A 144,179-nucleotide genomic window follows, 5' to 3' on the forward strand; every position below is an offset into this window, starting at 1 on the left:
GCATACGACCGAGGCACACAGGGCCAACACCCGCCATCATGGTGTGGGGAACGATCTCCTACACTGGCCGTACACCACTGGTGATCGTCGAGGGGACACTGAATAGTGCACGGTACATCCAAACCGTCATCGAACCCATCGTTCTACCATTCCTAGACCGGCAAGGGAACTTGCTGTTCCAACAGGACAATGCACGTTCGCATGTATCCCGTGACACCCAACGTGCTCTAGAAGGTGTAAGTCAACTACCCTGGCCAGCAAGATCTCCGGATCTGTCCCCCATTGAACATGTTTGGGACTGGATGAAGCGTCGTCTCACGCGGTCTGCACGTCCAGCACGAACGCTGGTCCAACTGAGGCGCCAGGTGGAAATGGCATGGCAAGCCGTTCCACAGGACTACATCCAGCATCTCTACGATCGTCTCCATGGGAGAATAGCAGCCTGCATTGCTGCGAAAGGTGGATATACACTGTACTAGTGCTGACATTGTGCATGCTCTGTTGCCTGTGTCTATGTGCCTGTGGTTCTGTCAGTGTGATCATGTGATGTATCTGACCCCAGGAATGTGTCAATAAAGTTTCCCTTTCCTGGGACAATGAATTCACGGTGTTCTTATTTCAATTTCCAGGAGTGTAAAAAATGCAACATTAACACATAGAAAAACTAAATGATAACATACCCTTGTGCCAGCTACACAAAAATCTTTTCATTGAATTTCCAGGTACATAGAAATGCATTGGCACATCAAAATTCAAGTTACTATGTACATCACATTTTGCCAAAACATCGTTCCCATAACATAACACATCACACCTGCCAGGGTGCCACAAGCAAAACTATCAATGCTGTTGTGCTTGTAGTCAGTTCATCTCATGCATTGTCTTAGTCTTTTGGCACCCTGATATGCATGATGTGGTACATTATAGCAATGTTGATTTGGAGAATTGTGATTTACATACTAAATTTAATTCTGATGTGCCAATGAATCGGTCATTTGATGTACAGGTACCTGGAAACTCAATGGAGACACTTTGTGTGCAAGTGGCACAAGATGCTTGCAATTACCTTTGTGAAGGCACGTCATCATTTGTTTCCTCTGTGAGTTGATGCTGGATTATTTCTATAACAGTTTGTAGTATTTCTTGCAAGTTTATTGCAGATATGAAGATGGTAATTCAGTTTATCAAAACCAGTTATCTACAATGAAGTTTTCTATACTGATTTGAGCTAAGAGGTAGTTTTTGTTCTGTGAAATAAAAACAGCTTTCTGTGTTTTTGTTTTAGTTTGTGTAAAAAATATTAAAATTCAAACAACGGAAAATCCAGGCTAGCTTCAGCTGCCAGAGACTCTGGTCATGTGTGTGTGTGTGTGTGTGTGTGTGTGTGTGTGTGTGTGTGTGTGTGTGTGTGTATGTGTGTGTGTGTGGTGTCTATTTTTGACAAAGGCCTTGTTGGCTGAAATCCTATTCCGTGACTGTTTTTTTGTTGTGCTTATCTGTGACTCAGCATCTCCGCTACCTAGTGAAAAGCAACTATTCCTTTCAAAAGATTAAAATTTCAGGTTTACATTCAATTTTACACATTCAGCATCTGTAAACAAGTAATATCTCTGTCCCAAGCAAATGTTCAAATGACTGTCACAGCTTTTTTCTTTTTCTTAAAACTATGCAGCGTGGCATTCTGCAGAAGTAATGCACATATTTTGTACTCTCACCTCAAGCTTTGTAGAACACTTTTCACAATGTGTGTGTGTGTGTGGGCTCTCGCACATGTGTGTATTTTTCTAGAACAGGTATATGTTCTCTTACTTTTGTCAGTCTAACCATTTTGTGAGTTATAAGTGTACGTTCAATTGATCTTGGTATCCTCCTTACCCTTTCTTCATTTTGTGCAATTTAAATTAATTTTAATTGCTAAGATTAGCAGGAAGTAAAAAATCTGATGCCACCAGTTACGAGAATGTTGACCTACTGCGTAACATTCTCTAAGTTGATTTAAGTGATTTAGTCTTCTTGTTGTATTATTTTTTTGTTTGCAACTACAGCCATTGGACAACTAATACTACTAGTAGTACCATCCGTATTCAGCATTAAGACAAAGGTGGTTTCTCAAGGATTGTCTGAAGTCAACAAAATAGTGACAGATTTGTTGGCCATCCATTTTATAGTTTCAGTATCACGTTTGCATTTGAACTAAAGTACTCCTCTGTTCAATGTACATCTTTCTTTCATCACTGAAGGAAGTCCTTTCCAGTTTGCCTATAGAATAGATACTGTTGTTCAACAGCATTTGCATTAGATTCAAAGTAGTGGAGGAATTGTCCAATGCTACCTCACTGTCACTGTGTTTTGGGCCTTTGGTCAGGCTAATGACTACTTGCACTTCCAGAGAATGTTCTGTAGATGCACCATCCAATTTTTCTGTGTAAATACCAAATTTTGTGACATAGCTTGTCATTGTGTCTGCCAAACACCACATTTCATACCCTCATTTGATTGGCTTCAAAGGCATATAATGCTTGACCCATGTCTTCCCCTTGATAGGTTCGTGCTCTCATCCACAGCCAATACCTTATTGACAGTGTACAGCATATGAATTGTGTCATTCAGAAAGATTAGAAGAGGTTTGATCTTACCAGGTTTACCATGATTTGGATGCCCTCATGCTCTCATCCACAGCCAGTACCTTACTGACAGTGTACAGCTCATGAATTGTGTCATTCAGAAAGATTAGAAGAGGTTTGATCTTACCAGGTTTACCATGATTTGGATGCCCTCATGAAGGTTTCATTCTATTGTAATTTGTGTGAATAGTTTCATGTATCTTTTTGAAACTTTTGCATGTCATAGGCTTTGATATATAAGGCTTACCTATAGTAGCTTCTGAACTCCAGTAGAACACTACTCTAAGAAATATAAAGATATCCATCAAGATATTCATGCCAATCTGCATCTGTAACTCGTCTACATAAAAAATTTGTCCATTTGTTTGTCAGTTCACTTGCAGTCTGACCAGATTACCATCTTTGCTTAAACTGATGTGCATACAGATTTGTCTGCTGAACCACATGCTCTAATATCCCAGTGGTAACAAAAAGAAGTAATCTCTATTGGGCCATATTTTTTCAGTGAGTTGTTGACAAATGGTTCTCTTTATGTATCAATGTGAAGCAAGCCAAAAATGACAGTGTCATCAGTTTCTCTTCTGCTGATGGCTGTTCTTCACTTGTGGGACCAGTACTAGAAATCTCAATGTCTATAGTACAGGAAATGTTTACAATACAGTTGATATCAGAGTTGGTACCCAACACAGACCAGTGTCCTGTACAATGTGTGAAATGAAGTATGTCTGCTATAGCCTCATCACTTTCTGTTTCTGAATCTTCAGGATGATAAGCTGTTGAAAATAGTAACTCCAGTGCTTTTTTTGGCACGTATTCCTCTGTACAGGCTTGCTACTTTGACATTTTTGCTGCAAAAGGTAATGAATGATTGCGATATGAACCAAAAATTATAAACTAATTTTCAAATTATATTTGTTACCATTTCCAAAGTTTGTTTATGACAATATGAAAACAATTTTAGCAACTTTGTTTGTCACCAATGAAGATATGAGCTAGTACAAGTGAGAAAAGTATATAGAGTAGAAACACAGCAAAGTGTTCTGACAATGTTAGCGATCCCATGACAAACAGAAATTAACTGTTGTTGCAGTTTTTATACACCTTGTGCAGTGTACTACCACAAGATTTCAGGAACATCCAGAGGAGGTAAGGCATTTTTCCGAAGCTTTGGGATACACCTAAGCTCAAGTCAATACGCTTCCTCATGACCAAACAGTGTTGTCTAATAGGATGTGTACATTCCACAGATGTAAAAGCTATATCACACAACAAATGGAATCTACCGTTGGTGCAGCAGAATAACATAATTGCTGAATCAGTGTAAGTTGGCCCATGACAGTGTAGTGGACTGAGTGCAGCATTTTCCCCAGGCTACCTCAACCAGTAACGTAATGAGATTTTGTAAACATCTCTTTGGCAATGTCACAGTTTTGTCACTGATATGCTAATGGTTACTATTTTCACCTGCAGATGTTAGAACTTCACAGTTAACACTGGCAATAGCACTGCAAACTGTCAGTGGTCTTCTTATGCCATCTCGATTACAGATGCAGTTACTGGAAAGAGTAGCCTCCACAGGCAGTAAAGGTGTTGAAATTCTTCTTTAATTGAGCCAGCTACTACTTGTAGTTATTATTCTTACAGCCCTTTAACGCAGTTTAAAAACTGTGTCCGTGTTTTGTGCCTTAGATCCCCAGAAAAAATCCCATAGCTAAGATGTATATGTACATAAGAACAGTACGTCACCACAACGTTTTAGCTCATTGTAGGTTGAACCTAAGATACTGAAATTAAGGATAATGGTGACTGGTACACTATACAGATGTGTACCCCCACCACACCTGCTTGAATGGTGACACTAAAAGTACTACTGTAACTTATCCAAAAAGGGTTAGTATGCTAAACAAGGAGTCACAGGATGCGGGACTTTGATGTATTGTCTGTGAGCCTGAGTGCAGTCACCCTCTAATATGTTTCCATTGAGGAAGTAGCAGACAGTAAGAGTAGCCATTTCAAGGGCAGAGGGAAAAAAGTGCCATAGCAAGTGCCATACACTATACAACTATTACTTATACAGTGAAGCTTATATAAAATATGAAGAGACTATTGTCTCCAGACAAGCTTTAGCTTATCATTGGGGCTCAGTTTGAAATGGGACTCATCACTGAACATCATTCTACTCCAGTCAATCAGATTTCAGGTGAAAGATGTGTCTGGAGACTCCCTGGCCAGCAATGGGATACCAGACCAACTGTCACCAACCAACTGCACAGCAATGGGATACCAGCCCAACTGTCACCAACCAGGGTTGATGGTTTGGGGCGCCATCTTTTTTACATAGCAAGAGCCCTTTGGTTGTCATCTGTGGGACCCTGTAGCACTGTGATAGACTAATGATATTCTGTGTCCTTTCTGTTGCCCTTCATGGCAAGCCATGACCATCTTCACGCTTGCCAAAGCCTACTATAGCTGGCAAGGTCACCAGATGGCAAGCTCCCCCCCCCCCCTCAATCATCTACGAATTTTGATGATGTAATGTACTAATTGGACAGAATTTCACATGATATCCCCAGGACAACATCCAGCAACTCTGAAACTTCCTGACAGATTAAAACTGTGTGCCAGACCGAGACTTGAACTCAGGACCTTTGCCTTTCGTGGGCAAGTGCTCTACCAACTGAGCTACCCAAGCACGACTCATGCCCCATCCCCACAGCTTTAATTCCACCAGTGCCTTGTCTCCTACCTTCCAAACTTCACAGAAGCTCTCCTGTGAATTTCAAATCAAATAACTGCTTGCATAATGGCCAGAGATGGACTGATGTGTTACTGACTTCCTCAATTTTTGAAGCTCTTTCTCTAGAATATATCTTCCAATTTTTTTGAAAGTGTTATAATTTGTTTGTTTGTACATGTAATTGATGGAGACATCATCTCTGAAGCTATATTTGAAATTTGAGTGGTATGGTCCATAGATTATGGTAATGAAATGTAAATAAAGCATACTATTAGTTGAAATGCTGCAAATTATAAAATTGCAGCCACTTATGAGTCAGTAGCAGTGGTGAGGAGTTAAAAATGAAACATTTCTCTGACACACACTGAAAGCCCCCTTTCCCATTCATCATTTAGGTTATCTTTCTTGTAAAGAGTATAATCTTTCAACATAGGACCATCCTGAATGTACATTCACAATGATTTTCCTATGCTAAAAAAATTAATTCCTTCATATATGCCCTGTAACAGTGCAAATTATACTGAAAGACGGAAGCTAGTTTAAGATTGACATTTTTGTTCATGGTCTAAATAGTAGTACAGTTTGAGATGTTAGCAGGAAATGTAAACAGAGTTTGGGGTTTGCCTTAACATGTTTCTGATTCAGCTGCAGGATATTTCCTATCATATATCATTAGAGTATTGTGATCAAATGGTTAGATCTCTTGTCTACTCTTTTCATTTACATCTTTTCTCTTCTATGCAGGGGGTAACAAGGATGTAGACGGATGTATTTTGTTTACAGGCTTTCCTTTGTGGCTGAATTTATGAGATATATAACACTATTAACTGCTGGTTTGGCACACTGAGCATCAACAGCTTCAGCAGTGCCTTTATAGGCACAGTTGCAGCAGATGTGGAATGCTAGTATCCACTGAAGTCATTTGCACTGAAGCATCTAATGTCATGACAGTAAAAAACAAAGCTGAATATATGGAAGTTTGTAGAGCTTTTGATGGTCTTTCTTGTCTCCATATAAACCACCCACCTTGTGAACTGAGACATGTGAATCTTCTGTTAATTTTGGTAGATTGAATTCCTTATCCCATAGTACATGTTTGTCAGAACAGATTATAACCACCTCTCTCACAGTTTGAATTACATTCAAATACTTGTGTTGTCACACCAGTGGTGCTGAAAGCAGTGCATTGGATCTAGGACATATGAATGAACTTTTAAAAATGTGAATATTTTTATGTATTAAGGCACTGTGGATATTTCCATTTTTGCTATTTAACCATCTCATAGCACTCTTCACCTTGGTTATCCATTTATTTACTAGTGCACACTATGCTGTAAAGTGACAGATTCATTCTGGAAATAAGTATCTTTGTTAAATAATTGGCCATTTCATCTATATCTGTCCAGTATTCAGTGAGGATGATGCACTTCTTGTAAGCTTAGTCTGGTACACCTCCTTGTTCTTAAACAAATTCTCATAATCTACATTCCAGACTTCTAACTTGATTAAACTGGTTCTTACTACCTTTGCATGTATTTTCATTTTCCATCTCATGAGTTTGTGATTACTCTTAACTTGAAAGGATCATCACATCATGTGCTATACACAGGTTTTATAATCTTTCTTGTTTTCCTGAAAATACAGTCAAGCTCATTTTAAGTTTAATTTGGTCCATGACAATTCCATTTCTTATTTGTGTTTTCCTGAAAGTCTGTGTTAAGGAAGTACCTATTATTCTTCTCAGTAAATTCTGGTAACATAGCCTATCTGGCATCATATTTGAAATTTCCCTCTAAAAACTGTATTTAGTTTCTGCCCTACCTTTGCATTTAAGTCCCCCATTATCACCTAGTGGTGGGAGTTGTTATTTATCAATTTCTGTAAATCTTCATAGAGATCTTTTCCCTCTTTAGTAGAATAAGACCATATTTCTGCAAATACATCACAGAATAAATTTGTTTGTTTTTCATACAAGATCAAATGTTCTGCTTTGAATTCCTGTTCCTTTGTATCTAGAGTATTTGGATCTAAATAATCATCTGTCATCCACAAGACACTATGCAGTTTGTTACGGAGAGTGCCACGGATGTTTGCAGAAATTGAAACAAGATGAAATGGGGGGAGGGGGGGATTAAGATTGTAAAATTGTCATTTTGATATAAATGAGCTGATTTTTTTCAGACATTTCATCATGCTAAAAGAACTAAATTTTATAGGTGATAAAAAGAACTTATTATATCTCAGAGAACTGACAGTTACCCATTTGCTTCTAGGCATATATGAGACTTCTGTAATGAATAAAAAGTCTCAATATTCCATGGATGGGGGGGGGGGGGTTACACAAGCCCTCCCTCTTACCCATCTTGCAGATTCTTATAGGAAGTACATATTCTGCCAACTACCAGATTCATAAAACCTTCCCTTTCCCACAACCCACTCCACCCCCACCCCTCCACCATGTGCAGCCAACCCCTTTCGTGTTCCATTCACAAATGGCACATGGGAAAAGGCATTATTGATGCTCCTCAGAATAAGCCCAAATTATTCAGTTTTAACTTTATATTTATTGTATAAGGTGTATGTCAGAGGAGGTTCTTTCTGTTTCTCTCTCTCTCTCTCTCTCTCTCTCTCTCTCTCTATCTATCTATCTATCCATCTATCTTCCCATGGAGTTTAGTGAGCAAGGTACTCCATCACGCACCATGCTTTTCTTGTAATGTCTCCCAAAGTATTTACTGATAATGTCTGCGACACCCCCATCCTGCATAAATGAAGCCATGATAAGGTTCATAGTTCTTCTTTGAATCTTCTTCATTAGTCCAACTTGGAAAGGGTGCCATATCAGTAAACAGTATTCAAGAATTATTTGAAAGAAGCAAATCATCTCCTTCATGTATGAAGCTAAAATTTAAGTTGTCATTCCACCACAAATTATTCTGCCTGTATTTTGCTAACTTCATGATGGCTGTGAATGAGTCCAGAGATAGACTATTGCTCACAAAGACAGTATCAAGTATTTTCATCTACTAGTGCACATAAGTTTAAATTTATTTACATTAAGTTTCATTTGTCAATCAGTACACCAGATTCATGTGTCTCTGTAACAGATAAGAATTTCCTAACGATGTGCACCCCTGTACAGGACTGTGTCAGCTTCTAACAGCCTCAGAAATTTACAGGCATTATTTTCCAGGACTTATGTATATCATTCCAGTCATACATTCCTTGAGATATACTGAATGCTACTTTTTCTTTGGACAACACCTCTCTGTTAGAGAAAACTTGCTAAGACAATTTTTAAATCTACAGTGAATGTCTATAAGAAATCTAGACTAATGAGTGAATGTCTCTGTCAGTAACTTGTTGGAAAAGATTCATAATACTGTTAGCCCTCTTCTCAGTGGCCTTGTGTCTCAGAAGGTATTCCAGTCACTAACTGCTGTTTCTCTTCACAAAACTCAGTATTACCTCAACTGTGTGTGTGTGTTTATTCAACTTTCACTTCTTCCTTATAGAGAATCAAATAAATTTATGTTGGTATATTATTGCTTAACAAACAAAATAAATTGCTGTGTGCTGTGATAGCCAGGCTGGAATTCCTGTGTTGTTTTTTGAGCTGCCTCATTTCAGTGCACCTTATTGTGCAGTCTTAAATGTTGCAAACATGGAAGTCTCCTGCTGAAAATGCTAACCAATTCCTGTTATGGGACCTTTGTGACACCTGCACAGCATTTGATTTCATATAAATTTCAAAAATGTTGCTCACAACAGCTATCCATTTAGGCAGTATAACCAAAAGTCTTACTGTTAGTCTTGTCATGACAAAGACTAAAGTATCCTTGTTGTTGTTGTGGTCTTCAGTCCTGAGACTGGTTTGATGCAGCTCTCCATGCTACTCTATCCTGTGCAAGCTTCTTCATCTCCCAGTACCTACTGCAACCTACATCCTTCTGAATCTGCTTAGTGTATGCATCTCTTGGTCTCCCCCTACGATTTTTACCCTCCACGCTGCCCTCCAATACTAAATTGGTGATCCCTTGATGCCTCAGAACATGTCCTACCAACCGATCCCTTCTTCTGGTCAAGTTGTGCCACAAACTCCTCTTCTCCCCAATCCGATTCAGTACCTCCTCATTAGTTATGTGATTTACCCATCTAATCTTCAGCATTCTTCTGTAGCACCACATTTCGAAAGCTTCTATTCTCTTCTTGTCCAAACTATTTATCGTCCATGTTTCACTTCCATACATGGCTACACTCCATACAAATACTTTCAGAAAAGACTTCCTGACACTTAAATCTGTACTCGATGTTAACAAATTTCTCTTCTTCAGAAACGCTTTCCTTGCCATTGCCAGTCTACATTTTATATCCTCTCTACTTCGACCATCATCGGTTATTTTGCTCCCCAAATAGCAAAACTCCTTTACTACTTTAAGTGTCTCATTTCCTAATCTAATACCCTCAACATCACCCGACTTACTTCGACTACATTCCATTATCCTCGTTTTGCTTTTGTTGATGTTCATCTTATATCCTCCCTTCAAGACACCATCCATTCCGTTCAACTGCTCCTCCAAGTCCTATCCTTACTGATATAAATATTTTGAGACAAATGTGTGAGATCATTACAGTTTAAGACTATCTCATTTTGTGTATTTGTTCTGCAGGTTATTTGGAAAATGAAGGATTTTGGAAATAGTTTTCCACTTTCTCTATTTAAAATAGCAAAGAGGCAACTATGTCAGCAAAAATTTAACTACCTTATTTAACTGGTGATATTATATTTCAAGTTGATTGGTGAAAACTTGCAGTTATTGGCTCATAACATTAATCTGGATATCAAGGGTGAAAAACCTGATCATACTATTTACTGCAGTAATAATACAGATAACTAACATTTGAACTTAATGGTTCACATCTTATGCTAATCGACCTCTCTCACAATGTAATTTCAGACAAACAGTAATGATTTATGAATCTTGTAAGGAGATGCCAGGGGTTGCACTGCAAATGAAACTGTTGCAGAGGCAGCCCAAAACCAAAACATAAGACAGATGGTACAATATTATACAGTGAGTATGGTATATCACCAACAACTGGAACTGTATGTTTCAGGAGGTCATAAGGTACTGTAGCAATGCTTCTCATGCACAAGTAAACGGCTTGCATTTCCTAACAAACAACAGTGGAGCATGAAAAACAACTCACAGTCATCCACAATGAAATTTTCTCTCTGCAGTGGAGTGTGTACTGATATGAAACATCCTGGCAGTTTACTGTATGCTTGCCAGAGCCTTGAACTCAGGAACTTTGCCTTTTGAGTCTCGGTCCAGCACATAGTTTTAATCTGCCAGGAAGTTTCATACCAGTGCACACTCCACTACAAAGTGAAAACTTGTCTGGAAACATTCCTGAGGCTGTGGCTATGTTTTGTCTCCAAAATATCCTTTCTTCCAGGAGTGCCTGTCCCACAAGTTTTACAGGAAAAATTCTGTGTGGTTTGGAAGGTAGGAGACAAGGGACTGGTGGAAATAAACTGTGAGGATGGGTCATAAGTCACCTTGGCGTTAGCTCAGTTCATAGAGCACTTTTTCACAAAAGGCGAATTCCCTGAGCTCGGTCCTGATGTGACACACAGTTTTAATCTGCCATTAAGATTCAATTCACACTACTTTTCTATGCATACATGGTGGCATTTACAATTGTTTGCAGTTCATAAATGTCAAAGGTAGAAACCTGCAGACATACACTCCTGGAAATGGAAAAAAGAACACATTGACACCGGTGTGTCAGACCCACCATACTTGCTCCGGACACTGCAAGAGGGCTGTACAAGCAATGATCACATGCACGGCAAGGCGGACACACCAGGAACCGCGGTGTTGGCTGTCGAATGGCGCTAGCTGCGCAGCATTTGTGCACCGCCGCCGTCAGTGTCAGCCAGTTTGCCGTGGCATACGGAGCTCCATCGCAGTCTTTAACACTGGTAGCATGCCGCGACAGCGTGGACGTGAACCGTATGTGCAGTTGACGGACTTTGAGCGAGGGCGTATAGTGGGCATGCGGGAGGCCGGGTGGACGTACAGCCGAATTGCTCAACACGTGGGGCGTGAGGTCTCCACAGTACATCGATGTTGTCGCCAGTGGTCGGCGGACGGTGCACGTGCCCGTCGACCTGGGACCGGACCGCAGCGACGCACGGATGCACGCCAAGACCGTAGGATCCTACGCAGTGCCGTAGGGGACCGCACCGCCACTTCCCAGCAAATTAGGGACACTGTTGCTCCCGGGGTATCGGTGAGGACCATTCGCAACCGTCTCCATGAAGCTGGGCTATGGTCCCGCACACCGTTAGGCCATCTTCCGCTCACGCCCCAACATCGTGCAGCCCGCCTCCAGTGGTGTCGCGACAGGCGTGAATGGAGGGACGAATGGAGACGTGTCGTCTTCAGCGATGAGAGTCGCTTCTGCCTTGGTGCCAATGATGGTCGTATACGTGTTTGGCGCCGTGCAGGTGAGCGCCGCAATCAGGACTGCATACGACCGAGGCACACAGGGCCAACACCCGGCATCATGGTGTGGGGAGCGATCTCCTACACTGGCCGTACACCACTGGTGATCGTCGAGGGGACACTGAATAGTGCACGGTACATCCAAACCGTCATCGAACCCATCGTTCTACCATTCCTAGACCGGCAAGGGAACTTGCTGTTCCAACAGGACAATGCACGTCCGCATGTATCCCGTGCCACCCAACATGCTCTAGAAGGTGTAAGTCAACTACCCTAGCCAGCAAGATCTCCGGATCTGTCCCCCATTGAGCATGTTTGGGACTGGATGAAGCGTCGTCTCACGCGGTCTGCACGTCCAGCACGAACGCTGGTCCAACTGAGGTGCCAGGTAGAAATGGCATGGCAAGCCGTTCCACAGGACTACATCCAGCATCTCTATGATCGTCTCCATGGGAGAATAGCAGCCTGCATTGCTGCGAAAGGTGGATATACTCTGTACTAGTGCTGACATTGTGCATGCTCTGTTGCCTGTGTCTATGTGCCTGAGGTTCTGTCAGTGTGATCATGTGATGTATCTGACCCCAGGAATGTGTCAATAAAGTTTCCCCTTCCTGGGACAATGAATTCACGGTGTTCTTATTTCAATTTCCAGGAGTGTATAATACCCAGAAATAAACTGAATCTACTGAGAAAAGTTTCATGACATGCATCATCCTTATGAGCACCAGTTTATTGACAATGAAAATGGCCTTAAATGTGACTGTAGTATCATGGACAACTGGTGAAAATCATGAATGAAATTACATAAAATGGACACTGAATGCGGGTTACCACTTGGTCTGAGGTTAAAGGATCTTGAGAAAGCTTTTGACTTACTTTTAACAAAATCTTGCCATTGCCAGTCTACATTTTATATCCCATCTACTTTGACCATCATTAGTTATTTTGCTCCCCACATAGCAAAACTCATTTACTACTTTAAGCATCTCATTTCCTAATCTAATACCCTCAGCATCTCCGGATTTAATTCGACTACATTGCATGATCTTCGTTTTGCTTTTGTTGATGTTCATCTTATATCCTCCTTTCAAGACACTGTCCATTCCGTTCAGCTGCTCTTCCAGGTCCTTTGCTGTCTCTGACAGAATTACAATGTCATTGGCGAATCTCAAAGTTTTAATTTCTTCTCCATGGATTTTAATTCCTACTCCGAATTTTTCTTTTGTTTCCTTTACTGCTTGTTCAATATACAGATTGAATAACATTGGGGATAGGCTACAACCCTGTCTCACTCCCTTCCCAACCACTGCTTCCCTTTCATGCCCCTCGCCACTTATAACTGCCATCTGGTTTCTGTAAAAATTGTAAATGGCCTTTCGCTCCCTGTATTTTACCCCTGCCACCTTCAGAATTTGAAAGAGAGTATTCCAATCAATATTGTCAAAACCTTTCTCTAAATCTACAAATGCTAGAAAGGTAGGTTTGCCTTTCCTTAATCTAGCTTCTAAGATAAGTCGTAGGGTCATTATTGCCTCGTGTGTTCCAACATTTCTATGGAATCCAAACTGATCTTCCCCGAGGTGGGCTTCTGTCAGTATTTCCATTCATCTGTAAGGAATTTTTTTTAGTATTTTGCAGCCGTGGCTTATTAAGCTGCCCTGGGAGTAGACAACATTCCATTAGAACTACTGACACCCTTGGGAGAGCCAGTCCTGACAAAACTCTACCATCTGGTGAGCAAGATGTATGAGACAGGCGCAATTTCCTCAGACTTCAAAAAGAATAATGATATATACACAAATCAAAAAAGTTTTGCATCACCTCGGTTCCAGAAGTTCCGGAGCCTGCACAGAGAATTGGAATAGAGATCAACATAAACATCATTTCTGCCCTTTTTATTGCTCATGGAAACAACACATTGTATGTTGTACCACTGTACAGCGAGGCCTTCAGATGTGGTGGTCCAGATTGCTGTACACATTGGTACCTCTAATACCCAGTAGCACAGCCTCTTGCATTGATGCATGCCTGTAATCATTGTGGCATACCATCCACACGTTCATCACGGCACTGTTGGTCCAGACTGTCGCACTCCTCAATGTCGATTCAGTGTAGATCCCTCAGAGTGGTTGGTGGGTCACTTCATCCATAAATAGCCCTTTTCAATCTATCCCAGGCATGTTTGATAGTGTTCATGTCTGGAGAACATGCTGGCCACTCTAGTCAAGCGATTTTATTATCCTGAAGAAAGTCATTCACAAGATGTGCACAATGGAAGAGCGAATTGTCACCCATGAAGACGAATGCCTCCCCAATATGCTGCTGATATAGTTGCACTATCAGTCGGATGATGGCATTCACATATTGTGTAGCTGTTATGGTGCCTTCCATGACTACTAGTGGCATACATTGGCCCCATATACTTTGTGGTACATGGGCATTTACTGAATTTATGAAGTGTTCGTTGAGAATGTTACAGTTAATTTGGTTACTGATTTCTTACTTTCCCATGTTTATCTCACTTTTAACTATGTTCCGAGCAACTTTACATTTGTTTTTAGAATTTAAAATACTCTTCATTTGCTTTCATTTTTGCTGCTTTAATTTCAGATTCGTATATTTTTCTTAAGTTTATGTATTTATTCTTGTTCTCTTAACTGTCTTCAATCTTTTTCCTTCAGCATGAGTAAAAGGATTCTGATTTTGTTGAGGTGTGGGGTGTGCCACTTTTTTATGTTGTGGTTTATGCATATTGCTAGGTTACTTCTCATAGTAATAATGTATTTTTATGTTGAATATGAATGCAGAAAAGCTTTCATTTATATCTTTGTTGCTGATTCTAGCCCATTCTACACTACTCAGTTCATTTCTTATAATTTCAGTGTTCTCTTCCTTGAGAGCCATATATGTAGTTAGCAACCTGGTATCATCAAGTGTCAAATATCCAATTTTGAGCCATTTGCCATCATGGTCAGATAGTTCTAATTTAATGGTATCCCACTCTAATTGATTCCTACACATGTTGCTAATTATATTATCAACCAATGCTTCCATTATGAGCAGTTTTTTATATAAGGAGTAGTAACTCATTGATGTTAAGATATTTAGATTCTGAACCACAGTTTTTCTCTTTGCTCTTACATCTATATTAATGTCTCCTGTGATAAATGTTTTGTATTGCTTATATTTGGCAGTCAGTAAAATTAATTCAGTGAGTTTTTCTGCTAATATCTCTTCATCAGAAGATGGTAGTTGGTAAACTGTTACAATAATGAGTTTCTGAATGTGTATAACCAAAGCAAATGCTTCAAAAAGTCCTCTAACAGACAGGCTTGTAAGGTCTATGACTGAATGTTTTAGGTTCAAATTTTTGTTTGTATAAATGGACACTTCACTATGGACATTGTTTGGTCTACAGTAGCTTGTTGCCAGTCTGTAGCCAAATGGTACAAATAAGCTTATTTCTGCACTTTTAATCCAATTTTCATTCAGACAGAGAATGCCACACTTCATTTCCTCCAGCCTGTACTGTAGTTCAGTGACTTTGTTTTTTATGGATTGTACACATATGTAACAGAAGTAGCTCATTTTTTGGTGCAAGATGGTAAATTACTTACATCAGGCTTAGTTTGTTTATTCACTTTAAGTGTGTTTTTTGTCTTGTGTTCTGGAGCTCTTTGTTTTGACCAAATCTGACACATTTCAGGCTTGGTCAGCCTTATACGTTTCCCTGATCTAGTTCTGTGTTTTGAGATACATGTTCTGAACTTCTTATGTGGGATAATTTATTATTTACCATACTAAGTATTTTATGGGCCAGCAGTGTCTTTCCTAATCCACTTAGGCTTTGACCATTTCTTGTATGACAAGCTCTCAAGCACTTACAATTGTCAGAGAATTGATGGTTACAGCTGAGATATTCCTTAATATCTAAAAGTGTTACATTTTTAAACCATTCACAAACTGTTTCAAATTACTTGTTATCTTTGGTTATTTCTCTGTTTACACATGATGATTCAATTAAGTCTTAGCAGTGAGGTATTTTAAATAATATAACATTTGCATTCGTTAACTTGCCCAGTGTTGTCTTCAGAGCTGTTGCTGCTGCAGCTGTTTCATTATGGTATACATCACTAAAACCACCTATAAGAACTGCAGAGTCACTCTTTGACAGATTACTGCAATCTTCAGTGTTGGTGAGGATCTGGTTAAATCTTGCTCCAGGTTTCACTCTGCTTTCAATTTTAATATTTTTTTGAGTTGTCAGAGTCTTCGTTTTTGCAGCCTTTCCTACTCCAAAACCATCAGAGTAGCTTCTGATGTGTGTTGTTTCTTCTCTTGGTATTTCTTGACCGTGTTTCATTTTGTTCATTATATGTTGCATTTGATACATTGTTTGTTTTACTCAATTTCAAAACAGGCATCATCATTAATAGTAACCTCAGACTTTTTGCAGATGATGCAGTGATCTACAATGAAATACAGTCTAGAAGAAGCTGCATAAATATTCAGTCTGACCTTGATAAGATTTCAAAGTAGTGGAAAGATTGGCAACTTACTTTAGATGTTCAAAAATGTGAAATTTTGTTTTCATAAAATGGACAAAAAGAAGTACCCTATGACTATAAAATCAGTAAATCACAGCTGGAATTGATAAACTCATAAAATAAATGATGTAACACGTAATAGGGACATGAAATGGAACAATCAGATAACCTCAGTAGAGGGGAAATCAGGCAGCAGCAGACTTTGCCTTATTGGTAGAATAACAGGGAAATGCAATCAGTTTAGAAAGGAGATTGCTTACAAATCACTCATGTGATCTGTCTTATAATATTGCTCAAGTGTGTAGGATCCATGCCAAATATGACTTAACACAGGATATTGAATACATATACAGAAAGGCAGCATGAATGGTCACAGATTTGTTTGAACTGTGCGAGTGTCTCAGAGATGTTGAAATAACTGAACTGGGCAAACTGTTGAAGATAGATGTAAACTATTATGAGAATTCCTATGAGTACTTACAAAGTTTCAAATACTGGCATTAACTGATATCTTAAAATATACTACAACCCACTACATATCACTCCCACAAGGATGGTGAGGACAAGATTAGATTAATTAGAGTATGCCCAGAGGCATTTAAACAGTCATTCTTTTGTGTTCCACATATGAATGGAATGGGAAAAAGATCTAATAAATGATACAATGGGACATACCCTCTGGCATGCACATCACAATGGCTTGCTGACTATGGATATAGATGTTAAGCATTCAAGTAGCTCGTTGTTCAGAAAAACTCCCATTTGCCTTAGATTGACGTGTTCTTTACATTGCTGTTGGCTAATTGCAGATCTGTCATTGGAATGATGGGTTTGATAATGGTGGATGTCTTTATTTTTTGTAAAAATATGTAATTTTTCGTGAATAAAACACATTGTATTTTGAATATAAAGACAAGGCATTGGCAGGATACTGAACTACAGAAATAGTTGTTTGGTGATGGGGATGAGATGCACTTGTCTCTTTATCTTAATTACTCTCTTCTGCATAACAAATACCTGTCTGTATGAGACAACCAAAATGCAGTGCATGAGTTCAGAGTGTACACGTATGAAGTATGCACATTTTAGTATTTTTTTGTTCCAGATTTACTCAGGACATTAGATGCATTACACAAATTCCTCTATCTATTTACTAACTTCTTTTATGTATGTCCCACAGTAGAGTGTCATCTGTCCACACACTAAGGAATTTAATGATTGCCTCTCAGTTTATAGGTACATTTTCAAATCTGACATAATCTATCCTTGCTGAAACTATACGTAATACCCAAAAATCTACATAAACAGTTTTGTCCTTCTTCAGAAACACTTTCTTTGTGTTTAACCAATTTACCATCTGGAATTCATTAACACAGTGATTTGAACACAGTATGTGGTGTCAGCAACAAATATTACTGGTAGATCTTTTCCATAGCTTTAAGATAGATCATTGATAAATATAATAAACATCAATGGGCCAGGTGTGATACCTTGAGAAAGCCTTGTCTAATGATTTGCTCCTCTGACTTTATGCTTCCAACATTTTCTGAGGTGGTTACAACTTTTTGTAGTTTTTCTGAGAGATGTGTAATCTATACCAGTCATTATAATTCCCCCTATTTCCATAGTGTAGCACTTTACTTGTAAGTGGGCCTAATTTACCATTGACAAAAGCAAATGTTGTTGTGAGATCAAGGAATTCTCCTCTTGTATGCTTTCTGTCATTGAGCTTGTTTGCTTTCTGTCATTAAGTGCACCTTAAACTTCATTTAAAATGAACATAAGACCTCATTTATTGATCTCTCTTTTCAAGAACCAAAGTGATGGCTCCATAAGCAGTTGCTTTGCAGGAACTGAATAAAATAGCCATGTCCAGCTTCCTCAAGAACCTGGGATATGTTTGATGGGATTGAGATGGGTCTGTAGTTATTAACATCTGTTCTTTCTTCTTCTTCTTTTTTTAATAAGAGACAAATGGCATTTGCTGCCTTGAAAATTTTAGATAATTGATCCAACACAAAGGAGCAGTTTATTATATCTCATAGGGTGCAAGACACATGGTGACAGATGTTTTTGAAACGTAATTGAATATGCAATAAATACCACATGAGTGTGAGTTTTATTTCTTTTTTTATAATATAATAGTACAGAATTCAACTGGTGTGACTGGATCGAGAAACAAGGTTTTGGAGAACAGGTCCATTTCTGATCAGGGATAGGGCACAAGAGCACTAATTTGAAAAGAAAGTTTGTTGCCAATGTTTAGGAAGAGGTTATTGAATACTTCACATATTTCTTTAGGGTTAGGTATATCACTGTCCTCATTATTAATAAATGTTAGTGTGTTAATCTTTCTTTTCTTACTGACTGTCTCATTGATAACTTCCCACATGGTTTTCATTTTATTCCTAGAGTTGACCATAAATTCTTGGTTATACAGCTTCTTGGCTTTGCAAATAACCTTGTTGAGAATTATTGTATACATTCTAAATATTCATAGAGTAACTTATTGTCTGTAGTTGTACTATATATATAATCAATGGTTTTTTACTTTTGCAAGAGATTTATATTCCTAAAGATAACTGTTTCTTACTATATTTATTACATTGGTATTGTGTAGGTGTAAAACTGTTGTTGTAGGTCTGTGGTTTGTTTTTCGTAGTATAATACTAACATTCACTAGTTTTTACCGAGGTAAGGACTCTTTTAAAACACAATGCATTAAGGTCATCACGTATCTAAATATGAAGATACCTTGAATTGTATAGAGTTGCAGCACTGTGTCAAGTTGCGAAATTTAGTATTTGTATACCACCATCTTACGATCAGTAGTAATGTATAATTAAAACCTTGATGAATTTAATCTCTACTGCTATATATTCAAAAAATTTTTCATAATTGAGTTGCTTGATTTTGAGTATGTGATTACACTGTAGACTGTTTATGGCAAAAAACAGACAGTGACATCACATTTTGTCACTTCTGCAGAAATGATTAACACTGTGATAGCCTACAAGGAAAAACAGTCAGCTTCATCATTCTTGAGTAAATGCTCAGCTACACATAGAAAATATACAGTTTCTGAGTAGTTCAATGAGAAATATCATAGGTTTAAACATTTTTTTTTTATCCATTGCAGCTTCTGGAAGAAAACAGTAATTCTTATTTTTTGTATGTGTGTCTTGCTGATAGCTGATGTTTCTCCTGCATGCAATCACTTTAAATATAGGAGTAGCAGTAGTTTTATTTCATAGGAGTAGTAGTAGTTTTATTTATCTATAGATCTCTTTTACAAGAATACTAGACAGGTCTTGGTATTATAATTTAAGAACAACAAAAATAAATTCACATATTCAAACATTTACAGACTTATAGGGCTAGAATGGCACGGATGGGAGAATTAGTCAGCCATGCCCTTATAGTAGCAAACATCCTGACATATGGGTGAAGTAATTTAGGGGAACCATGGAAAAAAAATGGTTCAAATGGCTCTGAGCACTATGGGACTTAACATCTACGGTCATCAGTCCCCTAGAACTTAGAACTACTTAAACCTAACTAACCTAAGGACAGCACACAACACCCAGTCATCACGAGGCAGAGAAAATCCCTGACCCCACCAGGAATCGAACCCGGGAACCTGGGCACGGGAAGCGAGAATGTTGCCGGAACCATGGAAAACCTAAATCAGTATGGCTGGATGAAATTGGAATTTGCACCCTCCTGAGCACAACCCTAGAAAGAATGTCATAACTAAGAATTGAGTGTACATATGGATTGTATGTAACTAAAAGACAATGGCTATTACACGTTGATGACAAGATTCTAAAAACATAACATGCTAATGCGAGTAACTTTGTTTTTTCTACACCACTTTAGCTGAGAATCAATATTCATTCTTAGAATGAGGAATGAGTGGCTCAAAAATTTTAAATCATTGGGAGAGGGACTGGTCTGTGCTCCTACTTATGCTAAATTTGGATTCTTGTTGAGGCAGGATATCAAAAATCCTTAAGGCTTGTGAGTTTTCTGATTCCAGTGATTCTACTGCTTTTCCTACTGACTTATGAGAATCTGTGAGGGTTGATGGAACAGTCTGGTGGCTCCACTACTGGCTTTTCTGCATGTGGCAGTGATGGCATTGTTTTTTGCCAAATATTGTGATCACCTTATGACAAATTATTCAAGATTTCTGACTGACTTGACTTGTCTTAGTTCCTGTCATTCCCTCTGGAACATAGGGCAATGACAAAATTCCTCCTCCTGCTATTATTTCTAGCAATTCACTTCACTCCAGGTTTTCCCATCACCTGCACCTTCTCTCTCGATCATCCTTTCCCAAGTCTGTTTGGGATGCCCACGTTTTCCAACTCCTTGAGGGTTCCAGTCTAATGCCACTCTTTCAACAGCTCCATCTGGTTTCCTCAATGTATGTCCAATCCATTTCCATTCTTGTTCCTTGATTTGCACATTGATTGGTTGCTGATTTGTCTCCCTCCAAAGATCTTAATTTGTCAATCTATCTGGCCATCTCACATTTAAAATACGCTGGAGACAGTGGTTGATAAAACCTTGGAGCTGGTTTTTGATGTGGGTAGTCACCTTCCAAGTTTTGCAGCCATTAAAACAAAAGAGACTTCACATTGCTATTCAAAAGCCAGAATTTGGTCTTCTTTGAGATGTTCCTGTTTTTCCAAACAGGATACAGTTGAACAAACCCACCATTTGCTCTGCAGATGTGAGTACAGATGTCCTCCTCAGTGCCTCCTGTAGTCGTGACTACATCTGTGAAATCTAGATCTTCGAGCCTATCCTGCATCCCCCATTGCACACCTCTCTTCCATCCCCCCATCACTCTCATCTTCACATGGTCCAGCACCAAAAGAAATAGTGTTGTTGAAAGAATATACCCTTGTCATACTCCTGAATTAACTTAGAAAGGCTCTGTTAGTTCTCCACTATGTAGTACTTGGTATTCATTGTCTTCATACATTTCCTTTATGATGTTAATAATCTTCATTGGAATGCCATATTTTGCAAGTGTATCCCACATGACTCTTTGACTGACAGAGTCAAAATCCTTTTCAAAGTCAATGAAGGTGAGATGGAGGGTGTGTTGCCACTCAACACATTGTTCCAGAATAATTCTGAGAATACTGATAAGGCCCACACAGCTTTGATTTTTTCTAAAACCCACATGCTCTCTCCTCAGTTTTGCTTCCACAGAATCCTTAATGTGGTTTAAAATGATCCTCAAAAGTACCATATTCGGTACTGACATTAGGGTAATTCCCCGCCAGTTGTTGCAGTTAGTAACATCTTCTTCTTTGGGTATTTTCATGATAATACCCCATTTCCAATCTGTTGGCAATTTCTCCTCTCTCACTAGCTTCTCTAAGAGGATGTACAATATCTCGACAGCGGTGTCCAAGTCTGTTTTCAGCATATCAGATGTTATGTTATCTGGTCCTGGTGCCTTCCCTTTCTTGATTTGCTTCAGGGCTATCTGAATTTCTGCTTTCGTGGGTACGTTTACACCAATGCTAGGACTAGGATCATTGTATTCCATTTGTTCTTGTTCTTCTACCTCACCTCCAAGGTCTCTGTTTAGAACTTTGTTAAAGTGTTCCTTCCACCTACATGATTGTTCTTCATGTGTAGTTAGTATCTACCCTCTCTTATGCCCTACTGGTCGGTTCCTCTGGAAACTTTTCTTTGAGAGCATCTTAGTGATATCATATAGTTCTTTCACAGCCCCCTCTGTGCTGCCTGTTCTGCTCTATCAGCCTGTCCATCTATCCATCTCCTGTGGTCTCACACTCCTTTTCACTTCCTTATCTGCTGCTCTATAATCATCTTGTGCCCGTGCTTTCTGTTGCCTGGTCCTGCTATGGTTTACTTTTCCCTTGACCTCCTTTCTATGGGTGATCTTCCTCCAGGTATGTTCAGACCTCCAATCTCTCTGCTGGTGATTTTTAAAGCCAAATTGTCTCTCAATCACAAGCACAAAAGTATTCTTAATTTCTGTCCACATTTCCTCCATGTTTATCCTCAGTCATCTCCAGTTCCAGCGCCTGGAATCTTTTCCGGATTTCCAGCTAGAACCCCTCAGCTATCTGAGGATCTTTCAGTTTACCTACATTGAATCTTCTATTTCTTGGCTCAAATTCCTTTCTGGAAGTCACAATCTTCATTCGGAAACTGCCAGTAACAAGATGGTGGTCACTACTTGCATCTGCACCTTTTCTATTCCACACATCTTCCAGGCTCTTCCTGAACTTCCCAGATACTGTGATGTGGTCAATTTGATTTTCTGTAATATGATCTGGGGATACCTATGTTATCTTACGACATCTCTGATAAGGAAGCAAGGTCCCTTCTATTACAAGGTCATGGCTTGTGCAGAAGTCACTAAATCTTTCCCAATTATCATTCATTTCACCCAAGCCATGAACCCCCATTATCTGTTCCAACCCATCATTGTTATCTCCCACCATGGTATTTATGTCTCTCATAAGAATGAGAATATCTTTCTTGCTCACTTTCCTTACAGCCTCTAGCAGCAGGTAATAGAACTCCTCCTTCTTCTCAATCTCTGATAACTCTGTGGGGGCATAGCATTGGATGAGCATCACGTTTGGATCTTCATCTTAAATCTGGCAGTCATGATTCTACTGGACACAGGTCTCCATTCTAGAAGGCTTTTCTTTGCTGCCTTGGTCAACAATAGCCCGACTCGATCCCAGTGTTCCTCTTACTCTTCACAGCCTGAGTATAAGAATGTAATTCCATCCAATGTCTGCATTTCACCAAACTCTGGCCACCTCACTTCACTCAATCCCAGGATATCAAGCTTATAGTTACTCATTTCTCTGGTCACTTTGTAATGATTCATGTTGAATGTTCCTTAACTTAAGTTTCTTCTGCCTGGTTCACTGATGAATGAATGGGAAATTTTCATGTTTCACAAACTTTATTCACATTAATTGACATACGAACTGCACACTCGTCATGTAAACAAAACACCGACAGATTTCACTGATCTCTTTGACTTCCAAAATTAACTTTAAAACTGACTGAGGAAACAACAACTCAACAACTCACTCGAAGCCTTGCTGCATCACTTTATTTAGAATTTTAACAATAGCTTCCAAAATACAGCATTATTGATTTTATACAAATTTGATGTTACAATTAAAATTTACAAAATGTAAAGAAACTGATGTTAGAGCCAAATAAGGTACAAAGTAACTCTTGTATATAGATCAAACCCTTATGGTATGTGTATACTACTACTTGATGCCCTGATAAGTAATTCTTGAACTTGGTGAAAGCCCAATAGACTGCTAACAATTCTTTTTCTGTGACAGTATAGGACTTCTCATGTTTTTGCAAAGTTCTACTGACAAAAGCTGTTGATCTATGCTCCATCACACCATCTACAAGCTTTTCTTTGAACAAATGAGCTCCCAGTCCGTAGTCACTGCTGTCGGTCATAATGCAAAATGGTTCTGTAAGATCAGGTCTGTATAACATTTTACTATTGCACATCTGTTTCTTGATGATGTTGAAAGCTTCTTGACAATCCTTGTCCCATACCCAAATGGTGTTCTTCTTTAACAAGTTGTTCAAATGTTGTGCATTTAAAGCTTGATTGCTGACAAACTTCCAGCAGTAGCCACAAATTCCATAGAACGATTTAAGTTGTCTCTTAGTCTTGGGCGCAGGAAATTTTGCAATGGCTTCAAGTTTTTCTTCATCACGCAAACTTCCTTCTTCTGAGATGGTATGACCTAAAAATTTAAGCTTTCTAAATCCAAATTTGCATTCCTCTAGTTTTAATGACATCCCTCTCTGCCTCAATCTGTATCACACTTCACCCAACAAACTATATGTTCTTCCCAACTCTTTCCTGTTACAAGTATGTCATCAACATAAAGGATTAGTTTGCCTAACAGTTCTTTTCCTAGAACAAAATTCAATGGTTGGATTAATTCTGCAACTGATACATTAAGGCAAAATGGTACAACACAATAACAATAACATCTTCCTCCATACAAAAGTGCAGTATATTTTCTAGAGTGTCTCTCCAATGGTACCTGATGAAAACCAGCTGTTAAATCTAAACTAGTCATGTACTTCATATGTTCAAACTCATGTAATAACTCGTCTGTGTTCTCAGGGTGATCAGTTTCCCTCTCAAGGTATTTGTTTAAATGTCTTGAATCGAGCACAAGTCTTACTCCACCATCACGTTTGGAAACTACCACCAACAGGTTATTGTATGCGCTATTGCACCTTTCAATTACTTCCCACTCTTCCATCTTTTGTAATTCTTCCTCCACAGCTTTTCTTTTTGAGATGGGTATTCCATATGGTTCGATGAAAAATGGTTCATGAGGTTTTAGTTTAAGTCTACATTATTCATAGTTTTTCACTTTCCCAGGTTTCTCACTAAACACATCTTTGTATTACCACAACAATTGATCTGTCTGTTCTTTGTCTAGACTTCCAGCTTCTTTTAGTTTGGTGGCCACTAATTCAGCATACTTGTCTCCACTGCATCCTTCTTCATTGTCTTCCTTGTTAACGTTAATCTTTTCATTTGCACAAATCACTCTTCTAATTTGAAAATTGTTCTCTAGGCAATTTTGGATGATTAGTTCAGTGAAATGTGTTACATCTGTCTTTGGGTTGGTAAGCCTTAACTTTTTGTTATTCCAGTCAAAATCTGCATTTAGTCCTTGTATCCAGTTCATTCCAAACAAAATATTTTCACTGAGGTCAGGTATTACCAAACATCCTTGGTTATACTGTACATCATTAATGGTGAAAGATATTAAGGCTTGCCTTTTTACAACTTTGCTGTGCCTACCAGTTGCTTTCTTAATTTTGATTCCAATAACAGGATATTCTTCAAAGTCAGTACTATGTCTTATGTGGTCTCTAAATTTTTCAGAAATGGCACAGACAGGACTACCCATGTCTAATAGGCAAACTCCTTCATACTTTGCAACTTTTATACATATATACGGGCAAGCCAAAACATTTTCCTTCCTGCGTTCCTCATCTTCATGCAACAAATCATTCTCAATCTCTTCTAAAGTCAAAGTCATTTATATCATTTTTTTCTGCAAAATTTCTGTCACTTGTCTGAATGTTACTTAGAGCTACATCAAATGACTGCTTGATGTCACATCCCTCTTTTACACACTGTCTACTTTTCTCAGAACTGATCTCATTGTAAGCCTGCTGCTTGGTTCTTCCTTCCCAGTTGGAATGCAATTCTTCACAAATAACCTTGATGACCATTTTTACTCTGTCGCTGTCTCTATAACCCTTATAAGTATCCGATAAAGTTTCTAGCATCACATCTAAATCATAATGTCTGTCCACATGATCCTTATCTGATTATACCTTCCCAGTTTCCATTGGTACAATCTGGTTCTCATATTCTTCACAAATACTACTGACATCATCTTTTTCACCATTAATTAAATCTTCTCTGACCTTCTTATACACCATGCTGCCTAATTCTTCCTCCCATTCAACATTATTACTGTCACTTTCACAATCAACATCGTCACACATGATATCATCTCCAATACTAGGCACTTCTACAACATCTTTACAATTATCATCAGAATTGTTGACAAGTACACCAGTATAGGTATCATCACTTAAGTGCTTAACAGTAATAGATTCTTCTTCTATTAATTTACTTCATACAAACTCATCAAGATTACCATCAGAACCAACATTTTCTTTACAAACTTCTTAACCACACTGATTATACAGACTTGAAATAGTTTCCTCCTCTAACGGAACTTCTTCAACATGCTTACAAATACTATTACTTCTATCTTCAACACTCTCATTCATACTTTTCCAGAATTTACTTTCAAACTGTAATTTGCTAATCTGATGTGCTCTTCTTACATTAGTTCTGTCATTTCCACTCCAATATCTTTAATTATTCTGTCTTCTGTAATTATTTTTGATGTCTCTAGGATGGAGGTGTTTAGCCTGATTTCTGTACTTATTTCTTGCCTCAAACTGACAGGCTCCCAATGGGGCATATGTCTGTTTAAATTGCCTGGTCTTAATTGGTGCTTCTCCAGTTGTCTGTTATTATTCTCCCAAGGTCTCTCCCTGTTGTCATACCCTCTGTTTCCATTCCCATTTCCATGGTTGACCCATCTATTATCACTTTATTGTAACCACTATTATTATTCTGATATACATTGTCACTCCTAGCTTGATTACTGCTCCGATTCCACCCCCAGATGGTTGACCTCCAAATCTGCCATTACTTAACCTCTCATCTCTCTCAAAGACTCTATTCAACTTATCTACATACCTCAAGAACTGATCTACAGAGTCATCTTGTCCATAAATCGACTCCCACTGTACTCTTTTCGGTAATCTCCTTTTTAAAACATCTGTTTGTATTAGTTTGTAAAAAGGTTTATCTAAGTATACTAATTTCCTCAATTGCTTTTCACAAAAACACTTCAAGCTACCATCACCTTCTGTATACATTCGACCATTCAAAAACTCACGCTTAATCCTAGCTTTTTCAGATTCTGACTAAAACTTATTTAAGAACTTTCTTTCAAATTCATCATATGCCATGGTACAATTAAAATTCTGATTGGCCAATGGGTTTGCTTCTCCATCCAAAAATTTCTTAACAAACTTAATTTTAGCATTGTTTCTTATGTCATTACTAAAATTATCTTGACAATGCTGTAAAAAGTCAACAGGATGTAATTTACCATCTCCTGGAAAGCATTTTAAAGGTGTGCCACCCCATACACAATTATTATTGCTAACAAAATTTCTTTGAGCCACACCCTCTTTAGTTCTACAACTTTCCTACTTAAATCTTTTTACCCAAGTCTATTTTCTCATCACACTTCAGTTCTACACTACTTATTTGATTAGTAATGTCTGTAAGTTTTGACTCAGAGTTCCTTTTGTAAGATTCTACTTTTTCTTCTAAAATTCTCCTAGTCTGGACAACCTCTACTTTAAATTTAGAATTTTCTACTTCTACATGTTTATCTAATTTTTTGAATCTTCTCATTTATGGATAACTCTTGTGTGAAGTTTGTTTCTAATATCTCTAACCTTCCTTCTACTGCTCCTACACAAGTACTGAGTTCACCCTGCCCTGTCTCAACAGTAATTTTTAGTGCTGCCAAACCCTCCTCGATTTCCCTTATCTGATTAGTATTTTTACTTAATTGCTGACTCAAGTGTTTGCTGACCGGTTCCTGCCTAATCTCTTCCATCTGTTCCTTTGCTTCTTTCATGTGCTGCATTAATAACATTAACAAATCATCTCTGCCTACTCTTCCCTGTGCAATTGGAGCACTTGTGGAAACATTTTCACTGGAATCCTCTCCACTAAACCTTTGATCTACCCTTTGATTACTATTGGGCAATAGTCCCCTGATACTTGTTCCTAGGTCCAAAGTGTTTTCTACAGATTCACTACTAACTCCTTTTTTCTCACTCATTTTTACATAGTCTTTATCAGCCATACTAAATTATAAAATATAAAACTTCCCACACAAATGTTTGTCACTTTCACAAAAACACTAATTAAGAAAATAAACTGTTACTCATCTGATTGTTGACGGTGCTGTCCAAGAATTTGGTCCTTTTTTATCCACACCAACTCTTCCCATGTGGCAACCAACATCTATTCATTCTGTGTGTCCATAACACAACATTTTTCAAGACATTTTATGCTTTGGATTCATCTTATGTTCACCTGAAACAGTCACTTGTTAAACATATTTCCACATTTCAACATCGACCCCAGCTCAACTCAACCAAATGTAACAACTCATGTTGAATGTTGCTTAACTTAAGTTTCTTCTGCCTTGTCCATTGACGAATGAATGAGAAATTTTCATGCTTCATAAACATTATTCACATTAATTGACATCCAAATTGCACACTCGTCATCTAAACAAAATACCGACAGAATTCACTGATCTCTTTGACTTCCAAATGTAACTTTAAAACTGACTGATGAAACTACAACTCAACAACTCACTCGCAGCCTCACTGCATCACTTTATATAGAATTTTAACAATAGCTTCCAAAATAAAGCATTATTAATTTTATACAATTTTGATGTTACACTTAAAATTTACAAAAAGTAAAGAAACTGATGTTACAGCGGAACAAGGTATAAAATACAATATTCAATCACAGTCTTTTATAGTAATATCTTTAGTTTTCCATAAGAATATCATTCTGAACTTTAATTACAGTAATGTCTCTTGTATTATTTTAGTTACTTAATTAAATACAGTGTTGTGAGGGTGACATGGTATTAGAAGGTGGAAAGTGTAACATGAGGCTGAAATGAAAATGAAAATAAAAATATATGGGAAGAGATAAAGGTGGACTGGAAAGTAACTGGAGTGTGAAAAAAGATGAGAGGGTGTTGGTTACAGCTGGGCTATGTTGGAATTGGGTTGGTAGACAGCGATGTGCACCTTTATCTCTTCCCATATATTTTTATTTTCATTTTCATTTCAGCCTCATGTTACACTTTCCACCTTCTAATACCATGTCACCCTCACAACACTCCCACAACGACCCCATTAAGTTTTATTTACATTCCCTCCGCAAACTTGCCTTCGCCCTATCCAGATTACGCTCCCATATTCTATTTTCTCAGGCTTGTCTGACAGGCATTACCCCCAAAGGCCTCACACTTAAAGTTCCCATCTCTGGCTGCAACCCTTCTTTCCATCAGTCCCTATACCAGTTCCAAACTGAACAATCCATTGCCCTCACCCACCTAATCCTTCACCTACACATCAACTCAGCCAATGAACACACCCGTCAACTCCTATCCTTAATAAAAGTCCTTAATCTTTCCTCTCCCACATCCACACCGGTTGTTCAGAGCATCCTCCTACAGGCCAACCATAAATTAGAACAGCATGCCACCCTCCACCTCAAAAAACTATCCAATCTCCTGGTTTCCCACCTCCGGAAAGGCAACTCACTCACCCTTCACAACCTTTCCAGCAAACCTCAACCTCCTCTCATCGCACACCAACCCAGTCTCTCCCATCTACTCAATCTCCCACTTCCAGCTCCACTCCCTCCAAAACCTCAAAATTCCAATCAACACAACCTGGAACCACAACACCCCAATTCAGTAGTTAACATTTCCTCCAAACCTCTCTCCCAATACGAAACCTCTGTCCTATCCAAAGCCCTCACCTTCAGCCCCACTCCCAGATTCAACCAAACAGCCCTCGTCAAAGATTTATTGTCCTACACCCATACTCTCTGCTGGAAATATCACTTTGCCATGAAGAAAAATGATCCTAATCCTACTCCTAATGATCCAACTCCCCAAAACACCATCCATATTGAACCCTGCCTGGAACAGTTCCGTCCTCCGTCGCAGCGGGACCCACCTCCTCTTCCTCAAAATCACCCTCTCCAAACCCTCCAGGAATTTCTGACTTCCAGCCTTGCATCTCAATCCTTCTTAAAAAACCTTAATCCTACTCCCAACATCACCACTGCTGAAGCCCAGGCTATCCGTGATCTGAAGGCTGGCCGATCCATCGTCATTCTTCCGGCGGACAAGGGTTCCACGACCGTGGTACTTGATCGTCGGGAGTATGTGGCTGAGGGACTGCGTCAGCTTTCAGACAACACCACATACAAAGTTTGCCAAGGTAACCCCATTCCCGATGTCCAGGCGGAGCTTCAAGGAATCCTCAGAACCTTAGGCCCCCTGCAAAACCTTTCACCTGACTCCATCAACCTCCTGACCCCACCAACACCCCGCACCCCTACCTTCTACCTTCTTCCTAAAATCCACAAACCCAATCATCCCGGCCGCCCCATTGTAGCTGGTTACCAAGCCCCCACAGAACGTATTTCTGCCCACGTAGATCAACACCTTCAACCCATTACATGCAGTCTCCCATCCTTCATCAAAGACACCAACCACTTTCTCGAACGCCTGGAATCCTTACCCAATCTGTTACCCCCGGAAACCATCCTTGTAACCATTGATGCCACTTCCTTATACACAAATATTCCACACGTCCAGGGCCTCGCTGCGATGGAGCACTTCCTTTCACGCCGATCACCTGCCACCCTACCTAAAACCTCTTTCCTCATCACCTTAGCCAGCTTCATCTTGACCCTCAACTTCTTCACTTTTGAAGGCCAGACATACCAACAATTAAAGGGAACAGCCATGGGTACCAGGATGGCCCCCTCATACGCCAACCTATTCATGGGTCACTTAGAGGAAGCCTTCTTGGTTACCCAGGCCTGCCAACCCAAAGTTTGGTACAGATTTATTGATGACATCTTCATGATCTGGACTCACAGTGAAGAAGAACTTCAGAATTTCCTCTCCAACCTCAATTCCTTTGGTTCCATCAGATTCACCTGGTCCTACTCCAAATCCCATGCCACTTTCCTTGACGTTGACCTCCACCTGTCCAATGGCCAGCTTCACACGTCCGTCCACATCAAACCCACCAACAAGCAACAGTACCTGCATTATGACAGCTGCCACCCATTCCACATCAAACGGTCCCTTCCCTACAGCCTAGGTCTTCGTGGCAAACGAATCTGCTCCAGTCCGGAATCCTTGAACCATTACACCAACAACCTGACAACAGCTTTCGCATCTCGCAACTACCCTCCCGACCTGGTACAGAAGCAAATAACCAGAGCCACTTCCTCATCCCCTCGAACCCAGAATCCCCCACAGAAGAACCACAAAAGTGCCCCACTTGTGACAGGATATTTTCCAGGACTGGACCAGACTCTGAATGTGGCTCTCCATCAGGGATACGACTTCCTCAAATCCTGCCCTGAAATGAGATCCATCCTTCATGAAATCCTCCCCACTCCACCAAGAGTGTCTTTCCGCCGTCCACCTAACCTTCGTAACCTGTTAGTTCATCCCTATGAAATCCCCAAACCACCTTCCCTACCCTCTGGCTCCTATCGTTGTAACTGCCCCCAGTGTAAAACCTGTCCCATGCACCCTCCCACCACCACCTACTCCAGTCCTGTAACCCGGAAGGTGTACACGATCAAAGGCAGAGCCACATGTGAAAGCACCCACGTGATTTACCAACTGACCTGCCTACACTGTGATGCATTCTATGTGGGAATGACCAGCAACAAACTGTCCATTCGCATGAATGGACACAGGCAGACAGTGTTTGTTGGTAATGAGGATCACCCTGTGGCTAAACATGCCTTGGTGCACGGCCAGCACATCTTGGCACAGTGTTACACGGTCCGGGTTATCTGGATACTTCCCACCAACACCAACCTATCCGAACTCCGGAGATGGGAACTTGTTCTTCAATATATCCTCTCTTCCCGTTACCCACCAGGCCTCAATCTCCGCTAATTTCAAGTTGCCGCCACTCATACCTCACCTGTCATTCAACATCATCTTTGCCTCTTCACTTCCGCCTCGACTGACATCTCTGCCCAAACCCTTTGTCTTTAAATATGTCTGCTTGTGTCTGTATATGTGTGGATGAATATGTGTGTGTGTGCAAGTGTATACCTGTCCTTTTTTCCCCCTAAGGTAAGTCTTTCCACTCCCGGGATTGGAATGACTCCTTACCCTCTCCCTTAAAACCCACATCCTTTTCGTCTTTCCCTCTCCTTCCCCTCTTTCCTGATGAGGCAACAGTTTGTTGTGAAAGCTTGAATTTTGTATGTATGTTTGTGTGTCTATCGACCTGCCAGCACTTTTGTTTGGTAAGTCTCATCATCTTTGTTAGATATATATATATATATATATATATATATATATATATATATATATATATATATATATATATATAAAAAGAAAGATGATGAGACTTACCAAACAAAAGCACTGGCAGGTCGATAGACACACAAACAAACACAAATATACACACAAAATTCAAGCTTTCGCAACAAACTGTTGCCTCATCAGGAAAGAGGGAAGGAGAGGGAAAGACGAAAGGATGTGGGTTTTAAGGGAGAGGGTAAGGAGTCATTCCAATCCCAGGAGCGGAAAGACTTACCTTAGGGGGAAAAAAGGAAAAAAGGAGGAAAAAAGGACAGGTATACACTAGCACACACACACATATCCATCCACACATACAGACACAAGCATGTCTGCTTGTGTCTGTATGTGTGGATGGATATGTGTGTGTGTGCCAGTGTATACCTGTCCTTTTTTCCTCCTTTTTTCCTTTTTTCCCCCTAAGGTAAGTCTTTCCGCTCCTGGGATTGGAATGACTCCTTACCCTCTCCCTTAAAACCCACATCCTTTCGTCTTTCCCTCTCCTTCCCTCTTTCCTGATGAGGCAACAGTTTGTTGCGAAAGCTTGAATTTTGTGTGTATATTTGTGTTTGTTTGTGTGTCTATCGACCTGCCAGTGCTTTTGTTTGGTAAGTCTCATCATCTTTCTTTTTAGATATATTTTTTCCACGTGGAATGTTTCCCTCTGTTATATATATATATATATATAATAGAGGGAAACATTCCACGTGGGAAAAAATCATCTGTGTTTTTAGATATACATCGTACAAGGCCTTAGGAAGCACTGAATTGTCTGATAATTATCTGAATGCATATAAAAAAAAGGTAGTATTGGACATTTCATATGAATCCTGGGGGAGGCAGTACCGTTATAACTTGTTTCAGCTTGCTACTCTCCCTCAAGGTTCGTATATTCCAAAAACAAATTTTCATTTTCCTTTTCACACCAAAGGTCATCACCAGTTCATCCATCTGGGTTTGTATTCTCGTCTCGGTTTCAGTAATCAGGTTATTTAAGAAGGGCAGGTGACTGGCCCACCGCTTCTGATTGCCTTGGTCGGGCAGCCACATTATCACCTAGGCACTGATGACTTACCTGATGTTTGGTATGTGGGCTTGGCATTTCCTCCACAACATTTCCTGGTTTAACCACCAGCATTGGTTTAATTGGGAGAATTTGAAAGTAAAAGAAAAAGGATGGGCTAGGGATAGGAGAAGGATAGGAGACAGGTGTTTGATAGGTTGTTGTGGGACACACTTGGTCTGGCTCCTCCCCTTCAGCCTGTCTCGCATGGGTGACCCTGCTGACACTATTGCTGCCATAGCCCTCCAGATCCAGAGCACACAGACTTCCTTGCCCGCACGGACAGTGCTATGTTAAGGTGGCGTCCCCTGAGGAGGATTCCAGATTTCACTTTTAACTATATTATGGCTTGTAAAAGCAACCAGTTTTGATTTAATAGCTATTGAACAAATATTTCTGAATGTTATTCCCAGCTCTAGATGAAGAAATTCAATGTTACACTCTCCTTCCTATATAAGCTTAAATTTCTCACTTACGTGATGTGACTAAGTCATTGTTAAATGTTTCATTAGAAGCAAAATTAACAAACAATTTATACATATAATCACAGCTCACAGTTTTCTTACCATGATAAAAGGTGAGAACTGCTATAGATCTACATTTTGTATCCAACTCCATTACAAAAAGAGAGAAAAAGCAAGTGAATATTATTATTCTTTGATGATTACTTATAGTAGATTGGTTTGCCATTCCTAGTAATCTCATTTTCACCTAACTGGCTTTCAGATGTCAGGTGATGTCTGCTTGTTGTAACTCTTTTGGCTGAATGACACTATTGATATTTTATCTCTGAGAACTGACCAGGGCACATGCATAAAAATGATTTATATATGCTGCATTAAGTTCTCATATCTTTAAACACTTTTCATATATTTATTTCTTCTGTGATATTTTACCATAAAAATACCTAGCTAACTTCTCCTAACTTCTCAAATTCCTTTATTATGAAAGTACCCTTGGTGGTTGGGGGGTGGGGGGGAACCCGCACGTATGCGCCCCCCCCCCCCCCTGCCACCACCACCACCACCACCACCCAGCACCCCAGCACCCAGCACCCCAATGATTCAGGTGAAAACCGTTTATTGAAAATACAAAATCTGTACTACGTTTTACATTCTATTACTATATTCTATATTGTTGGATCCCAAGAATCTATTCTTTAATTACTTATTCTGTTATAAGCAGGCGTCATTCAACACTGTGCTCAGGAAAGAAAAGTGTTGTGGAGTAACAGGAATGTTAATATCAGATTCCCATAAATGTGTTCAGTTACAGTTTAAGTACAGATTTATCATTCCTAAGTTAACTTCCTCTATAATTAAAAACTGTTAGATGCCTATCAAAGAAATACACATACCTTCCAAATTAAAATACAGGGCTTTATTGTCCTTAGGTGTTATGATATTTTAGAAGTGCTACCACACATGACATGATGCCAGCTAGATTTTTAAAGTTGAACAGAAAATGTAGAATGGTCACATAGTGTGCCTGTGTTTATACATGGAGACATCATTTATAATTTCTGTGCTGTGCTGGTTGACATAAAAGGAAGAAAGAAAACAGAGCCTGAAGAAATTTAGTACTTTTCTTTCACTTCAAATCACCTGTCTTTGGGGTACGTCAGATCAATCACTTCTTAGATGCTTGTGCTCTCTTTTTCTCCCAATAGTTCTTCATTTTATCTGATCTCTTGTTTCTTTCCTCCTCTGATATCTGAATTGGTTTCCTGGTGTTGGTCTTAACTTGGAACCTCTTAGTTTTGTCTTTGGTCACGGTCTTAGCTCTACCATTCCTTAACATGACTTCGGTAATCTGGAGTTCTCTCTAATCCTTTTTCACTTCCTTAAACCAATTGGGTTTAGTCTTTTTTTTATAAAAGAAGTCAAAGATTTGTTTAGTTAGTCTGTTGGGATTCATTTGGAGTTTGTGTACATAGAGATAGAAATCAATCCTCCTTTTCCTCATGGTTTCTGAGAATCTATTCGACTTTGCATAGAGGGCTTTGTCTCTATAGAACACTTGTTTGTTATTTTGGAATGTGGGACCCATGATCTTCCTCAAAAATTTTCCTCTCCTTGATTTCCAGTTTCTCCATTTGCCCTTTCCTTCCCATGACTAGTGTGTCTGCTGCATAGAATGCTTCCCGCTTAATTACTATGTTATAATGCCTTAGGCATAGTGAAGGCAGCAGAGGATCAAGTAGGTAAAAAGACGAGGGCTAGTAGAAATCCTTGGGTAACAGAAGAAATATTGAATTTAATTGATGAAAGGAGAAAATATAAAAATGCAGTAAATGAAGCACGCAAAAATGAATACAAACGTCTCAAAAGTGAGATCGACAGGAAGTGCAAAATGGCTAAACAGGGATGGCTAGAGGACAAATGTAAGGATGTAGAGGCTTATCTCACTAGAGATAAGATAGATACTGCTACAAGAAAATTAAAGAGACCTTTGGAGAAAAGAGAACCACTCGTATGAATATCAAGAGCTCAGATGGAAACCCAGTTCTAAGCAAAGAAGGGAAAGCAGAAAGGTGGAAGGAGTATATAGAGGGTCTATACAAGGGCAATGTACTTGAGGACAATATTATGGAAATGGAAGAGGATGTAGATGAAGATGAAATGTGAGATATGATACTGCGTGAAGAGTTTGACAGAGCACTGAAAGACCTGATTCGAAACAAGGCCCCGGGAGTAGACAACATTCTATTAGAACTACTGACAGCCTTCGGAGAGCCAGTCCTGACAAAAAGGAAACAAAAGAAAAATTCAGAGTAGGAATTAAAATCCATGGAGAAGAAATAAAAATTTGAGGTTCGCCGATGACATTGTAATTCTGTCAGAGACAGCAAAGGACTTGGAAGAGCAGTTGAACGAAATGGATAGTGTCTTGAAAGGAGGATATAAGATGAACGTCAACAAAAGAAAAATGAGGATAATGGAATGTAATCGAATTAAGTCGGGTGATGCTGAGGGAATTAGATTAAGAAATGAGACACTTAAAGTAGTAAAGGAGAGCAAAATAACTGATGATGGTCGAAGTAGAGAGGATATAAAATGTAGACTGGCAATGGCAAGTAAAGTGTTTCTGAAGTAGAGAAATTTGTTAACATCGAGTATAGATTTAAGTGTCAGGAAGTCATTTCTGAAAGTATTTGTATGGAGTGTAGCCATGTATGGAAGTGAAACATGGACGATAAATAGTTTGAACAAGAAGAGAATAGAAGCTTTCGAAATGTAGTGCTATAGAAGAATGCTGAAGATTAGATGGGTAGATTACATAAATAACGAGGAGGTATTGAATAGGATTGGGGAGAAGAGAAGTTTGTCGCACAACTTGACTAGAAGAAGGGATAGGTTGGTAGGACATGTTCTGAGGCACCAAGGGATTACCAATTTAGTATTAGAGGGCAGCATGGAGGGTAAAACTCGTAGAGGGAGACCAAGAGATGAATACACTAAGCAGATTGAAGGATATAGGTTGCAGTAGGTACTGGGAGATGAAGAAGCTTGCACAGGATAGAGTACCATGGAGAGCCGCATCAAACCAGTCTCAGGACTGAAGACCACAACAACAACAACAACAATGCCTTAGTTTGGTGTTCCAAGAGAGGTCTTTCTTATTGTTTGTGTTTTTTGTTTTCTGGAAAGATAGTTCCATTTTGGTCCTTGTTACTTCCATTGCTTTCCCTTCAGGGTTGTCCCATTCAATACAATCTGCTAGGTACTTGAAACTCCTAACCACTTCTGTTTTTTGAGTTCCAGAACAACAACATTTTTTTTTTTTTTTTTTTTTAAATCTCAAGTCCTATTTTCCCTGCCTGCTCTTGTAACTTGGCGATTTGTTCTTTAGCTTCCTTCCATGTTTCCGTGAGCATTGACATGTCATCAGGATCAGGAAATACCAAACACTTAATCATGATTCCTTTCCTTTTTGTTCCAAGTCTTATTCCCCCTCTCGTTCTTGCATTCCATTCCCTGACAACTTTTTTGAGTGCACAGTTAAAGAGCAGGGGTGAGAGACCATACTCTTGTCGGATCTGTGTTCTGATCTCAAAAGGTTCCAATAGTTCACCGATGAATCTGACTTTAGAGGACATATTCATGAGTTTTCCCATCCCAGCTAAACTCCTCCAAAATACTGAACAACCATTCTCTGTCCATGGAATCATAAGCTTTTTGGAAGTCTACAAAAGTCACTGTATATGTTTTCACCCTTTGCTTCTGATATGCTAAAATGTTTCTGAGGGTTAGGATCTGTTCAGGTCAGGATCTTCCTTTCCTAAACCCTACTTGATACTCCCCAATTTGGCAATCCAGCTGATATTCTACTCTTTCTAGTTAAGATCTGTACAATATCTTGTAGGTCACATCCACCAGGTAAATCCCTCTATTGTTGTTGGGATCAGATTTAGGACGTTTGTTGTGAAGAGGGTGTATCAGGGCCATTTTCCATTCTTATGGAATGATTCATTTCTTCCACATCTCCTAAAAAGTTTCTGGAGTAAGACAATTGTATTTTTGCTAGCATACTTCCATAATTTGGCTGTTATCTGATTTTCCTCTGATGACTTGAAATTTTCAATATGATTTAGTATTGCCTGGGTCTCACTAACAGATGGGGGTTAAGAGTCTGGGTTGGGGATGACTTTTGATGTGGTTCCTCGCAGCTTTGAAGTTCCTTGAAGTATTCTGCTAGTATCTTACAGTTGCTCCTATTACTAAATGCAATGCTCCCTTTTTTGTCCTGAAGATGTGAGATAGTTGGGGGGTCATATCTCATTAGCTTCTCCCTGAAGATCTGATAATAGTTTCTCATGTTGTTCTTAGTAAATTCGTCATTTATCTTCCTGAGCGGTTGGTCTTCTTGTGCCTTCTTAACTTTCTTGCCCTCCTTGGACACCATCTTTTTAGTTTCCATAAAGTGCTACCAGGCAGTCTCGTATTTAGTATTATAGAATGGTAAAAGGCAGAAATGTGGAGACAGCTCTTCCATCCCAGTTCTCAGTGCAGCAACCTCATCTGCATAATAGGAGTGCCACCATATCCATTCAGGCCTGTTGTTTCTTGGATTTATAGAACATTAGGTGCAGTTCTTCCTCTCAACAGCCACAAAAACTGATCCTGACTCCCTGCTACTGTAATAACAGTGATGACAATAGGATCTTCCCTTTATCTTTTCATAAAGACATAGTCCATAATTCCTATCCTTAGAATATTTCTGAAACGTGCAGGTCCCTATCAAATATGAGTAACAGAAATACTGAACATATACACTGAAGGGCAGCATGTAAGTACACAGGTTGATTTGACCCAAATGAGAGTATCACAGAAATGTTGAAAACCTAGAGTGGCAGGTACTTGAAGATTGATGTCAACTATCCCACAAAAATTTACTTTCCATGTTTCAAGAACCAGTATGTGTGTTGGCACACACTAAGTAAAACACAAGTGCACACTCAAGTTCATATTCATATTTATTCAGCTTTAAACATTTTACATGTAATTGATGTCATATAATAAAAGTTACAGATACATTGCATACATCTGTATAAATATATATTTGACCAGAAAAATTACCTGCACAATATTATATTTCTAATTTTGTAATATATACTCCTTTCACAAAATGCACCATCAAAATTCAATATTATTTATTGCATTCTCTTGAAATTCTTGAAATGTATAAGATACTTTACTTTTTATCCATTTTGCTACTTTTACTTTGAATTTATCCATGGGCATAGAATGTGCACTTTCGGGTAATTTGTTAAAAAATGTGGGTGCTGGATACTTGTAACTACAGTGAATCTTTGATAGTCTGGCAAACGGAATGTCAATTGTATGTCCATTTCTTATATTATGTGAAAGCATTGCCAACCTAAGGTCAAAGTTATTTAAATTTTCTTTTGCATATATCAGGCAACTATAAATATATAAGCCATGGACTGTCATTATATTTAATTCTTTAAAATGCTGCCTGCATGTGTCTCTGGGTGGTAGTCCTACAAAGCACCTGATTGCTTCTTTTTTTCTCTTTTTTTTTTTGCCATTTAAACACAGTCTTTCAAATTGGGCAGTTTCCCCACAGTGTAAAGAGTGGAAGAAGGCAAAGTATGCGTATAGTAGAAGTGTTCTACTAACAGAGCCCCTCAGTTTATGTAACAAGAAGATTACATGTAAGAGTTTTTTAGATAGCATGCCTGTGTGAGTTTCCCAGTTAAGTTTTTGATCAATATGGAACCCTAGTAATTTTACAGATTTGTTTTCATGTTTGGGGCATTTAAATTAAATACAATATCTTCTGTCTTATTATTATTGATCTGTAATGAATTTGCCTTAAACCAGCTGATGCATCTGTCCATTGCCATTGTAACGTTATTCTGTAGTTCATCCATGTTGTTTCCCTGAGTAATTGGCATTGTATCGTCTGTATAGAGTGCTGTGTCACAAGGTAATGAAGGCAAATAATTTATGTAGACTGCAGAAAGAAAAGTAGGGAGCCCTGTGGTACTCCTTTGGTAACTGGCAAGAAACTGGATCTTTTTTCATTTATAGCCACTGTTTGTTTTCTAGTGCACAAGTAAGATTGTAATAGTTGGAGAGCATTCTCCCCTATTCCGTAATACTGTAGCTTTCTTATAATAATATTGTTGGATACAGTATCAAATGCTTTCTTAGTTTCAACAGTCTCACACTAATTATAGATTTATTCTCAAAGGAGTTGTATACTTTAGTGACAATGCTCTCTGCTGCTTTCAGAGTTGAGAGACCAGTTCTGAACCCATACTGCGTGGAACATAACAGTTTATTCGATTCAAAATACTGGCTCATTTGCTGGTGGATACAGTACTATATTATTTTTGAAATTATGGGAACTAGTGAGAGGGGTCAGTAATTGTCAGGTAAATCTTTGTCACCTTTCTTATATACAGGTATGATAACAGAAATTTTTAAACAATCTGGGTAAACACCTTCATTTAATACCTTATTAATTACCCTTGTTAATGGGATTATTATTTCTTCTCTTATATTTTTATAACATAGTTAGATAGACCATAGTAGTCTTCAGTTATGGAGTTACTGAGCTTGGCTATTGATTCACTGACCTGTCTAGGAGTCACTAATCCCCATTCAAATTTATCACTCAGCTTTCTGTGTATTGTAGGTAGCAGTACTTCTGCCTTTCTCACATCTTCCTCTCTCTTAATGTCAGAGACAGGACTGGCAAAATGTGCACTTAATATATGTGGAGGAATTTGCACACTGTTTTATTTCTTTTGGCAGTTTATTTCTATTTTAATGACTGTCCATGCTGCTTTGCATTTATTTGTGAAATTGAGTATGAGTGTGTCATTGGTTTTGCATTTTGCTGTCTTAATTTCAGATGTATAGAGTTTTCTGGCTAGTTTGTACATATTTTTGTCTGCTTCACTGTGGTGAGACCTGTCATAATACATGGGCATAACTGTTCTTAAATTAAATGGTGACTAACTGACAACCTCAGCTGCCAACAGGTGTTGTTGATATACCTCAATGTGGACAGCTGAAAATGTGTGCCCCGACCAGGACTCGTACCCGGGATCTCCTGCTTACACGGCAGAAGCTCTATCCATCTGAGCCACCAAGGACACAGATGAATAGCACGACTGCAGGGGCTTATCCCTTGCACGGTTCCCATGAGACTCACATTCCCAACTGTCCACAATTCTACATATGTATTGTACCTTATAGGCATTTTCTCACCCACTCATTACTCGTGCACACTTTGGCGATTCCCATAAGAGTTTGGGCAACCTGTGCGCATTCGCACAGACAAAGCTGCACGGTCATCAACAGTAACTGTTCTTTCGAGAACAAGTTACTGTCTTTGTATATGTAGTTAAAGGCTACCCAGCCATTGACCTTCGTCTGTGCGAATGCGCATGAAAAATACATTTTTCAAACATTATTACAATCTGTTTATTGGCTAGCAATACAAGCCCCTGACTACCAATCCATTCAATGAAAAGCACACATCAATAGCACTTCCTATTTACACAATATTTGTGATGCACGTGTTAGGAGATTCACCCATCTTTCATTCCCCTAGGGACAAAAAAGATGAGATTAGAGAATTCACAGTGTGCACAGATGCAGTTAGACAGTCATTCATCCTGTGCTCCATGTGTGAACTGAATGGGAAGAAAACCTAATATGTAGTAAAATGGGAAGCTCTTTGCCACACACCTACAGTGGTTTGCAGAGTATGGATGCTGATGTAGATGCAGTAGAGAGATAACACCTGCCTCTACTCTATATTATCACAGTAAATACCACAAAGCTATTTTCCCTCCAGGTAGAGCTTTATAAATCTCACAGAAGACAATTCTTATGCAAAATAGTGGTATAAATGTTTTCCTGCTATGCCATATTGTGCTGGATACAGGTTCCATACTGTCTGTGTCAAAGACAAAAGAGGTTACCATAAAAGAGATAATAAAATTCTTATTAAGGCAGACAACTCTGTTAAGTTCTGAAAATATGGAACTCCATATTTGTAAGGAAGGACAGGACCTCATCCAGTTTGACCATTCCCTCAGTAGATTCAGCTGCCACTACTTAGTCCCTTTTTGGGCTGAGCAGCAGAGAGTGAACTGGTGTCTCTGGTTCACCTGTAGTGTCAGCTGCAAATAAAAGTTTCTTGATGGATAAGTTCAGTTGTTACAGATGACCAATGGGGAAGCAGAAATAAACGTTATGTACCATGAAGATTTGAGAACTGCACTTACATTCTTCTGTACTGAAAAGACAAAATGTGTGTGTACAGAATTTTGTGGACAGAATTCAGAATATTAATGACAATACCTATGAATTGATGGGAAGTGATGAAGCAAATAGAATTATTATAAAGTAAGCAGAACATAGGGTATTAGATGCAAACCTATGGGGATTACAGCCTGATGTATCAAGAAGGGTTTGAGCAGAATTTCCAAAGGACTGGTCTGACACCATCAGGTTGCAAAGACAGACATAGCAATGAAAGTGTGGGATGGAAGGAATGTCATCTCTACTCATATGAAGTGTTATTGATGTGTAGAAGTCCCATCTGAGAATGATACCATGACTACATTCTGTTAAAACAACAAAATTCAAGAGCCTTGTCCTGTCATTCATAGTTATTCTTGCAATACATGTTCCTGATGGCTGAAAGTATTTTCCATTTGCTACCTCCAGCACAACCACTTTCGTATCATGTAACATTGTTTTCTTTATGACAACCATTCGGCATTACAGGAAAGAAAGCCACTCAGTCAACTGTCACCCAGACTGGTTGGCCATTGATAAAGACCTAGAATATATTTCCTGTCATTTTAGTAATTGTCATCCATGGAGGGTTTTTGTTTGTTGTGACATGACCTTACCTAGTTTTCCTGAAGTCAGTAGCTAGGTGAGTGGCTGGGGAATGGCTATGGCATGTTGGAGAGCAACCTCGTCCAGTGTACAGCAATGAGATTATTCCCAATTGCTGCCTATAATCATCTACAGTTGATTTGTATAAATAGGGCTATTGGGATTATTGGTGCCTTGCTGTGTTGTAGTTTAACACTGTCTTTTTTTCTCTGCAGTATTGCATGCATTTAGGGTGTGCACAATGGAACAGACTGGCATGTTGTGTCCTTCTGTAGGGTGTTTTCCTTGGCGTGATGCTAATCCTGAGTGGTCAATTTGGCATGTTGTTGGGCCCATCTGTACCATGCTGCATAGTGTTGTGCCTGCAAAGCTGGACCTCGCCATGGAAATCGGGAGTGAAGTTGTGCATCATGCAACCTATTGCACACAGTTTGAGTTGTAACATGACGTCCTGTGTCTGCACAAAAGCATTATTCAACATGCTGGCATTGTTGTCAGGGTTCCTCTGATCCATAATCCATAGGTAGCAGTCATCCACTAAAGTTTTAGCCCTTGGGCAGCCTGAGCGAGGCATGTCCTCGGCATTTCCTGTCTCTCTGTAACTTCTCCGTCTCTGAACATCACTTTGGTTCACACCGAGACGCCTGGGCACTACGCTTGTTGAGAACCCTTCCTGGCACAAAGTAATAATGCGGATGTGATCAAATCGTGGTAGTGACTGTTTAGGCATATTTGAACTACAGACAATGTGAGCCGTGTATCTCCTTCATGGTGGAATGACTGGAACTGATTGGCAGTTGGACTCCCTCTGTCTAATAGGTGCTGCTCATACATTGTTGTTTACATTTTTTGGTTTAGTGACATATCTTAACAGTCAAAGGGACTCTGTCTGTGATACAATATCAACAGTCAACGTCTATTTTCAGAAGTTCTGGGAACTGGGGTGATGCAAAACTTTTTTTGATGTGTGTACATTACTTCATAGAGATGGTCATGATGTCCCCTTCTTGATACAGCTGAGTCTGCATTGTCTATGTAGCTTCTCATTGTTTAGGCAATGATTCCTTTGCTGCCCTGGGTACAAGAAAAGGTACAGGTATTTGATTATCACGAGAATAATGAAATCATGGCACAGGATTCCACAGTTTGTTTAAGAAAACACATATTTACAGCCAGAACTTGAAAATGACTGCACTCAACAGCGGCCAAAACTCAAGAGGTTGAAATCCCATTGCTCACCAATGATCACAGTCATAGTGACAAAGAACAAACAATTTCTGTATTGATTATTGATAGCAACACCTACCCTAAAATCATATTAAGCAAATGCTTTTCAACACAACTTTAATTACTGTGTAATATACCAAAATGAGTTTTGGAATACTATGTTTAATTGTAATAATGTAGATACTAATCACAAACCAGAATGTGAGAGTAATGAGCATTTTGATGTAGTGTATACTAATAATTTCTGCTCTTGGTCAGACAATTGCATTATTGATATATGCAAAACAGGTGATTATTGTTTGAATCTGAATTATGTGATACTTTTGATGCAGATTTGAATGAGAGCTGTGAAATAACTGAGGCTGGTAAGTCTGAGACTGATAACTTGTTGCAAATGAGTGTAGATAAGGTGTGTGACTTTGAAGTGATGAGACTTGTATTGTTAATGATGTTATTGATAAAGTAATTTGGGAAGAATATGAGGATGATGATGATAATGATGAGTATAAAGTTTTGTGAAGTTTAAGAACAATGAAGTTTCAGAGTTATTTGTGAATACAGGTAAGGTATGTGATGTTTATGATAATGTAAGTGAGAGTTATGGAATTCCAGCACGGTCAAAGCAGTTTTTCTTTAATGTCATGCAGAGTAATTATCCAAATAGTAAAGTTGATTTATCTGTAAGATTAGAGAATATAGGTGAAAACTTTTTGAAATTTGTTTGGAGCCAGATAAATGATAACATAGATCATAGGTAAATGTGCATTCTGGAGTAAGTTAGCTGTGGTTATTCAAAATTTGTATCCAAATTGATGGGATGAAGTGAATGAATATCTTAAGTAGGAAATGTAATTTTGACAGTAATGTACTTTGTGTTCCTCCTGTAATAACTGATGTTATTAATCAATTCACTGTGTTCATTCAATCTTTACCTGACAATATGAGTAACCAGAGTAATGCTATGCTACCAGTAAAGTTGGTAAAACCCCACAAAAACTGTGTAGATGCAGCATTTGATGAAATTGAAGGTGATCTGTTACATGAAGTGTCTAATAACTGAGATGATGATTGAGATTTTGGATGTCCTTAGATTAAGATTAAGATTTATCAGTGGGAATGAAACTGTTTGATTGATACTGATAGGCTTATTTGTGATATATCTGAACAGTTTACAGGCAAAATCCAGTACAGTAAGAATTTTGTGGAAATGCCCATTGTAGGTGTAAAGATAAGGGGAGGTACAGGTAAGCAAAGCATAATTGATAAAAGCTCAGGTACTTTTAACATTCAGTATAAAAGGCAAAACCTTTGAACATGGATTCTTAGTGATCTCTAGTCTGGAAGAAAATATAATTCTTGGCATGCATTGGATAATGAAAGTCAAGGCTTGTTTTGTATGTAATGCTAAAGAATTGTTTGTTTTTGAACCTAAAAGTAATACTTATGTGAAAACTAATTTCTGTATCTTAAACCATGGGAAAAGTTGTAACTATTTGCAATACATTGTGAACCAAGGCAAGTACCAGATGATACAGATGTTGATTAGAGTGAGGATCTAGATTTTAGAAGTGAAGTAGATTCTAAAGCAAGGGAAGCTATAATCTTAATGACCTACAAAAGGAACAATGTAGGAATTTATCAGAGTTTAGAAATGTGTTTACTGAAAAACCAGGAAAAGTGAATGGCCATCAGTGCATACTTTACTTAGAGATCACCGAGCGAGGTGGTGCAGTGGTTAGCACACTGGACTCGTATTCGGGAGGACGACGGTTCAATCCTGATTTAGGTTTTCCGTGATTTCCCTAAATCGCTTCAGGCAAATGCCGGGATGGTTCCTTTGAAAGGGCATGGCCGATTTCCTTCCCTCACCCGAGCTTGCGCTCCGTCTCTAATGACCTCGTTGTCGACGGGACGTTAAACACTAATATCCTCCTTAGAGATCATCAACCTGTCTTTCTCAAGCCATATAATATACCATTTTTAAAAAGAAAAGATGTAGAGAAAGAAATTCAGAAGGTGGAAACATGGGGTGTAATTGAGAGAAGTGGGAGTGCTTACAATAATCCTTTAGTTGTGGTAAGTAAGAGAAATGGTGGAGTGAGAATCGTTTTGGACTCTACACATCTTCATAAATTTCTTATCAGGGAGACTGATCATCCAGAGATCGTGGATGAGCTGTTACACAAATTTGGTTATGTAAAATACATGGGTAGTATGGACTTGACTTCTGGATTTCACCAGGTCCCACTTGAAATTAATTCTATGAAGTATATAGCATTTTTGTATGGAGATAAGTGTTTTCAATATTGTGTAGTGCCATTTGGGCTAAATGTATCTGTAGATGAATTCATAAGAGCTCTTGATTCTGTATTAGGAAATGAAGTGAGTTCAAAATTAATTGTGTATGTTGATGACCTTCTGGTCACTCAAAAGACTTGGGAACAACATTTGAATCTGTTAAGAGATGTGTTTTGAAAATTAGAATCAGGAGGCATGACTTTTGAAAATAGGTAAGTGTAAATTTAGTGTGGAAGAAGTTAAATTTTTAGGGCATGTTATATCTGAAACGGAATTGCACCAGATAAAGAGAAACTTGATGCTATTGGTAAATTTCCTCCACCTCATAATAAAGAACAGCTTAAATCATTTTCTGGGTTAACTGGATTTTATAGAAAATTTTGTAGCAGCCAAGCTTTGAATGCTCCATGCTTTTGTGGACTTTTGGAGGAGAATACCGCTGGGGATTGGAATCAGGAGTGTCAGGATGCTTTTGATGAGATCAAATGACAGTTGTGTGAAAGTCAGATATTGTTCAGACCAGATTTGTTTCTTCCTTTTTGTGTTGTGACAATAGTGATGTTAGATTGGGTGCTCATTTATTTCAGGCAGTTGAAGCTGATGTTGTTATTGACCAAAGATCTTTTGCATTTGCTAGTAGAGGATCGCAGAAACATGAAAAGACATACACTGTAATTGAAAAAGAACTTTTGGTTGTACATTGGGCATTCCACAAATTTAAAAATTATTTACCAGGTCACAAAGTCATCATCTATGCTGATCACAAATAATTATGTGATCTTCAGGTGTGTAAACTGTGCTATAACAAAATTACTCATGGGGCTTTGTTTTCACAATAGTTCAATTAGGAAATCAGATACATTAAGGGCACAGACAGTGTAGTTGCTGATTCTTTGTCTAGGCTACCTTTAGGAAGTGAATCATCTAATGACTTTCATGAAGGAGAAAAAGAGATTAAAATTATGCACTTGAGAGGTGTGAAAGAGGAAAGAGAGATCTTGAAAATTTGCGAAGACAACCAGAGGTATCAAAATCATGATCAAAATTGGAAATTGGTTAGGAGCATGTTGAGTAAGAAAGGAGGAGAAAAGACAGAATAGTATTATAAGGTACAAAAGGTATTTTGTTCAGGAGACGTAAGACTGACTCAGAGGATTGGAAACTGTTGGCCAGAACAATGTATTGCTACTTTAATTACTTATACACATGAGAGTTTTTGTATTGTGGATCAACCAAATGCACACAAAAGATTCAGGAAAACATCTTCTTTTATAATATAGAAAGGAGAGTCAAGAAGAAGATTGCCATCTGTAACAGATGTCAAAGAGTGAAGGTAAGTAACCAAACAAGTAGAGGCCACATGCAAAACATACTGCCTAATGGTAATCTAGATCTCGTGTCTGTGGATCTTTATGGATAGTTACCTAAGTCTAAGAATGGATTTTGTTATGTTTTCATGGTGGTTGAAGTTCATAAAGATGTTTCCTCTCAAGAAAGCTACCAGCAAGCAAATCATCTTTAAATTAGAGAACAAATACTTTCTTCAGGAGGGTATTCCTAAAACAATGTTATCTGATAATGATTCTCAGTTTACACCTCAAACTTGGAAAGATTTTGTTGATTGCACAAAAATAAGGCATAGTCTAACCTTAGTCTACTGTCCTTCAAGTAATTCAGCAGAAAGATATATGAGAGAGATTGGAAGACTGTTTAGAATGTATTGTTGGAAGAATCATACCAGTTGTATAGATTATGTCAGTGATTTTGAGGATATAATAAACAGCTTACAACATTCTTCAACAGGTTTTCATCATTTGAAATCATGTTTAATCGTAGACCAGCTAACTTTATTTCTGAAAATGTAGAATTTCCACCAAGTAAAATTCTGTCGAGAATATGTTAGGGAGATGATGAAAAAGCAGGGTGATAGGAGAAAGCAGAGACATGATGGTAAAGGTAGATTTTCTAAGTTTGAGGTAAGAGAGCTTGTGTTGGTGAAAGTAAAAGAGAAATCTAAAGTGTTGACATCAGAGATTAAGAAAGTTTTAGATATTTATATTGCACCATTTGAAATTCTTGAAAATCCACAGTCTAATGCATACAGACTTTTGTATCCTAAATCTACGAAGCTGTTTGAATTATGCAATATCACTAAACTGAAAGCGTGTAGATATGATCCTTAAGTATCTAATTTTTGTTCGTTTTATCTTTTTCCATTGTCATGAATTTAGTATGTAAGATCATGTAGTTTCCAGAGTTCTATCATATCCATTGACTGAGTTTAACTCTATCTGCATATGCATAAAACTAGATAATTGTGTTTTGTTTGCCTGGAATTTAGGATTTAAGATGATGTGATTTCTAAAGTCTTGTCTCATCTATTGACTGAGTCAAAGTCTATGATACACTACGTAGTTGTGTTCTGCAATAGATTAGGGCTTTCAAATTTGATACATGTATGTCTTGAGACTAAATGAGTAGATCCTTTTGCAATTTTGAAATGAACAATATTCATAATTTGTACTACAAAAATTAGGAATAGTATCTTAGTATATCTGTGTGTAATACCTCGATAGTCCATTTTTTAAATTTCATTTAATTCTTTTTATTAACATTTCATATGTGAACACTTTTTAATTTCATCTGACATAAATCCCATATAAGCAAGTTTGAAAAGTTACAATATTGTGAAAAGGAAAATTGCTACTCAACATATAGTGAAGATGCTGAGTTGGAGATAGGCACAACAAAAAGACTGTCACAAAGTTGTTTGATTTAGTTTGAAAAGTCATTAAGGAGAATGTATTTTGTGTGATGTGAAGGAGGTATTGAACAGCATATTTAGTACTCAAAACAATGTTTCAGGCTTTGATGTGATTGCTAGAGATGAAGTTACCTATCTGTTGGAGTGTGTCATGAGAACTCTAAGGAGCTAAGGAGGAAGCTGAAAGATCTCGGTGGGCCCACTCCCCACACTGCTGTATGGCTGTACCCTGCTGGACCAGTCAATTTGCAAGAGATCAGAAGGTGCTGGGTAATGTACTCAAGCATCTGTCGACTGGATTTGTGTTGTGACTGATATTTGTGAATTGTTAGCCAAGACTGCTAAAGACAGTGTTATTCAGCATAAATGCATGTTTTTTTTTCTCTTCAAGTAGGGGTTCTGTTTTTCTGATACATTATGTAACTTTAAAATCAAGTTGGCATGGACAGATAGCAACTAGTGTGGAAGACATTTACTAGTAAGGACAATATAACAAGATTTATATATGTCTGTTTTCATACACTGATTTTGGTCTACATCTACATCTATACTCTGCAAGCCACCTGATGGAGTGTGGCGGAGGGTACCTTGAGTACCTCTATCGGTTCTCCCTTCTATTCCAGTCTCGTATTGTTCGTGGAAAGAAAGATTGTTGGTATCCCTCTGTGTGGGCTCTAATCTCTCTGATTTTATCCTCATGGTCTCTTCGTGAGATAGACATAGGAGGGAGCAAACATACTGCTTGACTCCTTGGTGAAGCTACGTTCTTGAAACTTCAACAAAAGCCCGTACTGAGCTACTGAGCGTCTCTCTTGCAGAGTCTCCCACTGGAGCCTATCTATCATCTCCGTAACACTTTCATGATTACAAAATGATCCTGTAACACAGTGCACTGCTCTCCGTTGGATTTTCTCTATCTCTTGCATCAACCCTATCTGGTACGGATCCCACACATGTGAGCAGTATTCAAGCAGTGGGCGAACAAGTGTACTGTAACCTACTTCCTTTGTTTTCAGACTGAATTTCCATGGGATTCTTCCAATGAATCTCAGTCTGGCATCTGCTTTACCGACGATTAATTTTATTTGGTCATTCCATTTCAGATCACTCCTAATGCCTATCCCAGATAATTTATGGAATTAACATGTTCCAGTTGCTGACCTGCTATATTGTAGCTAATGATAAAGGATCTTTATTTCTATGTCTTTGAAGCACATTACACTTGTCTACATTGAGGTTCAGTTGCCATTCCCTGCACCATGTGGCAATTCATTGCAGATCCTCCTGCATTTCAGTACAATTTTCCGTTGTTACAACCTCTCGATATACTACAGCATCATCCGCAAAAGCCTCAGTGAACTTCCAATGTTATCCACAAGGTCATTTATATATATTTTGAATAGCAATGGTCCTACAACATTCCCCTGCAGCACACCTGAAATCACTCTTACTTCGGAAGACTTCTCTCGATTGAGAATGACAAGCTGCATTCTGCTATCTAGGAACTCTTCAACCCCAATCACACAATTGGTCTGATAGTCCATATGCTCTTACTTTGTTCATTAAACAACTGTGGGGAACTATATCGAACACCTTGCGGAAGTCAAGAAACATGGCATCTACCTGGGAATCCGCGTCTATGGCCCTCTGAGTCTTGTGGACGAATAGCGTGAGCTGGGTTTCACACAATCGTCTTTTTTGAAACCCATGCTGATTCCTACAGAGTAGATTTCTAGTCTCCAGAAAAGTCATTATACTCGACATAATATGCGTTCCAAAATTCTACAACTGATCGACGTTAGAGAGACAGGTCTATATTTCTAAACATCTGTTCGAAGTCCCTTGTTGAAAACGGGGATGACCTGTGCCGTTTCTCAATCTTTTGGAATCCTACACTCTTCTGGAGACCTATGGTACACCGCTGCAAGAAAGGGGGCAAGTTCTTTCATGTACTCTGTAAAATTGAACTGGTATCCCATCAGGTCCAGTGGCCTTTCCTCTTTTGAGTAATTTTAATTGTTTTTCTATCCCTCTGTCATCTACTTCAATATCTACCATTTCGCCATCTGTGCAACAATCTAGAGAAGGAACTACAGTGCAGTCTTCCTCTGTGAAACAGCTTTGGAAAAATACATTTAGTATTTCAGCCTTTAGCCGGTTATCCTCTGTTTCAGTAACATTTTGGTCACAGAGTGTCTGGACATTTTGTTTTGATTCACCTACCACTTTGACATAAGATCAAAATTTCTTAGGATTTTTGCCAAGTCAGTACATAGAACTTTACTTTCATATTCATTGAACGCATCTCGCATAGCCCTCCTCACACTACATTTTGCTTCGTGTAACTTTTGTTTGGCTGCAAGGCTTTAGCTATGTTTATGTTTGCTGTGAAGTTCCCTTTGCTTCTGTAGCAGTTTTCTAACTCGGTTGCTGTACCACGGTGGCTCTTTTCCATCTCTTACGATCTTGCTTGGCACATACTCATCTAATGCATATTGTACAATGGTTTTGAACTTTGTCCACTGATCGTCAACACTGTCTGTACTTGAGATAAAACTTTTGTGTTGAGCCATCAAGTACTCTGAAATCTGCTTTTTGTCACTTTTGCTGAACAGAAAAATGTTCGTACCTTTTTTAATTGGATTGTGTCATCAAAGATAACTATCACTATGTTTACCTGAATTTATCCTGAGTATTGTATCAGATTGGAACTTGAGTGATGCATGCTTAACTCTGATTTGGGTACCCCTGGTCATCACAACTGTGTGTGGACAAGGAGAGCATACAACCATTGATAGAGAATAGATGCTTCTAATAATTACTCTTTGCGTATGATTAAACTTATTGGTATGATTATGGACTTTATTCATTTTGTTGTGCCAAAACATTTTTTGCTGGTTTGCACCCAGTGTGGTTTGGATTCATGGGTTGATCCCCACATTGTAAACTTAGGCCATAATATTTTTCCATTATTTTGTTCTTTCACGAGTCAACATATCTGTGAATACTACATTTTATATGGCTGGTTGATGCCCACTCATGATTTAGCATATTCTTCTAGTCTATACCTGTTGTGAGTTTATTGAGTCGGCTCACTCATCTTACATTTAGGCTCCAAGGAGATGGGTTGTCCCCTATCCTGTTCAACTTTGCCCTCGAGAAGATTGTACGCGAGACCTTCCAAGAGAACGAAGGGATTGAAATCAAAGGAAAGAGACTGGCATAATTAGCCTATGCAGACGACATCTGTTTACTCTCTAGGTCGGAAGAGGAGTTGGAGCACATGACCAAAGCACTAAAGGAGGCTACCATCAAATTCGGGCTAAACATAAATGAAGCCAAGACAGAGTACCTCGTTATGATGCGTGGTCATTGTCAGACTGCTGATCATCTATAATCACTGCAGGTTGGGGGCCATTCCTACAAGAGAGTGCAAGAATTCAAATACCTAGGGGCACTTTTCACTGAGAACTCATCATGTGAAGCAGAGATCAATGCCAGAATACAAGCAGGAAACCTATCTTACCACAGCCTAGTACAACTGCTTCGGTCCAAATCTCTCTCCAGACAGTTCAAGATTCGACTGTACTAAACCCTGATCCAGCCTGTTGTTCTATATGGCTGTGAGACATGGAGTATCCGGAAACAGGACTTCCATAAGCTCCTTGTTTTTGAGAGAAAACTGCTTCAGAAGTTCTTCGGTCTGGTTCTGGATGCAGATACAGGGGAATGGAGGATCAGATACAACCAAGAGCTTGAGGAACTATACCAGCAGCCCAACATAGCACGAACTGTCAAAGCCAAACAAATGCAGTGGGCCAGTCATGTGGCCCAGATGGAGGATCACAGATGGCCTCGGAAGCTCCTGGATTTCACACCTACAGGAAAGAGACCGTCAGGGAGACCCAAGAAGCATTGGAGGGATGGACTCCATGAAGATTTAAACCAAGTGTCAATAGATGTGGACGAATGGCGGATAGCAGCAATGTACAGACTACAGTGGAGGAGGAAACTTGTAAATGCATGCGGTCCACTGGGCCTGATCACGTAGTAGTAGTAGTAGTAGTTGTTGCAGTTGATAGAGCTAAAATTGTTTTTCTTTTAGAAATATCTGGCATATTTAAAATTCATATTATTAATTGCACAGTCTAGTGCTGATGATTACATTTATTTCTGGATTCATTTATAAAATAATGTTATATCTTGGTGATGATTCTTCTTTTGTCAACAAAGTTTGTAAACTATTTTGCTGTGTAAATGCTTTGGAGTACCACAGAATGTAAATAGTAGTGAGCACGCCTCTGATGGAAACACACATATTTTGCTACTCTTGTCAAAAACAATGTAATTGATGAGTCTATGAAAATGAAGATTGTGAAGTCCATGTGATATAGAAGAATGCGATAAAATAAAAGAAATATACAGGCAAATCTTCATTTAGTCATCAGGAACCCACAAAGTTAAATTAAAATTTCAGCCACACGAATGTACTCCTAGAGGCAAGACTTGGAGCAAACTCCAAGAGAGGATGAACTTAAGTAAAAAGTTTTTCTTTTGTTTATCTTATGCCTCTCAAAGCTTTTGAAAATAATAAAGAGACTAAGGAAAAATTAATGGTGATGAGTTGGAGGGTAAGATTACAAGCCTAAGTGTAGGAAGCAAAGTTTTAAAAAAACCAAGAAGCTTTTTGAGAGATTAAACATATAAAAAGGAAAGGCCTGGTAGAAATCTTTGGATATCACAAGAGATATTGAACTTAATTGATGAAAGGAGGAAATGCAACAAATGGAAAAAACAAAAAGGAATGTGAACACACAGATAATGAAATTTACCAATGAAAGTAATCAGTGCCTGAAAATGAAGTATTGATAGATAAAAAAAATCTACTCACCACGCGTTGGCAAGTGGAAAACCATAAAAGATGTGGAAAAGCATGAGCTTTTGGAACAATGGCTTCTGGCAGAAGAGTTGAAGGTAAAGGAATCCTTCTTCCTATCCCTTCAATACTTCTGCAAGAAGGAGGAGACACTGGCTTAGAAAGCTCATATATTTCCAGATCTTTTACATATTTTCTCCATCTGTCACTTGGTGGGTAGATTTTTTGATCTATCTGTATTATATTTTTAAATAACGAGATTGTCAGAAAGTGCAAAATGGCTAAGCAGGTATGGTTACAGGACAAATGCAAGACTATAGAAGCAGATATAACTAGGGAAAAGTTATAAGGCAGCTAAAGAAAAATTAAGTAGAGCTTTGGAGAAAAGAGAAGTACCTGAATGGTCAAATGGAAAGTCAGTACAAAGCAAAGAAGGGGAAGCTGAAAAGTGGGAGGAATATATAGAGAGGCTATACAGGGGAAATGAACTTGAAGGAAGGGGCAAGTAGATGAAGATTATGATACTGCAAGAAGAATTTGACGTGGCAGTGAAAAGTGTAAGTTGAAGCAAGGCACCTGAAGTAGATGGCTTCCACAGAATTATTGATATTAAACTTCCTGGCAGATTAAAACTGTGTGCCCGACCGAGACTCGAACTCGGGACCTTTGCCTTTCGCGGGCAAGTGCTCTACCATCTGAGATACCGAAGCACGACTCACGCCTGGTACTCACAGCTTTACTTCTGCCAGTATCTCGTCTCCTACCTTCCAAACTTTACAGAAGCTCTTCTGCGAACCTTGCAGAACTAGCACTCCTGAAAGAAAGGATACTGTGGAGACATGGCTTAGCCACAGCCTAGGGGGTGTTTCCAGAATGAGAATCTGCCAGGAAGTTTCATATCAGCGCACACTCCACTGCAGAGTGAAAATCTCATTCTGGAAACATCCCCCAGGCTGTGGCTAAGCCATGTCTCTGCAGTATCCTTTCTTTCAGGAGTGCTAGTTCTGCAAGGTTCACAGAAGAGCTTCTGTAAAGTTTGGAAGGTAGGAGACGAGATACTGGCAGAAGTAAAGCTGTGAGTACCGGGCGTGAGTCGTACTTTGGTAGTTCAGATGGTAGAGCACTTGCCCGCAAAAGGCAAAGGTCCCGAGTTCGAGTCTCGGTCGGGCACACAGTTTTAATCTGCCAGGAAGTTTCATATCAGTGCACACTCCGCTGCAGAGTGAAAATCTCATTCTGAATTATTGATATTGTTTAGAGAAACAGCCAGGGTAAACTGTTTCACATAGTGTGCTACACACAGGGTGTCTGGAAATTCTCATTGCATACTTCCAGGATTTGTAGAGGGTAGTGGATACATAATCTGAATAGCAACTATGCTACATCCTTGCCCCAGTTTATTACATTTTGTTACTATGTTTTAATACACAGTATAGGAAAATTTGGCTACGAAAGGCTATATAATAGGTAGGATCACAAGGTAGACGCATCAAATGACATGCCAGATGGTCACATAGCATGAGAATGGCTGAGCAAGCAAGAGCCATATCATGCTGGAGAAGAGAGAGAGAGAGAGAGAGAGAGAGAGATTTTGACTACCATGCTGCACACTGAGAAATGGCTCTTTTATTATTTATATTTACTGTTTAAATATTAAAATAAAACTACAGCTGATGACATTACTTGGACTAAGAACTTGTTAATAATTTCAATATCACTCAGTTCATCAGGAAATGGTAATTACAAATATTACTGTCAATTCTTGTTTATAGAAATGGTGGACCAATCACAAGTGCACCATATAAGGGGAGGCACCAGACTGCTAAGGTAGCTCACTCCTAGTCTACAATCAGTTTCTGAGAAGGTAATACTTGAATCTATGTATAAAATCTAATTCCATGTAAAAACAGAACAGTTTGTTGAAAAATGGCCTCAGATGATGTACAAGTGCAATGTTGTGTTAATCCAAGGCAGTTTTGAGGTAGCAAACTGTAATGTGAAGTGAAACTCCACATAAAGATGGAATTACTTGTTAAATTTGTCTTGGAAAATGTATTTGTGTGATCACAGTTTGATTCTAAGAACATGTCAAGTGTTGTGACCTTTGCAGTGCTCAGGAACGAATGACTAATGACCAGGAATCTTGACATGAATATCAACAATGGAGTGGCACTCAGACTATTTTTATTGATTTTCTGGCTTGTATCAATAGAATTAAAATCCAATGGCATCACAATAGTCTGTAATTTTAATTTTAATAGCACTGAACTCTTTTCCATCTGCCACTTCATTAAGCACTGTTTCCTGCATGCACATCAGAACCTGTGGCCAGTGGAGAAGAAATCAGCTGGGGTAACAGGTACATCTTGACAAGATGAGAGGTAAGTAAGTAACCTCCAGTTATGCTAAGGATAGTGAGGATATTATTTATTGAAATCCACATTGTTTGTTAATCCTGGCATGTCTTTTTTTGTGGGAAGTGTTATATACTGAATCCCATTGTGTAATATTTGAGGATAACAGTTTGCATATTCTGGGAATTACGATTGGTGCACCCTCATGAATACTTTACAACATCTGCAGAAGAAAAGGACAAAGTCTCAGAGTTGCTTGTCCTGGTACACAATATGTTGGACAGTATGATGTGTACTGCACTTGATGTCACTTAACATCTGCCTTTGTGTATGTATAGTATGCTGGATCCTTTTTCTTTCTGGAATCTATGTTTCTATATCCAGATCCCGCTGCAGTTACTGCCAGGTCTGGGTGCTGATGAGTCCTCTCCACTTGGCTCAGTCCTCCCACCAATTTCCTTCCTCCACTAAAGGTCACACCTCCCCTTTCCACAGATATTCTCACTCCCATTTTTCATCGTGTTCTTGGGCGCCCTCTAGGTCTTTTTCCATCCATCTTTAGTTCTTCCATAATTTTGGGGAGCCTCTCCCCGTGCATCCTCTTTATCATGCCCATTCAATCTTAATCTCTTTTCTTCAAATTCTTCTCTCATACTTTCTTGTTTAAGGTCCTTTCTAATCTCTACATTCCTTACTCGGTCCATTTTCGTTTTTCTCTTATCTGCTCTGAGAAATTTCATTTCCCCTGCTTGCAGTCTGCTCCAGTCCCTTTCTGTCATTGTCCATGTTTCTCCACCATAGGTGACAACAGGGAGGTAATAATTCTTATACATAAGGAGTTTCGCTTTTTCTGAAACTTCCTTATTCCAAATCAGGTGTTTTATTGTTTGGTAGAAATTGCCCCCCTTCTGTAACCTCCTATTAATTTCATTCGTTATTCTTCCATCCCTAGATATTTCACTCCCTAAGTAAGTGAAACTTTCTACCCCTTTGAGGGGCTCTCCATTCAAGGTAATATTTCCATTGATCCCTTTCTCTCTCCAAAATACCATTACTTCACTCTTATCTTTATTTATTTTTAATCCATACCTTTTCATTATTTCCTTCCACACATGAAGCTGTAAACTTTATCACCCCATATTACCATATCATCTGCAAAAATCATCTTTTTGTCTCTTTATTTTACTATATCTTTAACTGCCCTATACATTCCCTCCATCCCAACATTAAAAAGTGCAGGAGATAGAATACTTCCTTGCTTAAGTCCTTGTCTTGTTTCAAAGTATTCACAGTTTCCCAATGGTGTTCTAATTCTACAGTTGTGTCCTCTGTACATTGTCTTTATTACATTAATGTTTCCATCTTCTATATCTATCTTCTTCATTTCTTCCCATCGTCTTTTCCTGTTAACTGAGTCATATGCCATTTCTATGTTTATAAAAACCATAATCACCCTTTTGTTATGCTCCCAACTTTTTTCCATCAGTTGACAGACAGAAAATATCATGTCGATCGTGCTTCTTCCTTTCCTAAACTGATGCTGTTCTTCACTCAGCTCCTTTTCTATCTTTTCACTTATTTGATTTAGTAAAATTCTTTAAAAAATCTTGGCTGTATGACTCATTTGGGTTATTCCTCTATAGTTTTTACAAAAAGTCTTTTATTGTCTTTTTGAAGATGGGAACAATGTCTCCTCTTCTCCAATCATCAGGTATTGTACTATTTCTCCACACACTTGATAGTACTCTATACAGCTACTGCATTCCCACTGGACCTGTTCATTTTATCATGTCCACTGATACTTCATCAGGTACTGGGGCTTTCCCCCAATTCAACTTTTTCACAGCTAATTCCATTTCTTCCAGTGTAATTTGTCCCAATTCTGCTTCCCAATTTTTCTCAATTTCTCCATTATTTGTTGTTTCGTAGTGTACCTGCCCCTCACCATTTAACAGTTTCTTAAAATGTTCTGTTTACAGATCTTTTATATTCCCTGGATTTTCAATCATGTGAGCATCCTCTGTTTCCATCTTTAGTGGTACTTCAAAAGCCTTCCTTTTATTTTTCATCATTTTATAGAACATTTTCTTATTGCTCTTCACATCTTCTTCAAGTTTTTTTGTAAACTCTTCCCATGCCTTTTTCTTTGCTGTTTCCACTATTTCTTTGCACTTCTTCTTTTCCTCTATTTGTTTTTTATGGTCTTCGTCATTTTTAGTTTACCACCACTTTCTCCATGATCCATTTTTTCTTATAACTGCTTGGATTGTGGTATCATCCCACCAACTTGTCTGTCTTACTTTTTCCTTTCCAAATGTTCTACCACATACTTTTTTTGCTGCTTCGACTAAAGTGTCTTTGAATAAACTCCATTCTTTTTTTACATCACAGAAAGCTTCTTTTGGAAATTTTTGTGTGATTAATTCTCTATACTTCTCAGCACTTTCACTCTCCTTCAGTTTCCAATCCTGTATCCTCATCACTTTCTTCTGTTTTCTATTTTTCACGCACTGATTCATTTTCCATTGTCCCACCAGTAATCTATGGTCTCCATCTGCACTCACACTTGGAATTATTGTTACTTTCTCTCCCCATTCCCTATCTACTAGAATATAATCAATTACACTCTTGGCTCTTCCATACCAACTGTATCTGGTGATAACATGACTTCTCTCTTCATAAACCAGCTGTTTGCTGTTTTCATTCCATTCCTCTGGCAAAAATCTAGGAGTCTTTCCCCTTCTTCATTTCTGCCTCCATATCCAAAACATCCCAACACTTGCTCAAACCCCTTTCTGTCTTTGCCTACCTGTGCATTAAAATCTCCCATCACCATATTAGCACACTCTATATGGTTTTCTAACTCTTTTTCAAGGTTCATCTTCTCTTCTTTGCTACATCCCACTGAGGTGCATAAATCTGGATTACCTTTAGTGTTTCTTTTTGGAATCTCAGGTGTAAGATTATGATTCTGTCTGTTATATATCTCACACTTTCAATACAGCTTTGTACATTCTTATTCACCATCACTGTGACACCATTTCCTCCAAACCTATTATTCACACTCCAGTAGAGTTTTCCTCCTCCTCTCAAATTCTTCTCACCTTTTCCCTTCCACTTTGTTTCGCTTAATCCCAATATATCTAACTTTCTCTCTGTTAGTACATCTGTTATTTCTTTCATTTTTCCATTGAGGGTTAATGTATTAAGGGTGCCAATATTTAGGTAATTTTTTAGTACAGTTGGTTTCGTCTTCTTGTACTGATGAATATCATCTGATCTCCCATCACTCGCATCAGTAATTGAAGAAGCAGTGGGGTCAAATCCTGAGTGGTTCATTCCAAGGCTCGTCTGTGTTTTGAAAGCAGTATATGAAGACTTTCATACTGGCTTGCTAGGCCTAATGTAAGAAAGGATTTTCTGTTGGGGTTGTCTCCCTTAGCCTTTGGAGTTTCTCCTCCACCACAAGGCAGTGGTTTCCTTCTCATTTAATCCCCAGAAAGGAGGGTTACCTCATCTGCCAGCTATGTTATCCCGAAGTCTTCCTTCTCCACCATCACTGCCATTATGGTCTTCACCCATAACCATGGGCATGGGTTCCATGTTATACCCCACGGGATTCGGTCCCTGCCTGAACTCAGCCATCCTAACACTCCGGTCTACTGAAGTGTAGGATGCCCACCCCTGCGACGTGGACGCACCAGGCAGGAATTAGCCCAGTGGAGGAATAGGGAAGGGGACCCTACCTCCCTGGAGCCCGGTTAATGATTGTCTATGGTGCCACCACCAAAGGTCTTTCTGGAATCATGTAAACATATAATGTTACATATAATATTACTACAAACAAATGTGTTTAAGTTACTTAAGTGATAAATGAAAGTTTCGTTATGTCTCCTTTAGATTTATGACCAAATAATTGTGCTATCACACCTAGTTCAATTCCTCAAGCAGAACAGAATGAGTTGAACATGTTTTAAAACTGTTGTTGAAAAGAAATGGTACATTTCTGGACATGGGTTCTTATTCAAAATATTGTGTACTCGCTCCCCTGTACGAGTCCTAGAAGTTTGTAATAAGAATTTTGGAATGTCATGTATATGAGACAGGTGAAATGCCCTCAGACATAAAGAAGAATGTAATAATTCCAGTTCCAAACAAAGCAGGTGCTGACAGGTGTAAATTATCAATATAATAAGTCATGACTGTAAAATACTGATAAAATATTTTCGGAAAAATGAAAAAGCTACTAGAAGCAAATCATGGGGAAAATCAGTTTGGCATTTGGAGAAATATAAGAACATATTAGGAATATTGAGCTTGTAGTATATCTTAGAAGATAGGTCAAAGAAAGGCAAACTTATGTTTACAGCATTTGTAGACTTAGAGAAGGTTTTGACAATGTTGACTAGAACACACTCTTTGAAATTTTGAAGGTAGCAGAGATAAAGTGCAGGAAGTGAAAGATTATTTACAACTTGTACAGAGGACAGATTGCAGTTCTAAGAGTCAAAAGACAGGAAATAATTCTGTATGGTAGATTTGCAGTTATTGGTGTTTAATGGGCAATTATTTGCTCTCTGCTCTTTCTTGTTTTATTCCTTATTTCTGCAACCTTGCTCCTGGTGCCCCACAATTCCAAATATTTTTCACACTGTGGTTAGTAACACTCCATTTGTATGTGATTCAAACATGGAAATTGTGGAAGATCAGAGCTCCAACAAGCACACATGAAAAAGATTGCTGTGGATGGTTGTTTGCCATTTTATCCTGGCATCATTAGCGAGATGAGTTCTAGTCATCAGTTGAGATGCCTGGTTAACATGTGAACCTTTTGTCAGCTGCAAAAAGCTACTCATGCTCATAAAAGAAATATGCATGCCAGCGATGATCATGACTTAGGAACAATGTTTGTGAGTGATAGCCATTCTGCATCAATTTTTGAATGCTTTTAAATCCAGTGTGGAGGAAACACAGAGCAAGCACTGAGGATCATCCACCAATTACACAGCGCTCATATAGAGTGCTGCTGGCTGAAATGGAGAACCCAGGAAGAAATGGAGAAGATGTTGCAAGATGACATAACTGAACCTTCAGAGAGTCCTTGGTCATATCGAGTGAGCCTTGTGAAGAAAAAAAGGATGGCAGATAATGTTTCTGCACTAACAATGACTGAACAAAATCATGAAGCAAGATATCTATCCATTGGTGTGCATTCATGACACCCTGGACAGCTTGAAAGGGACAAAATATTTCTCAACCATGGATATATCAGCTACTGCCAAATCCAGCTGACAAGGCTGATTGCATCTATGAGTTCAAAGTTATGTCACCTTCAAATGTGTGATGGAGAACCTGCTGTGGCACTTTAATGCATTGGCTTATTTTCACAGCTGCAAGCCATGCCACCTGTCAAAGTCATTCTCTACCTTCATGAGTGAGAGCCGTGTAGTGTAACTGTAAGCTATTTGTAATAGATCTTCAATTCTGTTAAAAGATGGCATGAAGTGTTATATGTCAATGGGAAGAGGAAAGATCAGTCTTTCATGCTGATCTTGTATGATTTGATTCTCTTGACAATCTCAGGTGTAACAGAATCAAAATGTCATCACATAAGCAAAAGTTTCCATAGTGCTGCCTGACAGATAAGGAAATTAGTGATATTTTCAATAAAAAGGGAAGTGAATGTTCACAAAATTATCGTACTAATTCTATTTCTGAAGATGAATTTAGTAATGAGAGTATTAATGAAAGTGCTGAACTGACAGAATCTGACGGTGCAGATGGTGGTGGTATGGATGACACAGCACTCAAATGGTTCAAATGGCTTTGAGCACTATGGGACTTAACTTCTGAGGTCATCAGTCCCCTAGAACTTAGGACTATGTAAACCTGACTAACCTAAGGACATCACATACATCCATGCCCGAGGCAGGATTTGGACCTGCGACTGTAGCAGTCATGCTGTTCCAGACCGTAGCGCCTAGAACCGCTCGGCCACCCCGGCCGGTGCAACACAGCACTCTAGTCAAGTACATAGCAGATAAAGAGAAATGAAGAGGACAGATGTAAATGGGGCAAACATTTAGACAGATCACTAAAATTTCAATTTCACAGAAACATAGGTATTATTCCAAGGTACTTAGATAGTTCCACTTGATCTTTGCCCTCATGATGCTGCTTCTAGATTCACACAAGATGATTTGCAAAACTATACAAAAATAGAAACAAATGTGCAAGTAAGATTTACAATACCAATCCAAATTCTAAATGAGAAAATGATTTGATACTGCTGCAGAGTGACTGAAAGGATTTCTTTTTGTTTATTCTAATGTGCTGAGTTAAAAACACTTCTCTTCAGCCCTGTTGATTCATAGGAAAATCCATCTACACTCCACTCTTTTCATCCATCATGGCTTATAAAAGATTTCTTGTTCTGTCCAAATTGCTTCACCTTACTGATATTAAGAATCATGATCCTAATAACAGACTCTTCAAAATAATACCTGTCAGTCAACATATTGACACAAATTCCAGAGAAACCTATTATTCACAAGCAAATATTGCAGTAAATGAGAGTCTTATCAAATACTGGGGTAGGCTGTGCTACATACAATATAATGCATGAAAGAGGACAAGATTTGGTATAAAGGTCTACAAAGATTGTGAATCTTCCAGTAGTTTTTGTTAAGGATTTCAAATCTACACTGGAAAAAGCCAGATGATGCCACTGGAGAAAAACCCTCTACCAAAACTGTGGCGGTGATTTCGTATGGTTTTTGTAGATAACTGGTATACTTCCCTCTCTGTTCATCCAACTGATAGAAAGGAATGCTATGCAATGGGCACTGAATTGATGTCCCTGTCTTTGGATAATATAAAAACAAGTTTTTAAACAGCCACAGTAGTTTGTACTATGACATTAAGTATGTGACATAGGACACTAAAATGTCTCTGCATTGTGTTTTTACATTCAGTAATCACTTACTACAGTGCATTTTTGGATACCTTTCACAAAAACATACCTATTATGTAGAAGTTAATGAAGCAAGTGCCTCTCTCACCCACTGATCTCTTAAGAGGTACAATATTTTGCCATTGCCATGCTTGGGAACATTACTAAAGATAAAGATGTCCCACACCATCAAAACCATAATTCCATTGATATATTTACACTCAGTCAATGGCACATGAAGATACTTCTGTACAGAAATCCAACTGGAACCTTAAAATTCTATTCAGAAAAATTTCAGGCACAAAATGAAATTGGTGATACAAGAACACTGCTTTTATTCTACAGATGGTACTGTGACATTTATCATTCGAAAATTTGTAAAATAACGGATATCACAATCACTACCAAAAACTATACTTTGAAAATCTATGGGTAATTTTTTTGGAACAGTTGCTAGTGTACATCACAGTGAGACAAAAGTTCCAATGGCAAACCCACAACTAAGGAAGGTTTTAAAAATGTGCATAACCGTGGGAAGTGTATTTCAGTCATTTGCCTTGATTGTCTGTAACTGCATTAATAACTGAACAACTGTTCCAAATTATTCTTCATTCATTGTATCCACTTTCACTGGGAAAAAAATCACTCTCACTCACTCACACAAACACACACACACACACACCAGTGAAGATGCACTCCATGCTTGAATCTTACACGAATTGGTGAAATGCCAAGAGTAATGAGGATAATGGGCAAGGGGCACTAAATTAGTAGTATGTGGATAGGTTGAGAATTTGGGCCTCACAGGAGTCATGCTAGGGTAGTCCACACAGTTTTGATGTTCACTGTGTCCGGATGGCACAATAGTCAGCAGATCAGCCTAGTAAGCCAGAGACCTTGGTTTGAATCCCAGTTCGGTGTAAGTTTTCAACGTTACTCATTGATTTAAATCAATGCCTGCTTGCAACCAATTTCTGTAATTCCTTTGTATCTTAAAAATAATATAATTTTACACAGTTTTGATATTAAGGTTATCCGTAAACAATGAAGAGAGACTACCTGACTTACATTTGAACAAAACAGTAACTACTACTACACTGCCAGATTCCATCACTGTCTATAAATAAAATCAACAATCAGCATTTTATGTAGCATTGTTTACACAAGTGCAGAATTAGAATTAAAATTAACAATTATAAATCTCTGACCATTTGAATACAGGATTTGCCGTTAGAGAATACAGTTACAAATTTCATATAAATAGAATTTAAGTAGAAATAGATTTTAAGATCTAAAATGAGATAAATATATTTAGTTAACAATATGAAAAAAATTAATTTATATTTTAATTACTTATTAGTATTCTCTCTGATTATTTAGCACAAAATAACAAATTTATACACTCAAATATTTAGTTACTATTCTGTAAATTTTTTACATCAATGTGAAGTTGTTACAATATCTTATGGGATATTCTACAAAGAAGTTTTATGCAAAAGAAAAATAATTGTTGTTTGATGGCGTTGTGTTTGACGTAATTATATTTTCAGACTGCTAATCAATCAAAATTGGAAAATGTCCATGGTTATAGTAAACACAAAAGGTTTATACAATTCCGATATTTGGTCTGGCTTGTTCATTAAAGTTACTAGATCAGATTCTAAACTAATCTGTACCATTACAGTATGAAACAAATGTGAAGCTGGAATGCAATGATCTACATGCCTGGATATGTGAATGAGTAGCATTGCAGCCCAACTACTTGAAGCAGATAGGAATAAGACCATCTACATTCAGCAGAAAAATTACACAGTGAGTTTCTCATTCAGAATTCATATTTGAATGTTGGCATTGCGTTAGAGTATCATGCTATGCCTCTACTAGAATATGTTGGAATTCAGGAGCAGCAGTATTGTGGACTATTAAGATTGAGGTTGATTGCTCCATTATATTGCTGTTCGTGTTATTTAGGATCTCAAAATGGAGTACATGGAATTGATGTGTTGAGGAAGGCTATACTCAGTTTCATGAAGGATCTCAGTAGCTACATGTGAGTAGCAGCCTAAAGAATAGATAAATTGTTCACTCAGCTGCACAGGATCGTGTGAGTGCTGTTCAATAAGTAATGCAACACATCTTTTTTTCTGAAAGCAGGTTTTACTTATGATTTCAATACACCATATTATTTCCCACTCTTTTTGATATGAAACCCTATTTTTCAATATAATCACCATTCAATGAGACAGCTTGACACCACATTGCTGGGATGGCCTGTATGGCCACATGGTAACACTCCACTGGTCTACACTGGAGCCAGTGTCTTGTTGCATTAGTAACCTCCCCATCATCCATGTACTGTTTTGCATGAAGTGCAGCATTCATTGGGTCAAGCAGGCAGAAGTCAGAATGTGAATGAGGAAGAACGGTTTAAGCAATTTTTGTGATTGTCTCTCGGGTGTGTGAGGACTTGTGTTGTCATGGATAAGAAGATGTTCATTTGCATTTTTGTGGTGAGGAACATGCTGAAGTTGTTTCTTCAAATTTCTGAGGGTACCACAGTAAACTTCAGAGTTTATCACTGTACCACGAGGGAGGACATCAAAAGGAATAACGCCTTCAGCATTCCAGAAGACTGTCACCTTGACTTTACCAGCTAAGAGTGTGGCTTTGAACTTTTTCTTCAGAGGAGAGGTAATTTGGTGCCACTCCATGGATTGCTGTTTTGTTTCCATTTTGTAATGATGGACCCATGTTTTATCATTTGTGATGTTTGACAAAAAGTTGAATGTCCAGTTGAGCAGCAAAGTGTTTGATTGTGATCTGTTGATTTCCTTGAAAGAGAGCTCCACACGTTCCAACATTGCAGGAGTTACAGGTCTGTATGGCCAGCTGGCATGTAGGAGATCAGAAAGGAAATCACACCAATGTCTAACAAACATATGGGACTGGAATGAAAACCCAGGCATCCTTTGGGAAATAGTGAAATGCATTGCATGTTTTTTAACGTCCTGCAATATTTGCACTTTGATTAAATTTGTTTTTCCTTGTATGTGGTGCTTAATGACTTACAGCATAATATTAAGTTGTAATGTTGTTAATTATCAGTGCTCTATTATGTTTCTCCATGTCCTTAAGCCAATCTTTTATGAAAGGGTAGTAAAAAGGAATCAGTCTTCATTAAAACTAACAATTACAATGTTCAGAATTGTATATTTTCATATACTTTGTTTATAAAATAGTTTTCTTCAGTTTCCCACAAATTTGTGTTTCTTAACTTATGACCTTTTAAAAAAGACTGATTCAGCTATGGCAATCACTTTTAATTTGTACGTCTCCAAGTTTAGCTGTGATCATCAACATATATTTGTGCATGAATAGGAATGTTACATCAAGTGCATGCAATAGGGACCTGCTGCATGCCCTTGAGTCCTATGTACCTAGAGTCAAATAGCCCGTTTTTGTTTAATACTCTACAAATTTTATCCCAAAATACTTTTCCACAAGCTAGAAGGTATTGGAAGCAGCCAAAGCGAGCCATTCGAGCAGCTTTTACATCTACAGTTACATGCTGCAGAGCACCATGAAGTGCAGGGCAGAGGATATGTCCCATTGTAATAGTTATTAGGCGTTATGGGAGAAAGGCCATTCACATGTGGACTGCAGGAAAGATTACTGCTTAAATGCCTCTGTTCATGTTGTATTTAGTCTAATTTAGTCTGTGTAATCTCTATGGGAATGATACACAAAGGGCTTTAATATATTTGTAGATTCATCACTTAAAGGTGGTTTTAGAAACTTTCTAAGTAGGTTTTCACAGGATAGTTAGCATCTGTCTTCAGCACCCCCAATTCAATTCTTTTAGCATCATTTTGATGGTCTCCCATGAATCAAACAAACCTATCACCATTTGTGCCGCTGAGGAGCCAACTTCTGAAATGATTCTTAGAGCAAAACATGCCAAATTTGATCTCTGTGAGAGTTTTGTTACAAGATTTTTTTTCCCAATTTAATTCTTGACCAATGTACTTTTATAACAGTTTTTTTTACATCACATTCTTTCTGTCTCATTACCCCTGCCCATACCCCTCCCCCTCAGTACCAGCTAGAGATCTTAGTTTTGATTCACATTTCTAAATTTAATGTAATCTGTTTTCTTAACATTGAAGGTCAGCCTATTGGACTTGTGGGCATTGAACTATGTACAGGCAGTTGCTGTAAACACAGATTCCTCATCATCTCTCATTATTACACTAGTGTCATCTGCAAATGACACGATCTTATCTGCCATGTTTGACATCCACATGTAGCATATTACCTCGCAGTACACATATTTTGACTTTCACTTAAATCTTCCATTCTGACAGGGCTTGGTCAGTATGTAACACTTTCTTCTAATGTTTCATCTCCTGCAGCCAGAGACAAAATGATAGGGGAAATTTTACATACCAACCATGACCTGTGATCCTGGAAGTCTTAAGTGAAGTTAATACAGGCCTTGAAAGTCTACATTGTATATTTTGACTTTCCTTGCAGCAAATAATAATTTGACTTTGTTATTAGGATCAGCTAACATAAATTCTGCTTCCAGTGTTCCATTTTGCAGACACAATTTGAACCAGTTATTTTCTACCCCTTTAATTTCTATTGCTTCCAGCTTAGCAAAAAGAATTTCATGACTAACAATATTGAAAGGTTTAGAAAGATCTAAATTAACTTCTACAACACTATTATTGTGTTCCAGACTTCTAATAATTCATGTGTGTAATCCCTTGTTGATGTTTCTGTACTTCTTCCTGTCCAAAAGCCATGATGATTCCTTTTCAGTGGCTTGTGGTCTTTTAAGTATTTGGTAATTTTGTTGTTTCATTAATTTCTCAAATACTTTAGAACATGATGAGAGGAGTGACATGGGCTGATAGTTTAAACCTTTATGCTTGTTACCTCTCTTGAAGAAAGGTATCACTTCCAAAATTTTTGATATCTGGGAGAAAATTCTCTCAGTAAATGACAAAACAGCAATGCATACCCAGGCTTTGTAGCTTGTGAGGTTGAGACTGTAAGTGACATTGGTACTTCATCTACACCTGCTGACATTTATATTGGAGTCTTTTTATCAGTTTTACTGTTTTATGTTCACTAATTGGAACTACTTCCCCCATGAACCATGGACCTTGCCGTTGGTGGGGAGGCTTGCGTGCCTCAGCGATACAGATGGCCGTACCATAGGTGCAACCACAACGGAGGGGTATCTGTTGAGAGGCCAGACAAACATGTGGTTCCTGAAGACGGGCAGCAGCCTTTTCAGTAGTTGCAGGGGCAACAGTCTGGATGATTGACTGATCTGGCCTTGTAACATTAACCAAAACGGCCTTGCTGTGCTGGTACTGCGAACGGCTGAAAGCAAGGGGAAACTACAGCCGTAATTTTTCCCGAGGACATGCAGCTTTACTGTATGATTAAATGATGATGGCGTCCTCTTGGGTAAAATATTCTGGAGGTAAAATAGTCCCCCATTCGGATCTCCTGGCGGGGACTACTCTAGAGGACGTCGTTATCAGGAGAAAGAAAACTGGCATTCTATGGATCGGAGCGTGGAATGTCAGATCCCTTAATCGGGCAGGTAGGTTAGAAAATTTAAAAAGGGAAATGGATAGGTTAAAGTTAGATATAGTGGGAATTAGTGAAGTTCGGTGGCAGGAGAAACAAGACTTTTGGTCAGGTGATTACAGGGTTATAAATACAAAATCAAATAGGGGTAATGCAGGAGTAGGTTTAATAATGAATAAAAAAATAGGAGTGCGGGTTAGCTACTACAAACAGCATAGTGAACGCATTATTGTGGCCAAGATAGACACAAAGCCCATGCCTACTACAGTAGTACAAGTTTATATGCCAACTAGCTCTGCAGATGATGAAGAAATTGATGAAATGTATGACGAGATAAAAGAAATTATTCAGGTAGTGAAGGGAGATGAAAATTTAATAGTCATGGGTGACTGGAATTCGTCAGTAGGAAAAGGGAGAGAAGGAAACATAGTAGGTGAATATGGATTGGGGGGAAGAAATGAAAGAGGAAGCCGCCTTGTAGAATTTTGCACAGAGCATAACTTAATCATAGCTAACACTTGGTTCAAGAATCATAAAAGAAGGTTGTATACCTGGAAGAATCCCGGAGATACTAATAGGTATCAGATAGATTATATAATGGTAAGACAGAGATTTAGGAACCAGGTTTTAAATTGTAAGACATTTCCAGGGGCAGATGTGGATTCTGACCACAATCTATTGGTTATGAACTGCAGATTGAAACTGAAGAAACTGCAAAAAGGTGGGAATTTAAGGAGATGGGACCTGGATAAACTGAAAGAACCAGAGGTTGTAGAGAGTTTCAGAGAGAGCATAAGGGAACAATTGACAGGAATGGGGGAAAGAAATACAGTAGAAGAAGAATGGGTAGCTCTGAGGGATGAAGTAGTGAAGGCAGCAGAGGAGCAAGTAGGTAAAAAGACGAGGGCTAATAGAAATCCTTGGGTAACAGAAGAAATATTGAATTTAATTGATGAAAGGAGAAAATATAAAAATGCAGTAAATGAAGCACGCAAAAAGGAATACAAACGTCTCAAAAATGAGATCGACAGAAAGTGCAAAATGGCTAAGCAGGGATGGCTAGAGGACAAATGTAAGGATGTAGATGCTTGTCTCACTAGGGGTAAGATAGATACTGCCTACAGGAAAATTAAAGAGACCTTTGGAGAGAAGAGAACCACTTGTATGAATATCAAGAGCTCAGATGGAGACCCAGTTCTAAGCAAAGAAGGGAAGGCAGAAAGGTGGAAGGAGTATATAGAGGGTTTATACAAGGGCGATATACTTGAGGACAATATTATGGAAATGGAAGAGGATGTAGATGAAGATGAAATGGGAGATAAGATACTGCGTGAAGAGTTTGACAGAGCACTGAAAGACCTGAGTCGAAACAAGGCCCCGGGAATAGACAACATTCCATTAGAACTACTGATGGCCTTGGGAGAGCCAGTCATGACAAAACTCTACCATCTGGTGAGCAAGATGTATGAGACAGGGGAAATACCCACAGACTTCAAGAAGAATATAATAATTCCAATACCAAAGAAAGCAGGTGTTGACAGATGTGAAAATTACCGAACTATCAGTTTAATAAGTCACAGCTGCAAAATACTAACGCGAATTCTTTACAGACGAATTGAAAAACTGGTAGAAGCGGACCTCGGGGAAGATCAGTTTGGATTCCGTAGAAATGTTGGAACACGTGAGGCAATACTAACCTTACGACTTATCTTAGAAGAAAGATTAAGAAAAGGCAAACCTACGTTTCTAGCATTTGTAGACTTAGAGAAAGCTTTTGACAACGTTAACTGGAATACTCTCTTTCAAATTCTGAAGGTGGCAGGGGTAAAATACAGGGAGCAAAAGGCTATTTACAATTTGTACAGAAACCAGATGGCAGTTATAAGAGTCGAGGGGCATGAAAGGGAAGCTGTGGTTGGGAAAGGAGTGAGACAGGGTTGTAGCCTCTCCCCGATGTTATTTAATCTGTATATTGAGCAAGCAGTAAAGGAAACAAAAGAAAAATTGGGAGTAGGTATTAAAATTCATGGAGAAGAAGTAAAAACTTTGAGGTTCGCCGATGACATTGTAATTCTGTCAGAGACAGCAAAGGACTTGGAAGAGCAGTTGAACGGAATGGACAGTGTCTTGAAAGGAGGATATAAGATGAACATCAAGAAAAGCAAAACAAGGATAATGGAATGTAGTCTAATTAAATCGGGTGATGCTGAGGGGATTAGATTAGGAAGTGAGACACTTAAAGTGGTAAAGGAGTTTTGCTATTTAGGGAGTAAAATAACTGATGATGGTCGAAGTAGAGAGGATATAAAATGTAGACTGGCAATGGCAAGGAAATCGTTTCTGAAGAAGAGAAATTTGTTAACATCGAGTATAGATTTAAGTGTCAGGAAGTCGTTTCTGAAAGTATTTGTATGGAGTGTAGCCATGTATGGAAGTGAAACATGGATGGTAAATAGTTTGGACAAGAAGAGAATAGAAGCTTTCGAAATGTGGTGCTACAGAAGAATGCTGAAGATAAGGTGGGTAGATCTCGTAACTAATGAGGAGGTATTGAATAGGATTGGGGAGAAGAGAAGTTTGTGGTACAACTTGACTAGAAGAAGGGATCGGTTGGTAGGACATGTTTTGAGGCATCAAGGGATCACAAATTTAGCATTGGAGGGCAGCGTGGAGGGTAAAAATCGTAGAGGGAGACCAAGAGATCAATACACTAAGCAGATTCAGAAGGATGTAGGTTGCAGTAGGTACTGGGAGATGAAGAAGCTTGCACAGGATAGAGTAGCATGGAGAGCTGCATCAAACCAGTCTCAGGACTGAAGACTACAACAACAACAACAATTGGAACTAGCCTCATGCTATGTGCAGGTCTTAGTATGTGGGAAGTGTTATAAAGTAATCAGAAAAGCACACGGGAGTTGTTGCCTGAGGCAAAGTGTGTGTAGTGTTGTGTAATCAACATAACTGTAAAACACAAATTATGTTTTTCATAGTGATTTGTGCACCAGGATTAAATCCATGGATACAAATAACTCTAGATAATGAGCCTTAAATTGCTACAATCAATCTTTAAAAGTGTGTACTACTGATGGTGATTGCTAGCTGACTTTAAATTGGTCATGCTGCAATAAATATTGAACCAACACTAAAAGGCAATTAATTGTAGTTGTTTCTGAAATACTTTAATTATTTATATGATTTGGCAGGCATTTATTGTCCCTGTTAATGTTATCAGTGTTTGCAGGTATGATTTCCTACTCTTGATGTGTCTTCCACATTTTGCTTTTACAATTATCCATATAGATTTTTATTACTACCCAAAATTCTTATTTGGTTATCATTTCTCAGTTGTTTCCCTGTACCATTTTATTTTGATATATTTTCTTTTTAGTCTTTATGTATTCCCCAGACAATCACTGTGGCTTTTCAGTCAACATAACGCCCAGCAGAGACTCTAATTTATTGATAAATCTGTCCATACCCTCACTAGATGATCAATATTAGGACAATCAGACATTCCTTATTTTATGGGCTCATCAGTTATTTAGTTTAAATATATCACTGTCCTGAAAAAATACATATAGGACATATATTATCCCGTTCTCAACTAACACATTATTCATTATATTTTAGCTTGTTTTTAAGTAACATGTAGCACAACCAGATGGAGAACAAATATTATCATACCAAAGAATAAAGAAAATACGCTCATTGATTAAACCAAATTGAATGTGACACAATTTCTGAAGTTCTTTGGTTGGTACTGTGTAATGCTTCCACAGCGTGAGCAGTACGTCACTTCTGCTTTCTTTGTATATTGTCTATTACCTCAGGTTGTTGCATTCAGAAGTGTGGTTTTAGACTATTAGTCATAGGTTTCATTACTTGATGTGATATATTGCAAATTTTTCACATAAATGCCAAAAGGAAGTGCATATTTACTGAAGAAATTAACTCCCATCCCCCACTTCCCAATGCAGAGTCTGGCAGCCTTCTCATGCTGCCTTTTAGTTGCTGCATGCTTCCCCAGACAGTAGTCCTCCTCCCCCCTCCCTCCGTGCATACCTCGCTGTCCTTCCCCCTTCCCTGCCTCACTCCAAACTGCTGCATTTGTTCGACACAACAACTGCAATTTTACCAGAGTGGATGAAGATAGCAGTCATGTGTGCATGAGGTGTGTCTGCTTTTGTGAAGTATGTATTTTCCTTTCTTTTCTAAAGAAGGCTTTGGCTGAAAGCTCTGTGTGTTACAGTCTTTTCATTGTGCCTGTCTGTAACTAAATGTTTCATGCCTACAGTGAGTAGCAGTCCACACTTTTCATAATTGTTATATTCCAACCAAGACTTGTTCGTGGTCTTCCATACAGTTTTCTTCCAGATTCTGTCCATTGCAGAGCTCTTCTTGGTAGTTTTTCTTTTCCCATTCTTTTAACATGACCAAATAATTTCATCCTATTTCCCTCCATGGATGCAACATGGGATTTAATAAAAATACAAACTCATCCACTTTTGGTAACCTCCATACTGCAATCACTAACCAAATTATAATGATTTTTGTTAACAACACCTAATTCAGAATTCCTGCTGTTTTGAGACTGGTACCAAAAATCCATGAGCCAAAAATCCTTGAGTGGTACATAGTTCTTGTAGCCTACCTTGTGGGTCTTTCTCTGGCTTTATTGTAAGGCTCACTGCAACTAATACTGGTGAAGATGGGTCTTCTGCTGCTAGTGAAAGGTCTTTTTCTGCTGTTGCTGTAGTTGGGTTTCATCTGACAGTGTTGGGTTTGGTGCTGAATGTGACCTGAATTCTTCTGAAGTTTATCTCTGAACTGTCTCTTAACCGTAGCTCATACATGGGTTTAATTCTTTCACTCCAATAAAAATTACTGTCCCTGTAACTGGCTATTTCTCAATGTCCTTTGATGTATATACATTTAATAATTATTTCAATGAAATAACCAAGCACACAAATCCTGTTGTTTCATTTTTCTTATATGCATTTTCATTATGACACAATTCTTGTGAACTGAGTAGTACAACTGCATTAAGTGGAGACAGCAATACAGTTTTCTTTCCTAGTCTTTGAAAAAATCTAGGATTAGGTTCTATCTTTCAATTATTCATTTTGTGTTGAATTTAGACTAAAACACTCTTAATAATGAAACTATCGATAGTGTTCTCAGTGTGAAATTTCACCAATTAAATGGTTTCTTGACAAACTACATCAATTGATTTTAGTTACGCTGTGCTCATGGTGGCTTCATAAAAGATTATTGTTAAGTTGGACACTTAAAAATTGTTGACAGTGCCAAATTGTTTGAGGGAGAAATTTTAATTGTTGGCTTCATTTTTATTCACCAACTGACAATGCAGCTATTTGTGAGGTTTTAGAACATTTTCAACCCACGCATCACTTGAACATTCCTCTCTGTCTCAGGCTGACTGTCTCTAAAAACCTTCATTGCAGCATCTAGCATTCAGAAAACCTCTGCCATCTCCTTTGTTGTCTCCTTTTTTGTATAGTGAAATTCCTTCATTTCAGTTTTTCCTTGTTATCACCATCTTTCCCTCTGCTTCAGAATGAGGATTCACACACAAACACACACACACACACAAACACACGCACACACACACTTATAATGGCAAGCTTACTACCATTTTGTTACATTGTAATGTGTCTAGATAATTTTCTGGAATGAATACAGCTTCAGACATTGGTTTTCTTCCCATACTCCATTCATACATTTTGGAATGGTACATGTTGGATGAGTCTCGGATTGGGAAATTCCCTATCTTAATAGCCTTGCAGCATGTCTTTGACAATCACCTCATTATAGACCTACAGAACAAAAAGTAGATCTGTCAAAGTGTATCAATTCCCTTCTTAATAATAAACAAAGTTTTTCAAAATAACTGCAACTAGTCTCTTTTTGTGATGGTATAATTTTTATTATACCATGACAGGAAAAAGTCAACTAGTGACTCATTGTCAAACAGTACACAGTTTTAATGACTACTTGTAGCATTGTGGGGTCATTGTGTAGTGTAGTTTATGTTTTCTTGTTGTGTTGATTACACAGCACTACATAAAACACAAACTTTGCCACAGGAAACAACTCCCACATGCTTGGGGACAGAGAGAGAGAGAGAGAGAGAGAGAGAGAGAGAGAGAGAGAGAGAGAATACTACAAAATTCCAAACCACGTCAAATTTATTCTGCAGGTGTTACCTTTCATATACTGTCCAACAAGCATTAAGTGTGAACTTCTTTCGCAATATGGGCTGTAAGGAATCATAAATGCTCCCAGACATTCTACAGCATCTATAGTCTGCTGAGTTGAATACTGACATCCATTTTATTGTTTCAGTTGCAAATTTTCTGTTCTTCTACAGTGCTGTTCACCACTGATATTGTGCATTTTATTTCTTAATCTTGCCAACCTTCCACACATTCATCCTGTACTCAATTGTCTGTCATCATTTCACTCCCTCTGGCCACAATAAATACTTCATAATTCATATACGGTGTATGTTGTTAGAGATGAAACCATGTCCATTTTGGAGTATTAATATACTACTTGATAACCACAGTACATTTGTGGTGTATTTTTAACAACTACCTGTCGGTCTCATAACAATGTTTAACTGCACAGAAATTATCATGAAAGTTAAAATAAAATCTGTGTTATTTAATAACTTAGCCTTGCACAAATTTCTTGTTTAGGTTCATTTTTAACAAAAAGAATGTAGAAAGTTCTGAAAAATTCAGGCAATACAAGCAAGAAATTCTATGTTAATCTTTTGCGTCAAATCATGATTGGAGTCACAAATTGTTCCCTATGGATCTACTCCTATTTCTTATCTTTGTAAACAATCTTAGACTTCACGCATACTAGCCAGTCTGTATGTTACGGAGCTGACACAAATGTTATAGTTAATTGTATTAGAGAGATGGCACCTGAAGCAATTTTCAACAGTGGCAAAAAAATCTAGGGGGGAAAACAGTTTATTGAATTCCCTACAACAAATAGTACAATGAATATGATAAATATTTGACCCTAACATGAGTCAGCAAATAAAGCATAATATTCCAAATTGTTGAGCATATGTTTGAAGAAAAATTTGAACCAGATTGAACATAATATTGACTTTTTATAATTGTTTGAATAACAACATCTACTTTTCACTTAATTGCTAAATTATTAATTGCACAAAAGCAAGCAGAAATAATAGTATGTAGTGTTATTCAAAGTCATATTCCAGGTGCTTGTTTAAAGCAATCTACATACAACAAAAATGTTTTGCATCACCTCAGTTCTGAGACTTCCAGAACCTGTACAGAAAATGGGAATAGAGATCAATATAAACATCATTCCTGACCTTTTTATTGCTCATGAAAACCACACATTGCATGTTGTACCGTCATATCAGTAGCATGTCCTCTTGCATTGATGCTTGAATGTTTTTGTTGTGGCATACTATCCACACTTTCATCAAGGCACTGTTGGTCCAGATTGTTCCACTCCTTAATGGTGATTTGGTGTAGATTCCTCAGAGTGGTTAGTGGTCACGTTGTACATAAACAGCCCTTTTCAGTCCATTCCAGGCATGTTCGATAATGTTCATGTCTGCGGAACATGCTGGCCACTCTAGTGAAGCGATGTCATTATCCTCCAGGAAGTCATTCACAAGATGTGCACTATGGGGGCACAAATTGTCATGCATGAAGACCAATGCCTCACCAATATGCTGCCAATACAGTTGCACTATCGACCAGAGGATGGCATTCACATATCGTACAGCTTTTATGGTGCCTTCCATGACCACCAGCAGCATATGTCGACCCCACATAGTGCCACCCCAAAACAGCATGGAACCTTCACCTTGCTGCACTCACTGGACAGTGTGTCTAATGCATTCAGCCTGATCGGGTTGTCTCCAAACATGTTTCTGACGATTGTTTGGTTGAAGGCATATGTGACACTTATCAGTGAGGAGAACATGATGTCAATCCTGAGCGGTCTATTCGGCATGTTGTTGGGCTCATCTGTACTGTGCTGCATGGTATTTTTGTTGTAAAGATGGACCTTGCCATGGACATTGGGAGTGAAGTTGTGTATCATGCAGCCTATTGCGCAGTTTGAGTTGTAACATGACGTCCTGTGCCTGCACGAAAAGCATTATTCAACATGGTGGCATTGCTGTCAGCATTCCTCCAAGCCATAATCCATAGGTAGTGGTCATGAAGTATTAGCCCTTGGGTGGCCAGAGCGAGGCAGTCATTGACAGTTCCTGTCTCTCTCTGTATTTCCTCCGTGTCTGACAAACATCGCTTTGGTTCACTCCGAGACATGGACACTTCCCTTGTTGAGAGCCCTTCCTGGCACAAAGTAACAATGCAGATGCAATCGAACCATGGTATTGACCATCTAGGCATGGTTGAACTACAGAGAACAAGAGATATGTACCTCCAGGCTGTTGGAATGACTAGAACTGATCGGCTGTCGGACCCCCTCTGTCTAATAGGTGCTGCTCATGAGAGGTTGTTTACATCTTTGGATGGGTTTAGTGACATCTCTGACTGTGTCTGTGATACAATATCCATAGTCAACATCTATCTTCAGGTGTTCTGGGAACCGGGGTGATGCAAAACTTTTTTTGATGTGTGTATTATCTTCACATCTATACATATACAAGTAAACCATGGTACATGCAATTTTGTTGCCTTGTTAACAGCCTTAAATGATTCATGGTTCTAGTGTGTGTTCAGTACAGTAATTGGATAGATACTTATCATTAAGTGCACCCTGCAACATACTGTCTTAGTACCTCTTGAGATGAATATTTTCCAGTGTTGTCACATCATCTGTCTCATGGGCCCCTACCACCATGGCACAGCACGTCCCCAGGTTGTGGATAGGGGATATGGCCTTCAGATATGAAGGTTAGCTGCGAATACAAAAAATAAGCAGTCACAGACAGCTGGTGGGGAGCAGGCAATGGTGTGATGAACCATCCCTGTTTCTTCTTCTCTTACTATCAAATCTATTCATCAAGGATCAGCAACAATAATGGGCATGGGTCCCTTTGAAGTAAAATATTCCAGAGGTAAACTAGGTTCCCATTCGGATCTCCGGGCGGAACCTACTTCGAAGAGGTTCAGGCCGAAAGGAACTTTCAGGTTGGGAACATGGAACATTAAAAGTTTGAACAGGCCAGGAACGTTCCAGACATTATTAGACGAATTAGATAGATATGATGTAGACATTACAGCTATTCAAGAAACTCAGTGGTAGGGGAAGGGTAGCATAAAGAGGGGTAACTATACATTTTTCAATGGACATGCGGAAGCTCACAGTTTCGGAACAGGTTTCACAGTACAGAGAAAAGTGCTTCACGCAATCAGAGATATAAGGTTCATTAGTGATCAACTATCAGTTATAGTGTTATCCGGCAGGTGGAATAGACTAGTAGTAATTAATGTACATGCACCAACTGAGGACATTGAAGAGGTTGTTAAAGATGGCTTTTATGAAGAACTAGATCAACTGTGGGATGAGTTCTCGTCGTACGATACAAAATTAATCATAGGTGATTTTAATGCGAAGATAGGGAAGGAGGAAGCATTCCAGCCTACAGTTGGGGAAGAAAGTTCGCATAACATTTCGAATGATAATGGCACAAGGGTGGTTAATTTTGCTGTTTCAAAAGACATGATTGTTGAGAGCACATATTTCAAAAGGAAGGACATTCATAAAGCAACTTGGGTCTCTCCAGATGGACACATCCGAAACCAAATTGATCATGTTCTTGTAGATCAGAGATGGCACACTAGTATAGAAAATGTTAGGACTTTCAGTGGAGCAGACTGCGATTCTGATCATTCACCAAAGTTCACCAACGGCTATCTACAGCAACATCAAGATGTCACAATGCAGAACTTGTTAGTTTCAACACTGACAAGCTAAATGATGAAAACTTTAGAAGAAGGTACATGATAGAAATTTCGAATAGGTTTTATGCTCTCAGAACACACAAAGACCAAGACGAGGATGTATATAAACAGTGGATCACTGTGAGGAATAATATCAAAGACGCAGCGAAGGTCACAATAGGTACAATTAAGAACAGGAGTAAACAGTGGTTTGATGAGGAATGCAAGAAATTGGTAGAGGAAAGGAGAAAAGCACGATTAGATTGGGATAGAATGGGAGATAGAAAATGAGGGGAGTTCTTGAACGTGAGAAGGGAAGTTGGTCGTAGGCTATGGGCAAAGAAGAGGGATTATTTGAACAATCAAATTAAAAAAATGGAAACAAACAGTAAAACGAAAAACATTAGGGAACTTTATCTAGACATAAATGAGTATACAAAGGGGTTCAAGGCTAGGACAAGTGCACTTCGAGCGGATGCCGGGGGAATACTGACAGACCCCAGTGCTATATTAAGCAAATGGAGGGCGTATTTTGAGCATCTATTAAATGTACACCAGGAAGCAGGAAATAAGCAGGCATACGAAATACATACAGCAGAACCACAGATACCTGAGCCAGCATTAAAGGAAGTAAGAGATGCAATCAATAAATTGTAAAACCATAAAGCACCAGGATCAGATTGCATAACTGCAGAATTAGTTAAAAATGGGGGACAGAAATTGGTGGAAGTAGTTCACAAAGTGATAACTAAAGTATGGAACTCAGAGATGATACCTGAAGAGTGGCAGGAGTCGATTCTGATCGCAGTTTTTAAGAAGGGCGACAAAATGGATTGTAGTAATTATAGAGGGATATCGCTATTGCCAGTATGTTCCAAAATTTTCTTGAATATTCTGCTAAGCAGGCTTACACCGCATGCAGATGAAATTGTGGGGGATTGCCAAGCTGGCTTTTGGAGGAACAGATCAACTAGAGGCAAAATATTCATCCTATATCAAATTTTGGAAAAGAAATGGGAATACAATAAACCAGTTCATAATCTTTTCATAGATTTTACAAAAGCATATGATTCAGTATTGCAATCAAAATTGTACAGAATTCTTTTGGAACTTGGAATACCAAAGAAGTATGTTAGACTTATAGAAGCGAGTTTGAAAAACACTAATGGTAGAGTATGCATGGGGAAATTGGAGACAGAAGAATTTCTAATAAAGAACGGACTTAAGCAGGGAGATGCCCTGTCTTCGCTACTTTTTAATTTAGTCCTAGAATATATTGTATGAATGATAGCAGATAATTCAGAGGGTGTGGAGCTAAATGGAAATATTAAGATATTAGGGTTTGCAGATGATCTAAAAATCATTAGTGATAGGAAGTAATCAGTAACAGCAAATGCAAATGCATTAATCAAGGCTAGTGAAGATGTAGGTCTAAGGATAAATGAAGACAAAACTAAATACCTGGTTACTACTAGAATGCCAACAGCAGTAGATCAGGAAATATTAGGAGTTGGAGACATACAGTTTGAAAAAGTGAACACATTTAAGTATCTAGGTGTGGACATCATTTCGAGAAATGAGATTGAATCCGAACTGAAGAAGAGATTATGGGTGGGAAATGCGTGCTACTTTTAACTGAATAGATTACTTTCATCACGGATATTGTCTAGGAATTTAAAGATTAGAATATACAAAACTATTATCCTACCAGTTATGCTGTATGGGTGTGAGACTTGGTCTCTCACTGTGCAAAATGAAAAGCTGTTTCGAGTATTTGAAAACAAAATTTTGAGGAAAATTTTCAGAGCAAAAAGGGATGACATTAGCAGAGAGTGGCGAAAACTGCATAATGAAGAGGTTCACGAACTCTATTCAAGCTCTGACATAATCAGTATTATTAAATCACGTAGGCTGCAATGGGTGGGTCATGTAGCTCGAATGGATGAGGGCAGGGCAGCACGCAGAGTACTGGTACGGCACTTAGAGGGAAAACGTCCTGTGGGGAGACCAAGGCATAGATGGGAGGAAAATGTGAAGGCTGATTTGAGGAGCCTAGGTATTGAAGATGAATGGAAGGAAATAGCCCAGGATAGAGACAGATGGCAAAAATACATTGCTGCGGTAATGGACTCTCGAGCCTGGTATGACCAGTGAGAATGAATGAAAGAATGAATGTTGTCACATCATAGAACCAGCATAAACATGGGTGTAAACAATTAAAATTTTAAAAGGTCACAGAAAATAAAAGAAAGTGAGTCTTTCAAAGAGAAAATGCAAATAGAAAAGCTATACTCTCCTGGAAAGTGATTAGAATTTTGGTTCACTATGAGAAAAGTGGCCACACTGTTGACATTCAGTATTATATTGAAATTAGTGAGTTCAGCTTGGGGATTACTGGTGGCAAGGTGGAATTAATTTAACAGTGCTCAGTATTCAGCCAACCTCACCATAATGAGAGTGAATAAATTTTCCTAAGAGACCATAGGATAAAATGCAAAAGATATTAAACCTTTGGCTTTAGTATAATAATGATGATGAATGCAAAAGATATTAAACCTTTGGCTTTTTAGTATAATAATGATGATGAATGCAAAAGATATTAAACCTTTGGCTTTAGTATAATAATGATTCTTCACCTGCAGTTCATATTAAATCTAAGGGTCTGTTTACTAATCTCACTAAAAAGTCTGTGAAAACAATTACCACTCTACCATTTCAGAAAGATCCAAGAAGGAAGATTTTTAACTTTGATGAAATGGAAATGAGTTTCAGCTGTACATCCCTTCTGGAGAAGTTAGTAATCATGTTTTTTGGTTGCCAAAATGTTTACTCCAGTTCAGCATATCTCATCTTCATCAGAATTTAAGAGAAAGTGAATAGTTGTTGATCTCTTCAATTAACTCCATTTTGTGCATTAGTTTGAATTACGTAGAATGCTTAGACTGTTTCTGATGTTATTAGCAGAGCATTCATCACCAGTAAGAAGTGTGTAAAAGTAGACTGCAATTCTTCAATTTAAGTGCATTTTCAATATATTCAATTTGAAAAGCTGTATCTGTCTCTCCATTACTATACTAAGAAAATGAACAAGATTTAAATGTGTAATCCATTATGTAATTTTTCAGTAATGTATGTATGGGAAGCATAATCATGAACTTGTCTTAATTAATTCTTTCATCTCCTCTCATGGACTAAACAGTCCCAAAGTAAGATACACTGAAGTCAAAGAAATATTTAATGTGATTTATTATGGGGTTGGTTTCATCATGACGAACAACCTGGAAGGAATAACAGACATTCAATACATCAGTGAGAGAATATTGAAAGCAACATTCCATTTAGGGAAAGAGAAACTACTGGGTACTCCAGTACTGGAGTATGCACCCCAAACTGGATGTTGCCAGGATGATAAGAATCAGTTTCTGGATGGTTTGGAAAAGGTAACTAGTGAAGATATAATCATAACTGCAGGAAACCTGAATTCACATATTGGTAGAGACAGAAGCAAATATGTGAGTGCAATGGTACCTCACGGACATGGTGGAAGAAATGTACAAGATTAATGTTTCCTAGGTTTCTGTATGAGGAATAGTTTGGTGATAGAAAAAAACACATTTGAAGAAAGACAGTCATTAGGTAACACAATGCAGCTGGGAGGGAGAGCCTAAGACTGTAATAGATTATGTCATTAAAAATGAAGAAAGGAGTAGACTTTTTACATATGCTACCATGATACCCATTGGTAGTGAGCATCACCTGTTAGTAGAGGACTTAAAAACATCCAGAGGCCAAAATCACAGAATAGGAAAATACCAAAAACAAGATATGGAAACTCCAAAAAATGGATAACAGAGGTAATCATCATAACTTGATAATAACTTCTACATCAAATGAATTGAAAACTGAAGAGGCTGAATGGGCTACACTACGGGATACCTTGGTAAAGAAAGCAGTAGAGGTTTGTGAGGGGACAAGTGTGAATCCAAGAGAGAATGAAATGCTTTGGTGGAATGAAAGAGTGAGAACAGCAATAAGGGAAAGAAATCTATCTGGAAAGAAAGAGTCAAGAAAAAATTAAACCAAAACTTACTGAAAATGAAGCTAGGATCTGGAACAAACATACCAAAATAAGGAATTGTTAGTTAAAAGAACAGTTGCAGAAGAGAATACCAATACATGACACATGATAATCCAGAAATTTAAAGAGGATAGTAGAGGCAATAATCAGCTTTTGTCTATTGTCATCAGACCTAAGGGGAAGCTAGTGAATGTTGTAATGACACTTCAAGATGAAAATGGAAATCTTTTTAGAAAAGAATGTGACGTCAGGGAATCCTGAAGGAGGATTACTTGCAGATTGTAACAAAGAGCCAGATATTCAAACCTGCAGTGAGGGGCCTCCAACACGTGAGTACAAACAAGGACACCCTTAAAATCCTCCCTGGAGGAAAATCTCCAGGTGCAAATGAAGTGAATGCAGTTATGATAATGGAAGCAGTTGTACACAGCCTACATTGTCTGTCCAGAACACCAAGTGTACAATGGAAATACAACAAGATACCTACAGTCTGGAGAAAGGTTAAGAAAGGCAGTAGATGGAGGCCTACTAATTATAGACGGCTTACCTTGCTGTCACATGGGTTGAAAATCCTGGAGGAAGTTACAGAATGGAGACTGAAAATGATCATAGAACTGTAGCTTCAAGAGAAGCAGTATGGCTTCTGAAGTAACTGAGCAACAGTGGATTCAATTTTCAGTAAAGTACTCTCAAAAGCTGATTGAAAAATATTAGGCAAAGGGCCAGAATCTAATTGTGTCTCTAGATGTAAAAAAGGCATGTGGCAATGTTTGAAGGGAGAAGATGTGGGAGTGCCCAAAGAAAAGGGTTGTGCCTGAAGGACTGGTAGCAAAAATCTGGATGCTGTACAGGGACGATACTAGCTAGAGATGGACAATCTTCATTGTTGCCGACAGAGAGTGGAGTTCAGCAGGACAGTGCACTGTCTTTGCTATTGTTCATCACTGTTATGGATGATGTAATAAAGGACACCAAGAAAAGTTTTGGGGAACTGATAGCAGTTGCCTTATCTGGTGGTGTCATGATCTAAGGTTAACAGCAGATCAGGTCATTCGGACAAAACTCAGCTTGGGGAAATGTCATTCCCGTGACTGCAACCTCCACATCAGTGAGACCAAGACAGTGGTAATGGCACTCAACCAAGATGACAATTGTGCAAGGGTGAAACTGGGAGAACACCAGCTAGAGTGTTTGGGTAGTTTTCAATACCTCAGAAGTAGAGTTTGCAGGGATAGTCTAAACAAACAGAAGATTACAAACAGACTGTGCAACATTCCCTTACCTGTAGTTAGATGATGCTCTTAGTTTTGATGAAGCTCTAAGTCTCATATCTTGCTGTACTGAAAAACAGCACTGGAGCATGATGCTGTTGGGGATAATGCCAAATGATGTAGACCGGGCTTGAAATGGATTTTAAAAGTGGTTCACTCCATTAAAATCACACTATACTGTCATTGATTGCCAGTTGTGGTTTTGCAATTTGGAATTTATACATGTAAAGGGATATGTGTGTAACTAGTCCAACTCAACATGGATAAGTTACCCAGTTACTAGCTGGCTGCAGGCTGCAGCCTTTGGGGTAGAAGTGACTAAAGACAAGTGTAAGAAAAGGTGTGTATTCTGAAATTACATAATGCTTTGAAATTTAGCTAGGTTAGATCTTACTAATTTGTAGGAACTCTTAAGACTTTACTGTTGTTTGGTTTATGAAAATATGTTTGTTTAGCAATTCACGAAAGTTCATGGAACATTACTGTTCGTGTTTTCTGAAATCCCCTAGTTATGAGCTGGCACCTATCTTTGAATAAATGTTTTACAATTCTAAATTATTCAAAATCTTTATTAATGACTGAATTAATCCATGAGAGGTGTTGTCTGATTCAGAAAAATTACAGCAATAAAACTATGTTGTCGAAGTTCAGAACCTTGCAGTCATTAAAGCAAAACATGTTGATTTTTAATGTTGATTAATCCACAAGTTAACTGAATTTAGGGAATTTTGAATATGTTATTGGAAAGTTGGGAGTATCTGCTTTCAATTGAGTGGTACCAATACCTCATCTACTGCTTGTTTGCTCTCAGTGTTTTTCCCATTGTATGAAATTGTTGTAACTTTAATTAGATGTCACTTGTAATTATTCAGGCTTCCAGTAAAACAAATGGTATCATTGTACTCATGAACAACAGTATAAGCAACTGAGTTATAAGTTTAAACCAGATTTTGCATAAATAACAATTTTACATATTCCTGTACATATGATATATTATGTGTGCACTGCATTAGATACAGAATGAAAACTGAAAAAAAAGTTGCTTTATTGGGTTATAACTTAATACATCTCAAATGCAAAAGGGTTTGAGTTCTAGCAACAAGTAAGAACCCTTTTATGGGATGGCATGATTCCATAAATAGCAAAACAATATTCAGCATCTACTTCATATCAGTACTAGTACTAATTCTACATCTACATCTACATCTATACTCCGCGAGCCACCTTACGGTGTGTGGTGGAGGGTACTTATTGTACCACTATCTGATCCCCCCTTCCCTGTTCCATTCACGAATTGTGCGTGGGAAGAACGACTGCTTGTAAGTCTCCGTATTTGCTCTAATTTCTCGGATCTTTTCGTTGTGATCATTACGTGAGATATATGTGGGCGGTAGTAATATGTTGCCCATCTCTTCCCGGAATGTGCTCTCTCGTAATTTCGATAATAAACCTCTCCGTATTGCGTAACGCCTTTCTTGAAGTGTCTGCCACTGTTCAATGGTACTGAAACATCTACCCTCACAAAGAGAGAGTCATTGAGACTTCAGGCATCAGAAATGAAGTTCCTTAGAGCAACCATCTGGAAGACCAAGATGGATAAGTCAAGAAATGAGGTGGTGAGGAAGAAATCTGGACTAAAGACATCTCTTTTAGACTCAATTAGCACTTCCTGACTAGTTTACTGATGCTGGGATGTGTTGACAGATAAACATGGGATGTTTTACTTTTGAATATTGCAATTCATAGGAATCCAGACTGTAAATGATCTTCACTGCTCCTCTGAATGGGCCAGATTTGATCTCTTTATAATTTCCAGAAATGGTTCAAATGGCTCTAAGCACTATGGGACTTAACATCTAAGGTCATCAGTCCCCTAGGCTTAGAATGACTTAAATCTAACTAACCTAAGGACATCACACACATCCACACCCAAGACAGGATTTGAACCCGCAACCGTAGCAGCAGCACGGTTCCGGACTAAAGTGCCTAGAACTGCTTGACCACAGCACCCGGCTTATAATTTCCACCTCAGGTTTCTACTCGCAGATGAGAGTTATCTATCTTGAAGTTTCTGAGCACCTCTATGATCCTGTGCTTGGTGATTGGCATCAACACCTCTATGAATGTGTCACAACGGACCTGTATATTTATTATGGCACTGGTTGACAGTAATGTACTTAAAGTGATCGATTTTCCTTTAAACCCTTGGTTCTTCTTCCTGTAGGTCAGGCATTTCAACATGACAATATTTGAGAATAAATGCTTCTTGCCTACTCTTTTCAGGGATGGAGTAAAATGAATCTTGGAGGTCTTTGATGCCAGATATTTTTAGTAATGAACAATGTTAACCAACTCTATGGTTACATGTATGATACTCTGGGATGCCTTTATTAGAACACCTTCACATGAAAAACAATGAAACCACCATAACGATTGTATGTTGTCTCTAAGAATAGTAGGTCCATGTAACAGTTGAAGAAAGTATACAAAAATTGAGACAGAGCTATATACAAACAACAGTAATCATTAGTATTTCTCCATTAACATTACTAATTATAAAATTATATTGACAGCACTGAGTTTTGGATCATGTTTGCTTTGTTGGTTCAAGTTTTGCATTTTAATATTTATTTTTCTTGTATTTCAGTACATATTTTTAAACAGTGAATCTCTCACTCCTTTCCCTATGCTCCTTTAGTCAACACTTCAATCCACATCATCACCAGAATGGCTGAAGCAATCAGTAATGAGTAACAATTTGCCCATCTCTCAGTCAGTAATATGGCCTGTACTACTATTCTCCAAGGCCCTGTATCTCAAAAATTCTTGGTGTAAAGCCAGATGAAACTTTTATAAGATTTCTCCCCATATACTCTTTACATTGTTTATGACAACAAAATTCTTCCCAACAGTTGATAATTATATAGGATACACACAAAAATGGAACAGTGTAGGTTACAAGCTAGCCTTACCTTTGTCTCTTTTCAAAGTTCCTTTTCAACTTTTAAGGTTACCAAATTCTCTTCCTGCTTTTTCTTCTGTGGCTGGTGAAACATTTTGTTCCATTTCACTCACTTAACTGTTAATTATTGGTAGTAATACAGGAAAAATTCTTCTAAACCTGAAGTATGGGTTAGCATGTTTGTTATCTTGGAAGAGCAGTTACCATGTCAGATTTTGAGGATCATTTGATCATATAAGTTCTTATCATTGGTTGACATTGATTTATTCAGGAAATGTATGATTTTGAAACCAAGCTGTTGTGTAGGTGTCCAGTTTTGAAGTGAACAGTGAACTTCAACATTTAATTTATCATACTTAGATTCATTTCTGAAACAAACAGACTTTGCTCATGAAAAGATCAGAAAATTCCCTATTGGAATCCACTGATAACTAAATTTCAACCAGAAAGACAGATGTCAAGTTTTGACACCGGGCTACTTATATATTAATGAATATGTCTATATATCTTTTGGTGTGAACTTATTTGGGTAGTCAGTCAGTGCTGACTGGTGAGATGGGAAATATGGTGCAGAGACATGCACGTGATGAACTTGTTATGTGACTATTTACAAATTATTTTGCCACTCTCTTATACCCATTATATTTGGTCACTTATTTGGTTTACTGTTGTCAGTGTATTGAGGGAAAGCAAACTGATCATATCAATATTACTAATGGAATTCTAGTCAACAAAACAGTAGTTTTATGAAAAGGTATTGTGAGGCCTGGTCAATGCTCAAGTGTAAATGAATTGGAATAAATGTGGAAGCAGTCAAATTGAAATCAGTAATGTTACATTTGCCAATGTAACTGCAGGACCAGAAATTAAAACAATTTCTGGATATGAGAAATGAGAACTTGCAGTGATATCAACAGGTTACTAACCTTCTACACTGTGTAGTGTGTGTGGCACACGAATTTTTATTGTATACTGTACTGTTGAACTGATTACCCAATAATATGAGAATAACCTTGCTTGTTAAGCTGTTCTAAATATGCCACTATTGAAGAGTGAATATAATAATCATTTACTGTTTTATTTTAATATTGTAGTATCTGTTAAGTTGAAAGGCTTAACTGAATATAAATGTAAATATACATATTCATAATTTTGAAATGTTCCCCATCCAGGGCAATTTCATTGTTGTACCAATCCATGGAACACACAAAAAATATGTTAAGAATAATAAAGTAGTGGTGGTCTGCCTACTCCAGATAATACTGATGGAGCTTCATGTAAGCCTGGAAGAGGTATATTACATAGCTTTCTGTTTTATCCCACAATACCTGCATAGTTTAGAATTTTTTTTCACAGCTGAGTATGTATACTGGGAGCACTCCAGATTATGCTACTGAGGAGGTTACTGTCTGCAGGGCTACATCGGCTTAGGCAGATCATACAATACTCATATCACTTTCTTTCATTTTGGTTTGTGTTCTAGTAAATGCAAAAGAAATTCCTTTGTCTCAGTTATTTTATTGGTGTTTACAACCACTAACATCTTTCCAGTTTTGTGAAATTTGTGATATGGAGATGTCTGTATCCCATTATTTCATTTGTTTTTCTGTTCTGAAATTTCAGCTTCATTGGAAAAGGTTCAAACTGGACATTTCTTCCAACCAAGTGTGTCCCTTATATATATATATATATATATATATATATATATATATATATATATATATATATATATATAAAACTTGATCATAAATGTATACAATGTCAGATGTTTGGTGCTGGTTACCCTGGCAGACCTGTGTAGCCCATTGGTGGATTTAAGTCAGTTGGTGCCATGTGAAAAGCAAAAATTATGATCTCCCTCAACAAAAAGAAAATAAAGGTAATATGTATTGTTAACAGTTTATCTGCAGTGAAGTTTTAATATGAGATGTGCAGTATTTATTTTTCTTCTTGGAATTTGTCACACTTTAGAGGAAGACCCACTAGTTTGCACATTTGCTTCTATCTTGCTCAATTTTTGGCCCTTTGAGTACTAACTCCCATTGTGTGAGGCCATTTTATAGCGTGTCAAGACAGTAATCCAATAAATAATATAAGTACTTACAGTATAATAATGTTCATTGAGTTTTGAAGTTATAGATGAATTTAAATGAACTGGGTTCCAAGTTCATAAAATTCACTTCATGAAATTCTCATTGAGGTGACAGAAGTCATGGGATACCTCCTAATGTCATGTCAGACCTCGTTTTGCCCAGTTTAGTGCAGCAACTCGAGGTAGAATGGACTCAACAGGTCATAGGATGTCCCAAGCAGAAATGTTGAGCCATGCTGCACCTGCAGCTGTCCATAATTGCAAACATACTGCTGGTGCAGGATTTTATGCACATATGGACCTCTCAATTAGGTCCTATAAATATGTGACATGGCACATTGTTGTTTGGGAATGTGCAGTCCATGAATGGCTGCACGTGGTCTTCAAGTAGCTGAAAATAACCATTTCCAGTCAATGATCAATTCAGTTGAACCAGATGATCTAGTCCATTCCATGTATACATAACCTACTATGGATCCACTGCCAGCTTGTACAGTGCCTTGTTGTAGCTTGGGTCAACAGTTTCATGAGGTCTGCACCATACTCAAACTCTACCATTAGTTCTTACCAACTGAAATCAGAACTCATCTAACCAGACCATAGTTTTTGAGTCATCTAGGGTCCAACTGGTACGGTCAGAAGCTCAGCAGAGGCGCTGCAAGCATTGTTATGCTGTTAGCAAAGGCACTCATGTCGGTCATCTGCTGATATAGCCCATTAACACCAAATTGAACTGCACTGTCATGACAGATACATTTATTTTAAGGCCCACATCAATTTCTGCAGTTATTTCAAATAGTGTTGCTTGTCCATTAGCACTGACTGCTCTATGCAAATGCTGCTGCTCTAGATTGTTAAGTAAAGGCTGTCAGCTAGTGTTGTGTCAGTGGTGAGAGGTAACGCTTGAAATCTGGTATTTTCGACACACTTGACATGTCGTGGATCTTATAATGTTGAATTCCATAGTGATTTCTGAAATGGAGTGTCCCATGCATCTACCATCTAACACCATTCCATGTTCAAAGTCTATTAATTCACACTGTGCAGTCATAATCTCATTGGCAACATTTTCACATGAATCATCTGAGTACAAATGACAGCTCTGAATGTGCACTGGCCTTTTAAACCTCATGTACATATACTACCATCATCTGTGTATGCATATCACTATCCCACAACTATTATCACTTCAGTATAAATTAACATAGTAAAATATATGAGTTGGGTGTGTGGTCACCTGCCAGTTGTGATTTCCTATTCTCTACCTGTGTTCATCACAAGAGTCAGTGAATGTAAGGAGAAAGGTTAGATCACAACTGTTCCTCCCTCCTCTGTTGCACTCTTATGAGCACAAAAATTGTACTTTGATTCTTTTCCAACTAAGTTTGCATTCACCTTGATTATAGGACAAATTCAACCCCACTGCTCCATTACAAGAAATGGCAAAAATTTGGATATGGGGAGACAAAAATGATGAAATAAAGAAAACGAGTAAAGCTGAGAGTCAGCTTAACAAAGCCATGAGACAAATGAAGGCAGGACTGCAAATGGCTCTCATGGCAACTGATTTTATATGTACTGTGATAGTCTAGACAGGACTACTGATGGGAAGAGTTTCACTTGTCATGAAGTACACCTAAGCAGATTTGAGAAGGGATGATTGATACAATTGATTTGTGAAAGTATAGTGGATGGTTCACAAGCCAAGAATGGTGAAATAGTGGAATACCTGTTGTCGTAGGCAGGAGAAGTAGGTATCCTAAATAGTGTCTCCACCAGCTTAAAATCTTATATAGGCTTCACTCCCAAGGCAGATTCTGACTCACAAAAAAGCATCATTGGGAAAATTAACATTGAATTTTCACAGGTTAAGAAACCGTCAGCAGAACTTGCAATATATAAAAAATAATGTCCAGTAATGAGCCCCAGTCTTGGAACCACACTAATTTATGTCACAGAGTACTGGTGTAGAGATGCAGAAATCAAGTATGTAGTATTATCATCATATGAAAGGACAGAATCTTAGTGTAGGAATTCTTCAAATGGTGTATAATCTTGCATTTATGCTAAAAAAGGAACAGTTTAAATCAAGACATTACCTCAGCACAGGTGGAGAAGTCAAATGCTTTGAAATATCGTTTATTGGATTAACAAAGCTTGACCCCCAACAATAAAATTATTTTGTGGGAATAGGGATAACATAATGGTAGTCTGGATACTTTTTTTAAGTAAACTAACAACAGTTCTTCAATTGATAAAGGTCAAACCACAAAAATAAATACAATTTGGTGTAGTGACATAAACCAAAGTACAAATTTCACAGATGAAACAAGTTGCTTAATTGGGCTCTCAGATAATTTCTACTTGATGATAATGGTAAATCCAGGAATGGAAACTATCCCTAAACTTCAGCCATATGAAAGACTTCTATCAGAGTCCAAAATGCAAGATTTTTCAAGAGAAATAGCAAACGAAAATTTGGTCTTGTAAACTGTCATATGGCAGGGAGAGCCGTGTGCTGACCACATGCCCCTCCATATCTCCATCCAGTGACATCTGTGAGCTGAGGGTGACATGGCGGCTGGTCAGTACTGTTGGTCCTGCATGGCCTGTTCAGGCAGAAATAGTTTTTAGGAAACCAAAACTGAGATGAAATTTTTAAAGAAGCCAATTCAACTGTCTACTTCTCAAGATCCTCAACAATATTCAAACGAAACTTTGAAAAGACTTTTACAGAAGTATTCATTACAGTGGCAAAATTTCACGAAAAAAATGGCTAACTTTAGACATCAGAAAATCATCACAGACTCTTGAAAATGAATGCCAGATTTCTTAAATTTCTACCACAGCTCCAAAAATGTTTATAGGAAGATACTGACTGCTGCAAAAAGGACTCCTAATGACAAAATAATATGCAGTGAAAAGAGTAAAAACAAAGCAGTCTGGAATATCATAAAATAGAAAACAGAGCGAGGCAAACAAAAACATAATAATACAATGATAAATGATATGATTTAATTAATAACAGACCCACACCACTTAGCAGACTTTGCATGAGTATTTTTAAAGTGTTGCAGTGGAATTATGACAAACATGCACAACAGATGGAACATCAATAAATAATTGTGCATTAACTGCAGTGACAACGGAATGTGTAACCAGTAAAACTGTATAAAATTAAACCTTAGTAGTATACATTACAGGGTTAATAATGCCTAGAATAAGACAGTGATCACCAGTTGTCGTCATGGTCCTCCAGAACTGCAAAAGGCACATTTTGTCAACATATCCATGAAAAATTTCTTTGTCAAAATCCGAAAGAAGGATGGACATTCCTGAGTTTGTCCTTAAATGATACACAGGAGAGGGTTTTGTTCTAGGAACTGCCAATAAGAAATTTATGCTGGTTGGTGAACATTAAAAATTTTCCACAACAGTGGAAGAAAAACAGTTTCTGCCTATTTTACTACTGCATACAATATGCATTACAACTTACCCACAAAATTCCCTTTACATTTATTTGTAGTCGCAATCCAGAGAGGATTTCAACCTTGTCCATGTATGGCATGTATGTGGGCATATTAGTAGCTATCTATCATTTCTTTTTAATTCTTCCCTGTGAAGAACATGCTGTTTTCCCATGTCAAGTGTCCATAAAAATTTCCTATGTGTCTTTTTGGGTCAAGCACATTTTATATCATATCTATTTGATAATAGCCTTTAATATAAGAGGCAATAATTCTCTTTTGTAGCAGATAGTGAAATTGACCTCTGTCGGTTGATAGCATATGAGGGTGATGAAAAGGCATTGCATGTCCGTTCAAACAATTACCATATTTTTTATATGTAAAACATAATTTGACCTATGCTGGTCATTTGCTATTACATGACGATGAAGTGGCGTTGTCTGTTTACTCATGTTATTTTTAGTAATAAGATAAAAGTTAATCTTGATAATATTCTTCATTCAGTGCATGTCAGCAATAAGAAGTGTATCTACATCAACTGATAAAAACACCTACTTGACCATCTGTGTAGAGGTTAACCGAGATTATTGCATTATGGCATTTCGGTGTTTTATGTTTTATGTCCTATGTCATCTTTCATTAATAGTGATGGGTGTGTTATGCAGCATTCATTGTGAAGGGGCCGATATTTTCTAATAATGTAAGTCAGGGTAGTGTGTTCGAACTTATATAAATCCATGCACTGTTAGCTACGTGTTAGTCATAACCTGTTGCAGAGGTTCTATGTTTAAGATTTTCAACCTTCTTTTAAGATATAACTGTGTTGGTCTATTATCTTTGACTGTCATGGTCACAGTTAGACATGCGCATTGTTCCCCACCATGTTGTTTTGCAGCGTGTTATCTAGTCCTACTTAGTTTCACGTGCGCTCCCGGGGCCCACCGCACAGCATCCATGGAGACGAGGCGCATGCCAGAGCTTAAGTTATGTCTTGGTGTTGACTTAATACTTATGCACCGCATTTTTAAAATATGACTATGCCTACTCAGGCTGTTTTAGTTTTATTTCTAGACCATGCCCTATTAGACAAATTATAGATTCAGGTATATCTTCTGAAGAAGGCTCAATTATATGGGCTGAAACCTAGGTAAAGGGTGGTTTCATTACCGCAATTGATCCTGATAGTTTCTTGTATAGTATGGGTAGAGGTTATACTTGACAATCAGACTAAACTTAATTGGATCATTTTACAGACCCCCCCCAATCAGAAGATATAGTTGCTGAACAGTTCAAAGAAAACCTGAGTCTTATTTCAAATAGGTACCCCACTCATACAATTATAGTCGGTCATGACTTCAATCTACCCTCAATATGCTGGAAAAATTATACATTTAAAGCTGGTGCAGGCATAAAACATCATCCAAAATTGTTCTGAATGCTTTCTCAGAAAATTACTTTGAACAATTAGTTCATGAGCCCACTCAAAGCATAAATGGTTTGCAAAAGCATACTTGACCTCTTAGCAACAAATAATCCTGGACAAATAGGGAGTATCTTGACAAATACAGGGATTAGCGACCAGAAGGCAGTTGCTGCTAGTCTGAATACTGCAACACCCACAACCATCAAAAAGAAATGCAAAGTACATCTATTTAAAAATGCTCTTAACGGCTCTTTAAGAAACAGCCTCCACCCCTTCTGATCTCATCACGAAAGCGTAGAAAAGATATGGAATGATTTCAAAGAGATAGTATCAACAGCAACTGAGCAATATATAACACATAATTTAATAAGTAATGGTACTGATTCCCCTTGGTACACAAAATGGGTCAGATTGCTGTTGCAGAAGCAATGAAAAAAGCATGCCAAATTTGAAAGAATGCAAAATTCCCAAGATTTGAAAAGTTTTGCATAAGTTTGAAATATAGCACATACTTCAATGTGAATTGCTTTTAATAATTTCTACAACAAAACTCTGTCTTTGAACCTGGCAGAAAACCCAAAGAGAGTCTGGTCATACATAAAGCACACCAGTGGCAAGACACAATCAATACCTTCACTGCATGATAACAACAGTGAAGTTACTGATGACAGTGCCACTAAAGCAGAGTTATTAAACACTGTTTTCCAAATCTCCTTCACCAAAGAAGACGAAGTAAATATTCCTGAATTCCAATCAAGAACAACTGCTTGGATGAAAGACATAGAAGTAGATGTCCTCGGTGAAGCAAAGCAGCTTAAATCCATTAATAAAGGCAAGGCCTCTGGTCCAGATTGTATACCATCCAGGTTCCTTTCAGATTATGCTGATACAATAGCTCCATATTTAGCAATTACATACAACCACTTGCTCACAGAAAGTTCCATACCTTAAGACTGGAAAATTGCTCAAGTCACACAAATACCTTAGAAGGGAAATAGGAGTAATCTGCTGAATTACGAGCCCATATCACTAATGATGACTTTCAGTAGGGTTTTGGAACATATAGTGCATTCGAACATTATGAATAACCTTGAAGAAAATGATTTATTGACATGTAGTGAACAATGATTCAGGAAACATCGTTCTTGTGAAACAAACTAGCTCTTTATACTCTTGAAGTAATGAGAGCTGTTGACAGGGGATGTCAAATTGATTCCATATTTTTAGATTCCCAGAAGGCTTTTGACACTATTTCTCACAAACTTCCTCCAACTAAACTGCATGCCTCTGGAATATTTCCTCAGTTGTGCAACTGGATTCATGATTTCCTGTTGGAAAGGTCACAGTTCATAGTAATAGACGGAAAGTCATTGAGTAATATCTGGCATTTCCCAAGGGAGTGTTATAGGCCCTGATCTATACTAACAACATAGGAGACAATCTGAGTAGCTCTCTTAGATTATTAGCAGATGATGCTGTCATTTACCATTTTGTAAAGTCATCAGATGACCAAAACGAATTGCAAAATGATTTAGATAAGATATCTGTGTGGTGAAAAAAGTGACAGTTGACCCTGAATAAAGAAAAGTGTGAAGTTATTCACTTGAGTACTAGAAGAAATCCACTAAATTTTGATTACGTGATAAATCGCACAAATCTGAAGGCTGAAATATCAAGTAAATACTTAGGGATTACAATTACAAGTAACCTAAATTGGAATGTTCATATAGATAATGTTGTGGGCAGAGCAAATCAAAGACTGCAGTTCATTAGCAGAACACTTAGAAGGTACCACAGATCTACTAAAGAGACTGCTTACACTACACTTGTCTGCCCTATTTTGGAGTATTCCTGTACAGTGCGAGATCCGCATCAGGTGGGACTGACGGATGGCATCGAAAAAGTTAAAAGAAGGGCTGCTCATTTTGTATTATTGTGAAATAGAGGAGATATTGCCACAGACATGATATGTGAATTGGAGTGGCAATCATTAAAACAAAAGCATTTTTCGTTGTGATGGGATCTTCTCATAAAATTTCAATCACCAGCTTTCTCCTCCAGTTGCAAAAACATTCTGTTGGCACCTACCTATATCACGGCTCACACAGAGAAATTTAAGTGCTCATTTTACCCGTGCACCATTTGAGAGAGGAACGGTAGAGACAGCTTGAAGGTGGTTCATTGAACCCTCTGCCAGGCACTTAAATGTGAATAGCAGAGTGATCACATAGTTGTAGATGTAGATGTAGACCATTTAGAAGAATGTGGGACCCAGAAAACTGGCTATTTATGCCATTACTTAAAACATTCTTAGCACATGTATAACTAATGTGTCTTCGGGAGTAATATATACTAAAAAAAGACCAAGCTTCAAGATTTAATTTTCATATCTACCTTAGGATTTTGATAGATTACAAATTTTCAAATAAGGATGACATTCCAAAAGAGAGGTGTGAGATTACTGAGCAGTTTCTTCCTCCTGAGTTTTGAAAATTTCTTGCTCAGTCATCAAACATGACTTATTTGTAGCAGAATTACAGAAAATTGTGAAATCTATTGCTAAGAGCACCTGGCTGTGTGGGTTGACCCATATAGTCTCAGATTGGATGAGTATAGAATTATTTTTACCCATTCTACAGCACTTTGTCAAACATGACAATGATTGTGGACAATCATGAAGACTAGAAATGAATAGCAATGGAGTCATATGCAAAAGACAATGGTAATATTTTGCTCACTCTCCCACCTCACCCAAGCTGTGTGTTACATCCTATAGGTTTGGAAATTTTGCTTCTTTCAAGAAATTCCCTATTACACCATGCTGTGATCTTACAACCCCTTATGATCTTGGTAGATTAGTTTCCTCCACCAATTAAAATACACAGAAGTATCAAAAGTCACAGAACAGCAATAGCTGACATACAGAGGCCAGTAATATTGTGTACACAAGGTAAAAAAGGGCAGTGCATTTGGGGAGCTGTCATTCATACTCAGCAGAGACATATGAAAAAGTTTGTACCTATGTGATGGGAATTCAATATTCTGAGCTCCTCAATGTTGAGAGTGTGTCGAGAATACCAGAGCTGAGGCATTACTTCTCACCACAGACAGTGCAGTGGCTGACAGTCGTCACTAAAAGACTGAGAGCAGTGGCATCTATATAGAGTTGTCAGTGCTAACAGACAGGTAACATTGCATGAAATAACCACAGAAATCAATGTGGCAAAATTTGGTGTTATTGTTCTATGGCAGCAAATGACTGATGCTAGTGTATTTGATAACAGCACAACATTGCCTGCAGCACCTCTCCTGGGCTCATGACCATAGCGGTTGGAACCTAGATGACTGGAAAACTGTGTTTTGGTCAGATGAGCCCTCATATCAGTTGGTAAAAGCTGATGGTAGGATTTAAGTGTGGCACAGACCCCGCAAGGCCATAGATCCAAGTTGTCAACCAGGCACTGTGCAAGCTGTTGGTGGCTTGGCTCCATAATGGTGTGGACTGTGTTTACATGGAATTGACTGAGTCCTCTGGTCCAACTGAACCAATCATTGACTCAAAATGGTTATGTTTGGCTACCTGCAGAACATTTTAAACCATTCATGGACTTGGTGTTTCCAAACAACAATGAGCAATGTTGTTGGGCCACAATTATTTGTGACTGGTTGGAAGAATATTCTGGGCAGTTCAAGTAAATGTTTTGACCACCCAGATTGCCTGACACTAATTCCATTCTACATATATGGGACATAAAATCCTGCACTGGCAACACTTTCACAATTATGGACAGCAATAGTGGCAACATAGCTCAATATTTCTGCAGAGGACTTGCAACAACTTGTGCAGTCCTCAAGTTGCTGCACTACACCAGGACGAAGGGGGTCCAATAAAATATTAGGAGTCACCTCATAACTTTTGTCACCTCAGTGTATATGAAGCATTTTAGAGCATGTGGTACATACCGAACTACTGAACACAGATATTTTAGGACTTAAAGAGCATTATGTCCATTATAATTATCCGGGCTGTTATGTCATGGTCGGTTGATGAATTCTGAAGTGATTCCCAACGTTTCGTCTCCGACTGCGGGAGACATCTTCAAGGGGGTCCGAAGCTTGATGGAAGGTCCAACACACACACTGGCTCGCTAGTCAGTAGCGAGCCAGTGTGTGTGTTGGACCTTCCATCAAGCTTCGGACCCCCTTGAAGATGTCTCCCGCAGTTGGAGACGAAACGTTGGGAATCACTTCAGAATTCATCAACCGACCATGACATAACAGCCCGGATAATTATAATGGACATGATATTTCAGGCCGTGAAAATTTACATTTTAGTATTAAAGAGCATTACCCAGTTTGTCTGACTAATCTATTTTTGCCATGTAACTAATATGCCATTTGCTTTAACTGCTGATCTTTCTGACTAGGTCATAATTACAGAGCTGAACACTCCTCAGGCTCCTTAAAAAGTAAGGGTAAGTGGCAAAAGAGCTGAATCAGTACCTCCAGAAGACCAGCCTCATCCCAAAGCCCCTCTTTTGAGGAGAAAACAAATTAAGAAACATAAATCAGTGCTTTGACATACACTCCCATCAAAAATAGCTTTGAAGCAGCCAGATTAATAGAAAAAAGAAATGAAAAAATACAATAGGCATATAGGAAAATGGTCTAGAAATGAAAGGAAAAGAAACTTACCTAAAAAATGTATTTGACTTGGAAAAATCTGTTGCATAAACATGACATTAGTATGGCAGAGGAGGCTGATATTGTATTGAAATTACCTAATCCATCTCAATTAAGATCTGCTCAGTATAGAAATTTATTGACTTTTAATTGTGATGTGAATGAGTTCAGTTTGTATTAGCTCTTTATTAGCCTCTTGTGTGTTGTTCTGACTCTATAATTTACTGTTTGTATGTCATTATATTGTATTTTGCAGGGTGCTGTCATCGGCCACATTAATGTGCATTTTGTTTCGAAATATATAGCAGCTAATGACAATGGTTCAATAGCTCCTCTGTATGGCTCAGATAACATCCTGCAGCACATTAAGTGAAATACTTGCAGCTAAGTTACAGTTTAGTCTCTGCTTTTGTTAATATTTGGATTAGGCACTTAATATTTCATTCAAATGTTCATTATATAGCAACCAAAACTATGATGTGCTCAACATTTACATATTGTGAAAAATATGAATATGAAAAATCAAAATGTGCAAACTGCCTCACAAGGGAAAATTCCCAGGTAGAAATCAATGATCCTGATCAAATTTGGTAGGTATTAAGAGAGATCAAAGCAGTGCAGTTTACATTTTTTTGTTTTAGCCCTATTGCACTTTTAAGGGCTAAAACACATCTTGAAACGTGATTTGACATCTTAGATGGGAATATCTTCAAAATGATGATACATAAAAAAAAAGTGTTTCAAATTAAAGTTGAAATATATTTAATGTTATTGAGAACTGTACATACAACTTTTGTAGTAAAATGAATTTTTTCAAAATATCCCATCCCTCTCATCAGTAATTAAATTGGAGAAACGAACACTTTTTTTATGACATACATTAAAGAAACTTTTACACCATATACATCAATATGCAGTAAAGCTGCTTTGAGAAATACCATTTTTGGAAAATGAGCTGTACACAGTCCACCGCAAAGTATTTTCAATGTACCTATTTAAAATATTTTTACTTATTTGTGTTTTATGTTGTAAATTGCTAGTTCACATTTTTCATTCATATTTTTTCATGTTTTTTGTTATGTAATTCACTATTTTCTTAGCTGAAAATAATAAGCAACCTATTACTATGATACAAAATCATTACAGTAATGATAAGCTGCAAAGAAATGCTTAAAACATAACGTTTTTTATACCATATGCATACAATGAATTAACACAATATAAAACAAAATTCAGTATGATTCTGAAATTATGACAGCTGATCCTGTAAATATCCTGGTTTGTATCAGGTGTATTTCAGTACAATGGAAAATTTGGTGAAGAGAATTGATTATGTACCATTACTAGTGACTGCAGCTTGATTATACTGTTTCTTAAGTGGAGGGTGACATCATAATCATTCAGCAGAACCCCAAGTGCAATGGCTGTACCTATCATGTTGAGTGAACAAGTTCCTTGTCACCAGGTACGATGCTCAGCAATGTTCTTTGGTATTGACAACCCCAAGAATCTAGCAATAATACAGCTTTTTCTCTTGTACTGGGAAAGAAGACTTCTGTAAAATTTATCTGATGCGAAGAGAGTGACCAGTGTGAAAAGAAACCATATAACAATCATACCTAACAACAAGAAATTTGTTTATCTGGTGATATAAAAGGCTTGATGGCACAGGTACAGCCATGGGATATATATGGCTTTTGATGTTGGAAGAACTTTGTCAGAAGAATGTTAGATTTATTTTTGTTTCCACTTGAGAACCAATATAATCAAGCTGCAGTTGCTAATACTGTACATAATCAGCTCTCTTCACCAAATTTTTCCATTGAACAGAAATATGTCTCATACAAATCAGGGTGCTTAGAAGATTGGTTATCACAATTTTAGAATCCTGTTGAATTTTGTTTTGTACTGAGTTGTTCACTGTGTGTGTTACATGAAGAAATTTTGTTCATTGTGTGTGTGTTGTGTAAGTTTTTAAAAAACTTTATGTTTGAAGCATTTATTGACAGATTATCATTAATGAAACAATTTTGTATCATAATAATGGGCTACTTATTATTTTCAAGTAGCGAAATGCATATATATGAAAAAAAACAAATAAGTAAAATAAATAATTTAATAATAAAGAATGTTAAGATGCTTTTTTATGTATGTTGGAAATAATCTGACAGCACATTGTTTACAGCTTAGTTTCCTAAAATATTATTTCACAAACCAGCCTTATTATGCATGGATGTATGTGTTGTGATAGCTTCTCTAATTTATGTTGTAAGAAATGTTTTCACTTCTCAAAATTAATTGAGGGTGTGGGGTATTTTACCCAATATCAGATTATTACAGAAGTTGATTATGTGATTTTCAAGAATGGTTAACTGCATTTCAACTTTTATGCAAGACATGCTTTTTATATATCAGAGATCTGAAGATATATCCTCTAATCGTAATGTGCCAAATTACTTGTCAGGTTGTGTTTTACACCATAGTAGTAAAGTGGGCAAATACAAAAAAATATGTACTGGATTATTTTGACTCATCCACATACCCACCAAGTTTCATCAAGATCGTTTATTAATACCTTGGAATGCTCCCCTGTCAGTTAACCTAACTTGACTTTACTATAGTACCCTTGAGCTGAGTGGTGTACCAAAGTGTGACTGATATGCATATGTTTGAGTAACATCTGTTTGTTTATTGACCATGAACTAACACAGTACAGCTTTGGAGGATGAAGGTCCCCACCTATGTGCAACTTAATTGTTTTATAATGATGCACATAGGAGGCCACTACATGGCAAAGTTTACCATAATCAGTAGGGATGAAGAGCTGAGGAGATGGACCTTCCAGGATGGTTGTTGGATGGTAGTGGCTGTGGTCCTGGCAGAGGTCACAGGTCCCATTTAGTGGGACCATCAAGAGGGGCTGACATATGGCCAATGGCTGTGATCCTGGTGAAGTTGTGATATGGTACGTCTGATGTGTTACCACAATGACAGGCATTTTTATCTGAAGCATAGGCTCAAGTGCAGCTAGCAGTCAGTCTGGAACCTGGAGTTGAACTGGCCATGAAAGGTCTGAACAGGGGCCTAAGTACCAATCAGCAGAAAAATACAGGTGTAGTGTCATGACCATGTGAATGCACAGACACAAGTAGGTGACTGTAGTGCAGCACTGTTTAACATGACCTTCATGCTCCATAATGGCACAATGCATGTCCCAAGATGCTATGCTGCAGGAGGCTTGGTAGTAAAAAACTTAGCAACTCTTCCATTGACAAACATCCTCCCAAGGTAAGACAAGGGCCATGCCTGGCCCTTGGATCATATTCGCAAGTGTAGTGGCTGAACATGTGGGGGCCCAACTCTGCCTATACTACATTCCTTCCCCCTTGAGGGAGGTGGTGCAATCATATCAGAGAAGTGTATCATCCAGGTGAAGAGGCATTGGGCATCTGTCGGAGAGAACTGAGACAAGACAACAGGACAAACACGCAATGGACACAAAAACTCATCCCAACAAAAGAAGCATGTTGTGTCCCCATGGGGAATGGCAGTTGACCATCATAGGCAGTGACAGGGAAGGTGTGGGTAGAGGAAGGTCTGGCTGTAAAGAGTCCCCATGAATATACAACCCAGGTGTGGACAACCACAACAGGATTGGTAGTGCCATCGGGTATGGCTTGCTGGATGCAGGGATGCCTGCGAAGGAGCTGGTGGCAGTGGCAGTAGTGGTGATCTCTGGGAACAGCATTGTGAGTATCAGCTGTGACAAGGACAGTGATAACCGCAGAGGAGGCCATGTAGTCAGCTGTGGAGGTGGCCACAACAATGGTGGCAGCATTCCATGGGAATGGCATTGCAGAAGGTTGACTGTGACAGGAGCGATGATGACTGGAATGCCAGCCATGACAAGGCCAGAAAATGAGTGGGTCTCATTGTCTACAGGGAGGGAGTGTCGGCTCCACACAGATGGATGATGACAGGAGGGTTCACTGTGACATGACAGGGCCAGTGATGAAGGCCTGGTATATAATGACATCATGTTCAAGGGCTGGGCTGGTACAAGAGGCATATCAAGAACTGTGTGAACAAGAAATGGAGTTCTGCATATCTACATCTACATCTACATTGATGCTCTGTAGATTGCTGTATGCTGCATGCTGGATGCTACCCTGTGCCACTACTAGTCATTTGCTTTCCTGTTCCACTCACAAACAGAATGGAGAAAAAAGTGACTATCCATTATGCCTCCATATTAACCATGATTTCTTGTATCTTATCTTCATGGTACTTAAGCGCACTGAATATTGGAGGTAGCAGAACTGTTCTGCAGTCAGCTTCAAATGTTGGCCCTCTAAATTTTTTCAATAGTTTTTCTGGCAAAGAATGTAACCCTCCCTCCAGGGATTCCCATTTGAATTTATGAAGTACCTCCATAACTCTTGTATGTTGTTCGAATCTGCCAGTAACAAATCTAGCAGTCTACCTCTGAATTTCTTCCATGTTTTCCTGTAATCCAACCTGGTGCAAATCCAAAAAGTGCAAGCAGTACTCAATAATAGGTCACACTAGAATCCCATATGTGGTCTCCTTTGCAGATGAACCACACCTTCCTAGTATTCGCCCAATAGACCAAAGTCAACCATTCATGTTTTGTACCACAATCATCACATGCTTGTTCCATTTCATATTGCTTTGCAATGTTATGCCCAGATATTTAAATGATGTGGCTGTGTTAAGTGGGACACTGTTAATATTGTAACTAAAAATTATGGGTTTGTTTTTCTTACTCATCTGAATTAACTTACATTTCTCTACATTTAGAACTAACTGCTATTCATCATACCAACCAGAAATTTGGTTTAAGTTGTCTTGTATCTTTCTACAGCCATTCAGCTTCAACACTTTACCATACACCACAGCATTACCAGCAAACAACTACAGATTGCTGCCCACCCTATCTGCCAAATCAGCTATGTATACTGAGAATAATAGCGTTCCTGTTACACTTCCCTGGAGCTCTCCTGACGATTCCCTTGTCTCTGATAAGTACTTGATGTTGAGGACAACATGCTGGGTTCTATAACTTGAGAAGTCTTTGCAACACTCGTATATCTAGAACCTATTCTATATGCTTGTACTTTCTTTAATAGCCTGCAATGGGTCACCATGTGAAACACTTTTCTGGGAATCCAGAAATATGGAATCTACCTGTTGCACTTCATGTATAGTTGGCAGTATATCATGTGAGGAAAGAGCAAGCTGAGTTTCACACTAGTGATGCTTTCTAAAACTACGCTGATTAACAGTCGGAAGCTTCTCGGTCTCAAGAAAATTTATTATATTTGAGCTGAGAATCTGTTCATGGTTTCTGGGACAGACCGAGGCTAGGAATATGGTCTGTCATTTTACAGTTCCATTCCTTTGCCCTTCTTATACATGAGAGTCACCTTTGCTTTTGTCCAGTCACATAGGACTTGGTGCTGAGTGAGAGCTTTGTGATAAATGCAAGATAGGGAAGGGGCCCATGGTAAAATGCTCTTGGAAAAACTGAATTGAGATTCCAACCAGACTTGGTGATTTATTTGTCTTCAACTACTTCAGTTGTTTATGTACACCGGAGATGCTTATTACAGTTTCATGCATATGGGAGTCTGTTTGATGGTCAAATGATGGCATGTTTGTCTGACTCATGTGTGAACAATTTCTTGAATCTGAAATTTAAAACTTTGGCTTTCAGTTTGCTATCTTCATCTGCCACACAAGACTGGCATTAAGTGATGGTTCAATAAGCCTTAGACCCAATCAGTGATTTTACATAGGACCAGAATTTTCTCAGGTTCTCTGTCAGATCTTTTGCTAAAGTATGACAGTGGTAGTAGTTGTATACTTTGTGCATGGATATTTTCAGAGATGCATGAATCTTTACTAACCTTCTGAACTGAGAGTGCAACAGTGTCTGCTTCTTCAGCATTTTCCCAATCTTGTTACTAATCAATGGTGAATCTTTCCATACTTAATCCATTTACTATGCACATAATTCTCCAGGCCGTCATTTACAATGTGCTTAAATTTTGTCATCTTACTGCAGCTCGGTAATGTCAATTCACTGTCTAAATTAGGTGCTGCCAACTGCTTATCTTCTCTTTGTAGCCGAAACACTTTCCTAGTCTCCTTAAGTGATTTATAAACTTTTGTAGTCATAGTTGCTATAATAATGTCATGGTCGTTAATCCCCATTTGTATACTAATGTTGTCAATAAGGTCTGGCCTTTTTGTAGCTACCATATGATAATGTTGTAGACAATGTAGTGGTAGGTGGCCCTGAGTGCCACAAACATAAAAGCTTCTGGGTGCCCTATCCAAATACTGTGGAAAAAACTGGGGAATCTGAATGAGCTGAAGTGTGCCTTGCAGCAGGTCCTGAGATGCTCATCCCTGAAGTGATGGCCTGGAGGCCACAAGAGCCCTGATTTGTGAGAATACACTAGAAGTAACTGATAACTTGAAAATATACAGACTTGAGAAATATGCAATCCTACAAAAGTGTGTTAGAGAATGCACTGAGCAACAACATTGGAATGGATCCCCTGACTATGGGGAAGAGAGAACCTGGGCAGGTACAAGACCTGCTGCGAAATATGAGCATGGATGTCTCAGTTACACAAACCAATATTGAGAGAACCAAACACTGGAACATAGGTACTCAATCCAAGAAATGAGTAGTCCATATCTGGTATACGGGGAACGTAGTTACACTATAGCAAGGAATGAACAATCTGGGTCTGGTACGTGGCTAGACACATTTTTAGGAGTTGAATGCAGACTGGAATAGAGTGGGGAGATGAGTTGGCTGCTCCACTGAGACAACTTGCACACAAGCAAAATAAATAAATAAATAAATAAATAAAATAAAATAAAAATACACAAACAAGTGAGAAGTCCACGGCCCAGCTACAGCAATACAAATGAAGACACCTCAAGAAACATGAAAAAAAATAATAAATGTGACAACACAGTCCCATTATTGTTATCCTGTCCAGGCCCTGCCATCCAGTGGAAGAGAGTCGGCCATGGCTGCATCATCTGGGAAAAATACAATGCAGCTTGCCCTGGAGGAGGGCAGGCAGCTGGGTGAAGGGCAAGACCAGAAGCTGATGGTGCAACCAATGAACCATTAGCAGGTGCTGGAATTAGTGAATCTTGAGGAAGCACTACTCTGTGAATCAACATGAACTCCGAGTGTCATGTGTATCATGAGACTGTTTTCCTTGTTACCTATTACTGTATATGTCAGACAAGGAAGAATTCTATGTCATGAAACCAATTATCTTTGTTGTCTACTATAGTATATGGTGGATGAAGTAAGAGTACTGTGAGGTGAAACAGTTACCCTCTATACTACCTATAGTAACCCTTGGCTGAGGGATGTTCCAAGGGTGGGGTTAATATGCACACATTAGAGTAACAGCTGTTTGTTTATTGACCATTAACCAATTCAGCACAGTTTTGGAGGATAAAGGCCCATATACAAATACAACTGAAACATCCTTCCACAACAATATGTAGTGGAGGGCACTATGATGAAGCCCTCTGATCAACAGTAGTGGCAAAGAGCTGAGGAAGGGGGCCTTGTGGAATGGCTATCGGTTGGTGGTGGCTATGATCCTGACAAAGGATGCAGGTCCAGTGTAGGGTGGGGCTCCTGGAGAGGCAGATGTATGGTGAGTGGGCATAATCCTGGTGAAGGGGTGAAATGGCACATCTGTTGGGTAGTGGCAGTCATTGTGGCCCAAAGCATAAGCTTGAGAATAGAAGGTGGTTGGTCTGAAGCCCAGAGCCGAACCGGGCATCAAGGGGCTGAGCAGTGACCTAAGTGCCCATCAGCAGAGGAATACAGGCACAGTGCTACATGGACACATGACGGTGCAGACACAAGTATGTAGAAGCCTGCAACAGGCATAGTGTTATGTGGACACATGAATGTGCAGACACAAGTAAGTAGGTGCCTGCAACTGCAGTGTTGTTAGCCACAACCTGCATGCCACATATCAGTTTGTGCCCTCAGATGATATGGTGACTGCAGGAGGCTTGGTGATAAACTGCTCAATGACTCTTCTGTTGACAAACAACCTCCTGAGGTAAGGCAGAGGCCATGCCTCACCAACAAAGCATATCCACAAGTGTGGTAACCAGACACACTATGCCAGCTTACATGCCACAAAAATAAGATTTACAATCTGAATATTCAGTGTGAGTTTATCAATAACCAAAAAGAGAACAATTAAGACACCTAAAATTTAATACAAGTTTAATGAGGAAACTGCTGGCAGGAAAGAATATTTGTATAATGAAAGAAAATAAAATACAGTTAATGTCAGGAACAACAACATAAAAAAAAGGATAGAATATCCTGGAAAATATGGAAAAAAAGTCTTAACACAGGAGCTTTTCTTTACAAAAAGTGAAATAAGCAAGTTCTTAGTCATAATGGAATAAAAAGCTCCAAATATATCAGAAGACAGCAAAGTCTTGAAACTAATCATTTAGCAAAGATAAAATTAGCAACAAAATAAATGAAAAGTACTGAAATTCACTATCAACTCACATTAAAGCATGCCAAGGTACCAACTTTAGCAGCTTACCACAAGCTATGAATCTGGTGTCTCACATCAAAGACAAAACTTAGAAATTCACCAATGTATAACATAGCAAGAAATGTATATTTTAGGAAACAACAATAGCTTTGAGATAACAGAAGCAGTAGCTATATCCACAACTGCAGAGAAACGGTTTAGCGACATCCTGGGGGAAGGTAGGAGATCAGGTACTGGTGGAAGTAAAGCTGTGAGGGCAGGACATAAGTCATGCTTTGGTAATTCATTCGGTAGAACACTTGCCCACGAAAGGCAAAGATCGTGAGTTTGAGATTTGGTCCATGACACAGTTTTAATCTGCCAGGAAGTTTCATATCAGCTCACACCATACTGCAGAGTGAAAACTTTGTTCTGGAAACATTCCCCGGACTGTGGCTAGTCCATGTCTCTGCAGTATCCTTTCTTCCAGGAGTGCTAGTCTTGGAAGATTCACAGGAGAGCTTCTGTGAAGTTTGGAAGGTAGGGGATGACGTACTGGCAGAAGTAAAGCTGTGAGGATGGGTTGTGAGTCATGCTTGGGTGACTCATTTAGAAGAGCACTTGCCCATGATATGTGAAGGGCCTGACTTTGGGTCTCAGTCTGGCAACATCTTTAATCTGCCAAGAAGTTTCAAACCCTAATATTCCTTTCACTTATTTAAAACAATACAATGTTGAATATGCTTTAGTTAAAAAACAACTTTTACGCAATAACCCCATATATGAGTGCACACACACACACACACACACACACACACACACACACATACACACACACACACACACACACACAGTTCAGTTCACAAGCTGCATTAGTGCATTGCTACAACCAAATCTATACCTTAACTGAATCAGAGTATGTTTTACTGGAGCAGAATATATAGAACACTGCTAATTTTTAGATTATTTACAATGTTTATTCATTAGTCATTCCATTCCTTGCACCACTATGAACCCTCTCAATATTAAAAATGTTTGCTCTTACGATTAATTCAATACAATATTTTTTATAATCCCAGATAGAGGATCAAGCTATCTGGACCCTCACTATGCAAGAGTTAGAACACATGAAACTACGTAAAAAATTTAACTAAATGTAGTACTCAGTGAATATCCAATAATTATAAAAATGGTTTGTTCACTTACATTAATGTGACTACCATCTATGTTCAATGTCAATGTGGAATAACCACTCACAGATAGCAGGTGGCAGCAATGACAGTGGAGAGTATATAAAGTATGTCAGGGGACATTGGAAACAGTGCAGTTGTTAATGTAGTGTAGAAATGGAGCAATTAGTCTGATGTACAAGAGAGCGTGATCATTGGCTTTTGGGCCAAGGGTGGAAGCAGTTCTCTAATGGCTAAGTTTGTAAACTGTTAGTGTGCTACCATGGTTAAAGCATACTGTGCATACATTTTTGACTGCTTGACAAAGGTGTGCCTGTGGCGACAAGGGTGCTGCAGAAGTAGGAGCGTGTGTGTGTGCACAGGAGGGGGGCAGGGAGGGGGGTAGTTTAGAGGGTCCTTTGCCATTTTTTTCATATATGTGTCAGTGTCATATCCCCATATGATTATGTCACTACAGGGCATTTAACAGGGTGAATGAAAAATCATAAATCCCTTTTGATGCCTTGAATCAGGTGAAAATTTCTGCAAACGGTTTTGTGTGTGTTGGGGCTTATGGGTGCTCAACGTCGAGGTCATCAGCGCCCTGACACACATTAAAAGGAACGAATGTGGACAGACCTAATAAAACTGAAGCACACACACAAAGAAAGCAGGAAAAGAAGGAAAATGCGACATAAGAAAGTAAAACATAAGGAAAGGGAAAACGTAGCAACAAGAATGCCACAGGAAATTGTCATGGCTGGCCACTTACATAAAATATGGGCGAGCTTGTCACACAGTGAGCATATTAAGATCCTCTCCCTAAAATCTTTGTAAAAACATTTGACATGGCACAGAACTTTAATACTGTAACCACATTCGTCCGAGTGTTGCCTAAAAGAGATGGTAGGTCCACTGGCAAGTCAGCCATGGGTCGCTGGTCATAAAATAAAACACCGTGATGCCCAGTGACCTGGACGCCACAAGCACCACACATTGGAGGATCCTCGCGCCGGAGCAGGAAGCCATGCATCATAGGGCTGTGACCTATCCAAAGCCGAGTGAGGAGAACCTCCTCCCATCAACGGGGCTGAAAGGAAGTACACCACACACGCATTGTGGGCTTGACCATATGGAGCTTATTGTCAGTCATTTCCAGCCACTCATCCTTCAATCGATGCATGACTCGTGAGCTCAACAGCGAGGTGAGTGTGTGCAGAGGGATAGCACACTGAGATACTTGTGGATCGAGACATGCCTCCTTGGCTGCGAGATCTGTCATTCCCAGCAATACTGACATGTCCCCGAACCCAGCAGAAAGCCACCACCTTCCCAGTCGCTGTAGTTGGAGGAGGGCATCCTGGATGGTCTGGACTATTTTATCTGCTGGATACAAACGTTGCAATAAGTGAAGGGCACTTAGTGAATCGGAACAGACAAGAAATTTAGGACAGGAAGAATGTCTCATCTGCTCCAGTGCCCACAAGATCGCAGACAACTCTGCATCAAAGACAGTAAAAGCCTGAGGCAGTCGGACCTTGAGGACACGACCCGGAAAAACAACAGAGCAACCAACGGTATCCCCTTGTTTCGACCCATCCATAAAAACAGCTACATAGTCGTGGTGCTCAGATAAAATGGCAGAAAATGCTGCATTAAAAACGGTGGCAGAAGTGCAATCTCTCTTATACTGCAATAAATCTAAAATCACTCTGGGACTCATCAGTAACCAGGGAGGCAGGTGGATAAGACCCAGGAGTTGGGGTTGCACAGACTCCACACTGAGGGACTCTAGCACACATTGCACATGGATCCCAAATGGCAACGTAGCCCAGGGACGGTGGGAAGAAAGGCAGTCCAGAGGTGAATGAGCAACAATATGGTGAGCAGGTGAGGTTTGAGCTGCAAGAAACTTACAAGCCTGGCAGACCAGCAGGAGCTGCCACCGAATGGTAAGTGTCGGTTCCTCAGCCTCAGCACAGAGGCTGGGTATGGGACTGGTCTGATTAGCACCCACGGCCAGTCGAATCCCAGCATGGTGGACAGCGTCAAGGATCTGCAAATAAGACAGCCTCGCCGACCCATACACTGTGCACCCATAGTCCAGCCGTGAACGCACAAAAGCCCGATAAAACTGGAGGAGACGCGCCCTGCCTGCTCCCCAAGACCTTTGGCTGAGGCACTTGAGGATATTCAGTGCCTTCAGGGTTCTGGCTTTCAAGTCCTGTGGATATGGCAGCCCTGACAACCTGGAGTCAAAAACTAGGCTCAGAAACCGCACTGTGTCTCTAAAATGTAGGACAGTACCCCCCATATGCAAGGCAGGCAAAGTAAAAAGACGACGAGAACGCTTAAAATGAATACAAACACACTTATCGGCAGAAAACCGAAAACCCATCTTTGCAGCCCACTCCTCTAACTGCTGCACTGTTAGCTGCAACTGACGGGTCATGGTTGCAACACTGGAGGAGGAACAGAAAACAGCAAAGTCGTCCACAAATAAGGAGCACTGTACTGGACTCCTCACTGTAGGCGTTATACTGTTGATGGCTATGGCAAAGAGGGTAATGCTTAAAACACTGCCCTGGGGGACACCGTTCTCTTGCTCAAAGCGATCAGACAGTGTGTCACCAACTTGGGTTCCAAAAAACTGCTGAGACAGGACAGACCGAATGAAAATGGGGAGGCAGCCACAGAAGCCCCATTGACACCGTTGTGCAAGAATACAGTGTCTCCAAGTGGTATCATATGCCTTACTGATATCAAAGAAGATACCGATACAGTGATGCCGACGGAGGAAAGCCTGCTGAATAGCCGCCTCTAGGAGGGTCAGGTTGTCGACCGTGGACCGAAATTTTCGGAATCCACACTGAGAGCGGATAAGGAGCTGCGTGGTTTCTAATAGCCAGACCAGACGACGGTTAACCATCCGTTCCAGGGTCTATCTGAGACAGCTCATCAAGGCGATACTCCGATAACTACTGGGACATCCGCGGTCCTTTCCTGGTTTGAGGAAAGGGATGAGAATTTCCTCCCTCCACGAGGTGGGAAACACTCCTGTCTGCCATATGAGAGTAAAACATTCGAGGAGGATTTCCTTTGACGCCGCTGGCAGATGTCGAAGCATGGAGTACCAGATGCGGTCGTGACCTGGTGTCAGAAGTCTCAGTAAAAGCCAATTCAAGTTCCCACATGGAGAAAGGGGAGTTGTAGACCTTAGAACTGTTCGACCCAAAGTCCAAGTTTGCTCTTTCGACAGTCGCACGGTAGCGACGAAATGCTGGATACTGGTTTGCAGTGGCAGTACTTTGTGCAAAATGCTCTGCCAGCGTCTGAGAAATGGCTCTGAGTGTCGTTTGGAGGCATCACTGGTTCAGGACTGCAGCTATTGGTAAACGGCTGCGTTTACCGGAAATCCTCCGGATGGCTTCCCATACTTTTGTGGAACAAGTGGAATGGTTGACGGAGTCCTGGAACTCCTGCCATGACCTTTTCTTGCTCTCTTTAATGACACAGCGTGCCCTGGCTCTCGCGATTCGAAAGGTGGTAAGATTGACCACTGTTGGGCGGCATTTAAATCGTCGAAGGGCCGCACGCCTGTCCCAGATGGCTGAATGGCACTCTTCTGTCCACCAAGACACAAGGCGCCGCTTAAGAGGGCCAAAAGACTTTGATATGGACAGGTCAGCAGCATGATGGATCACAAGTGTGATGTGATCCACCCATTCCTGTACGCTGTTGCGGCGGTCAAAGACAGCCAACCGACTGAATAGTGGCCGATTAGCCCTGCCAATCATCCACCATGGCGCCCTCTGCTCCAGAAATACACCATCCAGGAGATTAATGCGGATGGGGAAGTGATCGCTGGAATGAAGGTCGTCAGTGACCTTCCAGTGAACAGAGTTGGTGAGGGTTGGAGAGCAGAAAGATAGGTCAATGGCTGAGAATGACCCAATAGCAGCAGAGAAATGAGTCAGAGTACCAGTGTTGACGATGCACAACACTTGAGATGTCAGGAGGCTCTCCAAAACTCGACCTCGAGCGCACAGAGAAGTGGAGCCCCACAGGACGTGACGGGCATTGAAGTTGCCAAGGAGGAGAAATGGGTGGGGGGAGTTGTTCGATAAGATCAGTGAGAGCATCTACGTTCACTGCATCCAGAGGAGGTAAATAAAGGGAGAAAACGGTAAGCCTCCGAAGTGAATGAATTTCAACTGCAGCTGCTTGAAGGTCAGTATCCAGGTTGAGAGCAGAGGAGTGGTGGCCATTATTGACAAACACGGTGACACCGCCTTTGGCCCTTTCCCCAGTCAGGTCATCCTTGCGATATAATGTATAGCCCCTTAGTACAGGAGCATCAGATGGTTTTAAATGTGTTTCCTGTAAACACAAGCACAGGGAGCGTTGCTGTGCTATGAGTTTCAGTTCCTCCACATGTGTCTGGAATCCATTTACGTTCCACTGTTTAATGGGAGCCATCTATCAGGGTGGGAGTACCTTCATCTTCACTTTATGTCGGGAAGGAGAGCCCACAACAGGTGGAGGCTCAGTTTTGGGGCGAGATGATTGCCCCAGTGTGACATCAAACTCCATCGCCTCTGAAGAGGAGTCGAGAGAGACGTCAGGGAGAATAACATCAACATCAGCAGACTGTATAACTACAGTCTCCTTCAGCGGGCGAGTTTTGACCTTTGGCTTTGGCTTAGATTTTTTGGTCTGAGGTGGCATTGGAGCCTAAACCTCATAAGCAGTAGGGGGTGTAGCAGCGCTGGGCAGTGCACAAGACTGGACCCTGGAAGAGGCAGGAAGGTCCATGATGTCAGCTACCAGGCCTGATCAGAAGGCCGGGGGGAGCAGCAGGCTGCACAGGAACTGCAGCAGCACACATACATTGACAAACGCAGTTGCTAGTGCTGACAGTAGCAACCTCCGTTTGTGTAGTGGCATCAGTTTTCAAGACTGGCTGTTTCAGAACGGAAGAAAAGGAGGCAGCGAAAGTGGGCGGCTGCATAGACTTGTATATTTTCTTTGCCTCACCATACGGAATGCGTTTTGTGGTTTTAAGTTCCTGGATCTTCCGTTCCTCAAGGAAAACTCTGCATTCCCTACTCCACACAGGGTGATCCCCAGAGCATTTGACACACTTGGGAGGAGAGGATGAACCAACTCCCTCATGGGTGGCTTTACCACATTTCCCGAAATTGGCTTCCCCTCTACAGCCGAGAGAAGTGTGTCCAAAGTGTTGGCATTTAAAACACCGCATGGGGTTGGGGTAATAAAGCCATACATTGAGATGTAGGAAACTTGCCTTCACATGCTCTGGCAATTTGATGCTGTTAAAAGTAAGGATAAATGAGTCGGACTTCATGAGAGCACCATCCACCCGTTTCATAACGTGTTGCACGTCGACAATTCCTTCCCGGGACCATTCAGCTGTCAGTTCGTCTTGGGGAATGTCAACGAGACCTCTGCAAGTCACAACACCTTTGATTTAGTTCATGGGGTTGTAAAATTCAGACTCTATCGCAAACTCCCCAAGAAATTGTGCCTTCTGAAGGTTCTTGACTTGCTGGAAGTTAGATGTTTCAACCAACAAAGTTCCATTCCGCAAGCGCTTGACAGATGTTAAGGTGCCAGCAATGCCTTCTAAGCCTTTCTGTATATAAAATGGTGAAACTTTATCGAAACTCCCCTCTTTTCTTTTAATTATAAGAAACACGTTCTGCAAAGCAGTTTGCATTCTGTTACCAGTAACTGAATCAGGAGGACTGGCTACACAAGCCCTCTTGTTGGATTGGGTGTTAGAACCTACCAGCGGCCCACCCTTTCCACTGGGAGGAGAAGAATAAAAGTTCGAGGGTTCCATCTCGGTCCCACGAGCAGCTAGGGACTAGAAGTCCACCTAGACAGAGCCCCACGTGCCTAGGTAAGCCTTATACAACTGAGGTTCGGCAGGTTCCCCAGAGGTTGCCCGCTAACGACTGTTCCACCTCAACAGCCATGCATTTCATCAGCGCGCAGCACACCTTGAGATTGAGGGGTTGTTTAATGAGATTTATTCCATCCTCCCAACCCGGGTGGTCAAGCCAAGATCCACATTCCCTGAGACACACAACATTCCACCGCCGCGCCGCAAGGTGGTCGCTGAAGGATGCTCAGAGCTTACGGTGACAGGGGACTGGCGGCGCTTACCAGTCCCCAGCTCAGGAACCCAGGGATCGCCAAGCCCGTACCCAGCAAATGAATGCTGAGCCCCTGGGGGCTCAAATGGTTTTGAATGGCCCCCAGTGGTCCCTCCCTGTATACAAAACAAAAAAAAATTGTAGTGCTGTGCGGCGCTGTTCTGACCTCTGTCGTCAAGAGAAATAATGAGACGTGACGACCTTCCCATCCCATGACAGAATTGTGGTGAGATTTGGTGCTAGTGTCACGTTATTCACCCACTTTCCGCGACACATGATCTTCTAAGCGCTGCCCTTTTTTCGCACATGTTGACGCCTTGCCGTTTGAAGCACCACCGAGTCCGCGGGTGACGTTGCAGACCGCCACGCTTTTGCACCGTTTCAGAGGAACGCTGTAGGCAACTTTGAGCCACATTAGAAACGTCTGCTTTGCAATGGGGAAAATGTCGGTGGTCCAAAAAGCACCCCTTAAAATCTTTGCGCAGTGTAATAAGCAGATTGGAAATAGCAAGGAAATCATTTCTGAAGAAGAGGCCAATATTTACATCGTATGGTATATAAGCTAAATGTTAGGAGGTATTTTCTGAAGGTATTTGTCCGGAGTGTTGCCTTATACAGTGGTGAAACGCGGACGATATACAGTACAGACAAGAATAATATAGAATTATTTGAAAGTGAGTGCTACAGAAGAATGCAGAAGATTAGTTGGGTAGATCGGATTACTAATGAAGATGTACTGAATCGAATGGGAGAGAAAGAAGTTTATGGCTCAAAGGGATTAAAAAGAATTATCATTAAATGTTCAAAAATGGTTCAAATGGGTCTGAGCACTATAGGACTTTACTTAAACCTAACTATCCTAAGGACATCACACACATCCATGCCCGAGGCAGGATTCGCACCTGCGACCGTAGCGGTCGCACGGTTCCAGACTGTAGTGCCTAGAACCGCTCGGCCACACCGGCCGGCCTTTAAATGTTCATTTATTGTTATAGTTCATGTTTATTATTCACTCTTTATTCAGTGAAGTCTGTATCCCAACCTTTTCTATTGTTTTGTGAGTTGGACAATGTTATTCTGTATAATCTTTGATGTTAGGCAAGGTGACTGGACACTAGATGTTAGGTACTAGATGTATTTTTCTAGCTCTGTTTCCATCTAAAATGTCTGTTCGGGATCGGTTGTCACAAAAATTTTGGCAATGGTTGTCCCCTTTACATCTGACAACGCCTAATTTTTTTATTATTTTATTCGCTTATTTAAGATAAAAATGGTGTGAAATCGTAAAGGAAAGACAAACTGAGCAGACGTTGCTCCAAATATCATTTATACAGAAGTGCAAAAAGGGGGATTATATCATTTATCAAACTTAGGTATGGTACTGTGAGAAAATTCTCCGAGATCAGGTGTAAGATGAACAGACTGTTCGGCCTTTCATTGCTGTTGGTTGTTCTCTATACTGAAACATTATTTTTTTGATGTCGACAAGAACGAATTAAAGCAAATACACTCCTGGAAATGGAAAAAAGAACACAGCCGCTCTGCATCGCGGTGTAGCTTGGTCGCCAGGTTTCGAGAGGATGCGTTTCTGGATGAGGTATCGAGTATATTGCTTCCCCCTACTTATACCTCCCGAGGAGATCACGAATGTAAAATGAGAGAGATTAGAGCGCGCACGGAGGCTTTCAGACAGTCGTTCTTCCCGCGAACCATACGCGACTGGAACAGGAAAGGGAGGTAATGACAGTGACACGTAAAGTGCCCTCCGCCACACACCGTTGGGTGGCTTGCGGAGTATGAATGTAGATGTAGATTGCATGGGGGCTTAATTCTATGAAATGCAAATAATTTTAATTTTTTGCTTTAGTAGCTGTCTGTCCGCTTACGAAGTCTCGTAACGGTTGGCCCTGACTAGTATTATTACGCTATCTGACTGCATAGAACAACAACAAGGAATGAAATGGAAATTTTCATTAACACAATTAATTAATTAATTAATTAAGTCCCCAGCAACTATAAAACCTACGAAACCAAAGCACAAGTATCACTGTTCTGTGTGTGGGAGTGTGACTCAACGTACACATCTGGCACGGTTCTTCTTCAAAAGACAAGAATTTCAAATACCATTTATACTGAATTAATTAAAGAAAATACAAATACCATAATTACTCAAGAGAACCACAATTACACTCTAATCCAAGAACACAAGCCAGATGCTTTGTTGACTGAACCTGTAATGACACATTATTTAAAACATGGAAATAATGAAAAATAAATCAAGTTTCGTTACCTTCATATATTGACCAAAATCACTCTCATAATTACAATATATCTCCACACCGACTCGCTATTACCACATCTCAACAAGAACCTTTCAGCATCACATCTCAGCAAGCACTCCCTACTAGCACATCTGAACACGAACTGACTACTACGAGTCCTCGACAAGCACTGACCTCTAGCACATCTCAATAATGACTGAGCCAGTGGAGGCGGCGGAACAATGCTCTCTAGCGATCTCTGGCGCTGTGGCTCAGTGTAGCCACCTTTCATATGCCCTTCCTCCACGGCTAGAATTTGATGGTATTTTTGCCAGCATTGGTGGTGAAAATACCACCAAATTCGTCAAAAAAATATAGACAAAAATAAAAGATAATATTAATACGTAAATATCATATAACTAGATAAAATTTTGGCTTTGCACTGACCTTTCAATAACCTATTATATAGAATACAGTAAGCAATACAAATTCTTTCATACATGTGACTTTACATAATAGTTTACACAAGTATTATGTGGTTAAACAATTCAATCAATAGCGTCAGAAATGACGAATATGTGCAGGTAAGAGTCTCATAGCTTTCCACAAACAGTAATACACAAAAAATCAGTTTATACAAATATTCACATAAACGCTTTCCATAGCCCAAGAATAAGCAGTTGACAGTTCCAGCAGTAGCACCCAGCAATGGTCAACAGGTGCAAAAACCAATAAGTAACATTTTTTCAATAGAAGCAGTCCATCAGTGGCACCCGCAATGTTGATCAGGTGCACACAGCAACAGGTGACTTCATTTCAGTAGAAGCAATCCATCAGTGGCACCCAGCAATGTTGAGTAGGTGCAGACACCAACAAGTAACACCATTTCAGTAGAAGCAGTCCATTAGTGGCACCAGCAATGTTGATCAGGTGCACACAGCAACAGGTGACTTCATTTCAGTAGAAGCAATCCATCAGTGGCACCCAGCAATGTTGAGCAGGTGCAGACATCAACAGGTGACATCTTTTCAGTAGAAGCAGTCCATCAGTGGCACCCAGCAATGTTGAGTAGGTGCAGACATCAACAGGTGACATCATTTCGGTAGAAGCAGTCCATCAGTGGCACCCGCAATGTTGAGTAGGTGCAGACACCAACAGGTAACACCATTTCAGTAGAAGCAGTCCATTAGTGGCACCAGCAAAGCTGAGCAGGTACACACAGCAACAAGTCACATTTCTCAGCAGAAGCAGTTCCATAAAATACACTGTCACTGATCACACTGTTCATCAGAGTTTATAAGCACAAATTAAACATGTCCTAGTGGCACCAATATTGTAGAAAAAGTACAAGTAACAGTCCATAATTTTTTTTTTACAATCACTGATCACACAGTTCATCAGCAGAAATTAAACATGTCCTTGTGGCACCAATCATGTAGAAAAGGTACAAGTAACAGTCCATAATTTTTTTACAATCACTGATCACACAGTTCATCAGCAGAAATTAAACATGTCCTTGTGGCACCAATCATGTAGAAAAAGTGCAAGTAACAGTCCATACTATTCACCATAACTACTGAGACAGTTCAGTCATGAATAATAGTTTGAATGCACATACAATTTCTTTAACAAATTATTATCAATGCTCTTACACTAAACATACAAATCATAATAAACACACAAATGATATCAGGTAATTGTCACATTAACTATTACAGTACACAATAACAGTTAACCTATAATATTTATGGGTGTCAGTGCAAGCCACAACAACAAATAAAATAATATTTAGGAGATAGGTGGGTAGGATTAGGAAAGGAAAACACACAAAACACATCCACTCATCTTTCATCCACATTAAGTACTACTGTGTAATTGAATAGTGTTAACTGTGTAAATGCAATTCTGTCAAAATTTTATGTTCATCATGTGTATCAAGTAGTAGTGGCAGCAATGTATAACAGTCAATAATAGGTAAGTCAACGTCATAGTCATCATGTCAAGACCAATGTTTGCCAAGCCAGATCAAAATGTACTGTTGCTGAACAACTGTCAGTGTACTAAGATATGCAAATGCTTCCTCTCTTCAAAAAAAGTATATACTGCTTAGTGATTTAACAAGTGTGTGTATAGACAATCTTCCTTCCACTTTAGTGTTCTAGTCTGCCGTCTTCATCCTCCTTGTTCCATATAAACCAACAAAACAATATGCTCCTCATTTACTTTACCTCTTATCCACCAAAACTCCAATAATCATCAACTTCACCTAATCTCAATACCTCAATAATACGTCGATACATATAAACCTCAGCACCAATATCATTTCACTTCCATAACAACTCTTTCCTCTAGTCAGTCTCCTCGAACAAGTACAGACAAAATCCTAGTGCAACTTCAATTCATCATCCCATACAATCCGAAGACACAGTGTCCACACACAACCTCTGTGTAATCCATCTGACCCAAATTTTCTACTCATTATAAATTATAAGATACATTTTGGTTCCTTGTTCATCATTAAATAAAAGAAATGCATACATGACCTCTAACAGACTTTAGTTCGAATAACTCTCAGTAATTAAGTACGATTACGGAGTGTGAATGATCATAATATTTCACAGTGTGTACACCACTTCAAGAATCAAAGCAGAAGCAAACATGTGGAGTATTTTTTGTGTCAAGTGTCACTTCCTATTTCAATTGCTCACGAAAAATGCAGTGTAATACTGTCAATGGTCTAAACCTAGTTTTGGTATGTCATGTCGTTAGCTTCCTTCCTATTAGCATAAATTTATACAGCTTCCATAAAACCTCAGCTCATGTGACTTCTATGACTTTCTTGTACTAATGTCGTTCGTCGAATTATAGCAGTTCATTTTCTTATCTTAAAAATATAAGGCACTGAGCGTAAGCAAAACAAGCAATAGCGAGTAAATATACCAGTAGAGAACAGAATGTCAACAAGTGGATGCAGCACAATCCCTACAACGAGGCTCGGCCAAGCGAACAATCTATAATTAATACAATAGTGTGACCTAAACTCTATGTACGTACACAGTATATCAGCATTTCTATATTCTAAATTGAAGAGTAGTTATGACAACAGAACAGAAACGTGTAAATATGCAATCCATACGCACAGCAGCAAACATGCCTTACACAATAAACAGGTCATTAGCATCGCATCGACATAAGCAAATAAATGTTCATATGTAATCTTGATAAGTACCCATGAAGGCGCAAGCAGATAAATCACAAAGTATAACTTACATATCTAACCACATCAGCACAATTAATCAGGTGACAATTATAATTTAAATAAATAAGCACAGCAGGCACATAATAGAAAAATATGACATCAGTGAAAAAGCATAGCAGCCAAGCGATGCATAATATATACAAATAACAACCCTGTTCATTAGTCAATCATTTTAGAAATGAGTTAATGTGCGCAAGCACGTCGCTTCACTAGTAAATTCATAGAACATGAAATTAGCACAAAGTATGAATCACGTAATCGCAAGCAGCAAATTACGTCTAAAGTACGTACCTAAGTGGAATTATGTTACCTGAAAAATAAACTCAATTAATCGTTACCTTTTTAGTTTATTAGTTTCATCTTCGAAATTACATTCTTCCTGAAATTTTCTCGATAGTAAGTCCTCTTAACGTCGGACACACACAGAATTTACCTGAAGGTCTTAAATATTTTACACACCGTATCCTGAAAAATACTGAACGTTAATAACATAATTTTTGAAGTCATTATAGCTTTATACTGAATTTAGTCGGAGAAATTAGACTGTGTATTTGTTTACGTCTGTCAGTGCATTCGCACTGAGCGCTTGATCAGCTGTAGGCGCGTGACGTAGAAAGTGATTGTTTGCGGTCAACGACAGCCTTGTGCGGCGCGCAGACTGACTGTTGCTTTGAGTATGTGCCGCCGCCAAAACACAGCGCGGTATCCTTGTACTCTCTTCGTGTTTACATGTAGCTGTTGGTTTCTCAAAAGTATGTCATTCCACAAAAATTTTTACGTTCGATATATGATGTATTCCCTTAGAGCGCCGAGATTTAAGAGTTTCTACTTCAACAGTGTTATCATGAATAATTTTGCGAACTCTAAATGGACCGTTATAAAGCAGAAAAAATTTGCGACATAAGCCTTTTCCTTTATGAGATAAACGATGAGACTTAATTAACACCTTCTGACCAACTGACAAAGATTTTAAACGACCAGGACGCTTAGCTGATTTCTCTCTTCTAGCAGCTGCAGATGCAATATTTTGCAGAGCCAGGTTCACAACTTCAGAATGCCGCAGTTTCCGTGAAGGCGGAAAAGGAACGATTTCAGAAATGCGATTTGTTGGTACTTTATTTTTTAATATCAATAGAGGCGGTAAAGAAGTTGAGTCATTAGGAAGTTCATTCAGAATGTTTTGAAAAAGATGAAGATACTGATCCCACGTTCTGTGATTCTGATGACAATAAAGACGACACAATTTATTGATTTCCTTCATCCATCTCTCTGAAGCATTAGATTGAGGGTGAAAAAGTGAAATGAAGATTGGTTTAATTTTACGACGCCGTAGAGTACGAAGCCAAATTTTAGAGCGAAACTGTGATCCATTATCTGATATAACCTTGTCAACATGACCAACTTCCTTAAGAAAATGTTTGATGAAAGCGTTAGATACTGAACGAGCTGTTGCTTTGCGTAACGGTGTAAAACACACATATTTTGATGTCAGTTCCACTGCTACGAAAATGTACGCAAAACCATTAGTAGAACGAACCACTGGACCGAACAAATCGACTGCAGCCATCTCCTTTAATTTCGCTGGCATGATAGGAAACAACGGTGCTCTGTGAGAAATCGTTGGCGGCTTAGCCTATTGACATAATTTGCATTTGGCAAGAACTGATCGAATACGTTTTTCCATATTACTGAAGTAACAATTTTCTCGTAATTTACGAAAGCATTTTCTGGGACCAAAGTGCGCATAACTGAAATGTGTAAACGAGGTGTGGCCAAATCATCCAATCTAACAAAGCGTCTAAGAAAATTACAGACTCCAAGGAAACTACGAACATCACGTTTTGTGGTAGGAACAGCATAATTACGAATAGCGTCTAATTTCTCTGGATCAGGGAGAATACCTTCTGTAGAAATAATGTGACCGAGAAATTTCACCTCAGAACGACCAAATTCAGATTTTTTCAAGTTCACTGTCATGCCAACTCGTGCAAAAATACGTAATAATGAATCCAAAATTTTGTTGTGCTCACTCCAAGAATGTTTAGCAATAAGAATATCGTCAACATGTGAAGTAATATTGTCACGAAGATAAACAGGTAAAATTTCGTTTAAATTACGAATGAATGCTGCAGAAAATATAGTAAGTCCAAACGGTAATTTCCAAAGACACTTTTGGGTAAAATCGTCATATCCGGTTAATCTTTACCTACTGTCTAGATAGATTCATAGTAGAAGAGTTGTTTTTATAGATGCAAAGAATAGTGAAAGAGTAGGCAGCGGTGCAGAAAACTAAAAGAGAAATAGCACCACTACAGCTCGGGGCCCTGTGATCGCTACGGCACATATTCACTTAGTATAGTGAATCCCCTGAGGACATTAATAGCTGCACATAAATTTCAGTTTGTGAATTAGTGGCAAATTTGGCGGAAGTGCGTACGTAAATTGATCTAACCATGCACATGGATGTATGTTATTCTTAGAATTGCGGAAGATCTTAAGTTTCCGAGCAGTCAAGAAGTGTTTACAGTCAAAGCTTCCGCCTCGCGGCGACAAAGGCCTACCGCGTCTGTCCCAGTCCCAATGTCGATTATTGTCAAGTTCGCGCGCCTGGCGCTCTCTTGTTGCATCCCGTAAATGAAACAAATTACTTTCTTCAAACCCCTCTGCTACCTGTGATTCTAAATTTCTTTTGCTGTCTTTTCCTACAATTTCACCTTCGATTTGTTTGACTTGCTTTCGTAATGCCTCTACTTCCCTTTTAACGCGTTCATTAAACTTTCCCTGATTTTCAACATGCTTATTTATGTTCTGGTACTCTTCGGTTTCTGCAAATGGTAATGGAGCTGTATCATCCGAATCTCTGTCCCCATGTAAACTAAGATTTGTCAATTTATCTGAAATTTCCTCAACTCTTTCCGATAAGTCACCTATTTTTTCTCTCTGTTTACCTACGTCTTCCGTAAGTGTCGCGACTCGGGTTTCAGTGTTGACACATTTGGTAGTTAACTGTTCATATTGTTGTGTTAGGTTATTTATTCTGTCATTTGGTACGGATTCCTCGATTCTCTCAAATATCTCTTCCTTATCGTGTGCACGTTGTAAATTTAACTCTGAAAATTTTTGTACTATCACGCGATCTCTTTCTTCCTGTTCTCTATCCTGTTCCCTTTGTCTAATCTCTACTGCAACTAATCTACTATTGTGAGTATTCAAAATTGGTTGTACTTCTTCTCTGATTTCTCTCTTTAATTCATCTTTCATATTTTTAAAACAAGTCCCTATTCGTGAATCTAACCGTGTTTCCATTGTTTCCATCTGTGTTTTTAATTCAGATCTAAACTGTGTTTCCATTGTTCCCATATCATTTTTTAATTCAGATCCCAAAGTTCCCATCCGTGTTTCCATTCGTGTTTCCATTGTTCCCATCTGTGTTTTTAATTCAGATCCCAAATTTAATATTATACCCATCAACTGCTCCATTTGATCTGGTTCGAAATTCTTTTCGCCCCTATCATTTCTCGCAAAACCAGTTTCCTTCGTCATAGCTGTATAGCCATCTGTGTTCGATACTATTCCAGAATCTTCTGTCGTTAGTCTCGAATTCTGAAAATTTTCTAATTGTGAAAAGTTTTGAATTGGTTCCGGACTATTTTCCCGACTTATTACATTGTTTTCCACTTCATTATTCAACAACCTGTTCTCTTGTGTTGGCGAGTTCGCCATGTCAACAATTTCATCATTCTCACTATTCATCATTTTTGCCTTTTTCATTGATCGCGTAATCATTTACAAAACAAACAAAACTCGTCACTGTACGAAAATTACACACAATGACTCTTTATCATCAACAATACCATTCACTCGAAATGTTTCCCTCAAACACGATTAACGAACAATTGAAATAATTGCACTAAATCGTCAAACGCGTATACAAGACAACAAATCAAATTCAGAGAAAAAATACCATTATAAGAATGACAATTACCAAATCTACACATGCAAAACAGACTATAATTACTAAACTACAAGTTACTACAACAATGCTACTGTCTACTATTTTTACAATCAGAAGATTCCAAGGGACGATCCGAAGCAGTGGTCGCCACGTGCATGGGGGCTTAATTCAAAGTTGAATGCAAATAATTTTAATTTTTTTTGCTTTAGTAGCTGTCTGTCCGTTTACGAAGTCTCGTAACGGTTGGCCCTGACTAGTATTATTACGCTATCTGACTGCATAGAACAACAACAAGGAATGAAATGGAAATTTTCATTAACACAATTAATTAATTAATTAATTAAGTCCCCAGCAACTATAAAACCTACGAAACCAAAGCACAAGTATCACTGTTCTGTGTGTGGGAGTGTGACTCAACGTACACATCTGGCACGGTTCTTCTTCAAAAGACAAGAATTTCAAATACCATTTATACTGAATTAATTAAAGAAAATACAAATACCATAATTACTCAAGAGAACCACAATTACACTCTAATCCAAGAACACAAGCCAGATGCTTTGTTGACTGAACCTGTAATGACACATTATTTAAAACATGGAAATAATGAAAAATAAATCAAGTTTCGTTACCTTCATATATTGACCAAAATCACTCTCATAATTACAATATATCTCCACACCGACTCGCTATTACCACATCTCAACAAGAACCTTTCAGCATCACATCTCAGCAAGCACTCCCTACTAGCACATCTGAACACGAACTGACTACTACGAGTCCTCGACAAGCACTGACCTCTAGCACATCTCAATAATGACTGAGCCAGTGGAGGCGGCGGAACAATGCTCTCTAGCGATCTCTGGCGCTGTGGCTCAGTGTAGCCACCTTTCAAGATGTAGATTGACACCGGTGTGTCAGACCCACCATACTTGCTCCGGACACTGCGAGAGGGCTGTACAAGCAATGATCACACGCACGGCACAGCGGACACACCAGGAACCGCGGTGTTGGCCGTCGAATGGCGCTAGCTGCGCAGCATTTGTGCACCGCCGCCGTCAGTGTCAGCCAGTTTGCCGTGGCATACGGAGCTCCATCGCAGTCTTTAACACTGGTAGCATGCCGCGACAGCGTGGACGTGAACCGTATGTGCAGTTGACGGACTTTGAGCGAGGGCGTATAGTGGGCATGCGGGAGGCCGGGTGGACGTACCGCCGAATTGCTCAACACGTGGGGCGTGAGGTCTCCACAGTACATCGATGTTGTCGCCAGTGGTCGGCGGAAGGTGCACGTGCCCGTCGACCTGGGACCGGACCGCAGCGACGCACGGATGCACGCCAAGACCGTAGGATCCTACGCAGTGCCGTAGGGGACCGCACCGCCACTTCCCAGCAAATTAGGGACACTGTTGCTCCTGGGGTATCGGCGAGGACCATTCGCAACCGCCTCCATGAAGCTGGGCTACGGTCCCGCACACCGTTAGGCCATCTTCCGCTCACGCCCCAACATCGTGCAGCCCGCCTCCAGTGGTGTCGTGACAGGCGTGAATGGAGGGACGAATGGAGACGTGTCGTCTTCAGCGATGAAAGTCGCTTCTGCCTTGGTGCCAATGATGGTCGTATGCGTGTTTGGCGCCGTGCAGGTGAGCGCCACAATCAGGACTGCATACGACCGAGGCACACAGGGCCAACACCCGGCATCATGGTGTGGGGAGCGATCTCCTACACTGGCCGTACACCACTGGTGATCGTCGAGGGGACACTGATTAGTGCACGGTACATCCAAACCGTCATCGAACCCATCGTTCTACCATTCCTAGACCGGCAAGGGAACTTGCTGTTCCAACAGGACAATGCACGTCCGCATGTATCCCGTGCCACCCAACGTGCTCTAGAAGGTGTAAGTCAACTACCCTGGCCAGCAAGATCTCCGGATCTGTCCCCCATTGAGCATGTTTGGGACTGGATGAAGCGTCGTCTCACGCGGTCTGCACGTCCAGCACGAACGCTGGTCCAACTGAGGCGCCAGGTGGAAGTGGCATGGCAAGCCGTTCCACAGGACTACATCCAGCATCTCTACGATCGTCTCCATGGGAGAATAGCAGCCTGCATTGCTGTGAATGGTGGATATACACTGTACTAGTGCCGACATTGTGCATGCTCTGTTGCCTGTGTCTATGTGCCTGTGGTTCTGTCAGTGTGATCATGTGATGTATCTGACCCCAGGAATGTGTCAATAAAGTTTCCCCTTCCTGGGACAATGAATTCACGGTGTTCTTATTTCAATTTCCAGGAGTGTATTTTCATGGAGGTGGAATTTTTCCAAAGCCTTTTTCCAGTTAGAAAACCCCATGCAAGTAAATGTATCTTCTTTTTTTGAAGAAAATTGTAATACATTTTTAGCATTTGCCTCTTTGCAGGTTTTGCAAAAAAAAAAAAAAAAAATCGGTGGATGCTTCATATTCTAGCCATGTATATTTGATCAACCAAGACTTCTGAAATGATCTCCCCTTGCTAGATTGTCCAGGTTTTGGCTGTGAACGGTTCTCGCCTGAAGATGACGAAGCAATTGACGACACATATTGTTGGAGGTTGACTTGCAGTATGATCAACTTCCAAGCGCGTCTTTTTGGTAACAAATATATCCATTGCAAACTTAATTCACAATACACTAAGCGACTAAAGTAAAGGAATAAAATATAGTCATGTAAAGTAGGCCACTAGACACTAAAGTCGGAACACTAAACACGTCTGCAGCGTGCACTGAACGAAACTATCCACACTGAATGACAACAGGGTGGGCTTTATACAGCCGCGGCGTCGTAATGTCTCGAAGCTTCAAGGCAACGTGAGGCGAAGGTTTCCAAGCACTTCTGCTCCCGTCCTTTTGATGTCACCGCAGCCGCAGCGCTGGCCCACCGGCGCCAGACCTTACCCAAAGATTAGCGCACCGGGACAAATTCTAAGAGTGCCCGCAGCACCGTATCACTCTCATGATTCACACCGCTCGTTTTCAGTTAACCTGCTTACTACCATAATAATTATTTGTTTTAACTCATTACTGAATATATTTTAAAAGGTAACTATCGACAAACAAGGACAGTAAAAAATTCCAATATAATTTTGTGATTTTACAAACTATAATATAACTAATAATTTTCTTAAATTATTGGGGACTTTGCCACCCCAAACGAATTTTTAAAGGGGCTCGGGCCCCCTCAGGCCCCATGGAGCCAGCGCCTGTGGACATGTCGAACGGTGATAAGGTGGTCACATTTTACCACTTGTTTTGTCCATCTGCTAAGCTGGGTGGTAACGTGTTTGCTCACATGCACTGGGCCCGGGTTTCATCCCCGATCAGGTTCGAGATTTTCTCCGCTCGGATACTGGATGTTGTGTTGTCCTCATCATCTTTTCATCCTCATCATCAGTCACAAGTCGCCCAATGTCGCGCCGACTGGCACTTGGTGGCCAAACCCGAATGGGACATCCAGGACAACAATACCATACGATCACTTCATTTCACCCCTTGTTTTGAAGCCTCTGCGACTGAGGTTAGAAGCGTGATACCCAGCATTGAAGTCACGTGTTTCTCATATGGGTGGCCGAGAAGAACACTTCACACACCACCTCTCTGTATCGACACAAGAATTCCACAGGCAGTGGCATAAAAGCCATTAATGAAATCTTCCCCTCTCTTGGAGCCTTCATTCCCACACTTTTCGCGTCGAAAGCGACAGTTCGCAGAGCTATTAACAACAGTACTACATTCGTGGCAATCTTAGCTCCTGCTGCCTCCTACCCCCTCCTCTGTACGATTCACCCATTCCATAAGGACACCGGTGGACTGCAACCAAACTGAATGCAACAGCTTTGATACAGGGTAGAACTACTATTAGGGACCCCAGTTCCCAGAACCCCTGAAGATAGACGTTGGATGTGGATATTGTCTCACAGACACAGGCCCATCGACTGTTCAGAGATGTCACTAAACCCGTCCAAAGATGTTAACAGCCATGCATGAGCAACATCTATTAGATGGAGGGGTTCTGACAGCTGATCAGTTCCAATCATTCCACAAGGAAGGAGCTACACGGCTAGTGTTGTCTGTAGTTCAACCATGCATAGACGGTCAATACCGTGGTTCGATCACATCCGCATTGTTACTTTGTGCCAGGAAGGGCTCTCAACAAGGGAAGTGTCGAGGCATCTCAGAGTGTACCAAAGCTATGTTGTTCAGACATGGAGGAGATACAGAGAGACAGGAACTGTCGATGACATGCCACTACTGCAGTGGTTGACCGATACCTATGGATTATAGCTCAGAGGAACCCTGACAGCAGCAATGCCACCATGTTGAATAATGCTTTTCGTGAAGCCACAGGACGTTGTGTTACGACTTAACTGTGCGCAACAGGCTGTATGATGTGCAACTTCACTCCCAACGCCTATGGCGAGATCCGTCTTTGCAACCACGACACCATGCAGCACGGTACAGATGGGTCCAACAACATGCCGTCACGTTCTCTTCACCAGTGAGTGTCGCTTATGCCTTCAACCAAACAGTCGTTGGAGACGTATTTTAGGCAACTTGGTCGGGCTGAACACCTTAGACAAACTTTCCAGTGAGTGCAGCAAAGTGGAGGTTCCCTGCTGTTTTGGGGTGGCATTATGTGTGGCCGACATATGCGACTGGTGGCCATGGAAGGCGCTGTAATGGCTATATGATACATGAATGCCATCCTCAAGCCAATATAGCTACTAAATCAGCAGCATATAGGCTAGGTATTCGTCTTCATGGACGACAATTCGCGCCCTCATCGTGCATGTCTTGCGAATGTCTTCCTTCAGGATAATGACATCGTTTGACTATAGTGGCCAGCATATTCTCCAGACATGACCAGATCATGCCTGGGATAGATTTAAATATTTAAAAGGGCTGTTTATGGATGGCGTGACCCACCAACCATTAAAAAAATGTTCAAATGTGTGTGAAATCTTATGGGATTTAACTGCTAAGGTCGTCAGTCCCTAAGCTTACACACTACGTAACCTAAAGTATCCTAAGGACAAACACACACACCCATGCCTGAGGGTGGACTCAAACCTCCACCGGGACCAGCCACACCAACCACTCTGATGGATCTACATCGAATCGCCATTGAGGATTGAGACTATCTGGACCAACAGTGCTTTGATGAACTTGTGGATAGTATGCCATGATGCATACAGGTGTAGCTGTCACTGCCAAATGACGATGTTGGCGTGTGGTGGAGGAATGTTGGATGTGGATGTAAACTGTTAGGATGCGCCGTATTAAAACTTGGCCATGGTCTTCAAGTGTTTTATTATCCCCAGCTACAGTGCCAGATTCCTCTCTGTCCACGTCACAGGGTCCGCCGGCCGCGGTGGTCTCGCGGTTCTAGGCGCTCAGTCCGGAGCCGCGCGACTGCTACGGTCGCAGGTTCGAATCCTGCCTCGGGCATGGATGTGTGTGATGTCCTTAGGTTAGTTAGGTTTAAGTAGTTCTAAGTTCTAGGGGACTGGTGACCACAGATGTTAAGTCCCATTGTGCTCAGTGCCATTTGAACCATTTTGAACCGTCACAGGGTCCCGCAATGCCGAGGACGCCACTTTGCTGCCTGAAAAAATAGCTTGTTGCGGAATGGATACCTCAGTGAGCCATGCAACGTACTGCGGCGTGCCTGTCGTGTACAGCCGCAGTGTTTTGACGCCGTCAGGATGCGCTGGCAGGTGACTCAGTGGTCTTTGTCCCCATTGCCTCAGCGCCACTCGCCAGGAGCTGCAGGGTGGCTCACTGCAAGCTTCTTCGCCATCGTGGTTAAGATTGTGGGCGACAAAAAGCGCCTGCGATCTGACAGCCAAATCTGCGGCCCTCACCTCAGGATACCTCCGGTGTGTGTTGGGAGCCAACAAGACTTCCCGCAGTAGTGAGCCATTGAGTGGCGCGCCGCTGGCTGGCTACAGACCCTGTGTTGGCCTCAGAGGGTCGAACCAGCGACCCATTGTGGACTGGAGTGCTTGTGCCCCATCTACTACTGCGAGTAGCCGGTGGTGTGACAAGCCGTGCCGTCCAGGAGAGCTGCCACACTTCAATTCCCTTGGTAAAAAACCTGCACCTATTTATACGTGGCTGTGCGTCTCTGTTTTACTAATGCACTGCTCCGAGTCATAACACCTAGGCTGGGCCAGTGGACCCCTTCTGCCTGTAACCTGCGCCATGCAAACCATTCTACTTCATAACCACTGGTAAGCGTAACTTACTGTCAACAGGCCCGCGCCTGACTGTAGCTTCTGTGCTCAGAAATATTGCACCGAATCTAACTTTCCCCTGTCTGAAACGGGGGTGCCACTGCATTGGCATTCATCAATGTAAGAGACACGCCACTGGGTGTTAGAGGTACCGGTGTGTGCAGCAATCTGGACCACCACCTCTGAAGGTGTCGCTGTATGTTGGTACAAAGTGTAATGTGTGGTTTTCATGAGCAATAAAATTGGCGGTAATGATGTTTATGTTGATCTCTATACCAATTTTCTGTACTGGTTCCAGAACTCTCACAACCTAGGTGATGCTAAACGTTTTTTGATGTGTATACATCCAATGAAATGTGAACGTGATGCAAAGCTGTAAAGTGAGTTTGTGTTTCTTCAGCCCTTCTGTGGCGTCATCTGAAGGGGATGCAACATTGACTGACATGCGTAAATAAAGTGGCAAAGTATCGATCTGAGACACCCACCCCCCGTGTCACCAGTTCGGCAACATTCTCAGTATCAGCCATGCACCTTCAGGGTACTCTTACAAATGTAACTGTACGGAGACCACCAGTCCCTGAAAACTAGGCACCAGTGTGAAAGCCAACTATTTCGACGTTCCTGAGTGACGCCATGCAGGTCAACTAGCACACATGGCAGCATGTAGGCTCTAAGGGGTATCGAAAGGGATGCCTACCACACTGGCGACTTGAGTCAGCGACAGGCTGTCTGTGCACAGGCACATTTGGAAAGTGTGGAACAAAGGTGCTCGGGTGGTAATAGTGGTGTTGCTGAACTAGAGAGATAGGGCAGTGGAAAGCGTGAAACAAGAGGGCTGAAAAGGGATAAATACTCTTTGCTGCTTCGGATCACGCTCAGATTCCGTTCAGTGGGTCTGAACAGTTTCTAGTGGCTCCGCCATGTATACCAGAGCAAAAATTACGGTCGCTCTACACTCCAAAGCCTCACTGTGTCCTTATCGAAAATATTAGTCATCTGTGGGTTATCAGCAGTGTTGTAGGTGTCAAGATCGAAGTTCTGATGGACAATGTGCTACAAACTGTCGTTTTCGACCGCGAAATGTGTGTAAGTGAACGCCCCAAGGCAAAGGGTGGTCCCACTGGCGCTTTTTATGCATCTCCAAGAACGTTACGAGTATGCTATGATTTTGAGCATTGATGTGCCTGAAATGCAGGATCGTTGCTACATGTTATGTCATCTATGGGAGAATTGAAAAACTACGCCCAACCTTTTTTACTATCATCGGTCTCACTGATATCGCCGCCCCCCTCCAACGCCACCAAAAAGCAATGTTTACAACAATGCAGATTTGCTGTTATACTTTTAATCAATAAACTGAGGCGACTAAACGTCCTTATTTACTGGGGACAGTTTTCAGTTTTAATGCTTTTCCACAATTCCTTTAAAACTGATTGAGGAATACAAATGTCCACAATTTCTTATTTTTTCTCCTCAATTTTTGAACTTTCCCAAAATAATTGAAATAAGAATAATGTGCTGAAACTAAGCTGAATATAACAGTGCAACCAAATTTGGCATCAATTAGTTATTTTATTTACCTGCAAGAAAATGAACTAATAAAGGTGTGGAACTATACGTGTGAATGAATTTTTCCTTGAATTTAGAAGTTGTGCTAGTGGGAAAAATTCCGAAGCATCGGGCTGGGCCAGCTGCATAATCATGGTATTATTTCGTTTCTGTTTTAATTGAAATAATATGAGGTATAAATCTCATATTTTTCAGCATCCACTTCCTTGTGATTAAATTAATAAATGATGCATAGTTTTAATTTTCTCTTGAGAGTTATACAACTTTTATTAGCCGCCCCAGTAGCGTTGTGGCAAGGGCCTTGTTACAGTGGATACACCTGTTCCCGTCAGATCAGCGAAGTTAAGCGCTGTGGGGCGTGGTCAGCACTTGGATGGGTGACCATCCGGGCCGTCATGCACTGTTGCCATTTTTCGGGGTGCACTCAGCCTCGTGGTGCCAATTGAGGAGCTACTCGACTGAATAGCAGCAGCACTGGTCAAGAAAAACCATCATAACGACCCGGAGAGTGGTGTGCTGACCACACGCCCCTCCTATCCACATCCTAAGATGAGAATGACACGGCGGTCGGATGGTCCCGATAAGCCACTTGTGGCCTGAAGACGGAGTGCAGTAGCGCAGGGATCTAGGATATTTCCGTTTTCTTCTTAGTAGCAGCTGCTTTAGTTCAGAATTAAGTAGAGGCAATGAATTTACTTTTGTCAATGTAAGTAATGACTGAAGCAATAAATCACTATGCTTTTGAAACCAGTTCAGTGTTTCATTTTTTCCTCTTTTCCATTTGCTTCTCCTCTTTTGCTCAATTTTTTCGCTGTCTGATTCGAAATTAATCTTTTCTGCCCTTTGCCGCGCCCAAAATATGTCCGGCCTAGGCGGCCGCCTACTCTTGCCTAATGGTAGAAACGGCTCAGCTGAACCATTATCTTCGACCACTCATAAAAAAACGGTGTCATTTCAACACTGGGTACCGCTGTTCTGACCTCCATCACGAAGTTGCCCAAAGAGGGGGTGAAATGTTAGTAAAAGGGGCTGTGACGACCTTTCCATTGTGTGACACGTCTGCGCTGGCGTCGGGCAGAATTGTGCTGAAATTTGGTGCCAATGTCACATCGTAACCCATCTCTCACATTACAAGAGCTTTGTTTTCGTAAGTGTCGACATCTTGTTGTCTGAAGCGTCGCCTAGTCTGAGGGCGACGTTCTAGTGCGCCACGCGCTTGCACCAAGAAAGAGGAAGGCTGCAGGCGCATTTCAACCAAATTTCAAACTTCTGTGTCGCAATGGGAGACAAATTTGGTTTTTGTTAAAAGTGGCCCTTTAATTGTGTTGCACAGTGTAATTTTCTTCCCAACGTATATTACCAGAGACAATCAAGTCCACACCTGTGACAACTAACCCGGAGTTGGAGCTGGTTGTCACAAATACTTAATCAGCTAGAAAGTTTTCCTTCTAAAATGCCAAGTACTGCTATGACTTCAAATTTGTAGGATGCGTAGCCAAAGATGCATATTACGACATATACTAACGACAGAAAGTCAAACTGTAAACACTTCCGCTTCAAAAATTAAAAAAAAAGACCAAATTGTGATAACCTGACCAATTCTCGCCTAGTTTAAAACAATTAAATGACACAAACATATTTCGACATTTGAAATATGAACGTACCAAAGCTGTACAATTTATTTGTTGTGGTAATTAATACACCTTGTTTCAAAAATTGATATTAAATGAAACACAAAAGTTTACTTAATACAGTTAATGATACATGATACCAACATCTCCAATAAAAGGAACTTCCAGGAGGAAATTTCTCTCAGCATCAATACCCCCCCCCCCCACCGGTCTGTCTATTAGCTAAATCATTCTCGAGAGAGAGGAAGAGGGAGAGACAGAGAGAAAGAGAGAGAAAATGAAAGCTGACACAAACATCTAAATATGGATTTGTTGAACTCATTACGATTCTACATCAATTTACCTTAGTAAGACATTACAGTATTTTCTCAAAGAATGAAACTGGCCATAATTATGCCACGGAATCCTTTTCTGCCTTAGTTCTCAAGTGCTTCGTAGCTTTGTGTTGCTAGTGTCAATTTAACTTAGAAATGTTAGGAAATAGAATTTTTTATGTCGATATCTGCTGTCTATTTACACATTGATTGCTTTCACTTACAAATGTTTGGAAATAGAATTGTTTGTATTGGTTTCTGCTGCCTATTTACACATTTATTGCATAGCTGCAAGTATGATTTCGAAAGACAGAACGAAGGAAGGAAGGAACGAAGTATGAAAGGAAGAAAGAAAGGAAGATTAGAATTTAATGTCCCGTGGACAGTGAATTTATTAGAGACGGAGCAAAAGCTCCGATTATGAAAGGAGGGTGTAGGAAATCGACGTATTCTTTTCGAAGGAGCTATCCCAGAATTTGCCTGGACTGATCAGGGAAAACAACACAAAACTGAAATCTGGACGGCCGGATGCAAATTTGAACCTCCAGAAAGCGAATACAACGTGCTAACGACTGCACTAACTCGCTAGGTGTTCCGAAAGATAACCTGTTTTGTAATGAAATGTCGCTGCTCGACGGAAGTAGACGGTAAAATTCCATTCTTGTGTTCCGATAACAGATAGTAAGAGCAATTAATATCCGAGAAAGAGGTAACACAACAGAAACTTAATTATAGCAGACAATATCTATTAGAAGGGGCTTCGAACATCACTAGAGTTGCGAGATAATTGGACGCGGGGCACTTAGTTAATTCTTCGATTAAGAAATGAACTGCCAAGGAAATTTGATGAGCTCTGTTCGCTGAACCTGAATCGTAGTACAGGCGTGCGATGGAGTACTCGACAACCAGCGACAGTGACAAATAAACATAATACTCGACGTTAATCTTTTAGTTTATGGTGCACTCAGGCAAGAATATTAAGATATAAATAAAACAGTTTGTTCATGGCCCTAAAAATCGTGTTTTAAAGTGATTTTCGTTCTATATATTCAAGTCGAAACTCTTAGTTATTTTCTTGTGGTACATACAGCTTAAGATGCGAGAGCATACTTTCAAGACTGCCATTCAACCTTTGTGTGTGTTCAGCAGAGTATTTGGTCTTCTCGTGAAAAGCAGCGAACACAAGAATCTGGAAACTATCAGTTGTAAAGTGCGGTGCAGGAGATATATCAGCACTGTCACAACCGTAGTATGGTTAGTTTGTATCATGGTAATTGGCATTTACTGTAGCTACAGCCACATCTGGACACATGCACTGCCATACATTGTCCATACTCAGAAGATTCCTGGAATATTGGGTTTTCTTCTGACGTGGATGCAATCAGCTGCTATGTTAAGCTCGTGTCTAATAACCCGGTGCAAGCTCGTAAGTGAAATTATCAATCTCATCGAGACAGTGGACGGGTTACTTTCGCAGCAGCAGCGCTGCTATAGGAGACAAGCATTCGTGCAGACTCGGCGGGTCTCACTTGGTATGTCTGTAGGATTTATTGCGCTCGTTCTGGGTCTTATTGTGTTCAGTGCGATGGAAGGTTACAGTGGTAGCTGGCACTATAAAACTGTTTATTACTTTGGGACATACTCTTCGCTTTGGTACATGCAGTTTCTCGGGGTAGTGGCTGTGGTGCGACACCGAATGGGCGCCATCCGCACGCAGCTGCTGAGGAGTGTGCGGCCACCGCTGCGAAGGGAGGCGGAGCTGGAGGAGGCGGCGACCTCCGGAGGGCAGTGGTGGGTGGCAGAGGGTGAGCTGCGGCGGCTGCAACGCGCCAGACTGGCTCTGCACCGCGTCGCCCACCTCTGCTGTCAACACTTTGGCCTCGCCCTGTCATTAAACGTCCTCAGCAACTTGATCCAAATAATGTTATTAGCCTACTCGCTTGTACTGTTGTTACACAAATGGCCCGATTTGACAGGAGGCGTGTTCCTGTTTTGCCCATTCCTGCTCCTTGCCTCTAGCAACCTACTGGTGATGTGCTGGTTGTGTTCATCTGCAGCAGAGCGTGCAACCTCTGTCGGCGTGTTAATAGACAGGTGTCAGTCACTCGCGCGACACGATGCAACACTACGTGCCCTGCGTTTGTCCGTGAAGGAACTACAATTCTCCGCCGCCGGTTTCTTTAACGTTGATCTGCGTTTATTTGTGACTCTTTCTAGTGCTTCTGTCACTTATGTCATAATACTCTCTCAATTTTATATGTAAAAGTGAATTTTGGTTATAATTTCGTAGTTAATCTACTGCAAAGCTGGACATTACATATGCTGGATAATGTTGAACTTTGCTTAAAAAAGAAATAATCACAGTGTTTCTGTGGCCTCGTGTATGTGTCTGTGTGTCTGAGTGTGTGTGTGTGGGGGGGGGGGGAAGGGGGGGGGGTCAATCGAAACGAGCTTATCTGCATCCTTAATATGATAATTAGAAATGAATGTGTTTAATATGTCTAAAACATTAAGGAGAGGTAACATGCAATCTTAATGCACCCACACAATCAAACTGTCACCTAACCCTTAGTATTTTAAAATTGTCTATTTAAATGTGGATAACACAAATCCAAGGCTGAAATATCTGATAGCTCCCAAAAAAAGATGAAAATATAGTCATCCTGATAATACATTATATACTCCTCACCGTTTTTTTTTTTTTTTTTTTTTTGAGTAAGTCGAACCTTTCACAGAGTCTTAAAAGTCGTACCTCAGTCGTCTCATTATCAACCAGAATCGAGAGCGCACCTACTTTAGTGACTGCCCTCTTGTTTGAATATGGAAACCAGTTACGTGACATGTGCCGTACTGTGACGTGTACAGTACAAGCACCATACTTTCCAGGGTCCTCTGGATGGAACAAGAAGCCATTCATCAAAGGGCTGTGTCCTTTATGCAAATGACTGAGAAGGACTTTACCTCGTCTATGAGGCTGGAATGTGATATGACATGAGCAGGTTGCGACCTTACTAACATAGCTTACTGATTGTCATTTCCAGCGATCTTTCTTTCAATCTAGGCACGAGTCTGTACCTTAACAGCGATGTGATAGCATCGGCATGAGCCAATGAACCAGCTATCACTATACGTCCCCTTGACTCCTTCATCTGATTTTTCGTTTGACAGTATTGCCATTAAGAATAAAGTAACTGTGAATGATGTGCAGTCTAAATTATCAGTTGATCGTCTTTATCTAACTAGGAACAGTTTTCTTCCTACGTTTTGAGGCACCATCGCTGGCACTGAATCTGAAACGATAGATCAATGAATCTCAGAGCGGTGTAGGAGTCAGGCTGCCAGAAAGAAAAGAACAGGACGTATTGTGACAGACTAGTTACCACTGGCAGAAGAAGCACATATGAGTGGACATAGCACTCACATATTAATTACAAAGTTCCAAAAATTTCACCAACGAAAGTATTTATATTTTACCCTAGTACTATGTCGTTCAAAATTTTTGTGATGTTGCCGTATGTACATGTGAAATATTAGACAAACTGACACAGTAATCAATTTTTCAGAAAATATATTCATAATTATCTACATGAAACAAGTGGCTGACCAGTGTGTAAACATACTATCTCCTCTCTTTTGAATTTGTTGAGGGGATCTGTAGGAATGTTGTAGAATTGTCAGAGTGGTATAGTAATATTGGACATCCAGTGTCATGGTATGGTGCTGCATAATATTCACAAAAATTCATAGACAAAATCTTTATTACCTACAGTATTTCCTACATTATTACCTAATTTTTATTACATTCACATACATGTGTATATGAGCAGGAAGTACATCACATTCATGTAATGTTTGATTTTATAATGTCATTCAATGGTTGTGGAACATGTATCAAATAACTGTTTATCACTATCACAGTTTATTTCTGTCAGTCTGCTCATTGCGAGCAACCATTAGGTCAACAGAATGTATTAGGCAACCAGTGAGTTCGATACCACTGCAGAAATTGGTAAACGTGATGTTTTAGTTACAAGTGAATATTGGTACATAAATGAGCTAATTAGTGTATGTAAGCCACTCTTCATGATCTTTTACTCTGCATTCAACAGAAAAGATAAACGTGGTGGTGGGGTAGCTATCTGTACATAGATTGGTAGTAACTATAAGGTAATAGATGTAAGAGCTTTATATGTTGAGGTGTAATAGAACTACCAGCGATTAATTACAAAAAGGGGATAGAGAAATTAATTATTGTAGGCCTGACAGACTTTCATCTGGCAGCATAAATAATTTCTTTGATGTTCCTAATGACCTGCTTGTTGACATAGATGGTAAACACTGCAATAAAAATGGCTGGGTTAACTCATACTAACCAGAGATTTAAACATTGAGTTGCTGTCCAATGTCTCTATGTCTAAACAACCAATGCTAATACCACATCAATTTAAATTAACGTTTCTGATAAATGAGTTCACTAGAGAGATCAATAGCATAAAATTATGCATTGACAACATTATAACTAACATGTAACACTTTACATATAATGCATCAAGTCTGAAGCTTGTCATTTCTGACCACCATGCTGTAAGATATTGATAGAAGCTGGAAATCTCCATGTCAACAGCAAAAAGAAACAATCTGTGACAAAAAGAACCACCGATGATGACAGTGTTAAAGATCTCAACAGTTTGCTGAAACACTTACAATGGGGTGAAAAAAAGCATACCTTTCAGTGAATCTGCATCAGATATTTATTATTGCTTCAATGTCTCATGCCCAGAAATGACCTTCCCAGTAGATGACTGCAAAAATATACAAAAAACTGAATAAATCATGAACTAAAAATAGCAAGAGAAAAACATAACTTTCCCAACATGGAATGCTAAATAGTAACAATAATAATAGACTAAAAGTAGAATTTTAGAACTATCATGGTTATTATAAAGACCTGGTACTGGAAAGTAAAAGTAAATGTGTAGCTACAAAGTTAAGAACCTCTGCTAACACTGGTTTAGCTGTGTGGAAAGTAATAAATAACTCTAGGAATTGAAAGGACAAATCAACTAATGATATTACTATAAACCATAAAGGATGTATTGTGAAATGTCAATATCAGAGCCCAAATGGTTTTAATGAGTACTTTTCTTCTGTTGGAAAATCTGTCAGTGACCATTTCAACATCTTCAGTATAGTTATAAGGGCATTCCAATCAAACAAAGCACATGCTTGGCCCCAACTAATAGTAAGAAAATAAAACGCATAGTGAGGTCATTAAAAAAATACAAACCAGCCAGCTTTGATGGTCTGTCTATCAACACACTGGAAAGATCCACAGACAACATATCTGATGCCATGGTCACAGCAGTAAACGATGTAATTGCATTTGGTTGTTTCCCAGATAGCATAAGGGTAGCACAAGCAACCCCAATACAAAAAGAAAGGTGAGAAATCTAAAATTGGAAACCATGACCCCATCTCAATTTTACCTGCATTTTCTAAGGTAGTTGAGAAAGTTATTTATACTAGACTAATGACATTCTTCAATCAACACAACTTAATATTTGAAAATCAAAATGGCTTTATGAAAAACAAATAAACTTTGGTAGCTGCAGCACAATTAACAGACGAAATAATAACTGACATAGTGAAGAAGGAGTATGTTACTGGAGTGTTTCTTGATCTAGAAAAACTTATTGATTGCATCAGCATCATCATATCACTTGACAAGCTGTGGAACCTGCGTACTAGAAAAATTGGCTATGATTTAATAAAATCATACATGAGCAATATAAAACAATTTGTGCCACTTAAAACAGTGGGTCTTTCAAATCCAAAATCACTGATTTAGAATAAGGAGAACTTCAAGGTTCCGTCTTGGAACCACTTCTTTTCTTGATTTATGTTAATGATACATGGTATTGTTCTCTTAACTGTAAAAAATATTGTATGCAGACGATACATCAACTGTGTGCAAACAAGAAACCTATGACAGTCTGGAGATGTTGTGCAACTGTCTAACGAATTAAATAGTCATGTATTTCAATGAAAGCCATCTAAATGTAAGTTCTTCAAAGGCTGCAATAATGGAGTTTAACACAAGGAAACAAAGAGAATTTGGCATGAAGTTACCCATTCGAAACGACATTGTAAAAAAGGAAAAATGGATAAAATTCTTGGGAACCACAATCCAGGACAAGCTCAAAATGCATGTAGGTTCTTAAGCCTGTAAGCTGTCAAGAATGTACTTAATTTTGCCATAAACCTTATTAGCAAATGTTGTAAGGATATATGTATCACCCACTATTCTCATCAAATTTAAACTATGCTGTAGAAATGTGGGGTGCAACAACTCAAGCCAACCTAAGCACATTATTAACACTACTGAAACAAGTTGTCAGAATTATTTGCGGTGCCAAACCTAAAGAATCAAGTCCAAATCCGTTCCCAAAATTAGGTGTGTTTGCCATTATAGATATAGACCACATTGAGAATTATATTTCCTGTGAAAACAACAAATTCAAATTTCAACTGTGACCTGCACCAGCATGACACAAGACAAAAATTCAAATACCTTGTAAATAGCCATAGAACAAATTAGTACAAAAATGCACATGGCTGAAGCTACCAATGCGCTACCAAAAAGTTTCACAACTCTTTCTACTAACAAATCAAAAGACCAGCTATAAGGAATTCTAATTGGAGACCTTTTTTATTCCCAATGTGAGTACCTTTCAGAAGAGTGATTTCTAAGTGCAACAAGTTCATAATTTTAAGTAACTGACAACTGACCTAATATTAATAACAGCAATCTTTGTAACACTGTTATTTGTAAATTACCAAATGTAAAATGCATCAAAATGTTATTTTTTTAAATTTCAACGAATCTTTAGTTTGTAACTTTATAAACTGACATATTCAGAAGAATAATCTTCATGATGTCCTGAAAGTGTATTATTTCTAAGGATTGTACTTAATTATTTTATGTTGAATAAATATTATTATTATTATTATTATTACATTCTGGTGTTTTGTCAGTATAAATCAGTAATATTAAAACATGTGGAATTTAAATTTAACGCAAATGTGAGAATAGTGCACTGAATTATAGCAGTAGTCTTTAATTATTAGTATTTACCATAATATGAATTTAATTCCTTGCATTGTTTCAATATATGTGCTTAATAAATATTAGATAGACTTTGCAATAGCTGACATTTCAGCTCTAATAATTGTCCTAACCAATATTTTCTTCAGAACTTTAGCCTCCTTTACTAATCTTCTTGCTTACATAAGACTGCATATCTTTTCTCAGTCACCAATGTGAAATTTATAAATTTCTTGGCTTACTATTTTCCCTTAGAATACTGCTCTGTACCAAGTTTATTATTTATTTTAAGTATTATTATTTTTCTAGTTAGTATAAATTTACAGAACACTTTACAGTTAAGTTAGTAAATATTTGTGATGTTTATTTTCACACCCTTATTATCTCCAAAAAATTCTGCACCTGCTCAATGTGGAAATTTAACTGTCATGTAGTACATCACATGAGGAAGAATCCTTACTTCGTATGGGCTTAAAACACTTAACATAGTTAATTGTGAAACCAGAATTCAATATCTTGACAGAATTCAGAGGTGTAGCACTAGCCTCAATCCCTTAGGATGTAGGAAAAATCTGACAGTACTCTTTCTCAACAGTTATCTATGCATTTAACTAATGTGACTTAAGCAGATCAAGGAAATCCTAATCATCATTGCTAGATTCAGATTGCTATCATCCTTCTCCAAAATGTAATACTGCAGCAAAAATCACCCGGTTAACATGCAAATGGTTTGCAAAGGAATGTGAGATAGTAATTACATATCATATTTTTTTCAAAAGGAAGTTAATAAGAAATTCAAAAGTTCCTATGCTATAATATTTGCATTGTTTCATGACATCTGTTTAAAACACAGATGAACCAACTTATTACTGTATCTTCTTAAAGTTAATGTTTTACTTCAAATGGTTTACGTGGCTCTGAGCACTATGGGACTTAACATCTGTGGTCATCAGTCCCCTAGAACTTAGAACTACTTAAACCTGACTAACCTAAGGACAACACACACATCCATGCCCGAGGCAGGATTCGAACCTGCGATGGTAGTGGTCACGCGGCTCCAGACTGAAGCGTCTAGAACCGCATGGCCACACCGGCCGGCAATGTTTTTACTTCTAACATGTCACACAGTAAGTTTTCTGCAGATGATGACCAGCAAAAATTTCTTTGTAAATTGCCAGATATTTTAACAAATGACAATATTATAAAAATTTTGTCAGAGATAGTAAAAGGATTATATTTTGTGGAAACATCTGTATGAATTAGGAACACTAAGGTTCAATTCATTGAAGTATCAATTCTGACATAGTAACAACAACAGCCATTACTTTTAACTGTCATATTAGATGGGAAAGTTCAAATACATACAAATTATTTTAAAACATTGTACTCAGTAATAAATTTTTCTCTGAAAAATGTGTTCTGATGAACTTCAGATTTAATCTGCTCTTAAATACATGTAGAAACAGAAAACGTTTTTTAATGCTTATAAATACATGAATTATCTCATAAGAACTATATAGAATAGAGAGAATAATGTCATTCTTTATAATGAACACATTTCTTATGTAATATTAACATATATTGTTATGTGTAATTTGTATACTTTAAATTATGTACCATCTGTGTATTGGAAATAAATAAACATAATATGTAGCTTCAGATACATAAATTACCAAACAATAGTGAAACACTTAAATATCTCCTTACTTTTCGGTAATTTCTGCTCAGATAGCTCTTTTATATACCCTTTCTCAGAGGATAAAAATTTCTCTCTTAAGTACACAATATTCTTTTTAGATTTAGTGGCACATGTAGGTTTCTTGATATCTGAAAAGCTATGTCAGGAGCATATTGTTGTATGAAAGTGACTTATGACTGTGTGAAGACAAGAAATAGAAGCATTTGAGTTGTGGTTTTACAGAAGCATCCTCAAAATTAAGTGGACATATTAGATAAGAAATTATTTGCTTAACATTAAGCGGAGGAATGGAAATCATAATAATTTGTTCAGACATCAGAAAATAGCTTCTATGGTAATGGAAAGAGCTGTAGAGAGCCAAAAGCTTAACGCAATCTATAGATTGGAATGTGTACAAGAAAGTAATGATATCATTAGGTATAAACAATTCTTAGAGATGTAGAGATTGGTGTAGGAGAAGAAACTAGTGGGTCACATCTAATCAGTCTGGAGACTGATGACTCCAAAAAAGAAAGGTTTCATTTCCATTATCCAATAGATACTAACGTACTACAAAATCTAAAAGTCATCAGACTGTTGTTGGATAAAGTGATGTGAATTTTGAACTTAACTTCTCCATTTACAATTATTAGTATTCTTGAATATTTTTCATTCCTTTAAAGATATATATTTTTGTCTGTTATTTACAATTACTAAAGAAACTTAGTAATACTGATCAATTTTATTTTATATATTATTTAAAAGCAATAAAGAATATTTTTCTATTATCGATTTAAGAGAAAATCTGTTTTCGAAAAACTGAAAACAGTTCATGAATATTGTTACCTGTTGTCTTTCTACCTTAAATATGATTATGATTTTTTTAGAAAACACATCATTACATTAATACATATATTTTTCATTAATTGAACATATTTTCCTGAGTCAATTGAGTTAATTTTACCTGCAATAAATCATAGATTTAAACTGAATGAATAATTTATTTGCAAGAGTTCTGTCTCATTTGTTTATGTAACTCATTCATATTCAGTCTTTCCAGATATATTTATAATATATGTAATAAATTTAGAGATACATGTTACACAAGGATTTTCAACGACACCCCTTCTTTTCTTAGTGTTTTATATTTGAAGATACAAAGCTTATGTTAGCTTTTTACTGGTTAGGGCTAAATAATTATACAGAATGGCTACTTTAACATAAAATTAACTGTAGAACTTAGAATTATAGTAATAGTTCCAGTGAGGTAATCTTTGTAGAGCTGGTGTACTTGATGATGCAATGTGATTTATGAAAACCAACAGAAGTTCTGCACTTAACTCTGTATCAAGGAATAAATTTAGTTTCTACTAGTACTATATTTAGTACCGATTTTCATTCACACTAATCTGTTTGTTTGTATGAACTGCATCATACCTTGAATTATAATACCCAACAGCAATCAGACCTGTTCCTCCATCTCACTGTACTTCTTACCT

This window comes from Schistocerca nitens, chromosome 1 (genome assembly GCF_023898315.1).
Source record: "Schistocerca nitens isolate TAMUIC-IGC-003100 chromosome 1, iqSchNite1.1, whole genome shotgun sequence".
Taxonomy (NCBI): Eukaryota; Metazoa; Arthropoda; class Insecta; order Orthoptera; family Acrididae; genus Schistocerca; species Schistocerca nitens.